This window comes from Maylandia zebra, linkage group LG18 (genome assembly GCF_041146795.1).
Source record: "Maylandia zebra isolate NMK-2024a linkage group LG18, Mzebra_GT3a, whole genome shotgun sequence".
NCBI classification, from domain to species: Eukaryota; Metazoa; Chordata; class Actinopteri; order Cichliformes; family Cichlidae; genus Maylandia; species Maylandia zebra.
This window is the reverse complement of record NC_135184.1, coordinates 5,824,870-5,932,158: the sequence shown is the minus strand read 5'-3', so window position 1 is coordinate 5,932,158 and position 107,289 is coordinate 5,824,870. Positions and strand designations below refer to the sequence as shown.

The following is a 107,289-nucleotide window of genomic DNA, read 5'->3' as shown; positions in this document are numbered from 1 at the left end:
TTCTCTCTCTTTAAGTCCCAACTCAAAAATCACTGGTTCAAAATAACTCATCCCACATAACCTCTCCACTCTTGTTTTAAATTAGTTTTATGTCTTACGCTTTTATGATTGTGAAAACTGCTTGCTTTTATGTGCTTTTATTATTCTGCTGTGTACAGTGTCCTTGAGTGTTTTGAAAGGCACTTTCAAATAAAATTTATTGTTATTATTACTATTACTATTATTGTCGTTGTTGTTGTTATTATTATTACCTCTTAGTTTTTTTTCTTGTGCACTTTGAAGGCAGCCAGATTTAGACTAAAGCTCTTTTTTCCCCACTTGGTAACAGCAGAAAGAACAAACACAGTATTCTTATTTTTAAGTGGGCATTTGTGATGCTTATTGATATCATATTTATTGGAACACCACTCTTTAATGATGATAGTAATCTACACAAAGAAAGAGGTGAGGTGAGGTAATATATGGGCCAAGAATACACTGCTTTAATGCTGAAGACAGCGGTTAACAGTATTTAGTTAGTTTTGGGATGGGACAAACCATTACCAAGGTGCTGCTGCAGCACCGTAGACTTAAATAAATGATTCCAGAGGTCAGAACTAAGATGAAAATTGTAGTAGTAAAGGATACAAACTTTGTGGGAGCATCATTTGTGAGATGATGACAAAGTTGTTTAATCACTACCCAGTGCAGCTGTGAGTCTGTGTGTGAATTGAAAATGTATTATATAAAAACATCCATTCACTGCAGTGGAAACAGACGCAAATATAAGAAAAAGACATAAGAGCTGTTTGATGAACAAACTGTTCCCTGCTGTTAGAAACAGTCGATATAATAAAAGCTGTCAAATTCAAGTAATTCATTCTCACAATGTGGATTTTTTAATAGTATAATTTGGAAGAAAGGAATTTGCTAAAGAACAGACATGAATTAAAATAGTCTGCTTACTTAATTATCCAATGTCTTTGTTGTGAATTTAAAACTTTTTATTCTGGAGTCAGTCCAAATTATTTTCAAAGCCTTCTACTAAGCAGCCAAGTCAATATTTCTAACATTGAGTCATTTGGATGGCAGAAGAATTAATGTTTGGGATTAGGTCCAGTTATCTAAAGTTGGGTGAGTGGGTGAGTTTAATCCATATCGGGAGAAATGGTGTTCCTGAAAAGGTGAATGTCAGGGAGTGATCAGGGGTTGTTGGAGTCAATAGAGATACCAGGAGAAATAGACTTACACACAGGGAACATGCGATGAGAGCAAGACTAACAACTAGCCCATTTACCACTCTGAGAGAGCTGATAGCTCCGCCCATGTGGGGCGGGGATGACGGCTGCCTTTTACCCACAGATCGAGGGTTCCTGTGACAGAGTGTGCGTGTGTTACTTTCACAAGGAAAAAAATGGTACACTACTCAAGTGTCATGTTCCGCGAGAGCATCTGGATTTTTTCAGGTGTGCGAGAGATTGCTGGTTCATCCTCCAATGTGGGGTTTTTGGCGCCTCACCTGCTCCTCACCCAGGAACAACCAGAAGGAGGATTTTTAAACCAGCACTGTCTGCTTCTCATCACCAGTTGGTCTTACTACCTCTGGTAGTAATTTGGTTTCCCAGTGTTGAGTTCCATGGTCCTCTGTCCTGTATCTAATACTGCTCTCTGTCCTCAGTTCCTACCAGATTCTCCTCCTGTCAGTGCTGGTCCGAATTGCTCCAACTACTACAGTCAGATATCAAACTAAGGACTTCCATACTGACCTCATATTCACCTGACTGCCCTTCTGTGTATCGCCACTCCTCTGAGACTGGATATCCTCCTTCACTGTGCTCACCCTACTGGACACTCTCAGAGACACCTACCCCAGGATTCACCACCTGCAGTCTGCAAGTAAGCACACCCCACGGCAGTACTCACCTCTGGTCATTCTCTCGCCTTCCTGCCCGGTAACCTCCCTCTCCTCTGTTGCAGAGCTCCCAGTTACTTTGCTCTCTGTGCACTCCCTGTGTTTTAGTGTTTCTCCGCTTTCAACCTTCCTCGGCTGTAGGTCCCCTGTTTAAGTTTCAGTTTCTAACCATGTTCTTGTTCAAATTCCCAATTATTAAATAAACCTTGTAAATAGTTCAACTCGTGTATTGAGTCTGCTTTTGGGTCCCATTCTCAAATTTCCACCAGTTCATGACATCAATAAAATAGAGTAGAATAGCTGTTTATTCCGCTCCACACCAACTGTACTAGAATAATATATATATGTATCATGTGCTGTAGTACTGGTAGCATGAAAAGGTTGCAAAGGTACGCCACCTCCTTCCATATGAAATTTTACGATGTTTTTACTAGAACAGGAGCTTGGCCGTTACAGGAGAACAGGCATCAACCCAGCAGCAGGACCAGTATCTGCTCCTTTATGACCAATAGAACAGAAGGAGCAGTACGTACAAAACACCCTCCAGTGGACTACTAACATGCACGTGTCTGACCAAGCAGTTATAAACTGACTCCATGACAGTGACACGACTGAGGACCTGACATCCTTTAGTGCTGTGGTGCGCTCACAACCCAGTGCTGTTCAGCTCTGCCATAACTTTCAGCAAGGTTCAGAGCTGGCGAACCATTCAGATGCTTGATGACCCCCCCATGTTTGATTGAGCATGAGCTTAATTACAGGCATTTTAACTTGTGACAAAATGTACTTGTGCCCCTTCGTCACAGGTTAGCGAGTTAGTGAAGAGTAGTGCTATATACAACTTTTTATGAATGTGATTAATTCTTTATGGGTTTCATGATATTCTGGTACTCACAATTTAAAAATGAAATATGGACATCATATGATTAACATAAATATGATAATACTGCACATAACGCAGTGGCAGGAATTATTTTCTTAACACTGCAAAATAGGCTCTTATCAAACTTAGGGTCATGGGGGGAGTTGTTGCTTATTCCAGCTGTCATAGAGTTAGAGGCAGGGTACATCCTGGACAGGTCACCAGTCCATCACAGGCCTAACACAAAGGGACAGAAAACCAAGATGCATGTCCTCCTTTGGACAGAGAATGTGAAAAATAGAACGAGGAAACGGTTATGTAAGCTAATGGTCAGTGGACATTAAATCACAGTATATCAGAACAGTTAGCTGCCAGCCGGTGGCCTTGTACCCGAACTCTCTCTGCCTCCTCCTCCATGTGTTTCAGTCGACATCGCATTGATGGCAGGTGTTACGTTTTGTGGAGCTTCTGTTATGAGTTCAACTGTTTTCCTTAGAATTCTCTATTACCTGTGATTCTCTCTGTAATTGTACACTTTGGGAACGCCATGTTTATGTGTTTTATTTTCTGCACCTATATTTGAGTATATTTCATTAAAGACAGAAAACAAACAGTAAATGGAATAAAATTTGAATACTACTTTTTAGATGTCATAAACTCACTGCCATTTCATTAGGTATACCTGTTCAGCTCCTCGTTAGCAAATATCTGATGACACAATTACACGGCAACAACTCAAGATGACCTGCTAAAGTTCAAACTGGGCATCAGAATGGTTAAAAACGGTGATTCAAGTGACTTTGGATGTGGCATAGCGACTGATACCAGTGGGGCTGATCTAAGTATTTTAAAAATCTGATTGGACTTCCTGACTTCCAGAGATCCTCAGGATTTTCTATACAGGCGCTGTGGAGAGCATCCTCACAGAGAACATCACCATCACATCCTGGTTTGGGAACAGCTGTGCTAAGGACCAAAAAGCTCCTCAGAAAGTGATCTGTACAGCAGAACGCTGCTGCAGGATTGCTCTCCCCCCACTTCAGGACACCTACACCAGGAGATGCCAGAGAGCACCCATCCCATCCTGTCAACCAACTGTTCCAACTTCCTCAATCCGGTATAAGGTTCCGCATCCGATTAATGTTGGCGTGTTAGACTGAAGGCTGAAGTTTACTTTGTTAGTTATAAATATGTGACAGTGCATTTGAGCTCCTATTACAGAGTAGCGAGTAGTGTAACAAATTACTTACTTAACTTTTATGTAACTTTTTGGAGTAACAACCCCAATGCTGATGATTGGGTACGCATCTTCTGATGGCTGCCTGCAATTGCATGCGGCATCATGTCACAAAGGTGGAACCACCTCAAACTGATTTCTTGAACATGACTCAAATGGCCTCCACAGTCACCAGATCTCAATCCAATTAAGGAACTTTGGGATGTGGAGGAACAGGAGATTCTCATCACTGGTGTGATATGATCTCATCAATATAGACCAAGAAGAATTAAAGCAAAAGGGGGTATAGCACAGTAATGTGTAAATAATGAAGTGGCATTTAAGTGTATGTGACATTTTTTTGATTATGAGAAAAGCTTTTGCCGTGAGAATCAGATATTGTGACACTATTGTCTTTTATTTTGAAAGCCCCTACCGGAAATGTGATTCCATGCGATTGTGAACTTGACAGTAGAAGTCAGCTGCGGGTAAATGATCTGTCCGCACATTCAGCTCAGTGGAAGCGAGCAGCGTGGATAGAGGACACCGCAGACTGGGCTCTTTTTCTCTCGATATCGTTCATGGAATAAAAAAATGTTTAAAGTTTTTTTTGTTTTTTTACCCGGATCAAAACTCTTAACAGGAGTTTAAATGAAGTGTTTTAACCCAAATTCCTCCTGTTAGGACAGCTCACTGGCTTCCAGCTGAGGAGTAAACATGAAAAGTTTGCTCTTTGTCACCTTGTGTCTGTCAACCTGTCCGCTCACGGTGAGTCTTTTTTTCTGTAGTGCTTCTAAATGATTCACATACTGAAGACTTCCGCGATATAAGAAATTACACTGAGTATTCCCACATTAACAGCTGATGCTTATATTTTATTATTGCACTCTTTGATGCTGATTAGCCTTCTGGTGGAGGAAAAGTTTGCGGTCACATTTCGCTGATAACATTGTTGTTATTAGATGTTCTTAAAGTTGTATGACAGGTTATCCTTCTTCGTGGTATTTTGTTGCCTTTTGCTGAGCGTGATGATTCGTGATTGTAAAGTTACGGTGTCAGCTTCATTCATTGTATGGTCTGTTCAATGTCACGAAGAGGTGTGAGAACGGTCACCAGCGCTCTAAGAGCTGAAGAATTATTTTCAGTTGAAATTATCTTTTGACTTGTTCACTGATGGGTAATTACTCATCGATTATTTCTCTAACTGCACCAATTAGTGGGGAGGAAGTCCGAACTGACATTACAGTAGTACGATTCGATACTTGTTTGATATTGAAACAAGAAAAGCGAGTGTTTTATGATGAACTTCTCTTTAACCTTTGACGTTTGATGTGTTAAGCTTTTTATTTTTTAATTTTGTGGAGTTTTTATGCCTTTACGTTTCCTTCAATGAATTTATATTTTCACAAGTTTTAGACAAAACAATTTCTTTGAAATAAGGTGGTTTCAGCTCAAATGAAGAATAATGTGACATTAAATCGATTTTATGCTCAGTAAGGTCATTGTGTTTAACCCGAGGTAATAAAATCTGCTTCTTAAAGCTCAAACGATGATAAATGAATTGGCTAATGAACTGAGTTGGTATAGTTTCATAGATTAACCATTAAATAACATTTCTGATGATGATAGCAGGTAATGTGAGTATTTGCTGGGTTAGTGACAGATTTCATGAAGTCATTTTTTTTTAAATAGAAGTGTGCTGGGTTTTTCTAATTAGTTAATTGGCAAAAAATCTGATCAGGAATCTGGGGAATTATTAATAAATATTAATATTTGCAGACTTCTTCCTAGCAAAAATGATTAATCGTGCTTTTATGGGCATTTAATAATTAGAATAATCATTAATTGTAGCTTTAAACCTCATATCTGCTGAAGCTGTTTTGTAGAGTTTCATTAATGAAGATAATTTGTGGACATAATCTCTCACTTCATGTTGTTCTTTCTGAGGAATCCTCCAGATATTAACCCACTTTTTTTGCCTCTCATACATTATCTGCCCTTCTGTGTGGATCCACCCCGCAGGATAAACAGTGGAAGTGCGCTCTCGCTCTTTTCCCAGCAGCCCCCTCCTCCTTTGACTAAAAGCAGATGGAGCTGTAAAAATGTTCACATCACACAAAACAAATGCCACAGTTTAATCATCTGACAGACAAATGCTGCCACTCCAAATACACAACAGCTCCTCTCGCTGGGTTTTAGCTTCAACCTCTGATGGCTTTTAACGTGAATTTAGTTTGTTTTATTCTTGCGTCCTCACAATAATGAGTCCAAATAGAGTCACTGGAGCTTGGTCTAAATCAGTGTAGCTTTTCTCTAAATATGCAAACCTTATATTTATACATTACTGTGGGTGACTGATGTTATACATGACAGCTGAAAATGCAGCGATGCTTTTAATGTATTTGGTGGGTTTTGAGCAAGTCTGTTGTTTTTTGCTTATAGAAACAGGATTTTTTGCATCAGTGCAATTTTGCATTTTCCTTCCCTTAAATAGACAAAAACCTCCTGCTTTAGCCATCATGAACTAGAGATCCAGGATATGTACTGCATCATAAAACATGTTGTCTGAGTTTAACTGGATCAGATTCATTTCAGTCTGATTTGGATTTGTGAAGCTGCAATTTGATTCTGAATAAATTGTTGACATAAAGCTGATTCTTGAGTCATAAATGGAGGGATGCACAACTTTCATGGTCTTACTTTAGTGTGCCAAACAAGTATCAGATGAAATATACTTAAACAAACCAGTAAATTGTGCTCATTCTTTCAGGGCTTTTGAGAAAACATTTTCATTTTTCATTCCACTTATTTACAGTTTGAACATTATGTTCACACTAAGAATACTCTCTGTTTTCACCCAATGTCTCCAGCTGTGGAGAATGACCTTGATGTTGCCAGGATAACTGTCCACAACTCTGCATGTGGTGCAGGTTGTTTTGGTAGCATTCAGGAAATAAGGCTAATCTCACAAAAACAAGAGGTGATATAAAGTCAATTTAATCCACTTAGATTAAAAAAGTGAGCTATAAAGATTTTTTTTGAAATGATTCATAATTTATTAATTAAAGTTTTTTCCCCCCTTATCCATATGTTCTGGATGTGCCCTAGCCTTGAAGGATTCTGGACAGACATATTTCAAACCTTATCCCTAATTCTTGGATACCATATGGATCCTAATCCATTAGTTGTGCTTTTTGGCACCAGTGGGGAGGCTGATGCAAGGTTGACCTCGTCACAGTGTGGCACACTCTCTTTTGCCTCTCTTCTGGCTAGATGTGCGATCCTACTAAGATGGATGGGTGCTCCTTTGCCCACCCATGCTCAATGGCTGAGGGACCTTATGTACTATCTGAGCCTTGAAAAGATCTGTTATGCGATTAGTAATACCAGTGATAAGTTTTTTTGTGGGGACAATTCCTGAAGAACTTGTGAACCGACCTCCAGCATTTCTCAGTAAATCACCCCCAATACTGATAATGTAGATTTTCTTTCCTTTTTTTTCTCTCTTTTTTTTTATATTTATTTGTGTGTTTGTTTTATTTTGTTCTGTTTTGTCCTGTTGTATTTGTGGCGATGTTTCTTGTTTTGGTTTTTGTTTTCTCAACCTGGCTTCAGGGATGGGGCTACTGTGTGGTATGGGTAGGGGGTAAACTGATAAAAGCAATTAAAAGATATGTGAATGCGTCATTAATCTGTATTCTATTATGTCAGCTCAAACAATCATTGAAATCTACTTGCTTGTCGTGTAATAATTCTGTTTGTATCTCTTTTTCTTTGTTGCTTCAATCTAATAAAAATATCTCTGAGAAAATAAAAAGATTTAATTATCAGTTAAAATCAATCAGTCTGGTATCACCTAATGCCAAAGTTTTTCTAGTTCCACTTCTAAAAGTGATGGTTATCTTCTTTCATATACAGTAAACTAAAGTGGATTGAAAATTATAATTGGATTAATGATTAATCAGTATATGAGCCACTAATGGAATATTCCTGGTTGTAGCTCTAATAAGAGTTTATATGTAACTGAAGCTACAGATATCAACCTCACGAATGCTTTTCTCCTTCTGAGTAAAAATCAGTTCCTTTGAATTAAATATGTTGGTTGTATGGATGTTAGGTTTGTACAGAATATACTGTGAGCAGATAAACACGGACATCAGCAGTGGGAAAAGAAAGTAAAAACAAGAAGCTGACATCGACTTAGAATCAATACACCAATGTGACAGATGGAAAATTCAAGAGAATAATAAAGAGTTGATGAGGTAGTATTTCCTACATTTCCTCATACTGTGCGTGTCTCTCAGTAGCCTCAATGCACGAGAGAACAGCAGGGACTCAGGTGTGAAGGCCACAGTGGTATATTAAGCTCATCTGTCTGGACTGCAACATGACTGGATCCAACCAGGGATATTTACCCTGGGGTGCAAAAAGTCGTGCTATAGTCTGATGAGAGTTCATCCTCGTAGCAGAGGAGGACTCATTTAGAAAACTTTTGCACTGCAGGTTTTCAAACTTCATCTCATTTCTGTTGACATTCTTTTATATTATTAGGAAAAAAACACAAACACAAAACATCAGGGAATTTTTTTAATGCTGGGTGAGCAAGTAATGTTTGGATATATCCAGCTCTAATACGCCCATACTTTGCAGAGAAAAGCCGTAGAAGACGAGATCAAAGCCCACACTGTTTGAGTGACAGATGGTGTTTGGCAAGCGTGGAGCAGAAACATAATGAAGCTTGTAAAGATGGAAGCTGAAGATGAAAATAAAAAAAAATATCACAAGCTTCTTTCTTTGGGATAATTTCTCAGAGCTAACTAAGGAACGTGGGGAATAAAGTATCAGAACTGAAATCCCTCGCTGGTGTTTTATGTGAAGCTGATTTTCCCTCAATCAGCTTTCACAGAATCTTTTGACCGAATAATGCAGTTTTTTCCAAGCCGCCGGCGTGTCTCACAAGATGTCCTTTGGTCGTGGCACATGACACACTGGGTTAGTGCTGTAAGACGTGCCTGTCACTCCCAAGTCTGTCAGTTTTCTGTGTGCAGGGATGCTATTATTGAAGTGTTTTAATCCAGTCCACAATCTTTTATCAATCTAACCCAAATGAAGTAGCTTTTAGTCAAAAAACCTAATAAAGCGCATTTCAGCACCTAAACATCAAGGAGCACCTTTCATTACCTAAACATAAGCAGTGAGCGAAGGTAAAAAGTGAGTGAAAATGAAATGAATAATGAGAGAGGAAAACATAAACAAAACAAGATGCAAAACTGATAAACCTGCATGTTATGCCATTGCAGCGTCCCAAAGCAGACTTTGTAGGTCTCCAAAAAAATGCAGTGGTTATCTCTGCGTGACAGATAAGCCGTGGCCAGTACGGTACGTTAATTCAAAATCTTTTTTTGTGACTTTTGGGAAAACAGAATTGTGTTTGGACTGTGTGTTTGGATTTTTTTCCTTTTTGATAATGGCAAACTAATAAAGCTGTATGATGAAAACAGTCTGCTGTTTATGTCTTATAGCTTGCTGAAAGGTCGGACTTCCAGCTGCGGGCTTATTCACGTACTTCTAAGTGGATGTTTCTCAGAGTTGTAGCAACAGAACATGAGAGAATTGGTCCGGCTTCCAAGAAGCAAGATTACATGGCACATAGTGCTGTCTGGAGGGGAAGGGAAAGATTAAATGTTTCTTCAGCCAGTATTGAAAGTGTCCCAGGCTGAGCAGTGATGGAAAGGGCTAACACATGATCTGGAGGCAGCAGACACCTGTTGTGCTGCTTTGTCCAGGTCATGCTGTGGGGCTCTATACATCATCAAATCACTTGTATTCCAACAATGAACAATAATTTCTAGCATTGTAATAAGAGAGATAATCGGTTGTGCATTATATGGCAAGGATTTCTCTGAGTCCTTGATGGAGTAACCCTGTAATACTGTTCCACATGCCGTCACTCCTGAGCCATTTCAAGTACAAGAACTCCCGTTCCTTAAAGTCTGGCTTCAAAGGGCCGCTCACAAGATCGTCCAGAATGAGGACGACCGTATGGAGCTGACAATTTGTCCTTAAGTAAATATGTACTTCAAGTCAAAGGCGATCGTGTCGCGTGACTGTTCGATGCCACTCGCATTGCTCGGCACTGATTCCTGTGTCCACCACCTCGCTCAGCAGTGAACATGCACACGAGTTCTGGACGGATTTATACTCTCAACCTAGAGAGCTCAAATACACCTTTGAAAAACTGCAGAAGCTGTTCACGGAGATCGAACCAAAGAAAATGACACAAACCCAGGATCAGCCAAAGAGACATCTTTTTTTTGTCTTTTATAGCTTATTTGTATTATATTCCTTTAATTTAGGTAGCCATGTTTGCGTAGTGTTAGAAATGTTAATGTTAATAGCTGTTACATTACCAGTCTAATGTTTAAATGTGAGAAGTTCAAAAATATGCTGAATTGAATTGTTTAGAAAGAGGGGTTTGGTGGGGGTTGGGAAGGGAAAGCTTTTTGCTTCATTTTGTCTGGTGTGTTTTTTTTCTTTAACTTATCAATTGTTATACTTTTAACTGTTGTAAATAGCAGAGTTCAGTGCTTTATGTTGTAAAAATGCACCATATTACATTTGGTTCTTCAAAGGAGAATTTTTCTTTGCATCTCGCAAATTCATTGTGACAAAATCTGGTTTCACCTTAAAGAAATTGGCTTTCTTTGTAAAACTATAGCTTTTGTTTGTGGTGAATTTTTTAAGGAATAAAATAGATTTTTGTGAAGATTTGTTGAGCAACATTTTATATCAGGACACGTCTAAAGGACAAATGTATTTGTAACTCATTCAATTTACCAAAGTGAATTTTTTTTTTAATTATCTTTTTGTTTTTTCAATGTACATTAATAATTCTGAATAAAATAAATATTTTTTGACTTATTTTAAATAGAAATTTAGAGTTTCAATCAAATCAGAATTTTAGTCTGAGTAAAACTAACACATTTATCAAATTAGAGTAATTTTTCTAAGTTGGTTCAAAGTAACATTATTTTCATTGTGGTATAAATCCCAAACCAAACAAAAAGCAGAGATTAATAGACTCCTTACATTATATGTTTAAATCAACTTCCAACAAAAAGAAAAGAGAGACACAGACTGCAATTTATTTAAATAAAGATTATTAGTACAGTTTCATATTTTCTGGACATATCAGAAATACTATTTCTGCAAGTGTTAAAATATTTTTCTTTTCCCTTGTTCTTTATTGGGGGCTGCAAATATTCATTTTAGCTGTTCAGCTCCAGATTGGTGGGGAACCTCACGACACCCTGTGAGTGATTTACTGCCAGCTTCAGTACAAAGGAACTAAAAGCAAGTGAACAGGCTTTGTACATCAGCTCAGCCTGTACTTAAGAGTCAGATATTGCTCAGACCTCATACCGCACTTTATCGCACCTAATGTGTTCATTTGAAAGATCGACTGTCAGAAAGAGTTATACTGAGTGATTAATAATAAGCATTTCTAGTCAAGACTCAATTCGCAGGTCATAATTTGAATTTTAACATTAACAGTTTTAACAGTTCATTATTTTACAGACTGACATTTGACAGTTAAAAATAATTTCATTTTATTTGGACCTGACACATTTCCTACTAATGTGACTTTTGTGACTCTACGGGGAATTTGCACTCGCTACTAACACAGAGATCAGAGGAACAACAAATCCCAGTAACAGCCTGTATCTGTATCATGATCCTGCATTTAGTCACTAGCCTATACAATACTGTATATACTTATATATACACAGTATTGTATATATGATGCTATACTTATATTTTGCTAATTCCCCAGAACACACAAAGCACTAGTACTGTGAACAGCATGGTTTAGACAAGGCAGCAAAAAAGGCGACTGCAACTCTGGTGAGAATAATCCACGCCTGAAAGTGTTCCACTGTGCGTTTTTCTATCCAGGTATGCTTTTACTGTATTATCAGTGTGTTTGGGATCATGCTGAAAAATGAAGGCTTTCCTGATGGTATTGTATGCTGAATCAAAATCTGACTGTGTCCATAATTCCATTGATTTTGACAAGATCATTGTTAAACACTTCCTGACTATTGTTGCTGACCACGTGCATCCATTTATGACGAGAGTGTACTCATTTTCAGACAGCTGCTAATGCACTGTATCAAACAGGTTTTATGAACATGGTTATGAGTTCATTGTCCTTAACAATCACAGGATCTCACTCTAACAGAGCCCCTGTGGGAGGTGGTGGAACTGGAAATAAGCAGCATGCACATTGACAATAGCATGTGATGCTATTGTCAATGTGAACCAAAATCTTTCAGGATACTTTTCAACACCTTGTTGAATCTATGCCATAAAGAGTTAAGGGAGTTGCAAAGCTGTGCATAGATAAGGAGAGGTTGAGTGAGACATTCAGCTGGATCAATCAGACTGTTCTCTTCTAGTCAATTTTAGGGAAACTCCAAGACCAAAATAAAACATTTTGTCCTTCGACACAGCTGGGATTACTCTCATCTACATATACATGAGATCAAAAGATCCCACTCTTTGCAGCAAAAGTTTTCCCCCCTCACTTGGCAGTGAGCACCGGCACATTACAAGTATCCTGAGGTACACTGTGTTTCAAGACTTACTGCCCTTCTACCTCTGTCCTCTGTGTCTAACCATCCTTTACAGTTTTCTCTTTAGTTTCATTAACTACAGTTGACCTTCAAATGCAAATGATTTGAGATAACTCTTTCTACAGGCTAATCATCATAGACAGGCTAATACACATGAACAAATGTAAATGTATGAGTATTTATGCTTCATGCAAATGGAAGAAATTCAAGAGTCCCATTTCCTGGTACTCTTGGGTCACTTGTTTAGTCTGCACCATGGCTTGAATTACAGCATTTTAACCTGCCAAAATTAATAAAACCAAGCAGACAAACTCCTGGCATGTGAGCGCAGAAACTGATACATCATAAAATATGTTTTATTTTGTACTTCAAATGTATAAACGAACCGCACTACAGATGTGAATGTGATCCAAAAGAATCCAGTAGGCTCACGCTGTTTTTTTTGAGCATTGACCTCAAAAGCACGCTCATGTTCTTCACAAAGTGTGTGTTATTTATTGTGAATGGCAAATGACAGTCCTAAGCACCTGCTGTATGTGATCACCTATGCAGTGAGCTGGCAGGGCTGATCGAGGACATAGGGCGAATAAGAGCCCACCTCCAGGGGGATCAGCAAGTTTCAGCATCCACAAAACCCACACCCCACCCACAATGCTGTGCTCTCAGTGCTGTCATAAAATAATTGATCCAATTAGATCTTTAATATCCATGAATTCAAGCATCTCTTTTCAACAACCAGCAATGAAAGCATCAGTAAAGAAGGTGTATATACAAGCCCGACTCCCACTGTAGCAGTAAGAAAACCTACACACTCCTCTGAAAAAGTACAAACACAACAAAAACAAAAAATAATAATAAAAAAAAAAGCTCTTTAAGAGGAGACAGAAAAACTGCTCTAAGCCTTTTTTTCTCCCCAAACACCCCCCACAAGATTCAAGTATGGCTTTGATGTTTCATCAGCATAACATCTCACTGAACATATCTAAAAATACAAACTGCTGCAGAATTGTGAATTCAAACTTTGTGGGTGTAACATGTTTCCAACTTGTGTTTTACAAAGCAGCCAACTTGAAAACAATTAAAATGCCATTTTTGGCACTCAACAGCCTTTAAATGACTCAACATTATCAGTACAGCACACTAAGTGATACACAGTACTGTATAAAACAGCAAAATTAAGATTAGTAGACATAAATGATAAGACTGGGTCCTTCTTCAAACCCAAGAACTTTCTGTTACTGTTAGTTTGGAGGTTGCAGTTCATCAGAGAACCCTCACTTCAACTAGTCGCAGCAGATGGCCCCGCCCCTCCCTGAGCCTGGTTCTGCTGGAGGTTTCTTCCTGTTAAAAGGGAGTTTGCCTACTGGGGTCAGCCGGGGAGCTGGCCCCAGGGAGGGGTCACTTGCCCCTCCCTTCCTTCCCTCCCCATCTCCAGCTGCCTCCCTCTTCCCGCTCCACCACAACCACAGGACCTTGGAGTAGGGGTATGTCACCAGGGTGCAGAGGAGGCCACCCCCCGTCCCCTTCTGGCTGCCTCTGCCTCAATTTTATCCCACAACTTAGACATTCACATTACTCACATTCTCATTACACATACATATAGGATCTTGGGGGTGGGCACGATACACGGAGTCCAAAGTACCATCAGGGTGTACACCTCACCCCTGGCGTCGTTGCCCACCTCTCAATGTTAAATACATGTAGACATTGAGGGCCAGCAGGAGGGACCATGCGCTTACCTGCTGCTCTCTGGGAGGTAGCTCCAAGCCCTCCTGGGTTTTAAATGCACCTTAGAACACACATGCATCAACACTACAATGAGCGGGTGGAGGGAGGTTTGGAGTCTTCTCCCACCCCCATTCTCTGCGACCTGCTGGAGCAGGGGGGCTAGGAGGAGGAGTTGGCCGTCCGACTGCGGTCTGGAGTGTGGGGCCTCCCTGCTGCTGCGGAGTCAGGGCGGTCTGCCTCCCCCCACCGCAGGGAAAAGGGAAACACCACCTGGGTCTGGGTGCAGTTCCCCCCCTCCAGGGGCAAGGGTACCTAGACCCGGGGCTTAGAGTACGCTTGGGGAGTGTGATCATGTGTACAGCGTCTCTTTGTCTGTCTCCACGTTGGTTGAGTGTGGAGTAAGTGCATATGAGAGCATGAGGGTGGGAATGGATGTTTGTATATGTGTGTGCCTGTATTTCCGTGTCTATATGTCAGGTTGGGTGTCAGGCGCCACCTCTCTGGGGACATCTTAGGCCCTCCAAGGTATGGAGGCCTATCTCCCCCTACCACCACTTCCCCTGCCAGTGGCGGACTCCCTCAGACATCGGTGCGTTGGTGGTTCTTTGTGTCCGGGGATGGGCGTCCAGGTACACACCAGCTCACTCCTTGGCGGCCGCTTGTCGGGGCCTGGAGCCTGGGGCTCGCTCGGGCCACTTCGGAGGTGGGGTGCCCCCGGCCTCTCGGCCTGGGGCTCGGTCACTCAGGCACGGCTGGCTGCCGGCGGAGCTCACGGGCGCGTCACTGCAACTCCCCCTGGGACAGTGGCGCGGCTGCCCCTCTGTTGGTCTTCCTTGGTCTCTTGTGTTCTGGGGGCCTCTGGATGTCTGGAGTTTTGATCTCCTCCATACCTGCTTCATGCCCTGGAGGACGGGGCAGTGGCCCCCCCCACACCCTCTAGCAGATCATTACATGAAGGAACCTTTTAAAAACAAGCGCGTCCATGCTCACAGGTGTACAAACGGGTGATCACACCCACAAACTACACCCTTTTTGGCTCCTACCTCAAAGCACACTGTGTTCTGTTGATCTTATGTGCTGCACAATAATGTTTAACATTTAGTATTTACTGTCATATTCCCATATATCATTGTGATGCTGTTTATTCTATTACTCTTGTTCTCTTCTGCTTGTTTTCTTTTTTCTTTCTCAGCAGGTGACCCAGGTGATTGATATATGCATTTTTTTTCTTTTTCTTTTTTTTTTCTTTTTCTGCTCATTCTGTTGGTTTTTGGTTTTTGCCCTTCTCCCCCGTCCCTCTTCTCAGCTGTTTCTCTTTCCCTCTTTCTTTCTCCCCTTCTTTCCCCCAGTCAAGTCTGTCCCATATTCAGTAAGTGAAAATAAAATAAACAATAAAAGGTGAATCAAATGGACCATTATGGCAAGGCTGGGATGGTCAATTTGGTAAAGTAAATCCGTTGGGCATCTTTCTTTGCCTTTAGACAACAATTCTGATGGCAAAAGAGCCAAACGGGACAGGCGCAAAAAAAAAAAAAAAAAAAAAGGGAGTTTGTTCTTCCCAATGTCGCCAAAGTGCTTTCTCATAGGGGTTCATGTGAATGTTGGGTTTTTCCCTGTATGCATTATTGTAGGGTCTACCTGACAATTTTAAAGGGCCTTGAGTCGACTGTTGTGGTTTGGTGCTGTATAAATAAAACTGAACTGAACTGAATCAGAGAAGAAGCTTGTTTGTGCAAACAAGTGGAGCACCTGCTGTTGAAATTGATTGTTATAGACAGCGATAACATTCATTCACCTCAACTTACATTAACATCATACTTCTTTTTATACATCTATTTAATGGAGTTTGGGAATTGGTTGATGGGAATTTCTTTTTAGGACATCAGAGGTTAGCTGAACAGTGGTTAGCACTATTGCCTCACAGCAAGGAGGTCCAAAGTTAGTTGGATCAGGTTAGTTGGTGATCCTAAATTCGCCGTAGGTGTGAGTGTGATTGCAACTGTGGATGGCTTGAAGCTTGTGACAGACTGGTGGCCTGTCCAGGGGGTACCCTGCCTCTTGCCCTGTGGCAGCTGGGATAGGCTCCAGCTCTCCCCTCAACTCTGAATTGGTTAAGTGGAAGAGAATGGATGGATGAATTGATGAAGGTGCGCGTGAGATGATCCCACGGGTTGATTTTCGCTGTGGCTTCTACCACCAGGAGTCATTCTCTACTGATGAAACAGCAGGGATGCTGAAAAATTGAGAAAATGTTGCAGAATGAGTAAAGAAAAAGTGTGAGATTAGTTTGGGAGTGTGCATTATGAAAAAACTATCACCCTTAAGAGGAAGTGACATCAGCTGTACCAGTAGTGATGTCACTGAATCACAGTGAACCTCTTTCACCTAGAGTGCTGAATTATTTAGCAAATATATTCTTTTATAAAAGTGTAACTGTCTCCTTATCACTGTTTTCTTTTTAAAATATAGTTGAGTGCTTTGTCTCTAAGAAATGAAAACCTAGAGCATCTAAACCTCAGAGCAGTGCACACAAGAGTCCACTAAGCGGATGCTGTAAGCTGCGCCTTAATTATTGGTGCTTAGGTGATAATTGAGGTGCTTGGTGGTCTTTTCAGAGAGGCAAACCGGATGACTCACTAGTGACTCATGATCCGATCATGTAGCAGTGAAAACAGAAAGCTGCAGCTGCTCTTTCTTATATGGAAATGTATTGACATTTTACTGCCAGGCTGTGTAGCGATAGCGGATCCTGTTGTCAGCGCGCCGCGTTTGACTCTGTTTTCTCTTCAGTAGAGAAATAGCAGAATTGTGTTCCACCTTTGGGATCATAAACCTCTTTTATGTTTTCCACGGTTGTTGAGATAAAGAAGAAAATATTTTTGTAAGGTGTCACAAAGCGAAAGTGTGGTGTGACATTTAAATGAAATTGTAACATTTACAGTTTGGAGACAGAAGATACAAAGAGATGCATTAAAACGAATAGTGTTTTCAGGTATTTGTGGTTCCACATATTGAAGCTTTTTTTGATCTGGTGACACGGAGCAGGTAATTTCACAAATGGGGAAAGTCGCAGTGAATAACTCAACGATGTAGAAGGTGGACTTGTAGGTATCAGTTTAGGTATTTTATTGGCAAATCAGACGATGGGCAACAAGGTCTTACTGTGGAAAAGTCTGAGGCAGGCAGGTTAATTTCCAGTGAAGAGATTTTCAGGAGGTCTGGCTTTCTGGCTGGCTGGGTGACATATGAGAGGAATCTGGGGCACAGGAGGAGAGGCGCATGGAAATGATAGGAACAAGCCACCAAGTAAGGAAGCCTTTACTCATAGAGCCTGAGCGTGCTGTTGATATACACTCACACAGGAGGAACGAGCACAGCAAAAGACTGTGCATGCACTAGCTTTTCACGGTGCCTGTCAATATGCGGTGCAAATAGGCATCATATAAAGTGAAGGAGGCTTTCATTAGGCTGAAAAGAAAATGAAAAGAGCAAAGAGGTAAAAAGAGAGGCCGGATCAGCGATTGCTGGATCACTGGTGTTGGACGATGTGGCTGCTGATAGCAGGATGAATTCTTGAGTGGAAGGAGTCATACTTTGTGCTCAGATTCACTCGATTGTTTAAAAATTGATGCGACGGCGCTTTCAAGTAAAGAAACAGAAAGACAATGACCCAAAACATAACTGGAAGCAACTTAAGAGCTTTTTTTAAGACCAAAAAGACCAAAGGTTTGCATCAAAACCGAGACTTTCGTGACATCCATGGTTTATAGAGTTCAGTCACTGATGACAAAAAAGATTTCAAAATGCTTTTCTTGTGTTTCACTTTGGACCCAGTGAAAGTTGCATCACTTTTAAAAGGTTATAATTCATAACTGTCACTGCGCCGATTTTGGCAGACCCTTGAATTGAAGCTAAATCTTTGCACTTCAATCACAGCTTGATTGCTTAATTTCGTATTCATAGCGCGCTACAAAGAGGGGAAATTGTTAATACTGGGTCGTAGCTGGAAAGACTTTACAAAGCACAAAAATGACTTTAGAAACAGTGAAAGTTTTAGAAGACACAGACTATGTGCGTTTGATGTGAGGTTGTGTTTTGCCAGAAATTCGTTCTCTGTTTGGTTTATCCATTTGTCCACCCCTTCTGTTCAGTGTCTCTGACTAAGGTTCAAGTTGGAAGGTCTCTGTCATAGTTTTATTTCTTTTTCTTTTAAAAATCAGTAAAATGCAACATTTTACATTCAGTGGAACAGTAGTTGGAAAACCTGCAGGTGAGATAATAGAAAGTCTTTTCTGCTCTTCTTGATCCCTCAGACGATTCTTCAAAACTTATCTCAAACAATTAATATGGTCAGAAAACCCTTAATTTAGTGGCGTTTGAAGTGATTCACCCTTCTTTTAATCTCATTGTAGAGAACTGTTTGTTGTCTTTGTATTTGGGCCACAGCTGAGCAGTGAGGCATAGCCCATTATGAAAAAGCGTAGTGCTGTAATTCCTCCCCCTGCTTTAAGCTGGGTTGTTTCCTTCTCCGTGAAACACCACCTTGAATCTACACCAGCATATGAAATGCACTATTTGTCTCGCCTTGTACTTTTTTTGACCCGCACTTGCTTTTGCGCTGTGAGCGTTGCAGTCTATTTTTTTAATCTGGTTTAAAATTCAACTGTAAACCAGGCTGGATAAGAGCATCTGTTAAATAGAACTAAATAGGATCAACACTGTTTATTGTCCCAAACACATTTTTTTCCTGCTTTTGTTCTCAGTAATACTCTCAGTTAGAGGATAATATCAGAACAGAATCGCAATCCATGGTCTGAATCACAGTTCTCCTCACAGATTTGGTGCATATCATGTGATCACATTGTTAGTTGCCTGGATCCAAAGCCTGTCACTACTACTCAAAGTTAAAGGTCCAAGTCACAAATCTCTGGGGTCTTTCCTCGTCCTCCTCGTGTCTGTGTGGGTTCACTCTGGTTGCTTTCGCTTCTTCCCACAGTCTATAGACATGCACGAGGTGCTCATTGGTGATTGGCCACAGTGTGTCTCTTGACTTGTCCAAGGTGTATCCTGCCTCTTGCCAAATGAAAGCTGGGATAAGCTGCCAGGCCCCTGAACTAGACAAACAGCTGGATGGATAACATTTAATAGCACAAACTGCAGTATAGAAAGTTACTTTCAGCTTCTCCTTTGCCACAAATGGTCACCACAGTAAGAAGCTCCACAGTTTTACTGAGGATGCCCTTTCTGACACGATCCTAAAGCAGATTTGTGTCTCTGCCTGGAATTGAACCAACAAGCTTGCACTTACCAAGCAAATGTGTTAACTGCTGCATCACTGGAGGGACCTAATGCATGCTGTATATGAGTGTACATAATGTACAGTGTCAGTTAATTGTATCTAATGCACTCCATCAGCACGATAATGCAAAAAGGTACTTAACACCTAAAGCAATGTGAGAAAATGTTTTTTTAAATTCCAGATTAGCACTTTGTTCATTGGTATTACTATAAAAACTGATAAAAAGCTGAGTGAGAATGCTGCGTGTGGCAGTGGCGTTAAAATCACAGTGACGGAGCAACCCTGGAGCAGATGGTGAAGCCTGGTTGGAGCTTTGCTTCAGGGTGAAATCAGAGGTCAGCAGTGATTTCTGCAGATTCTTACAGGGTCTTGTTTTATTTATATAACATACATTTGGGGCAGTTGGAAATAAATGAGTGGGAGCCTGCTCCCTCTTTGGTGCTACCTGCCCTGCAGAGCGCCTGTGACCGAGGCTGTGAAGCTTCAGCAGACCCAGTTAGATTTATACTGTATAATGTGATTTTAGCAAAAGCTGCTGAAGTCGAGACCTATTTGGTTTTCTTATCACAACTCATATTAAAATTAAGCTCCCATGTCACATGTAACTGTGAGATGTTATCAAGTAAACTGTGAGAAACGCAGAAGCTTGACTGAGCTGTGAGTCTCCCCTGCAGTGTGATTACTGTGATAAGGGAAACCACAATCCAACATTTTCCACTATCTGTTTAATTGGATGCACTGCGTGAACCCTTTCTTTTAATAGTCTTTGCTGGCCACAAACACAGAGACTCTGATAAGGACTGTGAACGGTGTTTTAGGACTATCTTGGGCAGCTGTTACACAAACGCAGTTTTCGTTTTGTTAATGTCTGATATCACAGTTAGTCGAGGCTAACGTGAGAAATGTGATTCAGGTATCAGCAACATGTCATACAGCAGCACAGTCTCAGGTGATTTAACTGGTAAAGTAATGGTGTCTGAGATGACTGGGGTGACTGCAGAGCAGGTCACAAGGTTCGATCCCTGGCTGCTCCAGTCTGCATGCCAAATATCCATGGGCAAGGTACTAACACCAAGTTGCTCTCCGATGCATCCATGAGAGTATGTATGTGTGTGCTTTTGTAAATGAGAGGTGAATCAGACTCTGAGTGCTCGGGTAGAGTAGAAAAGCACTACAGTATATAAGAACCAGTCCATTCATCAAATTGTTCCAGCCAAACTAAAAAAGAGGTGAAGGTCCCGGGATGTGTTTGGTTTATCAGGGATGAATCTCAACTTGAGTCTGAGGTAAAACAAACCATGAAGTGTGCAGAGAGTGTTGAGAGACTGCAGGATGTAAAAGATCTGCTGCTAATGTCTTGGGGTCTGAGTACTGTAGTGCTGCTGGTTCAGAGCAGGTTTTATCTCAGGTGCCTTTTGAGAACCAACCCACAATTTGAGAATTGATTATTATATTCCCTTCACTGGCTGAAGCTGAGAAAAGAAAATGATGGCAGACAGAATATGTGTTCAGCATTTGTCGGTCTTTGCTGTCGGTGGCTCTGAACTTTTTGTCGACTTGTGGTGCTTACTTTCTGAAACAGGCTCCCGTTTTTTGGTGGTGAGACGTGAAACCTGGTTTAGGTTAGGCAGTAGCAGCCACACCGTTAAGGTGGAAAGGCTTATTAGAGATTATTCCTGGCCAAGTAAGACCTGTTCTGACAGCATATTCAGGACATGTAGCTATTTAAGAGGGATGGTAACAATGTTCCGCTCAGCCAACCAATACACAACGAATAAATAAGCAACAATTAATGTCTTCAGAAACAATGTAATATTTTGAAAACAGTTTGACAGCATGAAAGGGTTTTGTCATAGTGATGAACTGACAGATAATTTAAGCTTTATTCAAGCTATAATAAGGGCTGCTGCATTTAATAGTGTCAGGTTGATTGTGGATCAGACAGTTAATGAAAGTGCTGTTTGAATTGCTTCAGCGATAAGAGATGCTGCCCTCCTGGTGAGGAAGAAGTCTGAGTTTGTGTAGGAAGTAGCCAGGCTTTTTTGTTCTAGCTGACTTTAAAAATCTTTCTTCCTTTTGACGTTTCTGTTTTAAACATGATTTCCTGCTTGGGATGAGTGAAAGAGACGTGATAAGTAATTAAACAGTCCTCATTTTTGTTCTTTTTCACCTGACATTATCAGGGGAAATGCTAAGTTTGTTCTTCAGCTTTTCACCTTTTTAAACTGTGCTGCTGATTTTTTTTTTTTTTTTTTTTTTTTTAATTTCATGACGTTAACAGAAAGCACACAGTTGGTGAGAGAGTGCATCAAGACATCAGTAGATTTCAGAAATACACTTATGAGGATTATTTTGAAGACATTTTTAGTTTTGTCGCCTTTTCTACCTTCTTCGGTAAAAATGTACCCACTTACGTATTTTCTGTCCTTTGGACATAAATCATGTCCATCTGAAGACGTAATGGCATGTAATCATCAGTTCAGGATTTTTTTCCCTTGTACTGCTACTTATTTAGGCATTAGTTGCAGACATTTGCCAAGCGAAAGATATTTTAAAAGTTAAAGGAATATAGGTAAGTAAAAGCTATTTTTGACATCCAAAGCAGCATGAAGAACAGTCCTGATGCACAGTGCTGTTACAGCGGGTTTGAAACCATCCGTCCATCACTTCTATGTCCTGTTGGTTAGCCATCACCAGTCTGTATCTGGAAGTCCCACAGGGCCTTTGTGAGCTTATCACACTTTCACTCTGAGACTTCAGGCTTTCTGTTTTCATCTTTTTGTTCAATGTTGTCTTTACTAAAGCCAAATATATGTCAATTCAACAGACACGTTATTGTTATTTGGTGCAAGCTGCTTGGGTTGCACATTTTGCTCACTGTTTGAATTTTCCTCCATGTTTCCATGTTCCAGAATGGACAGGGAGGAGTCACGTGACAGCACACTTGGTACATTGTTTTAAATCATCTTAACTTTCTGCTTGTGTTTAGTAGTTAGTGTAGTGGGGGAAATAATTATCTGATCACCCTGCTGAGTTTGTAAGTGGCTCACTAACGAAGAAATGACAAGTCTCTAATTTTTATCATAGTTTAAATTTAATGAAGTGAGACAGCAGATCGACCAAAGATCCAGAAAAACAACTCAAATTACATAAAAGTTGCAAACTGATTTGCATTTCATCCTTTGAAATAAGTATTTGTATTCTTACAACTCAGGAAGAATTCTGGTTTCCACAGATCAATCAATCAATCAATCAATTACAGATGAAGCTGCATATAAAGCACACTTCTCCACAGAATCAATTTCTTCCAATCCAGTCTCTCCAGCACCGCGGGCAAAGACCAAACAGCTGTCAAGGGGCTTCAGGGAGAAGACTGTAGACATGCAGAGGGCTAGAAGACGGTGAGAAAGTGACAACTGCTGGTTTTCTTACAGGGAGTGCAGAATTATTAGGCAAATGAGTATTTTGTCCACATCATCCTCTTCATGCATGTTGTCTTACTCCAAGCTGTATAGGCTCGAAAGCCTACTACCAATTAAGCATATTAGGTGATGTGCATCTCTGTAATGAGAAGGGGTGTGGTCTAATGACATCAACACCCTATATCAGGTGTGCATAATTATTAGGCAACATCCTTTCCTTTGGCAAAATGGGTCAAAAGAAGGACTTGACAGGCTCAGAAAAGTCAAAAATAGTGAGATATCTTGCAGAGGGATGCAGCAGTCTCAAAATTGCAAAGCTTCTGAAGCGTGATCATCGAACAATCAAGCGTTTCATTCAAAATAGTCAACAGGATCGCAAGGAGCGTGTGGAAAAACCAAGGCACAAAATAACTGCCCATGAACTGAGAAAAGTCAAGCGTGCAGCTGCCAAGATGCCACTTGCCATCAGTTTGGCCATATTTCAGAGCTGCAACATCACTGGAGTGCCCAAAAGCACAAAGTGTGCAATACTCAGAGACATGGCCAAGGTAAGAAAGGCTGAAAGACGACCACCACTGAACAAGACACACAAGCTGAAACGTCAGGACTGGGCCAAGAAATATCTCAAGACTGATTTTTCTAAGGTTTTATGGACTGATGAAATGAGAGTGAGTCTTGATGGGCCAGATGGATGGGCCCGTGGCTGGATTGGTAAAGGGCAGAGAGCTCCAGTCCGACTCAGACGCCAGCAAGGTGGAGGTGGAGTACTGGTTTGGGCTGGTATCATCTAAGATGAGCTTGTGGGGCCTTTTCGGGTTGAGGATGGAGTCAAGCTCAACTCCCAGTCCTACTGCCAGTTTCTGGAAGACACCTTCTTCAAGCAGTGGTACAGGAAGAAGTCTGCATCCTTCAAGAAAAACATGATTTTCATGCAGGACAATGCTCCATCACACACGTCCAAGTACTCCACAGCGTGGCTGGCAGGAAAGGGTATAAAAGAAGAAAAACTAATGACATGGCCTCCTTGTTCACCTGATCTGAACCCCATTGAGAACCTGTGGTCCATCATCAAATGTGAGATTTACAAGGAGGGAAAACAGTACACCTCTCTGAACAGTGGGAGGCTGTGGTTGCTGCTGCACGCAATGTTGATGGTGAACAGATCAAAACACTGACAGAATCCATGGATGGCAGGCTTTTCAGAATCAGAATCAGAATGGGGTTTATTGCCAAATGTTGAGCAGGTTTACAACATTAGGAAATTGCTGCGGTGCTTCAGTGCAAACATGCTGTCATAAATAGCACTTAAATAGACATGGAAAAAAATAAAAGTAGGGATAAGAATTAAAAGTGCTACGTGGAAAGATATGTGCATGAGATATACATGAGATATATACATGAGAATAAGAATTAAGAGTGCTACGTTGAAAGATATATACATGAGTGCAGGTGGTGATCAGTGCCAAACATAGAATGATGCAGTGACACAGCGTAGGGTCCTTTTGAGTGTCCTTGCAAAGAAAGGTGGCTATATTGGTCGCTGATTTGTTTTTGTTTTGTTTTTGAATGTCAGAAATGTATATTTGTGAATGTGGAGATGTTATATTGGTTTCACTGGTAAAAATAAATAATTGAAATGGGTATATATTTGTTTTTTGTTCAGTTGCCTAATAATTATGCACAGTAATAGTCACCTGCACACACAGATATCCCCCTAAAATAGCTAAAACTAAAAACAAACTAAAAACTACTTCCAAAAACATTCAGCTTTGATATTAATGAGTTTTTTGGGTTCATTGAGAACATGGTTGTTAAGAGATTTTTCTACATTATACAATATAACCAAATCTCTATAATACAATATAATCAAGTGTGCCTTATATTCTGTGTGTTCATATATTTTCACATAACCAAGCTTATTGTTAAAGAGAACATAATGCATTCCTTACCTCAGTGTGTGATGTCAGATAAGCATGATATACTTCTGCATTGTTATTTTCAGTGTATGTGTGCAAGGTCAGATAAGCTGAGATAATGCCTGACCTCTCCCTTTTCAGTTAAAAGAGGAAGTACTATGTAACTGACTTTCACTATAAATAAAGCAAGCAAGCCTGCACTCGGTGTGTGTGTCTTCTCAGAGACATTCACCCGTGCGCACGTTTCTAATACTCTCTGAGTCGGTCTACAGTGTCTCATTTCTCTTACTTGTGTTTGAACAAATGTCTACCCCTGACAATGGTTGTTGTTCAATAATAAAATTATTCCTCAAAAATACAACTTGCCTAATAATTCTGCACTCCCTGTATTTTGAAGTGGCAGAAATATAAAATGATCATCGGTCACCCTCTGTTCGGCATCCTTGAGGATCTTACTTCATTGGGTGATAATGATCACTAGCTTGTTAATGAGCTGAAGGCAGTTACACAATCAGCAACACATTACGCCCTAATGCACTGAAATCTTGCAGGGCATACAAGAAGAAATATGTACAGGCCGATCTTAGATTTGCTTAATAAGCATCTAAATTGTTAAAAGAAGGTGTAGGAGAAAGGGCTGTGGTCAGATGAACCAAAATTGAATTCAGGGCATTTTTGACCCAACGTGTTTGAAGGAAGAATAATGCTGAATATGATCCAAAGAACACCATCCCAAAAGTCAAGTATGGAGGTGGAAACATTATGTTTTGGAGTTTTTTTTCTGCTAAGGGAGAAGGGTGACTTTAAGGAGCCATTGGACGAGGCCATGTACCATACAAGAACCTCCTGAAAAAGAAAAGATGATGCATGGTTCTTCCTATATGACAGCAAAGAAGTGGCTAAAGAAGAGGCTCATTGACGTCATGGGGTTTATTACCTAGTTTTCAGACCTCAGTTCTATATTCTTCCTTCTGTGAAGGAAGCTAAAACCTTGAGTTGCCAAAAAACTAAAGGATTTAGAGTTGCTGTAAAGAGTGGTCCAAAATCCCCCCTGAGATACGCGCAAACCAGCTGACCAACTACAAGAAACGTCTAACTGCTGTGCTTGCAGAAAGGGTTTCTCCACAGAGTACTAAGTCATGTTTGCTTGCAATGACATGCAAATTGCTTTATAACATTTATGTAATGTGTTTTTTCTGAAATTTGGTTGAATTGAAACGACCAAAGAAATTAGAGAGTGTTTATTTCTTATGCAAATGAGCAAACTTTTAGCAAATAATTATTTCCCCCACTGTATTTACAGCCTGCTGGGGAGTTTCTGCTGCTGATTCTGGGAGTTTCTCATACTTCATTAGTTTTCTTTTCTTTTCTTTGTCACTGCAGCTCTTTTACCGCTCGTTCTTGGGGCCAACCTCTGCCATAAAATCAAACTGAGTAAAGGTAAACTCAGGGCAGCATCATCATCTCCTAAAGCTCATTTGATGGTGGCCAGCTAGTGGTGTGCATCACTGCTGATTGAAGCCAGAGCACGAAAACACATTAGGAAAAAGAGCTGATAAGACCGATTCATTAGCATTTAGATAGCTCTGTCATTAACTAAAAGGAGACTTTTAATAAAAATTCACTTGCTGTTATTTATTTATTTATTTATTGCTATTCATTTATGCCAGAACTTATATACAGAAGTGTTTCTGCATTACTTTTTTTGGTTTTTGGTTTTTACTCAAACACTTCCTTGTGCTTGTTTGTATTGTTGGAACTTTCTCGTTGATCCTTTTGCTGAAAGAACATCAAAAAGGACAGAATTCTTTGTCTCTTGAATAAAATAAGTTCATCAACCATGATCTGCAGATTTAAGATCCTCACGTGGACAATCCAGAGAATATCAAACCAGTGGAAGAAAAATCAAATATCCTATGAAAATTTCAGACACTACCTCAGCAATTTGTTTGCTGTTTGCAGAGCTGTGTGTTGAAAGAGTAATGCCCTTGTTTGCATTTCCTTTGGCTAACTTGAGTTAGTCATTATCATCTACCGATTAGAGTAGATTCTGGATCTGCATCATGCTGGAGGCAGCTTTGTGGAGAAGCAGCTGTCATCGAACCAATTAGTGCATCTGCTATAACACAGGTGGTGTCTGCTTTAGTTACGATAGTGGTGTCGTTTGGTCCAGACCAAATATTTCATGAGACATTTGTGAGATTGCCGTGAGACTTAGTGGACGTAAAACAGGTCACCAGGGCTTAGTTCAGTTCAGTGTTTTACATAGCTAAATCATAACATTACCTCAGTGAAATATACTTAAAAGGACAAAGATACTTATAATATAAAATGAAACCAATCAATTTAATGAGTTGGCACCCAGTTCCCTGCCTTGTTCACACTCCACCAGCACTACATTTTCAGTTTGAGCTTTTATTGACATATCACCGCAGCAGCGAGATGGGTGGCGTGAGATTTCTTACAGACATTCAAATACCAGGAAAACTAATAAGCACTAAAAACAGAATGCTTTGTGTTGAGGACTAATCAGCAAAAGAACTGGACTGTCATAATGTGCAGGATAATAAGATGCAGGAAGCAAGTGAATTAACACAAGAAGAGACGTTTTTTAGGCCAGCCGCCAGTGCATAAAGTCTAAAACATGAAGCCAAAACCAGAAGAAGTCACAGAAGAAACAGAAGGAGACGACACCAGGCAGGATAACACACATCATGACAAAGGGTAAAGGCAAGACAACACTTTATATATACACACACAGGGTGATCAGGTTAATAAAGATAGCTGGCACACTTTACTGAAGTGGGTTTTACTGTGATGTTTAACATTTTCTCCTGTTGATGCAGTAGTAGATAAATCAATTTTCTCCTGCTGATTTTCTCCTAGAGGAATAATTTTATCTCACATTATCTTATGTTGCACTTGATTCGTGTAGTGCATGTATCCACTGGCTTTAACACCAATCACTTAGTGTGCAGTGGACCAAAAATTACAACAAAAGTATGTTAAGCTCTGCACACTGGCAGAGAGACGAGAGAGACCGAGGGAAACACGAGGAGTTTATTTCTCACTTTCCATAGGAAGAGTAACATGTGTGCTAGCGAGAGATTACTCAGTCACACCTGACCTTGTTCCCAAAGCTTAATTTGTGGATGTAGGTGCATCGATATCAATTGCAAAGATAAAACAGTATTAAGTCTGGTTCTTTATTCCTGATTTCCTCTATTCTTATGCTGCTTGCATATGTGCTTTAAGACACTTGAGCACTGGCCCCTCTTTTCAAACCTTGGGTGTTTTCTAATTTCTTTTAAGTTTGTCCTAAAGAAATTTTTTAAAATGCTGCAAACTTTTGAAGATAACACACCATGGGTCTATGTGAGGTTAGAAATGTTAAACCACGTGCACATATTGTTTTCTGTGTCTGGCTGCCCAGCATGTCCAGACTCTGCTGTATCTTCATCGCGGTAAACTCATTAATTCGACTTCTTTGTGTCGCACTGTCTAGTTGTTGTATACTTTCCAGCCTGCTGAGTAAGTGAGTGAGCAAATGGTGTGCTATTGGATTTGACATGCCCTGCAATGAAGGTCACAAGCACTTAGCCTGAAATTGACATGAAAATTTCCAAGGTGTCACCGTGTTCCCCGTCCATCCAGTGGAGTTTTTGTTTTCAGCATTTGTCCGACATACATACAAACTTCTGTAACATGGAGCATTTGAACTGTCTGGAGCAACTATGATGAATATGTCAGCCGAGCTGTAAAGTATGCTATTCATGCTGCATGTCCATGCACAGCTCTCAGACAGGTGTGGGAACAAGGACCTTACAGGTCCAGTAAGATAGTTACTGCTTATTTATTGTAGTCGTAAATATACATTGATTTAGTGTGTGGTTATGTCTTCCCAACAAATTGATGCACAGTCATAAACTTTGTGTAACCTCTGATGTGTGTGCATAAACATGGCGATATTGTTGTGATTACTTATTGTCAGGAGATTAGACATGTCAACGAAAACACCAGACATTATGATACAGACTTATCATTTGCACCGATGTTTTTTCTAAATTTTATACACGAAAATTGAGCGCAAGAGCCCTCGGTGCACCTGCTCACTGCTGAAGTCAAAGTAAACCTTATTGTCATCTCCGCTACATACAGTCCAGTATATAGAGAGACGAGACGAGGCTCCAGTTACAGCAGTGCAAGTAAACAAACAATAAATATAAGAAGAGTAAGAGGGAGTGTTCGCCCAGGGCGCCAAACCTGCTACTGACTGTACCTTTAATATGTCTTCAGAAGATGAAAAAGCAGAGAGGAAAGAGTTGGCAGACTAAAATGGAAGAAGAAGCGGTTCTGGTTGGAGCACATTAAAGCGACACCTGACATAAATCGACTTACCTGAGTGTGTGAGAGACAAACCGAAGAAGACCAAACCAAAACCATGTCTCCATCCGGACATTAAAATCATTTTTTTTCAGATGTAAATGGGTGACAGTTTTGCTGGCAGCTGTAACAACAGTTCAGTCTGGTGTATATCCATTTCTTAGAGTTTATCCATTACCTAAACAACTGCTGGCAAGCAAAAAGGCTCTGATGAAAAAGGAAATGATGTGCTGCCTGATATCACCCATTAGTTAGAAGCTTCAAGCTGAGCCTTGTCACTGTTGCCATGTTGGTATTAGGAATGATTAAATAACCCGCTGTAATATAGAGCTTACTGATAACTGAGAGACACTACAAGCTCATACAGTACCAAGCTAGCCTCACCTTTCATCATATCCTGCTTGATTGTGTGTTTACATGGAACCATGATTTACAAAATTAACATAATGTTGGATTTGGATTTTCTAGCCAAAGTGCTTATGTAATATAAAAACATTTCAAAGATACGTAGTGAAATAAAAAAAGTTAAAGGTTTCGTCACTCATGGACTTTTTTCTTCCTTTTTTGGACTCATCAGCACGAGTGGTGTGGGAATGTTTTTGAACTGTCTACTGATTCAGTAAAATGACTCGATGTTACAATCCCTAATAATGCATTGCTTTAAATGGAGAAAATCTTGAGGGATGGCTGTTATGAGGAAAGGCAGCCCAGAAACTTTACCAGTGGCACACATCGTTGTGTGCCTAAACTTTCGGTCTTTCACCCAAGCTAATCTGCTAAGCTAAGACTTTCTATTTGTGTGTTTTCTGGTATATTTGTTCATTCATGAGGTGTAAGAACTGTCAAAGACATGCTGATGGGAATACTCAAGCGTTTACTATGTTTTGTACAACTTTTATTGGTTTCCACCTTTACATACATATCAAATGTTTCTGTGTGTTTGACCTCACCCTTTGTCCAGTAAATGAAGTGTTTGGTTTTAGTCACATTACCGACAACTTTCTGAAACACGTCCGTCATTCCCACGTTCATTTTTTGCTGCGTTCATCTCAGCTAATTTGGTTTGACAGGAGACTTTTGAGGATCTCTGAGTTTGTTTTTGAATAATAATCTATTGCTCACATTTGGATAATATTCTGTGTTTGATGCGTCAAATCGCAGTTCAGCTGCCACTTCAAGCTCATAGTTGTGTAAGTCTGTGTGCATGCTTGTGTGTGCTGTCTGGATGATGCCCAGCCTTGCTTCATGCCAGGGGATAAAAAGCTGCAGCCTCTATGGGAGATTTTGATTGAGTGATGGACATTGGGAGCTGTTTAAAAACTGTTGATCCTATTAAAGAGCAAAATAAGAGAAATGACACGTAGTCGTAAAATACTTGAATTGGATATTTTACTCTGAGGTAAATCTATATTCAAAGTGATATGAATAAAACTTTGCACAAGTGTTAAAATTTAAAGTGTTTTATTTGTGCTGACTCAGTAAAAGCAACAAATTAATTGTTAATGGTAGTTTTTCTGTGTTGTTGATGCAAGAACTTTACTCGTGTAACTGCAGTAACGAGGCTGTGGAGTTTACATGAGTCAGTGATACTACTAAAATCAGATCAGACACAGACACAGTGCAGAACATGTTTGATTACAGGTGCTATTATGACTTAAAATATAGAAGATGGTTATTCATTTGTCATGTGCCGTTTGGCTCGATCACAATTTCCTCCTCAGGATTTACGCGCTGTTGATTCATGTGCCTCTCCTCTGTTTAAACACACACAAATATTAAGAGAGGGAGTGCTGGCTGGTTGGTTTAAGCAGCTTATCTTGACCTTCTGTTCATCTGTCTATCATAACCCTCGCTCTCCTCTGTGTATGAGCTTATAACACTTTCATCCATCTCTAACGAACGTGAAGAAAAATGCAAACACATTGTGTAAAATAAATGTTGCAAATGGTTTGGAATAATATCAGTTTTTGGCAGTGTTGTAAAATGACTGTCTTCTGAACTCTGCACATAGAGTTTACGCTACCATCCTATTTTATGTTAGGGTGGATTTTTGCTGGACTGGCTCCAGGCCCATTGCAACGCTGCACTGGATAAACAGTTAGGAAAATAGATGGATGGACTTACAGTGGGGCAAAAAAGTATTTGGTCAGCCACCGATTGTGCAAGTTCCCCCACCTAAAATGATGACAGAGGTCAGTAATTTGCACCAGAGGTACACTTCAACTGTGAGAGACAGAATGTGAAAAAAAAAATCCATGAATCCACATGGTAGGATTTGTAAAGAATTCATTCGTAAATCAGGGTGGAAAATAAGTATTTGGTCAATAACAAAAATACAACTCAATACTTTGTAACATAACCTTTGTTGGCAATAACAGAGGTCAAACGTTTACTATAGGTCTTTACCAGGTTTGCACACACAGTAGCTGGTATTTTGACCCATTCCTCCATGCAGATCTTCTCGAGAGCAGTGATGTTTTGGGGCTGTCGCCGAGCAACACGGACTTTCAACTCCCGCCACAGATTTTCTATGGGGTTGAGGTCTGGAGACTGGCTAGGCCACTCCAGGACTTTCAAATGCTTCTTACGGAGCCACTCCTTTGTTGCCCGGGCGGTGTGTTTTGGATCATTGTCATGTTGGAAGACCCAGCCTCGTTTCATCTTCAAAGTTCTCACTGATGGAAGGAGGTTTTGGCTCAAAATCTCACGATACATGGCCTCATTCATTCTGTCCTTAACACGGATCAGTCGTCCTGTCCCCTTGGCAGAAAAACAGCCCCATAGCATGATGTTTCCACCCACATGCTTCACAGTAGGTATGGTGTTCTTGGGATGCAACTCAGTATTCTTCTTCCTCCAAACACGACGAGTTGAGTTTATACCAAAAAGTTCTACTTTGGTTTCATCTGACCACATGACATTCTCCCAATCCTCTGCTGTATCATCCATGTGCTCTCTGGCAAACTTCAGACGGGCCTGGACATGCACTGGCTTCAGCAGCGGAACACGTCTGGCACTGCGGGATTTGATTCCCTGCCGTTGTAGTGTGTTACTGATGGTGACCTTTGTTACTTTGGTCCCAGCTCTCTGCAGGTCATTCACCAGGTCCCCCCGTGTGGTTCTGGGATCTTTGCTCACCGTTCTCATGATCATTTTGACCCCACGGGATGAGATCTTGCGTGGAGCCCCAGATCGAGGGAGATTATCAGTGGTCTTGTATGTCTTCCATTTTCTGATGATTGCTCCCACAGTTGATTTTTTCACACCAAGCTGCTTGCCTATTGTAGATTCACTCTTCCCAGTCTGGTGCAGGTCTACAATACTTTTCCTGGTGTCCTTCGAAAGCTCTTTGGTCTTGGCCATGGCGGAGTTTGGAGTCTGACTGACTGTTTGAGGCTGTGGACAGATGATGAGTTCAAACAGGTGCCATTCATACAGGTAACGAGTGGGGGACAGAAAAGCTTCTTACAGAAGACGTTACAGGTCTGTGAGAGCCAGAGATTTTCCTTGTTTGAGGTGACCAAATACTTATTTTCCACCCTAATTTACGAATAAATTATTTACAAATCCTACCATGTGGATTCATGGATTTTAAGTGAGAAGTTTGCACAATTATTTCAGAAACATAAGTCATTCATACAATCTGCTAATGGTCATTATGGTCATTGTTCTTTTAGTTTTGGTTATTTTTGTAAAGCGCTATACAAATACAGGCCATTTACCATTTTTGTGAGTGCATAACCATGGCCTCAAATCATGAAATTTTGCACACATATCAGGTCTGGTGATATTCATGCATTTCATGGGTTTTGCACAAGGGGGTTGCAAAATATGCCTGAGAAACATACTTTGAATTGAAATTTGGTACACATGTACACATGTAACGTCCCACAATGTACAGAAACATCTCTGGGACCTCTGATTATTCAGCACAAAATTTGCAGTGATTCAGACATACATTGTCCAATCTGGTCCTGGTATAAACGATGTATGACGATATTTAATGAAATGACAGTTTTTACACTTTAATCCACTGATCCGAGCAGTTTGATCAAAGCCACCAACAACTTACCGCCTTATCTGATTTGCCACAAACTATCTATGTGCGACAGTTGTAGCAATCCTTTGATGTACTCCTCACAGGTTGATCACGTCCACCTTAAAAGTAATCTAAATAAAGTTCAGATCTTAATATGTTATGTGAAGGCTGTGTGCAGGCAGGAGTGGACCCAATTAATTGGGTTAATAGTTAGTTAATATTTTCTCTGAATGCGGGACGATTATGTTTGTACGGGACGGTTGGCAACTCTACTAACTAACCTTATGAATTAAATAAAGTTCACTATCAGTAAGATCATAGCACCTGCCCAGCTGTATAGAAACTCCGTCATGCTAGCTAGTACGCAGTACGAGTTATTGTAACTGACTGTAAGAAGTCAGCACAACGAAAATAAACTCCACCTAAACTTGGTTTATATCTGACCCAGATAGACTGCAGGTCATAACTTCTTACCTGAAGTTCAGTTCACCTGGCACTCGGACCGGCGGCCGCCTCGGGTCTCTGCTCCTCCTGCCTCCCCTTTCCCTCATCCACCTGCTGGCCTCTGTGGAAGCGCCGCCATAGCCACCACCAAACAACTGAGTTATTTTTACACATCGGCCAGCATCTGGACAAACCTTCGATTGTTTAGACCTGTAAAAACGAAAAATCACCATCGGCCCGATGGCCAGTCCAGCTATGCTGACAATGCAAAACTGCGAAAAGTAAGGAGACAAACTAATTGACCTTTAGTCATAGTCGTGGTGCCACCTAGTGACAACAGGAAGTTATGTTTGCTGACAATATAAAGATTTACTGCATAACATTTTCATTGAGGGTTTCAGATGTGATATGAAGCAATATGACAAATAATAACTGGAAATTCTCCAGAGCCACCTAATGAGAACACAAAGTGATAAACTCATTTATTCCACAGTCAATTAAATTTCATTAAAGTGACTGCATGAGATGCCTCTACTGCAACACGATCCGCTGGCATTTCTCCTCAACCACAGCGTGCCTGAGCGTGACGTATACCAAGGTGCCAGAGTCCTCATTGCTCCTTGTAGTTTTATTTACAAGTGTCTTCTCTTAAGCAGCAGCAGATCTGGATTGTGTATATGCAGGAGCTTGCTTGCACGTGCACAGTGGACATGAGGGGATTGTCTGCCATTAAAGCATTATTCTGTCAGATGGATGTAAAAAGAAAATGCAAATAAATTCCAAAAAGTTTCTTGGTAGCTGCTAATATAGTTGTTGCCACGTGTGTAAGAAAATGTGTTAAAGACAGTGTATAACAGTTTTCATCTTTGTTGATATGGACACCTGATTTCCTTCACACTCTCAGACTGTTTTAAGGTTGACATAGCCTAAATATTTAATCTACAATTTGTATTCTTTTTATTGCTTCCACTGCAGGTTGACGGCCGACATCCAACCTGTAACTTCCTGCTGGAGGTGGAGAGAGACCAGGCCGAGTGCATAAAGAAGCTGAGGGAGAAGCAGGCCAACAGCAGCTATAAAGGTCACAATCACTCAAAGCACAACTGTTAGAAACCAGATATCTTCTAACAGTAACTTGGAAAAACTTTGTGTAGCTGGACAGAATCTTTAAATCTGGCTTGTTTCAAGCATTAACGTGGCCGTTGTGGCTCCACGGCTCATGCTAACGTTGCCTTTCCCCCGACAACAGGTGTTTGAGGAAATACCAAAATTAGCTCCCTCGATCATCCATTATGCTGACTGCATTAGGGATCAACATCTGGTGCAACTGATCTAATTATCCTGCGTATTCATTCATGCACACCGGTTTGCTAACACCTGTGGCTGTGGAAAGCTTTCACTCTGCAGACCGAGTCTCTAAATACTAAAGGAAAGAAAATGAGATAATTCATGGGAAGCAGCACAAATTGTGTAGATGTTAATTAACAGTGTTTTCTGTTTTATAAGCCATGACATCCTGATAGGTTATGAACCTTCAGTGAAAGGCTGATAAACCCAAAGGTGAACTATGAGTGTCATGCTGCTGTAATAAAATCAGCTTATATAAGCTTAAAAGCTTATATAAATAAGCTTTATAAAGATTATGATCTATTTTAAGATGGTCAACATGAATGTAAGGTTTATCATAACTCACTTTGCATTAGTTTTGCACATTGCTATACTGCCCAGCCTTTAAGACTGTCATTAATTAAAAGGCAGGAGTTATACTGGATCATGTCTCCTGTGGGAAGAGGAAATGTCAGCAGACGGGATGAGAATGTGACAAGCATTGCATCTCGTTTTATAGACTTTTCTTTAACATTACAAATAAAATGTTATTTTTACAGGCTGTCCTCTGTATGTGAGTGATATCAAACAGCATCATAGCCAATGGAGTTAAGTTTCTGATGTGCTCTTTGTAATTTATACTTGGGACAAAGTTTCAGCATAGCAGACCCTCATCAAGAACATTCACTGTCACATCAAAGAGCCTTGTCTAAGTAAAGTCTTGGTGCACTGCATTTTCCTCCCTAAGTCTTTATAAATTTCTCCTTTCCTTTCTTTATGAAGGTTTTCAAAGTGAAGGAAACGTTATTAGGAAAAAGTGATGGGGGGAATCTTTTGGTCTATTTGACCTCTGGCACGATTTCCAAGATTGTTTTCTGGGACAATTATTTTTGCCACGTTTGCCCTCTTGAATGGTGAGGACACAGAAACTGAAGTCACATCTGCTGGTGCAAACTGTGCTTTCATGTAGTGGCAGCTCTTATTTCTTTGATTCAGGTTTTGACTGGTATAGGAAACATCTTCTTCTATACAAGTGCTAATACTGAGGTTTTGCCTGTTGGTGACACTTCTTGCTGCAGCGAGTATTCGCAGCTTAATGATTGGTATAAATGTTAAAGAGCTGTGGCAACGTCACTGTTTGGAATTTATTTGTATTTTATATTTTTGATTTTTTGCCCAGGATTGATTAAATATCTTTAGTTGTGATAAATTCCTTCATTCTTATCATGAAACTAAAATTATTGCTAACCAGCTAATTTCCTGTCCTTCCTTTCCTTATTTGTAAGCTAACCGGGTTCCACTTGCAAAAGTTATTCATATCATTGATATCATTCAGCTACTTATATAGTGTGTCTCTTGTATTGTAGTTGAACAACTCCAGCTCCAATGCAGCGTTTAGTACAGCAGTTCTCCTGGCGGTCCTTAGAAGGAAATCCCTCAGGCATTTAGCTATCGGGTTATCAGTAATTTAGTGTTTGCTTTGAGTCAAACTTTCAAATGAACTTTTATAATTATTCATTTTCTTTTTATAAAGTTGAAGTTTTGCTTTTTGTTCCACTGAAATAGGCTCAGATAAAGAGAAAACATTTGCAAAAGTAAACCCTGCAGTCTGAAGGCTGATATGCAAAAGCATGAAGGACCCTGCATACAGTGTGTACATGTAATCACACCATGTGAGAACATGATTAGATCTCATAACGCAGTTTAAGCCCATATTTTGTCTTCTGTCCAGCCATGTTTTCTACACAACATGAAAAGCTTTCGTAAAGGTCACTTAGCTTTCACCGAGTGCACTGAAAATCTGTGCAATCTCTGCAGCTGGGAATGGATTCACACGAAATCATTCCTGAATTAAATCACGACAGATGTGTGATTGTTTCTGCCAAATTCAGGAAAAAAACGAATCACAAATTTAGCCTGTTATCCTGAAGTATAGACTGCTGCTCAAACTTTTGGGTTACTTTGTGATCTACAATAAAAATGACAAATAATCATTTATTTTTGTAAGGGCTGATTTTCTTCCAGTGGCACATTGTGCTACCTAAAATTTAACTTAAATAAATTAAGTTAGTTAAGTGTCTGCAGCCTCAGTGCCTGCGGGTTCAATTATAGTGTTGAAATGGCCAACTATCCATCTAAACTTGAATCAAACAAAACAAAAAAGAAAACAGAGACTTACCCCTCACAGGTCCTGATTGTAATGATTATTAACCTCACTGTTGAATAAAGTTTTGTTTAAGGGCAGTTTCCCATATGAAATATCTTTAATTTCTGTTTTGAGGAAAATTTTAACACAGTAATTGAATCCACAGAGGCTGATGCATGCAATGACCAGATTTAGCCCAGAGGATGATAACCATGGACGTCTGCTGCTCAGGGAGCTGCTGTGGTGGTTCAACAAAAGAGAAACACTTCTTTATTCTTGATCCTTAGAGTTAAACACAGTAGTAAATCTTTTACTATAATAATATATTAACAAGTGCCACCATTAGCCTGTGGGCCACGCTTTGACACCCTGAAATTAGACTGAGATAGGTAAACGTGCAAAGAGTAGAACATAGAGAAGGTTTAAACGCTTGGGGAAAAACATCTGAAGCAACAGACAGTTCACAAGAGAGGTGAAGACGAGAGTGGAGCAGGGCGGAGACGAGTGTCAGGGGTGATTTGTGACAGCAACGAGGCATTTTCTTCAAAAACATTTTCTCCAAAAACACCCAAGCGCTCTTCTGAAACCCAGACTTGCTATTAATTCATTATCATTTGATTACATGAGTTTGTGTGTAAGTTTTTCTGCCAAGGATCCTGCAGGACGCTGTTGTTTATCATTTACAACACAAGCTTGACTTTTATTGATGTGACAAAATAATCTTACCTCAAGGTTTGGTCGGGTCTCTTGTCTGAAGATCGTAAGATATTGCTTCTGGTGGTCTTTAATAATAGTGCTGTCAAGAGGAGCAGGTTTGAAAAATGTTTGAACCGACTGAGAACAAGCCTCTGTTTTGGATATGTACACAACACTGACTGGTAGCTAAGAATTAAACTGCAAAACTTTTGTAATACCCCTTGATTTAAAGCTGAAAGTCTTCAGTTCTTTCACGCATTGATTTCCTTTGAAGTCCTCTGTGGTTGTGTACAAAGACTTCTGCCTTGATGACCTCACTTTGGACATGGCCAGGCTAACAGTTCTGTTCTCTTTTCATCAGTGCTGCATATAAAAGCAGCTCAGCAGTTTTCCCAAATGTTGACTTATGCTTTCAAAATAGCTGATTGGTCTCACCCAGACTTTATCTTCCTACGTGCCCATCTGCAAAAGAGGCTAATTACCACAGAAAATACACCGAATGTGGTCCTCTGATGAAGTTCACAGCTCAGAAAGTACAAGGAGTCGGGAGAAAATTGAAGAGAAAAGCCTTTAAAGAGCTTTTGATTATATATTTTTGTTGAACTAAACTAAGTGTAAAGTAAGCGTTTTTAATGATCCATAAAGAAAAATCCACCACTTTTACATAAAAATAATGAGAAATACTGGACTGAGAGTTGGTGATATAAAAATCTCTAACCTCTTCGCCCCTGAGCCACATGAAACATAGTGAGGGATAGTGAAAAAGTCGAATCATCCGTCATCCGGCCACCGCAGTCAAAAATGTAAACAGATGGAGACAGTTTATGTGTTTGAACCTCAGCTGGGACATACTTAATACAACATTGTAAATCTGGTGATGTATTTTAATGTTCTGAGTGAGTAGTTTCTATGCAAATTGTGTCAGATGTTATAATAATATACAGTACCATTAACGTCAGAACATTTGTAGCACACGTGTTTCAAATTTTGAAGTATATCAATATTAGTCCGACTCCTCCTTTAGTCTGCTTAGAGAGAGGAGGTCCATAAGCTGACCAAAAATTAAAATAAATAAATAAACAAATAAAAGAACTCAGCTGCAGGATAGTCCCCCTCCCCATCTTGATGAATTGAGACTGCGTGGACCACAGATTTGAATTCCTGGAAATCTGCAGAACAGACAGTCTCTCCTGGTCTGCAGGCGCAGCAACTCTTACACTTTCTCAGAATCCTGAAGAAAAGCTCTGGTGACCTTTAACTGCTCCACAATAGGGAGTGTCTTAACATACTGCCTCACATTGTGGTGTGCTGTGGTATGCTGGATGCTCAGTGGTGACTAAAAAAAGGTCTACAGAAGGTCATCGATATGGACTAAAAAATAATTGGCTGTCCTCTTGCCTCTCTCCGAGACACTGGAAACAAAATTCTACTTCTCTAGATCCCAGAGTATTGTTCAGTCTGCTCCCACCTCTCCTGCCACATGTTTGAGTTACATGTCACTCCTCTCTATAATATTTTATTATATTTTATGCAATATGTCACTTCACATGCCAATACCATGATTCGTGCAATAGCCGTGGGCAGGGATACATGTGGTATAGCTACCTCTTTTATATTGTGTACAATTTATTTAAATGCAATTTATACAACATCATATTGCAACAGTGTAACTCTAATGCATGGAGCACGGGTGGCACTCTCATCCAGTCTCATTACATCCTGTATATAATGATGTTTTTTAAACAATAATAAACATCAACTCTGCATGTGTCATTTAAAATGGCAGGATCATTTTATTACATTTAAAAATGGTTTGATTCTGTAGCAACAGGTGAACATTTTTGTGAAGAACCTAAGCTAGGTTTATGCTGCTATTTTAAAAAAAAAAAAAAAAAAAAAAAAAAAAAAAAAAAAAAAAAAGCCCAATATTGTTACTTCCTCGAGTCATGAAATGTCTTAATAGAATAAGAATAATAATCCGATGGGTATTCCTTTCAATCCTCCACTGGGAAATCACCAAAAGTTGATTCTGTTCATCTGGACGTCACAAAACGCAACGTCCAGATGAACAGAATCAACTTTTGGAGATTTACTTTCCTGGATGATTGAGAATGCATCAAGACCCCCTCCACTGGGAAAGTGCAAGCAAGTATACGAGGAATTATGCCGACGTCACACATACACTTACTGACCATTTTGTTAGGTACACCTGTTCTTCTGCTCATTAATGCAAATGTCTAATCAGACAATCACATGGCAGCGACTCAACAGATGTAGGTATGAAGACATGATCAAGACAAGCTGATGAAGTTCAAAACAAGCATAAGAAAGGGCTATAAAGGTGATGTAAGTGACTTGAAAGATGGGCTGGTCCGAGTATTAAAGAACTGTTGATATGTTACGATTTTCCAGCACAACTGTCACTAGGCTTTACTAAGAATCCTCCAAAAAATAGAAACTTTCAGGTAAGTGGCAAAAATACTTTATCAGCTGTAAGAGAAGGACTGCTTTGAGCTGATAGGAATGCAAAATTACTCAAACAACCACTTGCTACAACCAAAGTTTGCAGAAGAGCATCTCTGAATGTGCAACACATTGATCCTTGAAGCAGCAGCAATAGACTGCACCGATTGTCACTGGGTAATCGCTGACACGGGCAGTCTTGTCTGCTAAGAAATGAGAAACTGAGGCTACGGTTCGTAAAGAATCAGCCGAACTGGACAATATAAGGTAATATTTCCTGATCCCATGAGTCTCAATTTGTGCTGCGACTTTCGGATAGTACTATTAGAATTTTCTGTAAACAGCATGAAAGTATGGAGGCCTCCCGCCTTGTACTAAAGAGACAGGCTTTTGGTGGTGTAACGCAATCAATCTCCATCGCTTTTTTTTGCTTTTCTTGACATACTTTGAGCCCCTAAGTACCAACACCATAGCCTACCTGCGTGTTGATGTCCATCCCTTATGACCACAGTGTACCATCTTCTCAGTGAAAGTCACCAGATCCAACAGAAGCACATTTGAAACGTCTCCAGTGATGTTTCTATTAGCCAGAAAATCTTGAGCAAACTTTCCCTTTCCATCATTAAAGTTTAAACTACGCATCTATGTCTAAAATGCACAAAAGTCTGCATGCATAATGCACAGTTTGTCTATGAAAAGCTCATAAAAATATTATTTTGTTATGTTCAAGCCCAAAACAGTTTGCACAGCATTGACGAGTCTGACTTTCCTCATCTGTGATGTGAGTTTGGACGCTCCTGCTGTGTTAATTAAAGCTCAATGACACGAACGAGAACAAAGATTTAACACGGCTGAAAACCTCTGCGGGGTCAAATCTGCTGGGGAGAGCAGTTTTATTATAACTAATCTCTAAGGATCTTATCTGATGCTGTAGCCCCGCTAATGTTTTGACATTTGACCGCTGTGACGACCTCTCTAAAGAACGAGGCATTAAAAAAGAAGACCATTTCCAGAGTGATGACTATTTTTTCATACTTCTTGTTTTAGTTTCATATGCTGCTTTTGCTTACATGTATCCTTAAATCATCTAAGTGATAACAAAGAACCGATTATAAGTAAAACTGTAGTAATAATCAGGACTGTTGCAAGTGTACGTTATTGCAAAGTGTCCATGTGCATGTGTCGATTTTTAAAATGTTTCAAACGTCAGAATGGGAGGAGCTTTATAGAAGGAATAGAAAGGGTCTCATGTATTGCTCAGACCTCCACCCTGGGGCAATGAGCCTTTTACTGTGTGTGCTGCAGTGACCAATCACCAGACCCTTTGTTTCAGGTTGTGCAGCCTCAGCTGCCTTCATTAAACAAACTGCCACATGAAATGAAATAGTTTATTGAACCAGTTGACAAATTAAAACAAAACTGTATGTATCAAATATGAAATATGGAAAATATGGAAAACTGTGCAAAGTACTCCTCAGGCACTTTGAATTCAGCAAGTTTATTGCAAGCCACACTGTGCAGCATGAATCAAATAAACTTGGATACAACAGCAAGTTTGATGTATATTATCAACCATCTTCATTTTTTTGACACTCAGTCTTTAGATGGACAACTTCAAACCTCTTCTAAGTCAACTTGAGCTTGTGGGTTTGAATGCTAAACCAAAGATATGACAGATTCTTTCACACTGGTCATTTTTCATCAGGGGCAGCTTGAAATCACAAAGTCTATAATGTCATGTTGTGATCCCTCACTGACTTGGCCACCACCGAACACATCATTTGTGTCAAAATTGTCTGAAATAAAGTGCCAACCTACTCTGACATTTGCGAGTATTTGGAAACTTTTGCATGTCAAATTGAAGCAAAAATGGAGTTTTAGCAAAGTTTTCCTTCAAAACATGTCTGTAACTGAAGGAGGTTAATGGAATATATTTACCCACTTATACATAAGTCACTTTTAAAAACTCACTGCATGAAATCCAAAAGGCTCAGTCACCCTTTACTTTGTACTGACTGGGAAATTTAAAAAAAAAAGACCATAAAGCAGAGAAAGACGACATCCCTCCAGATGTGTACTGCTGTGCTTTTGCCGCTTGGTCACTTAAAAACTGGTCCTCTGATGTGTTTTTATGAAAGCGCTCAGAGAAAGGATGGATCACTTAGCGGGTAGATGGAGTTTTCTTCATGCACCAATGAGTTCAAATCTGTGTTTGAGCCATTTTACCCAAAGACATTTGTTCTCTCACTCTTTCATCTCTCCTTTTTTGCCCTCTTTTGCTCTCTCTGTCTGTTATTTCCCGTCTTTTACGACTTTTCTTCTCACCGTCACCCCCTCCACCCCCTGGCTGTTCCTCTTTTTAGTACTCTAAAGGAAGGATGGTGTCTGAATTTAGCATTTTCGTCTTGCAGATTATTTACAGAGAGGTCTTGACAAGAATAAGCTTTGGTTCCTACATTTGGAAGCTAGGCCAAATTCACAAAGGAAGGAAATGTAACCATTTCAGAATCAAGGACCCATACATGGGAGACCAGGGCATGCGTTCAGCAGAGGTGGCAACAGTACAAACATTCATCACTAAAGTAAAAGAACAGCGTTAAAAAAAACAAACTGATACTGATTCATCAAAAAGCAGCTCTTCCGCCAAGTATTTTGGACTGCTGAACCTTTACCTTCTATGTTAATAATAATAATTCTTTAATAAATTCCTAGTCGCTTAATAAAATATTAAGGGGCAAGAAACTTCCTTCACATTAATTTCTGATTAGACTGAATGTTTTCAGCTTGAATGTGTGTTACATTGAACACCAGGAGAGAAAAATAGAGCAAAAAAGAAGAAAACGAGCTCTGGTTTCTGTTCACATTGAAGGTGGTTGATTTTACCTCCTCTTCTAGGTAGCTAGATTGTGCCACACCCACAACTTATTCTGCACCTCCAATGCTGTTCCGGATGATTCTGACCCACTTGAATCCCTGCGTATGGTACAATTACTGATGCATAAATTATATGATTTTTCATTTGAATATGTTTCTTTGATCTCTGTCTTTTACGACAGTCGTATGATAAGGACCAAAGTAATGACAGTAAAATACTGTATAAAATAATCAAGTAGAGTACAGATACCTGAAAACCTTCCCATCTCTGGAGTTTTAAACCTTTATAATATAGAAGTTAATAACACATAAGAAAAAGTGAGTCTTTTAACAGGAAACAGACAATTGCACAAAGAGAAAGTCATAATATGACATGAAGGCAAGAAGGATAAATAAATATTGTATGATATGCTGCAATAACATAACAATAAAACAGATAAGGAAAAGACAGGGGAAGTAAAACAGGAAACGCATGTGACGATAAGACAATTAAAGACAGAAAATAAATGTAGAATAGACTCAAAGATGACTGCATAGCAAGAAATAAAGAATCAAAGGAAAGGATTAAATGCAATACAGAAAAAAATAAAACCAATATGAAAGTGAGCATGGAACAAGGAAATGCAACATGAGAAACAGGAAATAATATGAAAAGAAAAAACAAATTGAAAATTGTGAGCTTCAAATTTTCATGTTCTTTCTGTCTTGTTTCACTGTGGATGAAGGTGTTTACAGAGGTGCACTCAATCGGGGAGAAGAGGAGGATTATTTCTGTAGAAGCTCATATCCACCCCCTCTAGTCACACAAACAAGTTAATAAGAAAAACAGATTTAATATGTTATTGTATTAAAAGGTGTGTGTGTGTGTGATGCTCATGCAGCATGGATGTTTAGCAGGGGTGTTGGGGAGGAGGGGTGCGTTTAATAAGCACGCCGTCTCCATTCATCTGTTGCTAAAAAGCCGATATGACTGCTCAGTTTGCCATCAGCACTTTCACACCCATTAAGGCTCACGCTTAAGAGCTTGGAGAGATATTCCAGAGTGGGAGACTGACTTGACCGATTATGCAGACAAAGCTGCGTGAGCTGAGTGACAAATCACTCTGCATTTGCAGCCTCACCTTGTTGGTTGTGACAGATTGCAGATGCAAGCTGTGGAAATGAGCTTCAGGGTGTATAAACTCACTTTTTGAGAAAAAGGGAGGAACTTGGTTATTTTGGAGGCGCTCAGAGTAGAGCTGTTGCTGATGTAGCTTGAAGGTCTGACTGGGCACCTCATGGCATGTCCATTTGGAAGAAGGATTCCCTGGGGAAGACCCAGGACATCCTGGAAGCATTGCATCTCTTGGCTGGTCTGGGAATACCCCAGTATCCCTCCAGTATTGTGGTCTGTATGTCTACCAGTGTTTCTTAACAAATCCGGCTGAAACACCAACATGTTTATGCAATGGTGACCACTCAGTTTGTCTACCTATCTGTAGTCGACTTAATGGGTCTACACCTGAGTATTGGTCAGATTTTAGAAATGAGTTTGTCCTGGATAAGACTGTCTCCAAGCCTCCTTGATCTCTCAGTTAATTTTCTTTCTCATCAGTTTATGCAGCACAGCCAACCAATGGCAGTAAAGTTTATAACTTTATATCGTTATCTGACACATTACAATAATCTTTGTATACCTAACTACCCACCCACCGTTCACAGGCCCTGGATGCAAAGGAGACTGGGACAGCATAGCATGCTGGGAGCGAGCGGAGTTTGGAGAGACCGTGACCATCCCCTGCCCTCGAGTCCTCAGGACTGTGTTTGGCAGAGATGGTGAGTACGGTTAATTCATAAATGAATGTAAAGGATCTCTTTAACTGATGTTTTTGTGTTTCCGCAGATAAATAAGTTGAGGAAAAATGACATTTAAAAGTTCAAATTTTGGTAGCTATTTGCCTAAACTGCTGATCACATGACTATAGTCTTATATTAACATAACACTGGAATGCAGTAACTCACTTAAACCATTGTTATGATTTCTGTGAGTGTACACTTCAGTCTTACTGAGGTCAATTTTGTCATTAGAGTGTATGGGTAACAATTTGTCCTAATCTCCCCTTACACTGAAGGACTGCCATGAAAACACAGACATCAGAGTTAAAGTAAAAACTGATGTGTTTATATATTACTTGAGCATTCTTCTGCTCCATTACTTTTGTTTTGCAGCTGCTTTACAAAAACATTCACACAAAAAACATACAATGAAATTTGGAGCATGAAGAGAAGCAGACCTTTTAAAAATTGTTCTTTTTGTACAGAATTTCTTCCTCCATTTGTTCACTTTCTATGAGGCTGCTCCTGTAATATAATGATATAATGATACCAGGCTTAAATATCTGCAGATAACTTTTCACATTATCTAGAGCTGCACTTAAGTCACTCACCAGATGGGTTCAGCATTAATACTCAAGGCTCTCTGTCCCTGTTTGACATTGTTCATCTCCCAGTTGTGTGAATGTGTGCAGTCAGTGGATTCCCTCCTGAATCCATCAGATTTTCCAGCCAGTGACCAGATGGCAGTTTGGGTTTCCGCTCTGAGTGTGCTCTGATTTACATTGATGACTAAACATTATGCAAGCGCCCAGCGGCTTGTTCGGAGCCAAAGCTCACCCTGACGCTTCCCCTGTCTGGGACAGATACAGACACCCTACAGTTATTACGTTTTACTGAAATGGTAAAGACATCCTTCCTGGAGTTACCGAATACTTTTTTTCTGTCATTTAAACGAAACCAGTGAGAAAGCCATGAATTCAACTTTGAAAGAGAAACTCTTTATTTACTTTTAGTCTACATTAATTTTAGGCAGCTCACCTTCATACTGCTAATTATAGCATCGCGAGAGGTTTAGTTTAACTAAGTAAACAGAACTAAAAAAAGGGGGAAAAACAATAATAACTCAGAAAATAAATGACTTTGCAACATTAAACGTGCACAAAAAAAAATGACAACTTGTCACTTGTACTTGAGACATAACTACACAACTGAGTGGTGTGTCAGTGTCCATAAAATTGGTGAGTCGGCACTGCACAATTTTAACATTTTAAGAGAAAAATTTAAAAACACCCGACCCAACAGAGATTTGTCACCCAGCTCTTCCCACAGTTTTGTTCCAGCTTGTCATTTTTTTTACCCCACTTTTACACTAAATGTCTCCAATCTTAGAAGCCTGTTTTTTTTACTTTACTTTACTTTACAACTGTTTAGATGACTGATCAGTAAACTGAAAGAAAATATATTTTATGTTTTTTATGGCCCCCTAAATGTGAATATTGTGTAGTTTCTCAGATATCAAAAATAGCCATTAAAAAAACTGTTCATCAGACAATTTAATTATTTAAGTATTTCAATCAAGATCAACTCACCATCAGTTTAGAAATTATGGTAATGTCACACTATGGAAAACAACAGTTGGAGACGACCAAAATTACTACAATGAACTTCTTCAAAGTGACTTTGGTGTCTGTCAGTCTGATATCAGTTTGTGATTAAATAGGGTCAAACTGACAATTGAATGTAGTCTGTTTGTGATAATGTTGTATTTAACTGTGGTAAATTGGTTATAAATCACTTGCTGTCTATATACACAGAAATTCACAGTTCAACTACTTAATTTTCAGTTACAGTTAGAAAATAGAGAAAACCCCAACAATTATATGGCCTCCTATGAGCAAGCACTTTGGCAAGAGTGGGAAGGAAAAACTCACTTTTAACAGGAAGAAACCTCCAACAGAACCAGGCTCGGGGAGGGGCGGGGCCATCTGCCACAACCGGTTGGGGTGAGAGAAGGAAGACGGGATAAAAGAAACACTGTGGAAGAGAGCCAGAGATTAATAATCAGGGCTAAGCTAAGGGCTAACCCACACAGAATGGCTTTTCCGAGTCTTTTCCTCACCAGCTCACGGTCACTAAACAACAAGATTGATGAGCTACAACTGTAGATTTCCTCGCCCTGTGTGGATTTGCTCCTTGTTTTGCAACTGCTCCTTTATATGGCATATATAACCTGTATATAACTTGTACAAATCTGTGTATATACTTATATTATTACATACATTTCTTTACCTTTAAGTCTACTTCATGGTTTCTCTTTATTCTCTCTATTCTAAAAGAATTTTAATGTAAAAATCTACATACTGCTAACAGAGAGATGCCAAACTGTCTTTCATTCTTCTTGTAACAGTAACAATAAAGATCTATTTTATTTAGAGTCCACTCAGAACTTAATTTGAAACCAAAACAGAATTTTGCAGGACGGTAAATTAGCAGCAAAATGACCGAGGGTCAGGAATTAAAACCAGAATACGGTCAGTTGATAACTTGACTGCCTCAGACTGATTGCATCGTGCTGCCAATTTAGTTTATGAATTACACTTCAATTAATTTGCAAACCCGTTCACCAGCGATTGTAGTCGGTCTGAGCTGGACTGCAGTTGTTTGAAGACATGTTGCCTCCCACCAGACAACTTGTGCAACTGACTTTTGATTCAAAGTGGTTGCCAATAGATTTTGCGCGGTCACCATTCAATCACCATGTGACAGAGCCATGAATGCTTTTATGGATTTAACCAAACAAGTAAATACTCAGAACAAGTAGAGTCTATTCAGTTATACTATTATTTAAGAGAAGTTCATTTTTAAGTTGGTTTTCATGAAGACATAAATAGTTTGAGTCTTCTGATTTTTTTCACGTTTCCTATAATCTTAAAGGAAAAAAATCTTGTAAAGGTGAGTTTAGATGGAAAATGTCGAGTAAATCTTTAATAAAAATTGGCAGTTGAATCCATATACAAATATTGAAAGCAGTCGTTTCCCCTGCATTTAAAGCTTTATTTTTTTTTATTTTTCAGCCACACTGTGCTCATTATACTTAAACAAGCTGAGTGCTGTCACAGTGTGATGTTAATACCTTTACTTCAGTAAAAGATCTGAAAACTCCCCCCCCCCACCATGCTGTATTTGCCAAAGCTTTAATCCACATCTCTGGCTGACTTCTGCACATCAGTGACCACTTGTGTTCAAGACTGCTGTTATATTTAGAGCGAACACAGCAGTGCACGCAGCTCAAATGTTGCAAGTAATCATGCTGTACATGCAAATCACTGTTGGTTAATGAATCGGTGTCTTAGCTTCAACTGTGTCTCCCCCCTCTGTGATACAGTGGACCGGGTTTGTTGAGTGTGTAGTGAGGCAGAAGTATGCTGATGTTACTTCCAGTCAGCGCACAAATGATGCTTCGTGCTTTTTACTGGGAATTTACAAAAGGAGGATGAACTTGCCGTGCACTGCAGAGATTTTGGCACTGGCACCCCCCTGCAAGTTTGCCTCAGGGGTTCACTGTCCACTGTGCATGCTATTCATTTTAGACACACTGATGGTGTTTTTACACTGTGGGAACATAAGCAATAACCTAAATTTTGTGACAATTTGTAATGCAAACTTTCCATTTTTAACATTTTGGGAATGTGCATGCCTGATGGCTCCCTCTAGAGTTTCATGTGGCTTTCTGTCCAGTAGCATCTGTCAGTGTAACGTCTACTGTAGGCTATACTATCCTCTCATTCTACATGACAAATCATTTTGACTGGCTCTCATATATCATGCTTTACAAAGATATTTTTAGCATCCAACTTCACAGTGGCCACTCATTTTTAGTACTAAAATTCATTGAAACACTGATATGCTACAAAATACTTCTATCAAACTGAAATGAGTGATTCATCATAAATTTGCTCAGTTAAGAGTTGAGTGAATATGGCTTGGAGTGCTTGGATGAACAAACCTAACAAAAAGAGAAAATTCTAAGGGTGCCCCGCTGCCAGCGAATCCCCAGAAAAAGTCAGATTATTGGTCACTGATGACATTAGAGATGTTGGTGTGATTTAAATGTGCATTTAGATGAGCAGTTTTTCTTATTTTTGGCTCAGACTCAATATAGATGACCAACTATCAAGGTCCTCCTCAGGAATAAACCTTAAAATTGAATTAAGTCAGGGATGAGAAACCGAGTTTCACTTAGGGCCACAAATGGGAAATGAGAATTGCATTAAGCTTTTAATTGACTCAAAAATGTGAGCTTCATACAACCATTTCACCTACAAGCTTACAAAGCCCTCAACCAGTCTACAAAAATTCTGTCTTCATGACATTTAGTGAAGTAAAATAAATCACTCTGATTACAAGAACACTACCAAACAACTATTTTGAAACCTGTTTCACGTGCTTAAATTTAATTGAATGTAACCAAACAATCCTGATGTGGTGTAAAAAAAAAAGTTATACATTTTCATTTGAGTCTTGTACATATTTCTTGTCTTCTATGACTTTATGTCTTTGCAGGGATTTGGATTCAGAGTTCATAAAGAAAATGCAAATTGTGTTCTTTGAAGATGAGTGTGTTGCAGTTAGCCATAAAGCACTCAGATGTTTGGACAGTGGGGGGAGACTGGAGTGTGAGGAGGGAATCTGCTTTTTGCCATTTGGTTATGTTTTTGTGCGCACGCGCCAACCAGCGTGCAGCCTGTTACAGTCGCTCCTGCTTTTCTCTTAGTTTAGCTCTTTTTTCTTACGTATTCTTTTTTTTTTCTGACTTGTATTTTCCTCCGTTTTCTATCTCTTACTCAATCATGTGGATTGAGAGAGTTTTTGTTCTTCTGGTGGCCGTGGAACTGTTACTTTTATCATGGAACGGGACCGCGGCACATCTCCTACACGCACGGACTGTTTACTCCAGAGATCAGCTGATCGCCCTGATGCTGGCCAGGCCCGCAGAATTGCCCGCAGAAGTACCAGCTGAAATTTGGAGGAAAACACATCGGGGATGCAGAGGTCAAGGACAGAAGAGAAGAAAAAAGGTGACGGTGAGACAGCGGAGGCTCGAAGCGAGGAGGAGGTTTAAACCGTGTCTGCCGTCTATCGTGATGGGAAATGTGCGATCGTTGGCAAGTAAAATCGACGAGCTCTCAGCACTGGTACGGAGTCAGAGGGAATACCGAGAGTGTAGCCTGATGTGTTTCACCGAATCATGGCTGCACCAGGTCATTCCCGATGAGAATGCTTCCGTGGAAGGCTTCCACACTGTTCGGGCGGACAGGGACAGCATCGCTAGCGGTAAGCGTAAAGGAGGTGGGCTTGCTGTTTTAGTTAACAACCGGTGGTGTAACCCTGCCAACATAACAATCAAAGAAAGGATTTGTTGCCCGGACACTGAACTGTGTGCTGTTGGACTCAGGCCGTATTATTTACCCAGGGAATTCTCTCACGTCATCTTGGTGGCTGTTTATGTTCCCCCCTCTGCTAACCCCACAGCTGCATGTGACACTATCCACTCTGCCATAGCTCGGCTACAGACTCAGCACCCGAGTGCCTTTATTGTGATCTCGGGTGACTTCAACCATGTATCACTGGACAATACACTACCAACATTCAAACAATATGTGGACTGTCCCACCAGGGGAGAGAAAACTTTAGACTTACTGTATGCTAACGTCAAGGATGCATACAGCTCCTCCTCCCTCCCCCCACTTGGTAGGTCAGATCATAACCTGATTCACCTCACCCCCCGCTATGTGCCAATTGTGAGGAGGGAACCTGTGACCACCAGGACTGTTAGGAGGTGGTCAGAGGAGGCAATAGCGGAACTACAGGGCTGTTTCGAGGTGACCGACTGGGAAACACTCTGTGAGCCTCACGCCGAGGACATCAATGGGCTTACTGAGTGTATCACAGACTACATAACTTTCTGCACCGACTCCATTGTTCCAGCTCAGACTGTTCATTGTTACCCAAATAACAAGCCGTGGGTGACCAAGGACATCAAAGCCCTCCTCAACAACAAGAAGAGGGCTTTCAGAGGGGGCAACAAAGAGGAGGTGAGGAAGGTCCAGGTGTTACTAAAGGACAAGATCAGAGAGGCTAAGGACAATTACAGGAGGAAGCTGGAGTGGAAACTCCAGCAGAACAGCATGAGAGAGGTGTGGAGGGGCATGAAGACCATCACTGGATTCAGGCCAACCAACAGCAGGGGAGCTGAGGGAGGTGAGAATAGAGCCGACGAGTTGAATCTGTTTTTCAATAGATTCGACACCACAGTGTCTGCTCCCACCCCCACAACCTCACCTGCAGTCAGCCTGGAATCCAGAGCCACACCACTGTGCCAGCCTCTCTCTTCACATGTTGCCTCCTGTGAGATTCCTGACACCCCTCCCCCACCCATCACCTTCACTCAATACCAGGTTGAGATGCAAATGAGGAGACTTCACTCAGGCAAGTCTGCTGGACCAGACGGAGTGAGTCCCCTCGTCCTCAAGGCCTGTGCCCCCCAGCTGTGTGGAGTCTTTCATAAACTGTTTATGCTGAGTCTGAGTCTGCAGAGGGTCCCGGTGTTGTGGAAGACATCATGCCTCGTCCCTGTACCAAAGACGCCTCGTCCCAGTGGCCCCCAGGATTACAGGCCCGTGGCACTGACCTCCCACATCATGAAGACCCTGGAAAGGCTCATCCTGGACCAGCTGCGACCCATAGTAAGACCACATCTGGATCCCCTTCAGTTCGCTTATCAGCCTCGTCTCGGAACAGAGGACGCCATCATCTACCTGCTCAATCGTGTCTACACCCATCTGGACCAGCCGGCGAGCACTGTGAGGGTCATGTTTTTTGACTTTTCCAGTGCTTTCAACACCATCAGGCCGACCCTCCTGGGTGATAAGTTAGCAGCGATGCAGGTGGATGCTTCTCTGGTGTCCTGGATTGTTGATTACCTGACAGGAAGACCACAATATGTACGTCTCCCACAGTGTGTGTCTGACAAGGTGATCAGCAACACAGGGGCACCACAGGGGACTGTCCTCTCCCCCTTCCTCTTCACCCTCTACACCACAGACTTCAGCCACTGCACAGAGACCTGCCATCTTCAGAAGTTTTCTGATGACTCTGCGGTGGTTGGATGCATCAGCAGGGATGATGAGACAGAGTACCGGGCTGTGGTCGACTCCTTTGTCACGTGGTGTGAGCAGAATCATCTGCAGCTCAACGTGGCAAAGACCAAGGAACTGATCGTGGACTTCAGGAAGACCAGGAAACACTTGACCCCTGTTTCAATTCAGGGGGTCAGTGTTGACATTGTGGAGGACTATAAATACCTTGGAGTACACATTGACAATAAACTGGACTGGGCTAAAAACACCACAGCACTTTACAGGAAGGGCCAGAGTCGTCTCTATTTTTTGAGGCGACTGAGGTCCTTCAACATCTGCCAGAAAATGCTGAGGATTTTCTATGAGTCTGTGGTGGCCAGTGCGATCCTCTATGCTGTTGCATGCTGGGGGAGCAGGCTGAGGGTCGCAGATGCCAACAGACTTAATAAACTGATCCGTAAGGCCAGCAATGTTGTGGGGATGGAGCTGGACTCCCTCAAGGTGGTGTCGGAGAGGCGGATGCTGTCCAAGATAAAGACAATGTTGGATAACACCTCCCACCCACTCCATGACATGTTGGTCAGTCACAGGAGCTCGTTCAGTGAGAGACTGAGATTACCGAAAAGCACCACTGAACGACACAGGAAATCATTCCTGCCTGTGGCCATCTCCCTGTACAACGCATCCACTTAACACACTGTTTGCTGCTACAACTACACATGTTTCTTTTCCAAATATTTATTTATAAGTGACTTATGTATGTATGTATGTATATATATGTATATATTGTACTATTCTTAGTTAGCGTATTGTCTGTCTTGTCTTAATGTTGGTTTAAAATGGAGCACTGTAACAAAAAATAATTTCCCCCAGGGATCAATAAAGTATTCTGATTCTGATTCTGATTCTGATTTTATGTGCAAAGTTTAATGAAAACTTACAGAAACAAAGGATTGTTAAACAAATAAAAATGACACCCACATTAATTCAGGGGTTCTTAGCATCGACCATTGAGAACAAACAAAGACTGACCTCTCTGATTGGGCTCAAAGAACAGAGGCAAAAACCCCCAGGAAGTATTAGCAAAACCTGACACAGTGAAACCTACATTTTTTTTTCTGTTTGCTAAAAAAGGACAAAGCAGGAAAAAGTGGTCTGTATTTATTTTTGAATATGCTTAAAGAGAGACTGAGTTGTGTGTGCATTTCTTCTCCTGCAGGTAACATTAGCAGAAACTGTACAACAGCTGGATGGTCTGATGTTTTCCCAAACATAACCAGTGTGTGTGGGGCAGACACGAGCCAGGATAAGGTACAGTAAACATCTTAACTGCTGCTTTTTGTTCTTTTGTGTGTCGTAAATGTCACCTGGATGTTAATGAATTCTGACTGTGGAACAGGAAAAGAAGCTGCGACCCCAACATGGACCATTAGTGGCCCCTAATTGACGAAGCCCGCGGGGTTGGCTGTTAATTAACACCAGTTAGTGGTGAAAGACTGCTTCTTTAAAAGGTCAATATGCCCAACAGTAGAGTGATACGTGTTTAAATGTGAGCAATTTGGTGTCTGCGCGCACTGCTGTCTAGTTTTTTGTGTCGTTTAATGGACAAAAAACACCATTAGCCTTCCTCTAGAAGCAATTTGGTGTTAAAGGGTCGTCATTTTATGTTTCCCAGAATATCTGTATAATAGCAGCCATTTATCTAGGTAGGAAATTTTCTGAACGGCTTTCAGGTCATACAGTTTAACTACACTGCCACTATAAGATTGCTTTGGTTGAATTCTATGCATTTCAGACAGTCGGGTATCTTGGAATAGGAACGGGCCGGTGGTTTGCAAATATTTCTACACACATTGTATTCATATCTGTACAAAATAGCCACAAGGTGATACAACATGTTGCTAATTCTTCTTTTTCTTCTATGTTTGGTATCCCATCTACCTGTAGCATGGCATCTACAATCATTTTTTAAGATGGTCTCCACTACATGTGCACATTCAGTTTGCAGTTTGCCTTATATACTGTACCACCATGTATGTTTGCACGTTTCAATAAATCACGGCACCTTTTCCCACTTTTCCTTGAAAATGTGAAGTGAGGAGCTCAAGACTTTTGCACAGCACGCCTCCATCGCTGTATCAGACACTTGGTCTTGTTGCCTCTGAGTTATATCTAGCTCTGTTTTCAAGCAGAGGAAAGTGGTGGTGAATTTGTCCACACAGATGAAACGTTCAGTATGAGAGAATCACTTTTTGTGAATGTATAACTGTAATGTACAGGCGTCAAAAAGTCCCAAAACATACCTAAACTAGTCTCAAGAGATGCACATGTACATGTGCATGTACAGCACAATTTTCATGGTCTGAGCACAGAATCTGAAACTTTGTTATCATTACATTGCAATTGTTTTTCTGGCAGACTTTGAGTTAAATTACGATTGCAAGAGAAACACTTAGTGCTAAAAAAGATGCTCCGTTCTTATGATTGCAAGAAAAACTTTGCAACTTTAGTAGGAGTCAAGCAGGACAGCACAGGACATGTGTCTGCAAACAGCATGGCACAGAGTAATTGGAGGTATGCAGCCAATATCCTGCAGCTCTTCATCTAACAGCTCACTCTAACTGCGTCTTGTTTTTCTTCCATCGCTCCCTGGACATTTTCAAATGATTCATCATCAAAAAATGAACTTTCTACATCAATATTATGATACTTTGTGGATCTCAGCTGGGCAGACTGTTAGATTTGTATTGTTGATTGTCATTTATGCTTAGAAATATTTACTTATATATGCTTAGAGTTTTGTAATTAGTTGTAGATTGGTAGAGGTTTTGATCCTTGATAGTCTGCAAACTTTGTGTGTATTAGACAGCACTTTGGGAGCATGAGAGGTCATACCGTGTCTTATTGTTTTATGGTAGGATTAACGTAGTTGCGTCTGTTCTAGTCTAAGTGCTCTTTGTTTAGATGAACTGCAGGACTTCCTCACCGTGTTATCTAGGATGAACCATCTAGGGTGAGGGGGAGGCTACCCTCTTCCTGACCAAGGATGTTTGACCCTTTGATCAGCAGTCCACACACACACACACACACACACACACACACACACACACACACACACACACACACACACACACACACACACACAGGCAAGGTACTCTTTGTGTGTATGTAGACGTCATATGTTAATGAACTTGTGCATATTCATGTAACCTCAATAAAAGAACAGTGGTACGGGAGAACGGACGAGAGCAACTGGGGTCAAGCGAAGGAACGGTGCCTGTCCGGTTCTCTCCCGTGCACGAGAAACATGAAGAAGCTTGCCTACTTGTGTCTTGCTTTGCAGTGTAATTATATTGCCTTCAACGTTCCAGCGGATGGGTTCAAGCTACAAACCTATCACAGACATGGATATTTACAGAGGAGGAGGATTATGTGGAGTGCAGTGTTTCACTAGATGCTGACCTGAAATAAAATAGCCAAACACTTAGTGCTAAAAAAGATGCTCCGTTCTTTTAGCACAGTGTAAAAACCTGGCAATGCCATAGCAAACAACTGGGAAAGTGGAGAAGTTGCACTGTGCTCGGAAAAACCCCTAAGTGTAGTAAAAAGTAGGCATGTGTTCCAGTTCCTTATGTTACAGTGGAAGGCAGCGAATTGTATATATTATTTCAATAAGGTCACTTGCAAGAATTGAACAGGATTTACTTCATGATAAGGGGATTAGGTTCCAATGACCCAACACGACAAAACAAAATTCCAGCAGTGACGAGTTTTTATGCTGTTGGTGAAGACTGAGGATGGATGGAGCTCTGACTGAGGCGTCTGTGAGGTGGAGATGGGGAGGAGGTGGGCTGCAGAAATGAGAGTCTGGGAGGAAGGATGATAGAGAACATGGATTTACACTAGGCTTAGTCTTGCACGCCTTCTTTGAGCTGATTGGTTCAAAGAAGATGTGCACTAACATGATTAGATGAGAGTAATGATGTCAGTACTGAGACTGCCAGTGTGGGAAAGTGGTAGTGATGTAAAGAACAGACAAACACTCTAACGCCTGGGAAAGCAGGCAGATGAGTGATTACACTTCCTCCTTATTGAGCATAAGCTTCACTGTATTTAATTGATGTAGTCCAAACCAAACTAAGAGGTAACAGGCGTCTGTGAGGTTCCCTGCTCATCCTACACAGACATCAAATTGATTGCACAACAGGAACATTTTAAGGTTTTAACTACATATTGAAATACAGTTACTGAAATGCTGATTAAACAATAGTTTTGCAGGACAGATGCCAAATGACTTCCTTTACAATTAGGTTCAGCTTGGGTCGTCCTGACAGGTCACCAAACTGGAGTTTTTGGTGTGTTGAGTGTGGCCTTTTTTGGCCTCTGCTGTGGTAATTGCTGCTCCCCTCTTCTTCCACTCTTCTGTGGTTCAGTTTGGGTCTCGACTCTGTGTATCCTGAATCGCCCATTGTGCTTGTGCAATTGTACATCCATCTCTCTTTTCAGTTTTGGCTCTGCACGGCTTCTCGGTTCACACTCTTCCCTTGCTGTGGTTTTCTGTCTTTCTTGTCTTCAGTAGGGAGTAGAGAGGTACTCGGGAATAATGCGGCACTGTCGTCGCATCAGCTGTCCATCTTCTTTTTGTCATTTTGCATATCAAAGAAAGAAATGGTTGAGCAGGTGTCTGAAAGGGTTCAAAGACCTGAGAACTTAACATTATTTTAACAAAACATAAATAGAAAGTGAGCTTTTATAATTCAAACAAGAGAGGGATTAGGACTAAAACCCTATGGGGGAAATAAACCAATACACATTCACTCACTTAAAAACACTTTGGTAGGTTGGGAATGTCTCATGGACAGAAGTCATACATTTTTTTTGCAGCGTAATTAAACTGAGCTAAAATCAAAGACGTTTTACTTTATAAAGGAAGAGAAATGTTCTGTTTTATTTCTCACTGTTCACTGAAAGTTGAAAAAGGGAAAAAGAATCCAGCGTTTTTCAGGCAGCTGCCAAAAAAGTGTCTTTAATGTAAACTGCAATATGTCTGTGAAGGTTCTGAGTCATCCAAGCCATTGTAGTCTAAGGAGCTGGGAAAGTCCAGATGCTTTTCTGTCCAAGCTCCTTAGTCTTTAATGTAAAGTATGCAGGAGAATTTTGAACATGGGAATACTGATTAAAGTAGTTTACAGGTTTTACTACAGCTCACTGGGGAAAAAGCAAACAGAAAGAAAAAGATGGAAAGCAGCTAAATGATGCCTGTTTTTTATTCGCATCTTTTCTGGTGGCTTATTGTAGCGTTTTCACACATAGTCAGTGTTGTAGTTTTAGAAATACAAGTTTAATGCTGATGAACTGATGAACTCTTCACCTGGATGTTTGGGCTTTGCTGTGTCCAAACAAAGGAATGAATTCTATTTAGATATTAATCTGTTTTACAAATTTGCATATAGTGACATACATATACATTTTTCCTTACTAAACAGAAAGTCTGTGTGCACAGCCAGGGCTGTGTATCTGAGATGTCTTATTTAACATAGAGCCCAGAGTAGAAAAGAAATGTCTGTAACTGTTTCGTGTTCAGAGAAGTCTGAGGTTTGGGCTCATAAGGATTACTCGCACATACACTGACATCAATATTTGAAACCTTGTCCAAGTTTATTTTGGGCAGCAGCCATTGAAACAGTAAGTAGATGACATAAAATAAGGAATAAGAAAATAAGGAATTACATAAGAGTTTCCTTTTTAAATAAGAATACACTAATTATAGAAATTGACATGAGCACGTGTTACAACAGGTAAGGTAATCTACTTTTGAAGATGATCCTTCCACAGAAATCTCTATATTACAAGGTCATCCCACACTAGACAAGTAGTGCCCCGGCTGTCCTTGTGATTTTCACAAAGACTCAAGGTCAAACCATAACATTTTAAAAACCTTTCATTCAGCTGAGTCTATTTAAAATTTCATTAAAATATCAAGACTTCACCAAATAAAGGGGAAAAATATCTTTCTTTGTATGCTTTTCCAGACAGAGTAAAGGTTTTTGTTTATAGTTCCCAAGTGTCGGTTGGATCCGATCTGTCTACGATATACTGGAGATATTGCAGCGAAATGCCATTTAAACCATATTACACGCTGAAGTGCATCGTGCATCGTGCATGGCTCGCTGTTGCTGCAGTTTGGCAGCACCCGGGCAGCAATCCAGGTTTGAAACTCAGCGGGAAACAAGAATCAAGATTATTTCATGGTAATACAACCTGAGTCACTGTCACTGTAGTTTAATGATTATAAAAACATCTAATTTTGCACTTGGCATCGGACACCAGAGGCACTCACATACTTTTATTTGTATAAATCTACATTTCAATGACTTATTTTAAACTGAAGTCAGTGTTATCATGAAATGCAGAAGAAATGTTGAACAGTTTCCTTATGATTAGCAGATGCAGTGTTCAGAAAAACAAACACTTTTTACTTTTATGAACAAGGATTTGAGTTATGTTACTGCAGCATGGCAAAGCAGCTGTGAGCTAAAAAGGGAAACTTCATGTAACATGGTATGGTCCATTTTATTACACAGAGAAAAAAACATTCCATCCAACTTCTTGTGCCCTGTGTCACTGGAAAAAAAGAATTCCTAGAAGGGTGGGAACCCTGTGAAGAGGCACAGTTGTGGTTGAGGTAAGGAGGAGTGATGATAAATGGTTTGGGACACGTCTCCCGAACAGGACTGGACCTTCCCTTTCTGACTGAAGTCTGGCATCCTGGCTTCTCGTCAAACAAACACTCTTTGATGTTCTTGCCGAAAGAAGCCAGTGGAAGAAATTCAACCTACAGCATCTTTTTCTGAGGAAACAAGATAACAGCGCAAACAGAGAGAGAGAGACGAAAAGAGAGAGGCAGGGAGTGGGAGCCTGTGACGGGCCATGTATGGTCGGATTTCATTTGTTTTGTTTTCTTTTGTAATGCAACAGATACTAAAATCTTTCAAACAAGAATAAATGTTGCTCGCTTTTCTCCTCCAGCACTAAGGGTATAATGGGGTTCTACAAAACACAAAGGCCTTATTGCATCACATCTGTGCTCAAACACAAAGACCCATATTTTATCCACCAAAAAATCAGACCACAAATGAACAGAATGTTAAAATTAGACTGTAATTAATAATTTTGTGCTTCGTGATCACGCAGGAGGAGAGAGACCAGACACATTTCTGCATGAAACCCACCTGCTTCTTTGTAATCAGTTACATGTCCACAACAACACATTTTGTGTAAATTTTCTGGTATTGTTGTTTCATTATTTACTTTATAATTCTGTTAGAATTTCCTGGTGTTTTTCACGTTCTTTCCTGAAACACTAAACTGTGTTACACCTCCCACTTCTTGTGGGTTAAACTAATGTCTAAGACATCACTTTTGTCAGTTTTTCATTCTTGTACAAATAATTCGTTGCAGGAATTTGTCCTTGGGTCTTTGCTTTTATGAAACTTTCGCTAGGTTGAAGGAAAAAAGGTCAAATCGCCTGTCACTGCTTCCTTTTTCTAAATTACAGAGTAAAAGGAATTTGACCCAGTTAATTAACGCTGACACATTACAAGCCATTTTGCAATCCATGCTGAAAGCAGGTCAGGAGGTTACAGAGAATACAGACCACATGTACTGCAGAGAATGAAATAACTGCCAAACAGCAGTGGGTGATAAACACACCACATAAAGTACAATAGAGTAGAAATAAAATACTTTCAGCTCCTTTCTTCTCTTTGTTCTTTACTCATGAAGTTTATTCAACAAATTATTCAAATTATCTTTTGCTTCATTGTTTATTTCCCTTGGTGCCGCCATGACGTTGATTTTTGCAGAGTTTGCTGTGAAGTACAAACAGTCAAGTCCACTATAAGATGCAGTGAAATAAGTTCTGATGCTTAGTGCTGGTTAAAATGCTTCCAACTGAATGTCAGCAAAATTAGCATTAGTATATTAGGGATGACATGCCAGCTTACCAGAAGCAAAACCAGTACAGCACCCCCTGGTGGCTGGCAGCATTATAGATCAGAAATCCCTTCCTCCATGGCTGTGTTGCCTGTTGCTTTGTAGTTGACAGTCACTAGTGGACCAAACTCCCTTTGCCATGGTAACTTTTTAAAGCATTGAACCTGTCATATATCTGGGAACAGTAATCTTTGCTATCATTTGGTATTTTCCCACCCATTTTGGGTTGCCAACAGTGATTTCGTCCATTTTTGTAATTGTCTATTGTTTCACATCGCTGCTACCCACCTGCAGTTTTCCTGTTTTTAGGGTGAAATGTCTATTAATGTGTCGTCATTAAGTAACTGAGTCAAATTCCCCTTAAGCAGTGACTCAGAATAATAATAATAATAATAATAATAATAATAATAATAAGTTTATTTATAAAGCACTTTCAAACAAAGTGCTGTACAGCTATTTGAAAATAAAGAGATAAATAAATAAAAGCGACACATAGCAATACAAGTTAAAAACACAATAACAAGTTAAAAACATAATAAAAATTTAAAAACGGTGAACAAGTAGGTCTTCAATCAGCTTTAAAAACCTTCACAGAGCATGTCTGTCTAATATCTTCAGGGAAGTTGTTCTACAAAAATGGGGCACGAGAAGAAAACCCCACACTCTTCAATAGTCTTTTATAGTCTTCTGGCTCTAAGAACTTTTAAAAGGCCAGAATCCTGGCCTTTTAAAAGTTCTTAGAGGACAGGATGGAACATAAAGGTGCAAAAGGTCGGGGAGGTATGAAGGCGCCAAACCATTTAAAGAATTGGAAGTGAGCAGCAGGACCTTAAAATCTGCTTGAACCTGACAAGGTAGCCAATGAAGGAATTTTAGTTCGGGGTAATGTGCTTAAATTTTCCAGTTTTAGTTAAAATGCGAGCAGCTGCATTTTGCAACATCTGTAAACCTCTAAAACCTTTCTTTGGTAGCCCAGAAAGGAGAGCATTACAATAATCGATATGTGAAGACACACATGCATGGAGAAGAACCTCTGCAGTGTCGCTAGATAAAACAGATTTTGGCAATGTTCCTTAAGTGATAAAAGGCGGTCTTTGTTGTCTCTTTTACATGACATTCGAACGACAGTACCCTGGCGAACCACACGCCTAAGTTTTTAACCTTGTCCCTGCAATTTATGACATAGTCACCAATTTTCAAGATAAAATTTTGAGACAAGTATTGAAATTTTTGTGGCCGGTGTCAATCAACTCTGTCTTATCAGTATTTAGAAGCAGGAAGTTATTTGATAACCAGCCCCTAATTGCCGATAGACACAGAGATAGATACTGACTACGTTTTACTACTAAACATGGAATAACAAATAACAACAACAACATGTTGGGGGGTGTAGCTACTTGATTCATATCGGAAACCTGATTTGTTTCATACAGTTAATATCTCGTAGTCCTGAGTACTTTATGTTGACATTTGGGGTTTTGTTAATATTTTGCGTCTTTGCTCTAGTCTTGACTTAACTGTTTTTCCCATGACTATTTGTAGTGTTGCAGAGTTTCAGTTTTTTGACCCTGTTTTTTTGCTGTATATAATCAATAGAAGTATTATTAGCATTTCCCCCAGTGTTTCCTGCATGCGCTGTCTTCTGTCTTGTCTCTCTGTTTCTGCCGGTTCGCCTGCCTCTGTTATTTAAAATTATTGAAATATTTAATTTAGAGTTTCAGCAAATTAAAACAGTGTAAATGTCATGTATCTCTCAGTTTAGCTCAGTACACACAACCACAGTCATTGGGAACACTGCGGACTCGACAGTTGTCCAGATGTTGATCACTGCATCCCACAATATGGAGGCTAAACCAAAGAAGGTCCTGGCTAAATGGCTGGCTGTCCACAGAGAGCTGTTCACAGACAGGACTGCAAGTCACAGTCCTTGATTCTGGAGGAAGAGTGGTAAAGCAGTGGAAGAGATATTTGGGCCCCGGACTTTAAACATTCCTAGTTGTCAGCTGGTGTTGATGGTGGCCGGGTCGTTGTGTTTTATCTGAAGTCAGTACATTCATCTACCGTGACATTTTAGAGCACGTCATGATTCCCTCTGCTTACAAGCTTTATGGAGATGGACATTTCCTTTTCCTGCAGGGTGTAGTACCTGCATTCAGTGCCAAAGTTATCGCAACATAGTTTGTTGACTATAATGTTACTGAACCCATGAAAAATCTATGGATTATTGTCAAGAGGAAAATAAGAAACACCTGACAAACATACAGAAAAGCTAAATGCTACAATAAAAGTAAACTTCAATACCTTCTTAGCTTTGACACAAGCTGATCACCTCCATGTGATGCCACACTAATACAGTAATGAATAATTAATGATAAAGGAGCCCAACCAACTACTCAATATATATGAATGTACTTTTCAGTATACTCAGTATTCTTCCTGAATAACTGGAAAAAACTAAATCTTTTAACCTTTTCCCATTTTTGATATGAAGGAAAAAGCGTTTTCTTTGTTGTTGTTTTTTCTTTTTTTTGGCCTGTCCCATTTGGTTCTTTAGCCATCAGAATTGTTGTCTGAAGACCAACAAGGATACCCAATGGATTTACTTTGCCAAATGGATCATCGTGGCATTGCCGTATTGGTCCATTTGATCGACCTTTGTTTTTATTATTTATTATATTTTATTTTCAGATGTTACAGACGGGACAGACATGAGTGAGAGATAGGAAAGGGAGAAAGAAAGAGGAAGGAAAGGAAAAACAGAAGGGGAGAGGGACAGTGAGAAAGGGGGGGAGAAAAAAAATAAAAATCTTTGTTTTCTTTGTTAAATCATCCGTTCTTCAGCCTTGTCAGCTTTTCCAACTCGGCCCTTAACTTTTGTCAGTTTCCTTCTTCCTCAGTTTTTAAGGTTAGGTTAGTCTGTTGGATTCATAGGTTCTCCTGCCAGTTTTGTGCAAACCCTTTTGTTCCTGCCTTTTGTTAGTTTTGTTGTTGAGTGTTTCAAGCATTCGAGATTAGATTCTTCCTCCTGTGTATGGTTATGGTCCTCACCACGTCTTTAGCTAAGTTTAGGGTATGGGGTAGGGCTTCAGTTTCTCTTACAAATGTATGGATCAAACTGTGCACCAGTTCATGTGAGCTGATGACAAGTGCAGATTCTAAAAATCACAGAGTCTAAATTAGTTTTCAGTTTTAAATTTTGGTGCCTTTTTTCCTGACACGGAGAACAACTTAGCTGTGAATTGAAACACCTGTCCTCCATTGTGTTCATATATTTTGGCTACTGTTGTGTGACCGCAGCTTCATCCTGTTCACTTGTTATTCGTGACCCGTTTTGGGTCACGAATAGTGCAGCTGAATCGCCCATTGTGTTGTCCTGCCTCTCTCACTCTGTCTCTATTAATCCCGTGCTCTCTCCACCACACCCCCTCTTGTCACTAACGTCCTCTTTTTCATTTGATTTAGACACAAATCTTCCTCAGAGCAAATTTGATATCATCAGATCTACAGTTTTTAATAAAGTTGAAATAATAATAAAAGCAGTCAGCATTAGATTAAGTTTGAATTTAATAGAATTATTGTTTCTGTAATATGATATATTATCTTAACTCTTATCTTGTCTAAGGTTTCTCTAAAACAGAACAGAAATAATGCTACAAATTGGGGTTCCTTATAAATAAACAAATAAACAAACAAACACAAATAAGTACAACACATGTGAAGCATGCAAATATCAGGAATGGTAACACTGATATGGTAAATCATTCCTTATTGAGCTAGTTTGGAATTTCCCAGGAATAAAGCACATCTTATCTTATCTTCAAATTAAACACACACTTAGTCAGTACTTGTGTCTACGCCAAATTTCAAAACACTGATTTGTTTAAAGCACTTTTATCATTGTTTATTCAGCCACATACTGTGTATGTTTCTGTCCAGAATTTCTGTTAAATCAAAGTGATTTATTGTGATTACACTTGCCTGCAGTTTGACAGCTGTTGATGCAGGATTGCCAACTCTCACATTTTTGGTGTGAGACACCGAGTGTTAGGTTCTGTCTCACGCTGCCCAAACAAATCTCCCTTTGAATAGAGTCATTTCATCTAAAACTGGAAAACGTTCCCATCTCACCCTCAAGAATTATGTGATTATTTTTCTGTTGCTTTAGTATTTGTAATAAAAAACATGTAAGTGTTACTTACATAAAAGACCTCAAACTACATAAAAGTGCATTGGAAATCATCAGTTATTTTTGATTTTTCATAATTCAGCAACACAACGGATAGTTATATTTAAGCTCTATAAATAAGATTTCATGGCTGAGCACCTGATTCCAAGCCTTACATCATCTGGCATTATGCTAAGCATCAGATGCAACAATGTGAAGCATGCTGCCATGCACTTTAGAGCAGTGGAGAATGGAGTGACAATCGTGCTTCTCCATTTGACAGTCCAAAGATGAGTCTGGGTTTGGTGGATGCAAAACTTGTCTGACTGCACTTGTTCCAAGCGTAAAGTTTGGTGGATGGGGGATCATGATGTGGGGTTGTTTTTTGGGAGTTCATGCTCCCAACTTTGTGGGAACAGATTGGAGATGGCTCATTTCTGTCCCAACATGACTGTGCCCCAGTGCAAAAAAACAAGGTCCATAAAGCTGTGGATGAGCATGACAGGCTTGACCTCAACCCCAAGACTGTGAGCCATCCAGTAAACACACTCCTAACCCCTGTGGAAAAGCTTCCCAGAAGAGTTGAAACTGTTATAGCAGCAAAGGGTGGGCTGATATATTAAACCTTGCAGATTAAGAGTGGAATGTCACTCGAGTTCACATGCACATGAAGGCAGACGAGCAAATACTTTTGGCAATGTAATATGCTTCACAATCTTCACCTCAATTTGAGGCCCAGTTTAGTGATATGTTAAGGATGATATACATGCATTAATAATTTAACAAAAGCTCTTTTCCCCCCTTTGTCTGCAGCTGGTCTTCTACGTGGTCGTGCAGACGTTGTACACTCTGGGTCACAGTCTGTCTTTAATTGCCCTCACTACAGGGTGCGCTATCCTCTGCCTATTCAGGTAAGACTGAATACTAAAATATTATTAAATCAGAACATTAAGATAAAAAAAAGTAGCATCTTTATTTAACATTTACTGCACTATGCTACATTTCTTTCATTACCAACATGTTTGCAGGAAGCTCCACTGCACCAGAAACTACATCCACCTCAATCTCTTCTTCTCCTTCATTCTGAGAGCCGTGGCGGTGTTGGTGAAAGACGACATCCTCTTCAACCGAAACTCGCACTGCTCAAACCAGCCATCACTGGTGAGGTCACCACCTCTGTCCTCAGCGAGCAGAGTCATATCCCGAGGGAGGCCAACAATGCAGCACTGAGTACAGAAAGCTACACACTCATGTGTTAACAGCAGAACTGTCACAACGGGAAAAATGTTTCAGCGTAAAGCCTGACAAAGTTTAAAGCATGAAATAATAAATGGGAATTAGGTCTGCATGCTTCAGATATGAAATTAACATCTCAAACTGTCAAACGTTCTGCTGTGACAGTTTGTTCTTCAGATTCAAGTAATCATTTTCTGAAGGTGGCTCTGCAGAATTTTCTGGCAGTTAGCCCATTCATGTGTTCGGTGAGACAACAGCCAGTCACGCATGCTCCCTATCTGCTTAGCTGAGAGGGCCAGTAGCCTGCGTGCTTTCTGGTCCTAAAACTGTGGAAGCATGCGGAACATCAAGGAAGAAGTGTGGACAAGAAGAAAAAAAAGCTTTACTGCATGCACCACTGAGCAGCTTTCATTAAAAGGCACGAGGAGTTAGGTTGTAATCTGGTACCCAGTCCTCCTAATACACCCGGGATATACAGTGAGCCACACAAACATGGGAGCAAATCCAAAAGCCTGAAAATCCTTAAAGCTTCTGTGGGGCAAACTGTGCACCATCTTCACTGCGTAATAGACACTTTTGTGCTGAGTGAGTGAGCAAGAGTATGTGAAACTGTGCCCTAGTGTTACACTGTTGTTTTTATAAGTTACCCAGCACTGATGTGTATAGAAAAGCCTGCATTGCTGCCCAGTTTCATTGCCAAAGCATTGATAATACAATGTTGTCAAAGCTACAGGTGTCTCACAGATACTCGGTATCCCTGGCATTGGTGCTCTGGTGTGCTCTAACCTTGCATCCATGTGCTCCTTGGATAGTAGGATTTCCCATTTTGGAATGAGATTCTTCCGACTTTGTTGCGTTAGTACACTTTAAAAAATTGGAACATGAAAATAACCTGGACATTACAAAGACAAGGATATTGTATTTTACCGGGTGCTTTGCCTGATTTATTAGAATTACTATAAACTAGATCATTCTATTTGGATAGCAATTAACTGTTATGACCTAAAACCATATTACAATGCACAGTCAACATTTGAATAGATTTTTGGCACTGATCTAATTTTTCATGCAATCAACCAAATATTTATCTGCAATGTTTTAGTGTGGCATCAGTAACTCTGCAACTTTTTTGTTATTGCCTATTTTCCATGTTCCTTTTCCCACTTGAGTGATGTTAATGTCAATTTTCCCAGGCTGACACAACCAACTCCAATTTTAGACCTACTCCTAGTATGTTTACTGCAGGTCTTTCATTCTGCAGGGCTGATGTTGCACAAGGGGTGTTTTTCTCCAGAAAGGAGTATGCCTTACTGAGTTTTCTGTCTGGCAAACTTGGCACTTAAACTGCCACCTCCGAACCTTCTATGGCGATGCAAACTTTCTCTGTCTCTAGATGAAGTCTGTTATCGCTAATATTTCTGTCAATGCAAAAAGCACCAAATGCATCTGACAGGATAACAACAGTCATACTCTTGGATTAGAACACGGTGGATATTTCACCGATCTGCGCCATTACCCGTTGCTTCATTTCAATACGTTATAAATCCCGACTTAGGAAGATCGCAGCTTGTTCAGAGCAGTGTGGCGGGCAAAAGATAAAGGACAAAATTTGCAACCTGTTTCTGTTATTTCTGTATGTATGTATGCTCACTGATGCGCTTTACACAGACTGATAAACACACTAGCTTTAAACCAGAAACACCACAAAAGTATCATCCAGTTATACCTTCATGAAGGCGGGTTTTAATTCATGACTGTTGTATTAGTTTCAGCTAATAAACTGACAGCAGAAAGCTGACATCTGATCCTCTCCTTGCCTCAGTAGCTGCCTGACTCTTCCCTCATGACGTTCCTCCTCCACTCACCCTGATTGTCAGGGCACTCTGACCTTTATGCACTCATCTGCTCGGTGCTTGTGACGTCATAATCTGCTCTGGGTGAACTCTCTGACAGATCCAGTGGAAAAATGGAAATGTATACCCACATATCAGAATACTAAGTATAAATACATGATTATCCTACACTGTGCTCATGGTTACAATTAACCACATACAGTCAGCGATGTACAGTCAAGGCTGATATTATATAGTTTAAGTATACACAAAGCCTATTTAACATCTTTGTACTCTTTCTGTGTTCTCTTTAGGTGGGATGTAAAGCCAGCCTGGTGTTTTTCCAGTATTTCATTATGGCCAACTTCTTCTGGCTGCTGGTGGAGGGTTTGTACCTCCACACTCTGCTGGTTGTCATTTTCTCGGAAAATCGACACTTTATTGTCTACATGTTCATCGGCTGGGGTAGGTACATTTTCTTATTCTTTATTTGATTTTGAGTCAAATGGCCACGTGGGAGCTTTCACTCTGTTATAGCTGCAGGTTTAGCAGCTTAGTTATGATTTTGATTAGATATCAGAGCTCTCATTACTTTAGGCAGCTATTTAAGCAAATAAGCCAAATGTTTTTTCCCTCAAATTCAACAATACCGTGCTACATTTGTTATCCTACGGATTCAAACTTGATATAATGCTTGACTGAAAAGTTACAAGTTCACCAAATGGCTCAAGGTAAAGGAAAAGGAGAAACTTCATATATGCTCAACGTGGTTTGGCTTCAGTTAAACAAGGACACAGACTGGTTGGCAAACCACCAACAACCTCTGGTTGCTAGGGAAAAAGTACAAAGTAAAAGCTGTGCATTAATGCTGAAGCTAACTGCGGTGGGGCGTGGTCTGCAGTGCTGCTGCTACTCGATGGTAATGGAAAGCCAGCCAATCCGAGTCGAGTCGTGGCGAGGCGATCCTATTAGGTACTAATGGAAAAGAGACCTTAGTGAAGTTGCATAATAACTGAACTGAGCCTTTCTGCTGTTGCCTTCTTGGTATTTTAAAACCAGATGTTAGAAAAGATTAGGTCTGACTGAGAAACTGTCATGGTAATCCCCATGGGACATCTTTTCCCAAACAGAGGATTTCTCCCCTGCTGGTTGTTAGTTTCCAGAAGCAATGTTCATCTTTTATTTCCATTTTTCCTCCTCTGAAAGACAGTATAACACCGTCTAGTTTTGAGCTTGAGATGGAATTTATCAACAAACAATTAAAAGCCTTAATATACACTGAAGCAATCTGTTTAGAGTCTTAATACATGGATGGAACTCACATTACTTTACTCAGAAAGATTAAATCGTAACTAGCAATAAAAAAAATAAGAAATGCAAACACGATGTGATAATATTTTCTATACTTCATGGTTGTTGACAGGAATCCCCACTGTGTTTGTGTCTGCGTGGGTGATAACGAGGATTTATCTGGAAGACACGGGGTAAGTGTAACAATCAGAGAGTGAGTTATCACCATAGAAACGCGATCCAGGTTTGTTATTTATGAACTATATAAAGTCTGTTAAACATTCATGGATTATATTTTACTAAATAGATTTACATTCTGACTGAATGTCTGTCTGCAATTTGTTTTTCTTCAAGTTGACATGTGTCTATGTGTCATGCTCTCTCTGGAGCTGTTTATTATATTCTCCTTTAAAGGTTGACAGAAGTTAGGCAGCTCCAGTTACATTAAAGAGAGGCATGCATTGGTATTCAACAGCCACTGCCTCTGTTTTTTCGTTAGGGCCTCAAATTGCATTTTATTGATTAGACTGTTATTCATTACCATGCAGGAAGGGGCCCCAGTTTTTCAATTAATAAGAGAAATATCTCACATGTCAAAGTGCACTTTATTGGATAATTTAGCTGACAGGGTTTGCTTTGAGATGTCATCACAGGAACCTGGTGGCGTTTGGCTTTTGTTGCACGTTATTGCAACTGGCACTGCAGCTCATTATCTATGAGTCATGCCGTGTAGGCGAACTATAAAAACAAGCTTCTGAAACAAGTCTATAACAATTACTGAGGCAGGGTCTGATAGCAAAGGACAGTAAGGACATCACACCAGAGTGTGAGGAGAATGATAATGAAATTTGTTAAGTTTTAAGTTCATTACCAAAGCCAAGAAGAAGACTGAGACTAAGTCACAACAGTGAGTCATTTAGTTTCCTTGACTTTTATTTTATTGAACCATACCATCCAAATATCCAGAAAGCTTAAATATTTAATTGTTAGGACAATCTGTCATATTTAAATGTGTCATTTTACCCCCAAAGACACGCTGACCTTAAGAGAGTGAAGAGTTTGACCCAAATGAACAAAATGGTTTTGGTCATAAGAACCATAAGAACATATACATTTTGTAAAAATACTCAGTATTTGTGGCATGCAATGGAGTCCATTGTGAAGATTTTAATGGTCTGATTATGGGAGTGTTAACATTAATAATAAAGTGATAAAGATGGAAAGAAACTGTACCATGCAGTATTGGTCCTGATGGACCGCAGCCTCCTGCCAGAGGATGTGATTGAAGGGAGGAGGAGTTGGAGTATCCCAGCACTGACTTCAGAGTTTAGGTTTCCTCAGCTGCTGCAGGAGGTGCATCCTCTGCTGTGGTCTTGTAATGAGGGAGCTGATGTTTTGCCTCAACTTTGAAGTCTTCATCTCCCAAGACCTACAGTATCCAACAGGCAGTCATGCAGGCTTATGTTGGGCATGGGATCCTCCTGAAGACCCCAATCATCCCCACTGATTTAACAGCACAGAGCTCCTGGCTGTTGTCTCTGAATTGGTCATAAGGTTGTCAGTGCACCCTCACACATATCCTTGAGATGAATTTGATGAGGGTGGTGTCTATTGTGAACTTCGGGAGTTTGACAGACTGGTGACTGGTGGTGCAGCGGTTGGTATGCAAGGAGAAAAGCAGGGGAGAGTGTACACAGCCTTGGGGAGATCTGTTACTAAAGATCTGAGAGTCTGATAGGAATTAAAGTCTACAGAAATAACCAGACATAAGTTACTGGAGGTCTATGTGCTGGAGGATGAAGTGCAGTGCCAGGTTAACAGCATTGCCTAATTGGGGTATGGTTGTGGTGGTGGTGGTGGGGATTTGAGACAAGTCTGTAGTCATTCAGGATTGTGATCTATCTAAAAGAACTTTGAGATTTCAAACTTGTACCCTTTTACCTAGGTGAAATCAAAAGAGATTGATTGGCACATTGGAGGTTCAGTTATAATATTGACACTGTCACTATAAACTGGAATGTTTATTAGCTGATCTACGCCCCACGTAAAGGTTTGGACTTTAAGTGAAGGTCACAGGATTGCCTGCAGCAGAAATGAGCTTCATTAGTAGAGATCAAACATAGAGTTAGAATTATGTTTTCTCACAAAAGGAGTCAGTAAGATGGGATCTATTACCATCTGGCTTCCTCCAAATTTGTAGAAAAATTACTAGTGCTCAAGTTAAGCAGTGAAGACCAGGTTCTTTCCATCTTATGGTACTTTTTGCAGTGATTCAACTACATTTATTGCTCCACTAGCACTTCCTCTGTTTTTTAAAATGCCCATTTTTTATTACTGTTATATATAATATTTACATAACTATTACATTCATATTTTTGTGTGACCTTCAGGTGCTGGGAAACAAATGACCAACCCATACCCAACTGGGTGATCAACGGACCAATTGGATTCTCCATTATGGTAAGCCATTGCTTTCATTTTTACATGCAGATTTTGCGTATTGGTTAAAAAAGCATTCAGTTGCCTATAATGAAAAACTGGTTGATTAGAAAAAACAAATACTGAAAACATAAAGTGGAAAACAAATAAATCCGTCATGTGAAACAATATCTGTCTTTGACCTTATTCACATTTTTTAAATCTGGTTTTGGACTATAATACAAAACCCTTTAGAAACCTATGGCAATGTTTCAGATCTCACTAGTACGATTTTCTAAATTCCCATTGATACATCCATATATTTTTCAAATTATTCCATAACATTCTACAGAAATGATCTGTATTTAAAGTACATAGTCTTTTAAAATCGGTCCTTTTCCAATTTCAGCTACACGTGAAGAAAAATAAAATGTATCAAGAAGACAGCGAACAGCATTACCGGATGATATTACAGTTGTTTCTCCCGGTATATTTCACTAAAGTGTTAGAGTTTGTGAGCCTTTTGATTTTAAGATCTTTTAAAACCTGAAAGAAAGTCTTAAATAAGTTCATACTCATGACCAAGCGTTCTGTGTAATGTCCAAAAACAGCAGTGTGATGTGTTAGTACCTCATGTCTCAAGGTGTTAACCTGAGAAGATTGCGGCATATTGTTAACACACAAATACACCAGACCAACAAAGTAGCAAAACTTCTGTTTTTATAGATGTGGTCAGACCAGCTGGCAGATACTTACTCTCTTAATTTCTGCACAGAGTCTTGTGAAAATATTTTCTTTCCTCAGGACTATATTTTGTCACCTTCTTCTGTCACAGACATGATGAGAAGTGTGAGAGGAAAATGTTTGCCTGCCAAAAGGTCTGTGTTTGGACTACAGCACCATAGGATCCCATTCATTCTGGACTGTTTCACCTAAGAAACCAGAGGTCCAGAGAACAGGAGCTCTAGATTATATTAGAAGTTCTCTGATGATCGCCTTTTAGCTAGCAGGAAAAACATAACACTAAACATTAGAATGATGGCATTATGCAGCGATAGAGATATTTTGCTAGTTTTTGCAAAAATATTTCCATTTGTAATGTTTAAAAAAGATCTGAAACAACAGAAAATAACTGGAACAGAAAACAAGTTCAGTCTGTTTTTTTTTACGTATTTAAGGAAGAACTTTATACATTTGCCTAACAAGCAAAAAAAATCTCTGTTCAATGATGAGACACAAATCCCTCATTTTTTAAAAAAAGACTTAAGTAGGCTGCTTTTTATATAGAACAAGGCCTTCCTGTTTTAAATTGCGTTTATATCATGACCTCCTATTTCTTGGATTTGGTGGGTGGCAAAGTATCGAACACAGCAAAATAGAAATCACCCCTTATGGATTATAAGTTATTTTTTCACTCCCCCCAAGGTAAACTTCATTCAGTTCATCTGCATCATTCGGATCTTGGTTCAGAAGCTGAGGTGTCCTGACGTGGGCGGCAATGACCAATCACAGTACAGGTAGGATTCGATTTGATGCATGAGCACAAAGGAAACCGCACCTCTGCCTTCCTGGATCCTCGTTTTGTTATATTTTCATTTTTTTCCAACATGCACTTGAAGCCAAGTTAACAAAAGGTGACAGGTTGTGTCAACTGTTGTGTCATCAAGTAAATGACACCTGCTCAGTCAGTAAAAGCTGCTGTGGATAAAAGAGTCAGCTAAATTCTTCAAAGTATAAAACATGATCATCTGAGACACCAAGACCATTTTTTATCCTCTAGTATTGCTGACTGAGATAAGAGTGATGCTAACGCTCATTCGACAAGACAGCGTTTCAGGATGCTTCTCTTATGAAACGGGGGGGAACCTTTGTTCCTTTATGGAGCCACATTTTCTCTGCAGTTTAGTGTCTGTTTAAGGCTTTGCTTTGTTTAATCTTCAGGCAGTTTTCCTCTCTGGTGAAATCTTACTCGTGCTGAGCTGTCAGGTATTCTTCATGTCCACAGGGATCCACGATTTAGTGGCGAGAGGTGGTGGGTAAGCCCAATTTGTTTCACTGCAGGATCTCTTGTTGGTGTAGGTGAAGACTGAGCTGACACTTGACAGCTTGGGAGTGATGCAGGAAAAGAGGATTTTACTGTTTTCTTTGGGAGTGTGCTGCATGAGCAGTTTGATTGTCCGCTTGTATCCCGATGCCACGTGGAAAAGTGCAACTTTTCTTTCTTACTTTTTGAGATTTCCACTGTTGAAAGGCTTTGCCCAACAATGTCAATTTATTTTTATATGGGGTTTTCTATGAACTCATAATCACAGTGTGAAAGAGACAAATAGGAATTGTATCCAAGAAAGTTCCTTAAATGAGCCAAACTGATGCCAAACAGCCAACAAAGTGTAGTGAACAGATCCTTGATCTACGTGGAGCAGCAGTGCTGAAGATGTCAACACAAAAGAAGGTTGATGGCAAAGTTTTAAGAATTTATTAAAGTCCTACAAAAATGTGACAAGTCAAAAAGAGGAATGTGCATACAATAAATACACAAAGAAATAGAATAACATATATTATAAATAAAATAATAAATAAAGACAAATTAGCAGAGGACTTTCAAGCATGTTCAGCCAGGAGGAGACCCTGGAGCAGAAGTGGGAAACACTACAACTGACTGGCTTAATTGGCTTGGGAATACTTTGGTATCACCCTGGAAATAAATCCATACTCATGAGCAAGCGTGGTGTTAGAGCACAGATGGATGGGTGCATTTAGTAGTCTGATTGCAGTGGGATGTAAAGGGTTTTTGGAAAGATTACTTCTGATATCAGATTTGTTGATGGTGTGAGCCTCCCAGCAGAACCCTGGACAGCAGATGCAGCGAGTTATCTCAATTCAAGAGAACAGTTCGAGCTCAGTTTTAAAAAAGTCCGACAGGCTTCTTTGTTTATGTCCACATAAATCTGTGACTTTCCTCCATTTGCGCTTTGAACTGAAGACACTTCAGTGAGAGATGAAACGTCTTCAAGCAACTTCAATAAGTCCAGACGCTTTTCTTTCCAAGCTCCTTAGATCTTTCCACTATTTCACTGCCTCACATTACCATTGGGTGTATTTTTATGTTTAACACTGAGACAGCAGAAAGAGTGAATACAGATGCTTGTTTTTACAGGCTGCAAGGCCCAGGTGAGCAGAGTATGGTGAAGTATGTTTGGACCACCTACAAAAGAATCCGTGTCAGACGAATTAGGCACCCTAGTCATCCATGTTTAACTGATTTATTGCATCGGTCTTGTAATTAACAATTAAAAGAAACACTGCATCATGTCTTATTCTTAAATTGTATCATAAAATAATTGTATATGACTGTTTCTCTCTCAGGAGGCTGGCCAAATCCACACTCCTGCTGATTCCTTTGTTTGGCATCCACTATGTGGTCTTCGTGACTCTCAGTGAATCCATCGCAGAAGATTATAAAATATTTTTTGACCTTGCCCTTGGATCTTTTCAGGTGCTGAACAAGTGTCTTTCACCTTATTGATCCTTTAAAGCAGCGATTCTGAAACTTTTCTGAAAAAACTTTACTTCATTAAGTGTTTGTTTTTTTAGGGTCTGGTCGTGGCCATTCTCTACTGTTTCCTGAACAGTGAGGTAAGTTATCAGGTGAACTGATAAAATACAAAGTATGGATTTAGTCATTTTAATGAGCAGCCAAATTGATTAAACAGTAAAACATTTGAATGAAAGTGATTTCTGTGAGGCAAAATAGAAAATCTATCCATGAATGTTTCTATACTCAACTGATAGTGTGCCTGTTTTGCTTAATTTTGTCAAACTTTCATAGAAACATTTAATAAATTACATTTGTTGGAGCTAAAACGTGTTTTCCTTATATTCGTTTATTAAAAAGTGTTTAAAATTAAAATCTGCAAAGTGTTGATTGCTGAGTGTCCTCCTTCTATCTGCCAGTCAGACTCCATTCATTAATAAACTTAGCTACACTGTGTCAGCTGAATTTGTCACACCTTTTGACTTTATGTAAAATCATTGGATGTATCATGATGTGTTCCATTACATTATCATAAATACTGGTGAGTGGTGAATTTGACAGATGGAGGAAGTTCCGCTCAATCAGTTAGAAGCTGCCCGGGATCCCAAATAATTACTGTGCATGTAACTGATATGTGTGATTAATATTTGGAATGAGGTAGTGATTGAACTGTAGCAAAGTTTTATGTTCTCCATAGATACTCATGGAGAATATGAAGAAAAACAAAGATGAATGGCAGATATCAAAAAGGAGGAAAGTATTTATAGATTTAAGATGCCACTCAGGCAATTTGATCAACTGGATACAAAATAACAAGGAAGCATCTTTTCCTTGTTCTTTTCCTAAAGTGGAAGGTGCTCATTGATGCAAATGCTGAGAAAGATTTTCTAAATTTGGTCTCACAGCATTCTTCTTGCCACCATTCTGCAACCCCGAGCTCCAACTGAAACTGGGGAATGGGAAACTGAATTTTCCACCAACTAAGCAGGCTGATTTATCCTGGCTTATATAAGATGATCACACAGATAATCAGACATAATCATGCCAAATGTTGCTGGACCAAATGGATCAAATTATTTACACACACACACACACACACACACACACACACACACACACACACACACACACACACACACACACACACACACACAAGGCTGTGTCTCCCATTTTTTAGTATCCCCCAGAAGTGGCAGATGAGATGCATTGACTAACTGGATCAAGTTTTTTTAGCTATATTGGTGTTTAGTTGATCCAAATGATTAAATTTTTTTTATTTTACCTGTTCCTGAAGGTTCAAGGTGAGCTAAAAAGAAAATGGCGGAGCATGTATCTGAACTGTCGTCTGAGCAGGAATCGCCACAACAACACCTTCGCCTCCAGAAACGGTTCACAGCACATGGTGCAGTTTCACAGCAACTCCAGAACCCAGTCCATTCTGCAGACAGAGACCTCGGTGCTGTGAGAACACGAGGTCTTTGACACACAAACAAACATACAAAAAAATGCAGTCTTAAGATTGACCTGGGTCCAATAGTTTTACAAAGTTATTAGGAAAATACAAAAAAGTATTACTTTGAGATGAAGTACCACAAGGGTGGGACCTGCACATCATTGTAGTGCAGATTTTGGTTTTAGCTTTACAAATCTCTGCAAGCCTTCAAGTTTCTCATTAGTGGATCAAAAACTTTTCAGATCTGTCCAGTGAGGTTTACTGTGTTTGCTGCTAAGAGCCTTTTTTTTTTTTTGCAGTCTTTATGCTATGATGTCTGCTGCGTGAGCAGAGAAAAACATGTGCAACGTCCTTAAACTGTTTTACCTGGAACTTTGTGCACAGATGAGATATAAAATGTATATACTTGAATGTTGCATGCATTGAAATCTATATTTTTGAACAAACATATACGTGTAATAGAAACAGCATGATCTAGGTGCTGCAGACTTTAAATTGGCTCTTGCAAAAAATGCAAAAAAACCCAGAACCATTTTTGCTGTCTTTAACAGAAAGCAAAACAGGTGATTGTTTCAGTATACAAATCTTTATATAACTGTTGCCTGCTGTGCGATTTAACACCGCTGGTAATACTGTGCTGCAGTCTTACCAGCTGTCATTTTGGAGCCATGTTGTAAAATATAATAGATTGGCTATGGGAAACCTTGCAATACTTTTTTGTTTGATACTGACCTAAAATTCATGGTAGCCGTGTCAGGATTTAGTTTCCAGAACGTGCATGCTGTATGCAATAACGCAGCAAAGTGACAGTCCTGTCATTAAATCCCGCAAAACTACTCACCTTAGTTCTTTCTTATATGTTTTCAATCCTTTTCCATGTGCCTCCTGTGTTCTCCCAGCCTTATCACAGGTGTCTGTGTGAGTTTGTTCCTCACCCTGTTTCAGTTTAATCCCTGCTTTGAAAGAATGATCTTAATGTGGTCGATTTTAATTCCAATCTTTTTTAATTTCCTATTCTCATTATTGTCTTGATTGAGTCCATCTGTTCCCTCTCCATGGTGTTTGTCTTAGAAAAATAGACTCTTAGCCTCCAAATGTTCTCCTGTTGTTTGGTGCTCCTAGCTGGCTGTCACTCTGTAAAGCACCTTAAGTTATCAAATTCCTGATTAAAGCCTCTTGTGTTTCGCCACCCTCCTGTCAGTTGCTGTTGTGTTTGCATACTGGGTCCTAATGGGAATATTTCCAAAAATCTGTGAGAAATGCTGGTGTCCAAACCCAACTTTAACACAGCATTTGCTTCCAGTACCAAGTCATTGTTGTTGCCTTTTTACCACAGCTGTCTCCAAACCCAAATTTGGGCATATGTTATCCCTTTTGGAGGCCATAGGTAGTACATTTATTATCATTTAAATAGAAAAACTTGGTTATGTAAATTTAAAAAAAAAATAAAGTTGTAAAAATTGATTTGTAAATATTTTTTTAAACATTAGGTTTTTACTTCTAGTGTCTCTAGCTGTTCTTTTAATAAGCTTCTCCTAGTTTTTTTTTTCGAACCATTTCACATAAAGGTCAGTTTTAATGATTGATTTTTTACAAATATACAGGGAAAGGTGACAACTTGTCACTTCAGTGAATCATTTACTAGTCCACAGTGGCCACACCCACCCATTTGATACTTAAAATTACTGGTAAGAATAAGTCGAAATTTTGACCCAGGTCAGCACATGAGCTCAGTGTTTCTGGGCTTATGGTTAAAAACAAAACAAAACCATTGGTAAACACAGGGTTGTTTTGTACCAATTTTAATCCAAACTGTTCTCCAAAACACTTTCATTTTAATGCACAGTCAACAAACTGCTGTCACTGAGAAGTCCTGAGCATGCTCCAAACTCTTCATCCATGCTCTGATGGTTTTGGCACAGTGCTCGGTGACCTGTTCTAAAGACACAACACAGACGAGCACTTTAAAGATGTCATTTAATTAACAAGATGACGTGTTCGTGAGAGCCTGTGTTGGGAAATAATGTCTTTAAAATTACTTACATAAAAAGAGGTTTATATGATAGAAATTCGCTTCAAAACACATTTAATGTGTTTCAGCAGAAGAACCTCCAGGCCGTCACCACTTAATGCAGAAGTGCCTGGTGGATACAAGTAACTATGAAATGTTTTACTTTATGTTGGTTTTATTCATGCAACCAGTGTTTTGTGGTAGTTGCATGAAATCCTCAGTGTTTGACTTTTTTTGATTGCTTTTGGTAAACGGCTGTTAACGTGTGATTTCTTGTAGATTCTAATTGTATATTTTGTCAAGACAAAACGCGAAAAAATGAAAACTTTTGCTTTTTGCAATGTGCTATATTTTTCTTTAACATGTTGTATTTAATGGTCAGCACAATACAAAAAGTTCTGGTGACACTTGATTTAAGGCATACAGAATTATTTTTAGTAGTTTCCTCTTCAAACCTTTAATTTAAGTGTATGTGTGTGTCCCTATATTTTAAATCAGCATTCAGTTCTTGCGTTGTGTCACAAAATATAGTTAATAAAATACACATAAACATCGAGGTAAAGTCATACTTGCAGCAGCAAATAATCTGGTCCATAAAATTTGAAGAACTTAGAAGGAGATCAGATATTTGTCCAAACTTATTTCAATGTGTTTTGCAGGGTGAACAACACTGAGGCAGAGATGAGTCTTGAAATTTCTGTTTTGTTTTTAAAGCGATTATTATTTATTACATTTTTATGGTATCCTCTGCATATCAGCAGATGATACAAAATACTATATATTACATTACTAGTAATGTATGATGCTTTACTCTTTCAAGAGTTATTTTGGGGATTTTATTCATGCTTTTATTTTATGGGAACTTATTAGACAGACAGGGAGATGCCTAAAGAGCAGACTTGCAGCATGGATTCACTGTCTATGGTGCAAATGGTGCTTTGTTAAAAATTTGGAAAGGAACAGAAAAGGAAATGACAAAAAAAGAGGGGGCAAAAAGATAAAGCATGTTTGAATAGTATAGATAACGACAACTGTGTTCTTCATGGTAACATGTCTTTGTAGTTTCTTAGTAATCCACTTCATGGTAGTTTTAAGTACTTGGATTTAGTTACCTTGGATTACTGGATTACTTTTTGGTTTGTGAAGAAATATCATCCCTCTGTTTCGTCATTGTCATCCACCTATAACCAGTCAGATGCATGGTACAACATAAAGAGCCAGCTCAACAGGACAGACTCATCTGTGTCTGTGACAGGAGTAAAATAGGCCGTCTGTATCTCCTGTAAACAGTTAGCACTAAACAGAGGTGGCGGCTTAAAACACCAGGTCTCAGTAACCTAGAATGCAGTCTTAAGAACCCCACCAGGCAATTCATCCCACACTCCCAACTCAACCCAACAAGCGTCTTGAAAGAGAGATGAAATGTCCTCACACACCAAAACAAAAACACAGCAATCATTTAGTCTAAGATATTTATTAACAGTTTTAGTAGCAGGTGGGTACAGGTGTCCATACTAAGGTTTTAGCTCAGCTGCTGCTGATTTTGTCAAAAAATTATTTGGTCCTTAAACAGAAACTAAATAAGTAAATGTTCCCACTTAACAAGCTGTACCTGGTCATGTTTAAATAACGATTTAAACAAGTGATCATCTATTGAAATCAATGTCGATTAATTTAACTAAACAACTTGTTTAATTGTACAGAAATTTCAGTTGTAATTTCAAAACAAAGCTGTTGCCTTAATGAAAGTGTTACCAAGTACCTTAAAAGATGTCACTATGTTACTCAGTGTGTCATTTAACATCTATGTGACTACAAATGATTGAGAGTCTACAAAACCATATACACCACACAGTGTTGACTTGCCGAGTGAATTCATATTTAATGTTGACTGACGTGATGCTACGAATCATGTCGACTGAACACATGTATTTGTACTTAGACACCATGAATGTCATGCAAAAGATGATTGATAAAGGCTACCATTGTAAGCATTGCACTGTGTGAATGTAACTCTCTGGAAATTTGCATTTTATTTAATATTGCTTGTTTGTCTGTCCCCTCAATGATAGGAACATGATTTCTGGGTGGTAACATTTATTACATTGAAAATTCTAGACACTTGGGCCAAACTTGTTTGCAGTTCAAAATCATTTGAAGTCACTGGGGTTGGTTTTATCCATTTCTTCCTTAAACTAATCTGAACCAAAACCATTCAAAAGCTTGCAAATTGTGTAATTATCATCATTACTAATAGCCTCAAGTGATTCAAAGACTCTGAAAACTACTTTTAAAATCTTTGAACCCATTATAGTATCTACACCAGCCCAGACCTCGAGAGCTTTGGTCCTGCAGATTTTAGATGCATCCCTGCTCCAACACAGCTGAATGAAATGGTTGAATTACCTCTTCAGCAGGCCATCAAGTTTAGCAAAGGCCTGGTAACAAGCCAATCATTCGATTCAGTTGTGTTGGAAAAGGGATGCATCTTAAAGCTGAAGGAGAGTAGCTCTCGAGGACTGGAGTTGGAGACTCCTGATCTACACAATCTAAAGCGTATCCCAGCAGTTGGTGGCCCCTTCAGTGCTGATACTGTCTTCATCTCAAACAGGAATGAGCCTAGCTGTATAAATGTCGTGGAAGCTTTTATTCCACCTGAGAACAGTAGCTACTGGCCTTATTATAATTTATTCATTTTAGAGTCTGACTCAAGGCCAGTTCATGGTTTCCATGTTGAAGAGGCCACATAGCCAGCTGTGAGGAAATTCATGCACAGCCCAAATTTTGGGTCCTCAGAGGGAAACAACGGAATATGTGCCAAAAAACTTACATAAAAACCTGGTTTTTGCACCACATAAATTTCCACCATGTATATTTTATTGATGACACTTCCACATCTTGTTTTTGGTTGCTATTTGTGTGTGTGGTTGTGTCTGTCTCTTCTAGCAATATTGCACATAAAAAACAGGTTGTGCACCGTTACACCATCAAAGGTTAAAATTTGATGTGTTGGCTTCTTCAGCTCACACAAAGAGTGTACTTTATGGTATCCATTTATGGAATACTACATTTTATAATGAACTTTAAAAATATCCAGCCTTCACCATATTCACGATAGACTCCTTTGCTAGTGCACATGACATGTTCAGATCTGCTTGTTTGAGTTTAGTCCGCAGAAACCATGAATTGGTCTTTACCTTTACCTGTTTTCTTATTTGGTACCCAAATAAGCAGGCAGTTCTCCATTGTGGTTCACAAAGCCCAAAAGAAGATTCCTAAAATGTGTTAAAGCAGTCTCTCCTTCAGCACATTTCAAATGTTGCAATTATTATTATTTTTAGCCTGTTGAAAACTCTTTTGCAGCTCATTGTTGATTGATGTGGTTGGAAATTAGTGACTGTTTTCTTTTAAAAGACATCCGAACATGTGACAAGGACATTGAAATGGAAGCACAGCTTGAATGAAAATTAAAAAAATAAACAGATTCTGTGCACTGCTTTTGTTGCTTCTGGTTTATTTAGTCTTTTATAAAGTTTCAGCGGTTGAAGGTTGATCAGAACAAAGCAAAAGTTGTTTAAAACAACTTTGGTTTCTCACAGTGGACGCTTACTAACCTATCAAGTAAACACATCATAACAAGCTTATGAAATCCTGGGTTACACTCTTTTTCATATATATATTTAGTGCAAGGGTTATTAAAATTCTAATTGGGCACACTGTCTTGATGTCTTGGAAATATCAGAAGCTAATCCAGACTGACGGACTCAGTTCCTGCCTCGTGTTGGTGAAGGTATGTAGTCTCGAACTGCTCTTTTATACGTTGCTAAAATCTGAAAGCTGCAATGAAGATGAATGTTTGTTTGAGTAATGATATTATTGTCAAAACAAACAGACTGTATCGGTGGTCCAATCATCTTACACAATGCTGTCTAACAAATGTCCTTTATCTGCCCTCTAATTAGGATGAATTCCTCTCATCAGATAAGAGAAAAACAGCATGGGCAGTGAACTGTGGTCACTCTGACTCCTTAGCTGAAGTTCACATGTAACAGATTTTAATTAGAGTAATGCATCATGGATTTCATCTCATGCTTCAGACACAAATACTGAATTCTTTCAAAGAAATAGAAATATTAGATCAATAAAATGGAAGAGACATATTATGCAAATGACATGATCTTTGCCATGACTTGTAATATATTGTATATTGTGTTTGAGGAACAGTCGTGAATAAAATTTCTACCAATATGTGGTTGCTTACAGTCAGAGTAAAGAGCCGTGTTGCATTGATTCGATTTTTTTAACATTGCTTAAAAGGTTTAAAATTCAACTGAAGAAAAGTCCGAATGTTCTGCTTTAAGGACTTTTTGAACTAATTAGTGTGTAGATTACACGCTTTAGTCGAAGAAACTAGTCGTGAATACAAGTGCCGTGCGCTAAAGTCTTTTCAGCTGATTTCACTCACCAAACTGGATCTATTGATCATGTTTGGATGACTAAATAGCTTATATATATTTGTCTGGGTGGTAATGAAGAATAAACACCACAGCAGTATGAAACATCGACTGGGCCAAAATGACGTCTGCAGCTACATTTACAAACTATTAAATGCCCTGCAGCTGTGCTGCCTGAGCCCCGATGAGGTTTTCCGATAAGTGCTGCCGGTTTCAATTAACAATCCAACATGCAGGACCAGACATGCATTCATGTCTGTGAGTTAAATAAAAGCAAAGTCACAAAGATGGCACTGTTGCTTTATGCAAACTGGACTAGGCATTAAGGAGCTATGATTTAATGTGGGCTCAAGACCTTTGATGAATAGACACAAAAATCTGATAGTTTTGTCCAAAATAATGTCAAAAAACTTTATTAACACAGTTAAATGCCTGAAAACTTTTCTAAGGAGCTTAGAAAGAAAAGTGTTAGGACTTATTTAAGTAACTTGAAGACGTTTCACCTGTCATCTGAGAAGCTTCTTCAGTTCTAAGAGCTATTGGTGGAAAGTCCCAGATTTTAAGCCTATGGGAGTGTCCCCTAGAGGGTCATAGACCTGCTGATCCTCTACCTAATCACACAAACCAAGGTGTGAAAACGGGTGTAGGTCACAATCAGCCAAGGATTCAGGTGAACCAATTGGTAAAACCTAGCCCCACCCTATCATGTGATTTCCTGAGATCAAATGACCCAGGATGTGAGCGGTTGTAAAGGCGTCTGGGAAGGGATCCCAAAACTGGATTATAGATGTCAGACAGTTGGTGTCGTAAGCCTCCGCCTCTGTTCAAAGATGGTCATTCACAGTCTTTCACACCATCTGTCTCTCTGTCCAACATGTGAACATCTCTGTCTCAGTTGCTCTTAGAACTGAAGAAGCTTCTCAGATGAGAGGTGAAACGTCTTCAAGAAACTTAAGTTAGTCCAGACGCTTTTCTTTCCAAGCTTGTTAGACTACCATGACCTGGATGACGGAGAACCTTAACATAGTCTGACAACTTTAATCCTGAAGATGGAAAAAAGAACAAAAATTGAAAAAGCAATGGTGTAAGTTTAGATTTTTAATAAGCCAGCCACTTTATTAGTGTGTTTCTTTCTCTGTGAGAATAGGGAACAATTTTTTTTGTTTGACATACGGTGTTGTACTTTAAAATAAATATAACTTGACCTAATGCAGAGTGGGCTACTGTTAGGTTAGTAGTCATCAGTCTGAGTTTTAGTCTGTTAATGGTTTTGATTATAAAGCGTGCCAAACTTTATACTTTATACGTCAGACTGTAAATGTTGGAGGAAGATTAATTTCCCCTTAACCATAGTAAAAAGCCAGTGTGATGTTGGATTGTGTCGATATGTGAGTAGCGCTGCTGATTATGTGGTTCATTTGCACCTAGTGAGTGGGAGAGTATTTCCAGTAATGAGAAAGCATCTGAAGCCAGATGTTCCCTGCAGTATGAGAAAGGGCAGCCATGAAAAGCATCCAGGCATGATTTTCTCAAATTTTAAAAACAGCTTCAGGATTCCCCAACCTGCCAAATCCCACTCTAATACCTGGCTATGAGGGTAAACAGAGTTATCATAAATATTGCATTTGTATATACCAAAGTCCTTCTTGAAGCACGTCTCAGCACTCAGAAGCCATTGTGGAAATCCTTTGGTGATTAGACTGTGCTAATAGCGAAATAAACAGAGCAGGACCCATAATTTTCATCTTAACTGTCACAGGAACATAACTGCTTAAAAACTGCATTAATCAAATCTGATTGAAACTGTGTTAGAAGTCTGGAAACTTTGTTCCAGATATTTTAAAGCTAATTTCCCCTGTATGCTACTTAAACTACACGTGCAAACATGCCACAACACTGATTTAATTTACCGTGAGCATCATGTCTAACAAAACACCAGTGTTAAAAAGATAATGAACTACAGTTTTACAACTATAACTTCCAAAAATCCCAGTCCTATTAAAAATGAATGACTCTTAGCATCAGAGATGGAACATGCATGGATAAAAAGAAACATATTTAGGCTTTTAGTAATTTCCCCGTGTTTTCTTCACTTTTATCCATTCTCATGTCTTCTTGACGTGCTGGCTCTTTTGTCCTTGGAGCCCAGCCTTGAGGAGGCGAGCTGGATGTTCAGTCATCTCTGAGAAGACGGGCTGCCTTGATTGGAGCTGACAGAGTCACTTGAGGCAAAGATGCTGCTAATTGAGAGGGAACAGGCTGGCTGGATGAGGGGGTCCCTGTTAGGGTGATGACTGAGCACTTCACATCGCTGGTTGTTGTGTATGAAAACTACGGTCTTCCAGAGGGGGAAACTGACTCTTTATAACATTTTCTTTAGCTGGCAAAAATGAAAATAGGAGACTGAGGAAGTGAACAGTGTTAATCAAGGCTGTAACGTAAATGTCAAAAACATTCAACCCTGAAGATATTTAACTGACTCCTGACATTTAATAAACTGTAACTGATACAGATGTTTAACTGTCACAGTGTAATTTTAATATATATATTAAGTGTAATATATATATTTAGCCCACATTGTGAATAGTTGAGCCTTTTACCATCTTTACCTCTGAGAAACTGCCTCTTTTAAAAAGCTCTTTTTATATCCAATCATGTTAATGACAAGTTAACAATCAATCTAATTAGTTGCAAATTGTTTCTTTTTTTGTACCATTTACTTTCTTTTTAAATGCACCAGTCTTTTTTAAAATGGTGCAATTTCTCACTTTTGTTCTGTTTTCTGTGTTCTATTGTATATGAAATGCAAGTCTGTGAGATTGCATTCGATTCTGTTTTTATTTCTTATTGAGTTCTACTTCCCCACTATCACCTGGTATTACAAATCAATGGGAAAATGATTCTGTGCTGCCTTGAACTGTGACTGGACTAAACACTTTCGGAGGGCATGTTTTAGGGTGGACCTATCTCATAAATAAGTGGTTCTTGGTTTCCCAGTAAGAACTGCCCCTCATTCATCACATGTAGTTTCAAAACATGATGATGACAGAAGAAATGCTCAGCTTGATGGATGGCATCACACTGGCTGTATCCATCTTTTACACACCATACAATCTACCCCTTATTCTGATAACCCCTGGTCTTCAGCCAAATTCAAGCTTAAAACGCCATCATAGTGCATAACTTTAAAACCCTTTCAAATCCATATTTAACTTTCTTGACAGATAATTTATGCCACTTAATGAAAACTCAGACATGTGCAGGCTTGGCCTTTTCTCACGTCTTGTGTGAATATGGATCATTCCTGTTTAAACACATCTGTTGCTTTTTGTGCTCTGTTATTTGGATCATTATTCTGCTATGTTGTCCTACAATTGTATAATGCATGAAAACGTTATTCCTCATGGATGGAATCACTGTAGTAAGATGGTGTCACTTTCTCATTCAGTTCCTTCACTCAGCGATCCACTTGAATTATCCCGTGGCCACATTTCAAACGGCATGTTTTCAAATTAGCAGTTGGTTAACTAGTGAGAAACAGATCAGTGCGCATGAGGAGTCAGCCATCTGGCTGCTCCATCTGTCTGCACCAAACATCTGTTTAACTGGGAAGTGGCCACTTTCATGAGTAAATCATATAAGCCTTATATGAATCACTATATGAAGCAAGCTAAAGCTGATGCAAGTCTTTTTACAAGTTTTTTTAAGTTGTTTTTTTTATTTTATTTCTTTTCCATATGGGTCTGATCTCCTTGTGAGTCTTTTTGCCTTTTATTTATCTTTTTGCATTAATTATATTTACTTGTTGGATTTTTTATGCAGAACTTAATTTGGATTTTGCTGCTCAACTCTGTGTCAGGTTGTTTTTGTCATGTTCTTCCATAAGCTCCATTACATTTGAATGTACTGATAATTACTGATGAATTACTTTGATACTGAGTTTAAAAGCATGATTACTCAAGGGCAAAGTTTGCAATTCTTAATGATTTAAAGCTAATTTTACTGATTTTATTTTACAACAAACACAAATAACAAAAGTATTCTGGGAAACATCAAATCCCACTGAGTCTAGAAATACAGGTATCTTTTTTAGAGGTTTTTGTATTTTAGAAGTACCATTTTTTTGTGACTTTTAATAAGAATTTCTTCTTACAGGGAGACACGCTCTTGACTTTTAAAGCAACTTGCTTTGATTAAAGCTTTTACTGATTGTGTTAGAAAATAACTACTTTCCAGTTTTCATAGTAAAAACCTTCATTATTGCAAATAGGAGTCTTGTGAGTTCCATGTGAGAGGAATCTGAATTTTTCCCATAAAAGCTAATCCACCTGAAGTCTGCTGGTGCTGATAGTAATGTACCATATTAAGATGAAAGTGTCCTGGTCCTGCGTCTGTTTCCCAAAGTTCTGTTATTCATGTTTCTAGTTAGTCTCTTGTCTTATTTAGTTTTCTCTTGTGTCCTGTTCAACTTACTCTTGTGTCTGTGTGTTGTTCCTAGTGTATCCTGTATGTCAGTGGTCGTGTTTCCTACATTTCTTTCTCCTGTGTAGGTTTCTGTTACTAGGAATTATTAACCCTTACATCCTTTATTTTTTACTGCCTACTAAATTGGTTGTTTTGTTTACTCCAGTTTGCATCTGCATAAATCTGTGCTTGGGTCCTCACAAACCTCAATATTTTTGCTGCATACTCTGCAGATCAGACAGAAAGGAATTGCAGTTTGGGGGTTTTATTTTTTTTGCTTGTAGCACTTGTGCAGATAATTCCAACTGGAAAGAAACCAAACATTACACACTCAAAGTTTGCTTTCCTTACTTTTAAAAAAATGAATTGTTGCTGTGGGCCACATATTCTGAATTTGCCACATCAGCTGTTACTGTTGCATTTCAGAATACATCACTATTCAGATCCTAATTTCTTATTATATTCCGGCTAACACCTCATACATTTTAACTACTTGAACCCCTTGATTTTAATTATTTGTGCTGGACATGCCTACATAGAATAAACACTTCACAATGAGCTCCAGGCTAGGTCCAACAAGCAGCTGTATGTCTTTGAATTTCACGTACATCTCAGGAGGTTTAGGGTAAATATTTGATTCATAAGAGAAAACTAAGAATAAAATGATTAAAAACAGTGGCAGAAAAATTCTTGTCCTTCGTGGTTCAAGGTCACTGCGTCTCATTTGTTTGTGTAAGCTGCTCTGACACTTTTAGGTCAGCTAGGACATTTCATGTTTACATGTCCATAGGTTCACCCACAGTGCAGAAAACCCCTGCATGAAATGCAGCATTGTAGCTGAGTGCTGACTGCTCATAAACATTTTAACTGTTTCCACACTGCAAGTATGAGTTTGCATCAGTATGTACTGATGTTATTTCAGCTATTTTTCCCTGCATGCTCAGGGATTCATTTAGAATTATAGCATTATATAAAACAGCATTTATAAAACTTAAACGTTCTGATACTGAACGGTTTTATTTGACTATATAAAAAGCATTTTTATTCTCCTTGGTTTTACCATTTTAACCCAAACCACACTGTTTTACTAAACCTATCCACGTAGTTTCCTTTCTTTGAATCTAACCAAAGAGCCAGTGAAAGCAAAGGTAAAAATCAGGTGAAAATAAAAATGAATCTGCATAAAGAGAAGAAAACAAAACAAAATGGAAAAATGAACATGAACCACAGTCTTCTGGATGATCAAATTGGGACTTGTCTCCACTTTATATACATTTTGATTTGTATTTTTAGTTGAGATATACAAAAAGAACTTTGCACATTTAAGAATATATCTTCAACCGGGATTTGTCAAGTCACAGCTACATTGAAGAGATCTTTAGTCTGTATTTACTGACTGTAAATTCATTGGGAATTTGATGTAAGTACATTTTTTTAAAGGGCCCATATAGGCCACTCCAGTTAAATAATATAAATAAATCCACTGCAAATTAACAACACATTTCAATGACTTTATGGAGCTCTTGTGAAACACATCAATGGCTGTGATGCTGCTGACTTAATAAACAACAGCAATAATTCAGTTTCAGAGATAAAGACAGGTCGTCCTTTAGTTAGGATCATGTAGCATATTCATTGTGGCAATAATGAGACCAGTTTCACTCCCAAACCCTTCATATTTTGACCCAAATCAACATTTTCTCCTGAAAACTAGTTCAAACACAGTCTTGATCTCTAAATGTTAGAAACAGTCGGAGAAATAAGAATCAAACAAAACAGCGTGCATTTTTGGTCTTCACTTCAGTTTTGCCCCTGCCGTCATCCCACCTGCTTGCATATACATGTTTATTCAAAACTGGTATTAAAAGATTGGTTTCAATTTTATAATAGCATATAAATAATTTTTATTAGATGCACTACATCATATTTATTACAAAGATTAATAATAACCTCAGTTGTAACTTTGGAGTAACTGATGTTTTGCAAAATATAAGAGATTTGTAGAGAAATGATCATTTCCTTGTTTTCTAACTTTACAAAAGTTTTACATTAGGATCATTTTCTCCATTTATTCTGTGATGGCTATCATACAGTTTAGACTCTCTGTAAATCCAGTATTTCTCTATTGTGTCTGTGAAATGAAAGCAACACGTGCTTGAAAACAATCATAAAAAAAACACTCATGCATCCATATAACTGTTATGAGTTATGAGTCATCTGCTGTCACCTACTGTTCAGTAAAACCAGGTCATTTATTTTTGTAAGTTGTAATAGTGTTTTATACACTTACAGCTTTATCTCTGTGTTGGTATCTGTTAACATGAACTGACAGGATGTAATGAGAGAGGACGTGATGTGATGGATGCCATTATCTCTCAAAATGCATCATTTCCACTGCATAAGCAGGTGCAGGGAGCGGATATTAGATGCCTGTGACTTCTTGAAATTCTGCCAATCTCTTTCTTTTCTACACAGCCTTCAGCCAGACTTTTATTTATCAATGCACGGCTGCATTTGTTTTGATCAGCAAGCAGTAAGATAATATTTCAAACCCAGCAGGCATGTTTAGTTTGTAAAATTAGAACAACAGGCCAAAAATATGAGGTTAGGGTTTAAAATTTGCAGTGCTGGTTTGAGAGCACTCTCACTCCCGGTCACACTGGAACACCGGAAATAACACTTAAGAAAAGGAGACGTTTCAGCCAGCGCTCTTTTCTCTGATGTGATCTCTGCATGTCACTTGAATAATGTGAGTCTAAGAGAGCTCTGAGGGGACGAGATGGCATGTATTTGAGCATGCAACAGTGAATGGTTTATAAGTCTGACAGCCCGGCGTGGGCAGTCCCTGGCTGGTGGACGCTTGACATTGCCAGGGTTCAAAGGTCACGTGCGGGAACACGTTGTTATGGTAAAGACCAGAGGGGTCGTAGGGTGAGCTGTCACTCTGTTTCAGCCAATGACAGCTGAGAAGTGTCTGAGACCGTGGCCAAACCTGCAACTATCAGGCGACTGTCAATCATTTGAGTCAACACTCTACCTCATCACCTTGCAGCAAGTTCAAACCAATCGATTCAAATGAAAGTCAGATTTGTTCTCTGTGTTTCTGTTGACCTTGGCCCTGTCAACAAATGGGGCTGTTACATCCTTTTCTTCAAGGATCTCTGTGAGCCTTTTGCAAAGTGAACAGAAATTCAAATGAACAAGCATCAAGTGCAGTGAAAACGGCAAAAAGGCTTTTTAGATTTAAATTTAGCTTCTTTTGGAACAGCAGTGAAATACATATTTTGTATGCAGAGGAAAGAGAGTAATACTGATTTTTCAATTTTAGTCTCATTTCTATTCGGTGTATCTTGGACATCGATGAAAGGGGAAAAAGGGAAAAAAAAGAGACTGTCCATTTGGTTTGCTGAGCTCTAAATTAAGCCATTTGCATGCAGAATCTGTTAAATTTGCATCTTTAAAATTGTTTTAAATGAAACTGCAACATGTATGTATAAGCAAAACAGCCTATTTATGCAGTGGGAGGAGAACCCAGGACCTTCTTGCTGTGCAGCACAAGAGCTAACCACAGCATCATCACACTGCTGATGTGATTGTACTTCCTCCAGGTCTTTCACTTTTTGTACATAACGTGATGAAGCCAAAAGTTATCACATAAAAACGTATTTTTAACCATATTAGTTATAATTTCCCCACAGTTTGTGTGAGCATTTTTTAAAATCTAAATTCTGTTCCTTGACAAACAGTTCGAAAGTACTTTGAATAATCAACAAGCTCATCCAGGAGGCCACAAAAGAACCCAGAACAACATCTAAAGAACTGCAAAGTTTTCCGGTGCCTCCTGTGGGATCATGAGGTGTTCCTATAGGCTAAATGAGATAAATGTAAGATAGAATAAGATTCTGAGAAGCATGGCAGCATGTGACGTTATAGCATGAGTGAATATCTCCAGCTTTTACACGTCAGTGAATGCTATTGCTTTGTTTTTGTTTTTTTCTCTAACCTTATCCAACTCATTTTAATGCCAAGATCTAGTCAGCTAGTAAAAGTGTTGTTGACACAAGTAAAAAAGGAAGTGGAAGAAGATGAACCTAAGTGAAAACACAAACTGTCCAAATGTGATGCAAACCAAACTCAGCTGGCTGACAAAGCTGTGACCGGACTAATAAACCTGCCACCACCTCCTGTGAAAGAGCCTTTGCAGACTTCTGAAACACGGCCTGTATCTCTTGGTGGTCAATATGTAAAGGCGCTGTACGTAACAGTAAAACTAAAAACATCGACGAATGCCTCAGGATGAAAATGAGCTGCAGCCTGTCTCTGGTTGTGTACTTCCCATAAAGATGAGGACAGATTATGGAAAAGGCATCAAACACTCAGTCCAAATTGGCTATCAAACATTTCAGTGATAGATGGGAAGTCTGTGTTGTAACTGCAGTGAAGCCTGCTGGATTCTCATGTCAGACTGCGTTAGAGTCAATATGTCTTTGGTAGACACACACACCACACACACACAGGCCTGGCTGGCGTCCTCAGGATAACATCACCACTCACTGTCGCTGTCACACATGAAAGAATCTTTTTTCTCTGATTATGGATGGTCCCTCAGAGCTGTCTGACAGCAAATTAGTACCTCCTGGCAGGGAGCTCTGAGAAAAAGAGGAGATTCTGTTCTCTGTGGAAAGATGTGCCCTATAAAGCTTCTGAAGGTGCCTTTAGTCTATCATTGCTGATTTAATAAGTACAAGACAGACTGTATCTAACATTTAATAACATCGAGAGTTTATTATAGTTGCCACTTACAATTATAAAATTTTTTCTCTGAATTCTTCTGCTATTCTATAAATGATACTTACAATAAAATGCATAACAATGTGAAAAATACAACCCAGAGAGAGACAACGCACATGAAAGAACAAGCGCAATATGTATTATCAAAGGATGAATTACTAACAAATGTTCCTCGCTCTTGAAATTCTCATTTCTTTGTCCACCTTTTGTCAGAAAACCTGCAGTGAGAACACAGCGACAGCATTAATCTGCACGTTAGGCTTAAAAGTTTGCAGGTAAGCAACATCAGTGATCAAACAATGCTAAATAATTGAAATGAGCAATAATTTCTGAGATATGAATATCCCTCACATTAAAGTATTTTTATAAATACCAGTTTTTGTTTTTTAATTAAACTCTCTTGAAACTTCTGTGCGGTTTCAATGTTTCATATGACCACCCCCGAGCTGTGCAGATTATATAGGAAATGTTAGATGCTGGTTTGAATCTATCATTTATAAGAAAAGGTTAAAATGTAAATTAAAAATGAGAAGATGCAAAACGCTACATTTTGTGGTTAGACTCCTGTGAGAAGCAGCATCATAGAACAGAATCACAGATGAAGGCAGGAGATGGTGATGAGACTCCCCACAGTCTACATGTGGGTGGTGATGGAGCGGCATAAGCAGATGGCTGATTGAGATTTTGGAAATAACCCAAAGGGAGCAAAGGTGGAGACCAGCGAGGCTGCACAGACAGACGCCTGAGAAGGAGTGACAGGCACAGCGCAGACAGATATGATGCATTCAAAGAAGGGGGCTGATTGGCTCTAAGAATGTCTTCAGATAGCTGATTGGACAAAAAAGTTTGAATGAGATTCCTCTGAAAGCATGGCTAAATGGACGGGATGAAGAAAAAAAGCACACTAAGAATAGCCCACATCACCACAACTAATGGAGACAGAAGATGATGGAGCGTGTCTGTGTAGGTTCTCAGTCATCCAGGTCGCAGTCATCTTGAGTGCTTTAAAAAGAGAACTATGCATCTGTAGGTTCATCAATATGTTTTTTCACTTGTAAAACAGCTCATGGGGAGCCCTGAGATTGTCCTGAGGGTGAGTGACCCACTATCAATCATGTTAGTCGTCAAGTGCCAGGATGGGAAAAATGTTAGGTCACCATCACCGGGGCAAACATGTGAAGCCTCTGTAAGACTTTATGCCAGCTTTTGAGGTCAACTGATGTGAGTGGGGGTTGAAAGACCTGGAAAAGTATCTCAAGACTTCATCGTAGATGGCTGATAGTTGATGCTGTAACCAACCAGTTCCTTTCAACGATGGTGGACACAGGTATTAGAACAGGTCACCCAGATTAAATTACTTACCATACCATAAACCACCACCTTTCATGGTCTCAGCACATTGACTATTAAAATTGGGGCAGGGCATAGCTATTATGACCCTGATGAAGGCCACAAGCCGAAACGCGTTGGTCAATTATTAAAGTGTTCATCTTACCTCAAGTGTTGCTGGAGTTCCTGCACAGGGCATAGCTATGGCCAGGAAAAGCTTTTATATTACTTCTTCAGTTATGAAAAATGTCATTAATGCACTAGTATTATCTCATCTAGAGTACTGTTCAATCATTTGGTCAGCAGCTAATAAGACCGATCTGAACAGACTTCAGTTAGTCCAGAACAAGGCGGCCAGATTAGTGTTAAGGTGTTCATATTATACAAATATCAATAAAATCCATGATAAACTTTCTTGGCTTTCTGTACAAGCTAAATTATACTATGGCTTACTTGTATTTTTAAAGAAAGCAATACTGTTAAACACACCATATTGTTTTTCTGCTCAGTCGCAGCATCCAGATGAAATACATAATCAGTACACGATTTTCAACAAACCGCAATTTACTAACTCCTCGAGTTAAAAGTAACTTTTTGAAAAACTCTGTTATATTTAGAGCATCTTTTCACTGGAATAAGTTGCCTTATGCAATTAGAGAATTGGCTTCTATTCATAATTTTAAAAATCACTTAAAAGCCTATTTAGGCAGCTTTTAAATTTAATTTATTAGAAATACTGTAAAAGGGCAATGTCATTTGTAATGGAAACTTGTTATTATTATATAAATATAAATATTTATATGCTTCACAACTGTAAAACCTTACTGTGGATGTAAGAGTCAAGTTATGCGGATATTTAGTATCCACTTTATTGTGTAATATCTTATTTGATTGTATTTGATAGTTTGGGCCCCAGAAAGACTAGCAACCACTGTAGTGGAAGCTAATGGGGTTCCTTATAAAAAGACAAATAAACATGTACCCAAATACTATATCTCTGGTACTGATCTCTGGTAAACAATGAAGTGTCCAGCAAGTCCAGTTTCAAGGGATAAGTCCTTTCTCAGGCAGCCAAACATGGCACAAAGATCAGTTTGAAGTGTGATGATGAAGCTTGTTTTAACATAAAAATGAAAAATCAAAAGTGCTTACATTAAGGTAAGCACTGTTTTGGTATGATGAATGCAAACAGAGCCATGAAGTCACAAATGTCCCTGCTCTGCCTCTAAAGTAATGTGGTCTCTCAAGGTTAAATCACTATTTCAACACAACTGGCTGGAAGCCTTTTTAAGGTTACATCCTCTATATTCTCCCATATTCTTGAGCACTCTCAACTTATATTGTTTGCTGAAAAGAAGGGTGGTATGCAGTCAAAATGGTCTGCAGTCTCTCCAAATAACCAAAATTGGGACAACCCAGAGGAAGAACACATCACCATTCAGCTCATCCCCAAAGACAAAAGTGTCCCGCTGTACATGAATTAAACAGGAGAAAAGGGGGAAGAAAGAAACAGTATAGGTGGGCAGTTTTCAGGGGGTGTCTGAAACAAACACAACTTCAAAGCAAGATGGAGAAACAGCTTCCAGTTCGGTCCATCCAGGTCGAGACTTGTGGGGTGGTACATTTGCTCAAAGGCAACTTTCTAAAGTGTAATAACAGTAAGTTCAGACTGAAGACATCTGAGTTGGTAAAAGCTGACAACGTTGTCACATTTGTTCACAATGTAGAAACATTTTTTCTTATTAATGAGCGTGCACAGGTCCATATAAGCTGATGTAGTGTAGTGTTTTATAAGCCACCTCTGTCTTAGTTTGGTGCCTTGACATGTCAAACATGATGATACTGACCACAAAGAAATAAACTGGTCCGCCAGGAGACCTTGATTTTATGTTTTGCTTTTTTTGTCCAGTTGCGGATTTATTTCATTTTATTTTCACTTGCTTTTTACTTTCTTTACCTTCTGGCTAGGTCAAAGAGCTAACAGCTATTAGATTGAATCTATAGAAACTACTGAATTAAAAATATCAGTTTCTCATCGGTACCACTTCACACTGGAAAACTGACATAAATATTAATATATGGTATAATAATACTTGTGCATGAAGCATTTCCACCAAAAAACATTTTGTGGGTAAATGATCGACACCAATTGCTTTAACAAAACATTATTAACTGTATTAACTCATGCCCTGGGAATGACAACGACCTAAATAAGTCACAAGTTGCATATTTCTTTTTATGAGTTTAAAGTAAATGATCTCATTTTCCAAGTCCCAGTTTGCACATTACAGATCTCATCAGACAGGCCTCCAAGCTAATATTTGTCTCCTTTTTAAAATATAATGTAGGTTATTTAGCTCATCGTGTTGCCTTCCACACTCTTGAAATACACATCTGCCTTAGACTGCAACAAATTAACCTAATTGGTAACAATAAACAGTTGCTGTAGTTTTATAAGAGGTTTTATGTTAAAATGACAAAAACTGTTCACAGTACGAACTCGGGGCAGGTTTACGGGCTGTGTTTTTAGCTGCTTCTTCTTCTTAAAAACTGTACTTGTTCCATCCTGTGTTTCTGGGGCCTCAACTTTTTGAATGTAGTTTCTAACTGTTTATCAGCAGCTGACAGATGTGTTGAATGCTCAGTAGGTTATACAAAGATGTTTTCGGTGGGCTTTTTGGGAGATATGACACTTACCTTGCAACCACAGCATCCAGGGATGGATTTCAGCTGTGAATACAAACTCAACAATAATGCAGGAAATGCATCAAAAATTGTTAAAAGATAAAATTGTCGATATTTGCACCCATTCACCTTCAAGTTTTTTGACAGAACAAAAACCCGCTAAATTCTCTGGGCAGCACAAAAGTCTGCACAACTGTCGTGGTGAAAGTGGCAGACCAACTGACTGACACCGCCATGCCAGCATGGCTAAAAGTAGCTGCTATTTGGCTTTAAAATATCTTAATTTCCATAAAAGTGCTTCCACTGAAAAATAGAACACAAAAGTGTGTCATGTTCAAGTTCAAATTTTTATTCGCCACATGCAGTGGCAGGTGGCCCTGCAGTGGAATGAACCCGCCCCCGACCTTACACACACAACACAGACATCACATGGGGATACAAGTCAGAGAACGGTTGCATTACAGAAAAACCACTGAAATGTACACTACAATGGGAAAGTACAAGAGGGAAAAAAGGGCTATAGGAGGACAGCATGAGAACAGGAAACAAAAAAACTCCTCTGCACAGAAAGCACATAAATGTCCACAGTACAACATTATAGAGCACGTGACCAGCAACAGGGGTGGGTAGGGGATGAGGAGTAATCCTAGGCAACACAGCAGCCATCCTGCCAGTGCGCCGACTCTCCAGCGGGGGCCCAAACCCGACCGTGTTCCCCAGGAGGATACAAGCATCGAAGGCGTTGGAAGGGGAGGGGGGATGAGTGAGTGCTTATCAGTGTAAGTATATGTGTGTGCGTGTCCATAGTTCAGCTGAGATAGTGTCCTTCGCCCTGCCAGGCTAAGTAAGCAGTCTACCAGCCAACCCAGGTGACCTTGCATAGAGTGGGAAGAACAGTCTAAACACAGTTGTTATCAGGGAGTTTTGTTCAGCTCCAGCTATGAGCCCACAGCTGGCGCCAAAAGGATAGCCACATTATGATGGTGGTTTTTCTTTTGTGCGAACAGCTCATGAGAATTTCAAAGCTGTTCTTTAAAACTCCGACACGTTCAGAAACATGAAGACTGTTTTGCCCTGGGGTCATAAGAAGTTTGAAAAAGTGGGTCACAAAGCACAAGACAGTGATACAGGCTGTGAAGCTGTGTTGTGTTTTCCTTGGAGTTCCTTATAAGTTTGCATGCACTTTTACTTCCTGGTTAGGGTTATGCAACTACTTGGTTTAGGAAGGGGATAAAGGCCACCACACCACCTTGATTCTTTTCTGTTTCAGACATTCTGCTGTAGATTTGGGCCAAGCTGTAACTGTAGGACAGACGGCCTAACATTTGACCCTTTTAACATTTTTCTAATTGAACTGTTATGAACTTTAACATTTGACTTGCTAACTGAGGCCTGTAGAGTCTGAAATGTAAATCTTGGGCTTTTCCTCTTTGTATTGCAGAGTTGGATTTTCAGGATGAATTTGCTGGGGTTTCCACTTATGGAAAGACCATCAGCTGATTTGAGTGTGTTTCACTTGTGAGTAATCTTTCTTAGTGCAGTAGAATTACTTCAAACATCTTATAACAAACCCCAGAGTGTCATTTCTATTTTAGATGACTTTATATACTATTTTGAAATGCACTGGAAGCATCAAGTGCTGTGTACGGCAGGCAGGAATGGAAGACCCAAAATCCAGACTCCGGGAGGCAAACATGAACTAAAGACTTAGATTTATTACTTGGTGGCAGGAAAAACAGGAAACAAACTAAACTAGAAATAGTAACAAGGTTTAGACAGGCAGAACATACAGCACAGAATGAGGGAGATCGCAACACGGGACAGAGGGAGACGCTGAGATAAATACACAGAAGGATAACGAGGAAATGAGAACACATGAGGAACACAGCAAATAACCACAACCAGACAGGGGAAGCAAAACTAAACATAACACATGAGACGAGATACCTTCAAAGTAAGAGGAGCAAAACAACAAATCACAGGGGACTACCAAAATAAAACAGGAAGTATGGCTAACACATGCAACGAGAACATGACTGGGGAAACATGGATAACATGACAGGAAGGGGAACACAGAAGGAAACATGAGGGAAATAGGAACTCACAACAAAGACAATCACAGCCACACAGAGGGAGACACAGAGGGCAAAGACACAAGGGGGGAAATACTAACTAATACAAATCTAAACAGGGACAACCTCGGCACTAGAGAATCAACTTAACCAAAGACGACTTAAACATGAGACATAATACAAAATGACATCAAAACACAAGAAAACTCAAAACGCTGGGTCAATGATCCAGGATCGTGACAGGAAGTGAGAGACATGTTCCCTTTTTTTGCCATAACCCTTTTGCATGTGACAAGTATTCATTTATATCACCTTCTCTTTTTTGTGCCATGTATTCATGTCAGTTCATATTCTCTGATAACGGTTTTCACAGTTTGTGTTTAATGAACTCTCTCCCTGAAACAGTGGGAGCCTTTCACTCACTCTTACTCACTTAGTTGCTTCTGTAAAGCTGAATTGTTGATGGCAGCAGAGAAAATGAGACACAAAGATCATAGTTTTGCTTCACTGCATGAGGGAGCCCTCCCTATAGGAGGAAGCTGTAACCGTCTGGGTAATTGGAAAGTAATCTGTTCTTTCTTTTAGTCAGCTCTCTCAACTCAGCTGGGACCTGAATACAAACAAACAGGAACAAGTTTAAAGAAATCTCATCTTGTTGTTGCTTCATGTAAAAATTGGATAAGATGCTCTAGACATTTCATTTTTTAGTACAAATGTTCTTAGCATAATTGTATATTCCTTATACTTTAAAGTGAAAGAAAACTGGTGGTAGGTTGGGGGGATTTTTAGTACCCAAGACCTGGATCACTCCAGCACTGAATCAATGCTTTGAATTAAGGCTTTGAGGCCTCAGTGTTGTCACTGCAGTAGATCAAGCAGTCAATATAATAATCCTGACATGTTTGTATAGTTGCATGTAGATCAAGTGTAAGCATACCACAGGTTATTATTTATTTATTATTTGCTACTACATATGTCATATTAGGTAAACTGACATAAGATTTGATGCCAAGAAGCATTTTTACAACAAAGAAATAAATGACCAGACACAACTTTCCTTACATTTCATACAAAGTTTTGATGGTTTTCCATGTTTTTGTTTGTTTGTTTCAGAAATACTAGAACATGGATTCTCCTTTATCGAGCTATTTCACTGCTAACCTCTAAATCCTCTCATCTCCAGAAACCCTGGATGGATGGATGTTAAGACATTATTACTTTATTGCAACAGCAGAGAGTCCAGCCAAACTGATCATTTCATCAGAGCACATTTTTAACTTTTCAGTGGTTGTTTGTTTTGGGGAACTGAGCAGCAGTTAGCCTGGGAAATAGCTAGCAACACTAGATTTAAGGAGATAGCAGCATAACTAAAGGCTGCTTTAGCATCACTGCCCTTTTTATTTAAAAATAAAGTTTTATACCCTATATCTTAAAAGTGCCGTTTGGCCTCAATTATGATCTCTGGACCTGAACTCCACGTAAGACTGAATGATGAATAATTCAACATAACACTGGATGAGAGAAATTAAGGCATGCACCCTGGCAAAATAAAAACACAATGAAAGTGAAAAAAAGTGAAAATGAAAAGTGTTGGTTGTTTGTAAATGATGTCGTACTTGCATAGGTCCTGTCTACTCACAGCACTTTCTGCTACATGTCTCATGTACCCAGTCACACACGTTCATGCAGCACTTCTATCTGTGCCTGAGGGCTTTAGCCAACATTCACACACGCTGATGGACTTGGGGTTCAGTGTCTTGTCCAAGGATACTTTGGCATGTGGACTGGAGGAAACTGTGGACCAATCCACTGACCCTGTGACTGGTACCAATTGTACCACCTGAACCACAGCTGGGACAAGATTAAAGCTGCTTAATAAAAGAAAACAGCAAGAGCAAAAAATAAAGAACACTTGGGAAAGTCCGAATAGAGATGACATGTGTTCACTGCTTGAGCCGCAATCTACTAGCTAACCTGAGTGAAGGAAAAGATTTGTCACGATTAACCTCTAAAGTTGGCAGCTCCTTGTAATGAATCATTTGACATTTCCATTTACTGCCAGTCTTTAGTGACTGAAACACTAACATGTGAAATTGTCTGTCAGAATTCACAGTTATGTTCTGCAGCAGATTTTAATCAAACTTCATGCAGCCTGGCGGGCGTTCATCGGCCTTCCTGGTGATTTAATTGGCCAGCACCTTAGCGTGCAAGGTGAATACAGCATGAATCACACAGGCTGCCATAAACAAAGTTACGCCCAAGACACATATTTGAAATTAAAATCAGCTGAGGACCTCGGTGCTGCTGCATACAAACCTCCACACCACGTTATACACCTGAACACCACAGGGCTCATCACGATGAGCCAGACGACTGAAAATATGTTGTTTTTCTTTCTGGAATTAGAGATTGATGTTCTTTAAGTAAGTTTAAAAGTATTTAAGAGATTTTTTTTTACAAATCATTATCAATTCAATTCAGTTTTATTGATATTGCACCAAATCACAACTACAGTTGCATCAATGCCTTTTCTATTGTAAAGTAAAGAACCTACAATAATACAGAAAACAGAGAAAACCCCAGCAATCATATGACCTTTATGAGCAAGTGCTTTGGTGACAGTGCTGCTGGGTTTTAATATAGTGAGCCTATAAAAAGGTGTCTGTCTCTGTCATTTCCCATAAATGACTCTTTTTATCTTTAATCTCTTTTTTGTGCTACAATCAGAAAGCGGTAAAATATACTTAATAAAGTATAAATAACTTTTTTCATGCAGCTGTACTTAAAGTAAAAAAGAAAAGAACGTGACCCAGTTTGGGAAGTTACTTTCTCAATAAAACTTTATCACTGAGTATTAAAAGTTTTGAGGCAGAAGTTGAGGAGACTTTTGCACATCCCCATGCTGCTGCTGTGAGCGCTTCATTTTATCAGATGTAGCTTTAACATGACCGTGCCTCTGCAGACGGCTGCAGCTCAACGTCTGCAGGTTTATGGAAAATAAAGGCGTTTACGGCAACAGTTGCTTTAGATCGCGCCTGTCGCATCCAACAAAAAGTCAGTGCCTTTAGCTACAATTAAAGGAAATTTAATCCATCAGCAGGCTTTTGAGAAGCAGCTCAGAGCAGATGAGAAATGTACCGTAGCTGGAGACGACTCAGTGCCTGCTCAGTTTTATGAAAGAAATCTTCAGTCTTTCAGTTCCTGCTGAGGACTCCAGAGGTATAAACATTTGTTTTTTTCCTGGAGCTCAAAGAGTTTGTCAGAGTCAGAATCCACAGACTACAGACGAGCTCTTTTCTCCTCCAGTCCTATCAGCACATCTCCAGTTTAAAGCTTATACATGAAAATGGAAAGTATTTACTTAAATCCACCTGCTCTGTCAAACTCAGTTCATTCAATAAAAACAAAAACATCAGAATAACTCAAATGATTATGAGATAAATCAGTTAATTTACAGCCAGAAAATTAATCTGCCTCAATTTTTATGACCGAGTTTATTGTTTGAATAGTTTTTCTCTATTTCTGCTTCCTCAAATCTAAATCCTGCAGATTTTCTTTAGTTCTTTGCTTCATTGTGCATGTTGGAGTGTGTACTGCACTGAAGGTTGGATGAAACAGATCAGTTCCTTAGACCAGCCGGTGAAGAGATTAATTGAGAAAATAAAGAGCAGATTAACCAAATAAGACTTTCCTATAAGGCGAGATCCTTTTTGACCTGCAGGGGCCTAAATTTATCCGCAAGGTATTTTTTTAGGTTGGCTGGAGGAATTTGTAATTAATTAATTAATTTTTGTAATTAATTTTTATTTATGTAAAGCATTTTTTCTATTAATACAATATAATCACATCACTTATGTCTTATTTTTTGCAAAAAATCTTTTAAAATTTATTAAATTGTACCTGCACATGTTGTATAGCAATATAATTTTTTCTGATAAAGGCGATGATTATTCCTCATTTATTATATTTAGATCCCTTATAACAAAGGTTTCAAACATAAAGCTCGGGGGCAGAATCAGCCTACAGAAACTGGAAAATGTGAAATGCATACAATTTTAACATTTATCACTACTACTAATAATAATAACAATTTTAGGTTTTCTTGACATTATAAAGAATCCCCCTTAGTTGCTATTCATACTACACCAAAGAGGTGACAGTTAAACAATTAAAGTTCCTGGGTTTTTTTTCCACTAAATTTTTAATTTATTTCTTTGTCTTTTTTTTTTTTATAGTGGATTCTTGAAAAATAGGACATTATTTTTAAGTTAATGAAAGACTTTATATTTTATAATTACAGGACAGTCTGGGGAATCAACTAAAAGAACTTGTCTGTAATTTTACACATTAATCGTGCAGCTTCACATGTCCGGCCCACTTATGATCAAAGTTACCTGTAAGTGGCCCACAGTGTAAAATGAGTTTGACATCCCTGTCTTATAGATTCTGTGACATGATTAGTAATACTCAGTAACATCCATCAACCTCAGGTTTCACTGGGCAAAAGGCAGCGTTCACCCCAGGGGCGGAGCGTGGGGGTGGCTTACTGGGCTTAAGCCCGGGTTGTTTTGTCAGAAGCCCGGGGTCTTTTGGAGTGTAATTTTTTCATAGTTAGATGTCTGGCTGACAACTGTATAAAACAAAAAGTACACACAATATTCGAAGCACATAGTGCACACTGTGGGAATTTACGACTGTGCGTGAATCCCCCCTGATATTGGTATGATCCGAGCTCAGGCACTAAGCGACTGAGCGAGGGGGCGGGACAGCTGCTGCCAGCAGTGAGTGCGCTGTTGGAGAAACGGAGCCAGCCATACTAAGGAGAGCTTAAGTTTGAGCAGGTACCAAAGAAAATCATTCGTACCGTACAAATAATGTAAATATGACGGTGAATCACGAAAGATTGATATCAAACTGATCACTTGACCAATATTACGTTACTTGCTCTTCGAGTGAATCAACAAATGGCGAAATGAAAAGCCGAACAAATGCTATTTTTTTTAGAGAGTCTTAGCTTACGTGTGTTTATTTCATATTTTCAGTTCTTACCCTCCCCGACTAAATCGGTTTCAGTTATGCACTGAAATATAAGAATGGACATTAGAGGGTTCTTTCAAAGAAAAAACTCAGGTAAATGTTATTTTATATATTATGTTTTGTATGTTGTTCAGTATATTTCTATGCAAAACAAGAGGGATTTCAGTACACAGCAGGATGTTCACATTTGTAACCAGATATTTACACTTTAGGGAGAAAACATAAAGCATTTTTACTGTACAACATCAATTTAGAGTAAACTTTTGTTTTAGATAAATATTGAAATATATTTTGAATTAGTTAAATGTCAGAATAAAGAGAGACAGAGCTGTCTATTTATTATCACTTTCATCATATTAAGGAGTACATATACACTAAGTTTATTCTTAATTAATAAGAAAACTCCAGACATTCCATTCTGAGCTGAAGAAGCTTCTGATAGGTTAGTAGAGTCCATGTGACTAAGTTGGTGGCACACCTGTGGATGCATATAAGGCAAAACACAGAGCCTGTTTCTGTGACATGGGAAAATCAAGAGATATCAACCAAAACACCAGGAAAAGAACTGTGGAGCTCCATAAGTGTGGCTCAAGTTTGAATACAATTTGGTGCCATTTGCTATTAAGAAATACAGATAGTGTCTCTCTTTACTCTTAAAGTTAACAGATATGTTTTTTATATTTATCAATCTAAAAAAATAAACATTTTGTCTGATTTGATGTTACAATTTAAAAAGTGTTTTTATATGAAGAGTAAATATCTGGTTTCAACTGTATATTTGATGATTGTCAGCACAAAGAGGGAGAGAGAGGAGAACGAGGACAGAACAGAGGTGGAACAAGAGCAGGTGAGACACACATGTTAGTCAAATGGTTGTTTACCAAAAGTATCACCGTATCATAGGTACTCATGTATCTCGTACCTAGTGTTTCTTTTTAGGTTTGTTATTTTTCAAATTCTGTATTTATTAAGTTCTGCAGGCTTGTTTGCACAACAAGGCTAAATAATTATATAAACTTTTCTCAATCTAAATATTGTACTTTGGTAGAATTAAAAAACAAGTGTAGTGCAGGTCTATGATGATTTTTAGTGCTATCATCTAGTTCTGATTGTGGTTCTGTCTTGGTTAAGTCCTCAGTAGTCCTGATTTTGAACTGTTGTAGTCCTGTTTTAATTCTGGATCAGTTCTGGGTCTGGTTGAATTGGGGTTTAGTCCCTGTGTCTTGATGCAGCCCTGACCTTGTTCTGCCTCGCTGCTTAATTAAAAAACTAGTTTAAGGTGTCCTGCACATGTGATATATATTTTTCCCTATATGAAGTCATTCTTTTTTGAACAAAACTCAAAACAGAGCCTATTAATCTTTCAGTCATTTCTACACCCCCCCCCCCCCCCCCCACCCCAAAAAAAAAAAAAAGAAAAATCCCACATGCATACTACCCTTTGGGCTAAGCCCCGGGTGTTTCAAATGTCTGGCTCCGCCTCTGGTTCACCCTGCACAGGGTTAACACACAGTGACAGAATAGAAAAGAAACAATAGAAAATATTTGACACAGAGCACTATGGTTACTGGTTTTGTCTCACCTTCCTTGACTGAAAATAGGAGGCCTGGTGCTCTGGCTCTGCAGGGATGACATGAAACATTGAACAGACTGCACCCCGGCAGCTTTGGAAACTCCTGTTTTGGATGGTTTGACACATGAACCAGAAGCTTCTGCATGCATGGACACTGGAGGCACCAGCCTGAGGTTTGATAACACAAGACTATCATTCTGCCCTAGAAACAGGAAGATAATCTGAAGTTACCTTCAGGTGCTTTTAAGAGACTCTTCAAGTGGAATCTGAAAACTGAACTTTACAGAATACCTTTCAATGAAAAAGGTTAATGTCTGACTGTCATGCTCCTGGGAATTTGACCCAGGTTTTTGAGTTTGTTGGACATTTTATTCATTCTTCAGAATTATGAAATAGTTAGGTTCAGGTTTTGAGAGCCTCTGAGTTTTGTTGCTTATGTTTCTAGTTGGTTCCTTTTTCTGTTCATGTTTGTCCCCTTTTCATGTCTAGTCTGTATTTGTCTCATCTTTGTGTTGTCTTTAGTCTCTCCTGTTGTCGTCTCTCGTCTCTCTGTCTCTCTATCATCTGTGTTTTGTCCTTTTGTCTCCAGGTCTGTTTATTCCCCAGTATCAAGCTTACATGTCTGAGTCTCAGTGTGCATCACTTGCTGCTTTATTTTGTTCGTTTTCTGTCTCCTATAGCTGAGCCACATTTAGTCATGCCAACATATTAAACGAACAATATATGATACATCTATATATACACTGTCAAAGATACTTGTCTTTGAGTGAATATTTAAGGTGACAGGAAATATAAATAACTGCAACTTGAATCTTTACTGAAGCTCAGTATTTGACACAGAGTTCAAACTCACTGCTGTAATAACTAATAATGATTAATATAATAACTTTAATATTGGCCATATTATATTTACATTACCAAAGTGAGATGACTTTAGTCTCATGAACAACATTAGCTAATTGTTATTTACTAGCTAATCTTAAAATGACCGTTCAGTACAGAAATGAAGCCCAACAATCATGTTTTACAGTCCTGTGGTCTCAGCCTCAGATACTTATTAAATCACACAGAGCTCATGTAGAAACAAATGAACAAAATATCTTCTCCTTCATTTCTGTCAAACAAAGCTGAATGAAACGTTTCCAGCTGTTAGTATCATGGTTGCTAGGCAACCTGGGCAGCGCGACGGAGGCTTTAACAAGCCTACAAGCCTCGCACTTCCGGTCTTAGCGGTCTTTGAGTACGCGGACCTTGAGGACCGTTAAGGCTGCCTACTTTATTGGGATACAGCCCTTGTCATGAGCTCACGCTTGCTGTGTGTCTTGTCTGTGTTGTAGTCTAGCTTCCTAGTGAAGTTCTTTGTACTATGGTTTCCTGCAAGTCCAGCAATAAAGCTGCCTTTTAGGTTCACTTCTGCATCTGAGTATCTGCATATTGGGTTTATGCCTCTGTCTGCTGCACAGCACATCATGACCAAGACAGTGTTAAATTATTGAAACTGTTCCCTGCTGTTGGTGGAGGTTTTGTCCACAATATGGAGTTACTGAAGGTCACAAAACATACTTTCATAAAACAAAAACATGTAAAATTAGATTAAATATTTCACTGACACTTGAGAGTAGCAATACACCTTAAAAGTGTCGATTTACTTTTGGACACTGATTAACAGAAGAGACGTGTAAAGACTTTTGGGAGGTTTTTGAGAAATGTGAATTTGTGAAACCTGTTTGCTATGGGGATGTTTCTCAGGTGGTGAAATTGGATGAATATTTGGCTTTGCCCTCAAAAAAAAGTTTAATTGCCAAAAAATATTTAACTTACCAAAGAATTTCTCCTCCGTTTTCTATTTAAATATATAAAATAGGAGAATTTGCAAAATAACAGAAAAATGTTCAAGTTCAATGTGAAAACAAAAATGTTAAAGTGAAAAAAACGCAGTTCTCTGTCCTTGCAGTGAGTTTCCATCTTTAGCAAACTGTTATTAATCTGTATTTAAGTTCATTTTGTCTGAGGATCTCCTCACCATGAAATAATCATTCGATCAGGAGCTGGGTCTCAGGTCGGACTAGAGGTTTGTTTTGATGCCGTTTTATTACTTACAAGCTAATATCGCCATCTGGTGGTTATACAGTTTATGACAAAAGTTAATGCTTGTCATTTAAAGACTGCTTCCAAAAGAGGACTGAAGAGTCGTTTAGCTTCTAGTTTAATCGGCTTTGCGGTGTAATCTTTGCTGCCAACAGTGTAACATTTAAGATGTACATGAAAGTTAATGGGTAATTATGATGATCTTTACCACAAAGATTTTAAATGAAAGAATAAACAAAGGGCATGAAAACTGATTCTTATGTCTACTGTGTATCTTCAGTGTAAATGTTGAGTTATATTTGAGTGTCTGCATTTAAAGCACATATTAATGTATTGCTTCGAAATCCATGGAGGTACACAGGAAACATTACTAAAGAATGTAGAATTAGAACACTATCTGTATTTGTTTTTTAAATAGTTTTACATATATTTTATTATTTTAAAAAAAAATCAAGACATCAAGCTTGCTGCCTGTCTTGTACAGTAATCTCATTTGAACATAGGTTTGATTTAGTGGAGTCAGTTGTTCCCATGCATCATTCTGTAAGTGTGAGAATGAACTAAGA

At 39.3% G+C, this 107,289-nt stretch overlaps 1 protein-coding gene across 1 annotated transcript; it reads left to right on the top strand.

Moving 5' to 3' along the window:
• The first annotated feature begins 4,495 nt into the window (after positions 1–4,495).
• LOC101481408 (vasoactive intestinal polypeptide receptor 2) lies at positions 4,496–81,728 on the top strand. Its single transcript, XM_014410203.4, has 13 exons — positions 4,496–4,737; positions 34,812–34,917; positions 45,043–45,156; positions 53,515–53,606; positions 65,269–65,366; positions 65,484–65,616; positions 67,838–67,988; positions 68,947–69,007; positions 71,204–71,273; positions 72,657–72,748; positions 74,598–74,727; positions 74,826–74,867; positions 76,061–81,728. Exons 1-13 carry the CDS (start codon positions 4,687–4,689, stop codon positions 76,229–76,231), a joined length of 1,311 nt encoding a protein of 436 aa, XP_014265689.1. The 5' UTR covers positions 4,496–4,686; the 3' UTR covers positions 76,232–81,728.
• The last annotated feature ends 25,561 nt before the right edge of the window (positions 81,729–107,289 follow it).

What these genes read in the sequence shown, in the direction of transcription:
- LOC101481408 (XM_014410203.4), top strand. Translation starts at nt 4,687, where the DNA reads ATGAAAAGTTTGCTCTTTGTCACCTTGTGTCTGTCAACCTGTCCGCTC. An exon ending in TGTCAACCTGTCCGCTCACG is followed by an intron (nt 4,738 to 34,811) that starts GTGAGTCTTTTT and finishes CTTCCACTGCAG; the next exon opens with GTTGACGGCCGACATCCAAC. An exon ending in GACTGTGTTTGGCAGAGATG is followed by an intron (nt 45,157 to 53,514) that starts GTGAGTACGGTT and finishes CTTCTCCTGCAG; the next exon opens with GTAACATTAGCAGAAACTGT.